The 144,179-nt window shown below is 37.8% G+C and overlaps 1 protein-coding gene, 1 non-coding gene and 2 pseudogenes across 2 annotated transcripts; 2 read left to right on the top strand and 2 right to left on the bottom strand.

Annotated features, from left to right (window-relative positions):
- The first annotated feature begins 74,773 nt into the window (after nt 1-74,773).
- Nucleotides 74,774-75,214, top strand: LOC150015848 (small ribosomal subunit protein uS13 pseudogene; annotated as a pseudogene).
- A 2,267-nt stretch (nt 75,215-77,481) lies between these two features.
- LOC150015847 (elongation factor 1-alpha 1 pseudogene) lies at nt 77,482-78,796 on the bottom strand (annotated as a pseudogene).
- Nucleotides 78,797-80,063: 1,267 nt separating this feature from the next.
- Nucleotides 80,064-132,532, bottom strand: SEC23A (SEC23 homolog A, COPII component). The gene is made up of 20 exons (XM_090271838.1): nt 132,367-132,532; nt 129,349-129,590; nt 127,440-127,497; nt 127,145-127,231; nt 126,013-126,249; nt 123,090-123,169; nt 122,165-122,309; nt 120,070-120,228; nt 118,364-118,479; nt 112,922-113,045; nt 110,882-110,962; nt 109,799-109,888; nt 108,316-108,422; nt 107,252-107,405; nt 96,844-96,921; nt 94,504-94,665; nt 91,539-91,625; nt 89,544-89,699; nt 86,582-86,647; nt 80,064-81,465 (listed from the first exon to the last, which is right to left on the bottom strand). Exons 2-20 carry the CDS (start codon nt 129,567-129,569, stop codon nt 81,376-81,378), a joined length of 2,298 nt encoding a protein of 765 aa, XP_090127964.1. The 5' UTR covers nt 129,570-129,590; nt 132,367-132,532; the 3' UTR covers nt 80,064-81,375.
- LOC150015846 (U6 spliceosomal RNA) lies at nt 109,298-109,401 on the top strand. Its single transcript, XR_016510189.1, has one exon. It is a non-coding gene; the product is annotated as a U6 spliceosomal RNA (small nuclear RNA).
- Nucleotides 132,533-144,179: the final 11,647 nt, after the last annotated feature.

The raw sequence follows: 144,179 nt of genomic DNA, 5'->3' as shown, positions 1-144,179 counted from the left end.
GAGCTAATTCCTATAATAAATCTCCTCTTATATCTATATCTGCACCTGTAGTTCCTCTGCCTGGCAGAACCCACCTGTGTGGATAACATGGACCAGTGGACCCAGGCTGTACCTTCATGTGGGATAAGGAAAGCACACAGTAGGTTTTCCACTCTACCAAGATAACCTTTGTCTTCTCTAGTTAAGAGCCTCCTTCTTACAGACCCACTAAGCTGTAGGAATCTTGGGTTTCTACAGCTTGGAAAAGCAGCATTTTACAGAGCTCTAAATCAATGAAACTGAGCAAAATGACCTTTGATTAATTACATCATCAAAGGTTGAAAAGTATGAAATTAGAAATTATTTCCTGAAAAAAGTAAATTGAAAACTCCCAATCAATCCTACAAGAATGAAACACAGAAGGTGTCAGTTGAACAGACAGCTTAAGAGAGGCCTTAACACCAGGACAGGTTTAAGAATATCATCTTCAACACACTAAGAAGTTGTTCTTATTAGCTGCTCAGCATGAAGAAATAAGTTTGCCAGAAGATCACTGTAGAGCCTATATAGTTTTGTATTTATCATTGTTTAGCCAATGTGGTGTCCAGTGTATATAGTTTCATTAGAAAACATTGATTCAATCATTCTCATCAAACCCTTTTGCCATCTTCCTAAAATGTAATCTAAGAACCTGCCCTTCAAACTATTATTTTATATGTGTCCCTGAACAATGAAGTCAAGATTCTGGTACCTAAAATGAAAAGAACCAGATACATAGCCTCTCTCACATAATGCTGTCTGCAGGCTTATTTCTCCTGAGCATGCTGCACTGCTTTTTCATTGTCATCATTTCCTTTCTTCCTTACAACAGTCTCATGAATTATGTTGGAACAGATATTATTAAGCCCACATGAAGAATAAAGAAACTGAAAGTCAAAATGGATGACTTGTCCAAGGTCAGTAAGGCCTAGAATTTTAGCTTCTAATCAACCACATACCCAGTTCTTTTTCATTTCATCAGACTTCTTGTACTTCATCATGATTTTGAAGTTTGTTTTTAAAAAGCATTGTATTGAGCCTCTTAAGTTCAATAAGCTTTTCATCAAACTTGCTTTTTAAAATGAAGATACCGTAGTTGGTCACAGAGGCTGTAATAATTCTCCCTATGGCTTTGAGAGCCTTGTTTACTGCTCATTGATCACCATGACAATGCTACCATAAATAACTCCAGATAGATTGCTATGTATAATCACAGAAGACATCCATATGCATGAGTCACCTGTCAGCTCTCCAAGCCCATCATTTCCAATACCTGTCAACGTGTCATCAAGGACTCTGAGTTTGTGACACAAACAAAACTAACTCTCTCAAGAAGTGGAAGATCATGCATTGCTACATAGATTTGTGGTTGGAGAAAACAAAATTCAAAAAGTCCACTATTTGGGGGAAGAATGGGTAGGGATTTGCCAGGTCACTCTGAACTGTTCTTCATCCCACCCCCACAGTGTAAGGATCTAGTCTCAAGGATAGAAATTCAAAGCCACTTTCACTTGGGGTTGAACAATATACCCACTGACTCATTTTATGTGAGCATAAGAGGCAAGACATAGAATTCTCTCAGAACCTTCTAGAACAAACTACCAAATGGCAACTTAGCCTAATGTAGTGTCTATCAGCCACAGCAATGTTTCAGGAAAGGCGTTGGTCACTTGGGCAGGGTTAGTTATGATGGGTCATTATGCTTAGGAAGATGTTTAGACTGAAAGACCATCAATAATATAAGGGCAGGTGAGAATCAAAACTCAGGACAGAAAGGCCAGTTTTCAGTCCAGAAAGGTAAGCAGCAAGCAAACACTTGAACCCAGAAACAGGACAAACAATGGGATTCCAACTGTCAAGAACCAGGAATCAAACAATTCACAGAAAGAGGGAGGCAGGAAAGCAGTAATTCAGGTAGGCAATCCATAGGTAAGGAAATAAAGTAGTAGAGGTCCAAGTAAGTAAAGGACCCAAAACCCAAGAAGAAAAGCGAGTCAATTTAAACCATCAGTAGTCAAGGCATTACAAAGTAAATCTGACTCTGACATAAGATTTGTCTCACTCAAGGGCCTCTTAGGCACTGGCTGCCAAGCTTCAGCACACAGCTGCAAAGAGACATACCTGTCTAGGAGATGGCTTCTGGTGGTTCTAAAAAACATAGGCCAAAATATAAGCTCAAATATAAGTGTGCTTGCATTTTTAATTAAACTAGTAACTGTGTAAGAATAAATGCATGTACCATTTAAATAAGGCTAGTAATGCACAAAACTGTACCCTTGAATATGTTTCAATTATCTATAGAAAAAGACTAATGCAGGTAATAATAATAATGATAGTAATAATAAAAATGAACATTGCTACATACCAAGCACTTTTTGTGAATAACAAGAAAATAACCATAACAATAGTCATAGCTAATTTTACTGAGCAGATGTTAATCACCAGGATATTTCTAGGTTCTTTACATGTGATGCCTTTTATTCCTTTCAACAATTCTTAGTTAGGTTCTATTATTATCTACATTTTACAGAGAAGGCACAGAGGCATTAAATAATTTTAACAAGGTCACACAGCTAGTAAGTCTTGATTTGAAACCATGTTTTCCAACCTCAGCAGCTATGCCTAGGAGAAAGGATTACCATGACACTAGATCTTATGATGGATCAAAAGATACAAAAATTATGTTCACTCCACACTCCATATCTCCTTCTTCTTAATTATGATTTCATCTAGCAAACAGCCTAAATTCTTAACTTTCCTCTACCATCATCTTCTTCTCAAATCTGAAAATGCTAAGAGTAGAAAGCTTGCAAGGAATTCACATTTATTGAATTATATGAAGTTACTTAGTGCCAGATTCTATAATAAACACTGTACATATGTGACCCCATTCAATATGTGCCTTTAGAATGTTCAGTTCTCCATTCATGCCCCTCCAGAGCCAGAGCAGAATATCAGTGTGTGTCCCCTATCTAGCAGTCATTGTTACACAAAGCCGGAGGGCAAACCCCAAATCACTCCAAAGGTCATAGCTAGGAAGGTGGGTTTCAGAGGCTGGGATAGATCAGAAATGGAGCGTAGAAACAAGGAGGGAACTTGTGCAAGTCTCCATGAACACTACAGAAATTAGCTGTATGGCGGGTGCCTAGAATGCCTGTGTGTTCATGACAGACCCTGATATGAGCAAGTCAAAAGTATTTAGAGGACCCAGAACAGAAGACACAAGCCTTTGAACTTCTCAAGGCTGAACCAACCTTAGCTTTCCACAATTCCTGTGTGATGAGTAAGTTTAAAATACACTCAGAATGATCTTTCCAACCAAAGAAAAATATATAGGGGCAGTTTCTCCTGGTCTATAATCAGACACTGGTAAAGTATAGCAAATAGAGAACATATTGAAAAGAAAATGAGGAATGAATATCATAATGAGGGTGAGATCAGAGGATGGTTAATTGGCTGTTTGTGTTCAACCTATATACTCTAACCTTTTTCATGAAGGCATCTCACACATTAAGAAGGGACAAAAAAAGCAACCAATTAAACATCTGTCATTACTTTCTCTTTAGTTTTTAATTTGAAAAAAACTTTCCCTTCCCTTCTAAATGAGAGTTGATTATTCAACAGAGAGCTGGCTGTATTGTACATGATTTTGGCTTGGTTCAGACTATCATTAATCAGCAAATGCATCAGTGCCAAAGCCAGCAGTTTCAACAAGATAGAAATGGAGCATTTTCACAATGGTTCAGCAAAGCTGCCTGTGTGAGCATTTCATTCACTGACAGTAACAAGATTAATGAACACAGCCACCTGGGTGGTGCTTTCAATGTTACCCTCAAGCTGATTTTCAAGTACAACTAACCGAGGAGCCAAAATCATATAACAAAACACGTGATATCTAATGTCTATGTAGCAGTAAACATTGTCTATTAGGGAATGTGGGAAACGCTTCACATTTTACTTAATCTTAATTTTTCAGGTCTTCATTATAAGGAGGTGGCTACCCCAACTGCCTTTGTGGTACAATTCTATTTTGATCAGTAGCTCTGAGCTGCCTTAAGGAGTCCAAGGATTTTCCCGTCTCTGCTCCTTTTGCTGATAGGATCAATATTTATAAACCAAGGGGTATAAAGCCAAGTGGTCATTTCCTTCATGTTTACCTAACAGTTACTCAAAGATACACTTAATTCATTCATCTCCAGTCTCATGGAGTTGATCATCTTTCCCAAAAATGTCATGGCAGACTCAGTCCTCACATAAACTTTTTCTGCCTGCACACAGAGGGACAGAGAGCTCTGGTGTCTCTTCCTGTACTTACAAGGACACCTATCAGACTAGACCCCCACCCTTATAACATCATTTAACCTTGATTATCTTCTAAAGACCCTATCTTTAAATACACACACATTAGGGGTTAGGGCTTTAATATATGAATTAGAAAGGACGACAATTCAGTTGATAACATTAATGTACTCTTTCTCACCAGCCCAGAAAGCTCTTCCCTCTCTTCTCCTCAGAGAAACATACCACTCAAGCTTCCAGATTCCACTTACATGGTATCTTCTCCAAAAAACCTTCTCCAATTTCAGTCAGGAATAGTCTTTTCCTGTGGCAGCACTTATTTTATTCTCCTTCCTAGTATTTATTAGTTGGTCATGTGTCTCTCTCAGCTCAGATACTGTGAGTTCCTTAGAAACAAGACTCTGGCAGACTCACCTTGATTCCTTCAACCATCTTGTGTGTTATAGTAATTTGCTCTTTATCTACAGTGTCTAACACATGACTGATTGCACAGTAGGCACTCAATAAATAGGAAAAAAAGAATAAATGCATTTTTGCTTTTTCCTGCTGACATTTTCTCTGATTCTCCTTTAATCCTTTTGTCATCTTCCTTTCCTTTTTTCTTTCCCATGAAATTAATTAACATATTTTCAAGCCCCCTCCCCAAAGTATAGTTTGCTCACTTTTCCTTTACTTCTTTGCCCATATTCTTTGCAAACAAACACCAAAGTCTGCAAGTATGAAGTTATACCTATATCCCAACAACTCCCAAAGTCTGTGGCCCGACCTCCCTGCTGAGTTTCAGTCCTGAGTGCCCAGAACCCTTCTTGATGTTGCTATTGAATGTCCCATGAGCAAGTCAAATTCAATAACCCATCTAAACATAAAAACACTCCACAACAAATCAGTCTCTAAATCCTGCAAATTAGACTGCTTCAACGTTTTTCTTTCTGCCACTCTCTTAATTGAGCCTAGTGTGTTTCTTGCCAGGATGATGGTAACAATCAGGGTAGGTATGAGGGTGAGGTTGTAGTTATGCTGATGGTGATGATGATGGTGATGGGAACAGCTCGATTTTTTTTTTTTGGTTCAATTGTAGGTCTAGGCTCATTTTCACTTCTCCCCTATATTCTCTTTTTCATCCCAGCAAACAAAATACAATTCCCCAATTACATGTGACATTTCCTGCTGTGTTTCTTTCTATATACTGCTGCCTCAGCCAGCAGGATCATCCACCATCTGCATCTGGTTAGTTCTCACCCATCCTTCAAAACTTATGTTAGGCCATCACCTCCTGGAGGAAGATTTCCAGGATATCCTTTGTACTACAGTGGTACTGCAAATTTGTCTCTATCATCACACTTTTATCAGATTAAAACTTGGAAAGATAAATAAAAAGTTTTCTTGCTGACTCTGTTGACTTTCTCTACCAAGTCAGTGGTCTTCACTGAAAAAGGAACACATGCACACACACACAACTAAAGAATCATTTGACTTTATAAAAGAAATTGGATACCGTGTTGTTTCTCTAATCACGAATTTAAATTATTCAGGGTACATGAGAACTTAGGCTTATTTTTAAAAATGCAAAACCACACATTCAGTAATATTAGATGTCATTTTCTTCCTTATATAAAATAAGCCAAGACCCTTCTATATATCTTCTCATAGGTAAAATGAAGAAATTGACCTAACCTGAAAGTCATTCTAAACACACTGAGATGTTCCTGAGACTATCACACTATAGTTGTTCTCAAAACAAATTAAAAAACAATAAAGTATCTTATAGAGTTGCAAGGTAGACAGGTTTGGATCACATCCTTCAGACCAAACTAATTACAGTCCGTACAAACTGCATGATTGTGAGATCTGCAAATGCCACTGATGACGCACATCGCTCCATGAACAGTTTCATCAATGTTGCTAAACACTGAATAATAAGACAGATCACCACTACATTCAAGACCTGCAAATGTAATCAATACAACATAGAAACTAGGATTATTACATTTCAGTGTGGCTGGGTTTAGATGGAAAACAGCAGAACACAAAAAAAATAGTTCCTTATGTACTTTTATGAGAGGACATGGAAAAAACCCCTTAACAAATGAGATAAAATGCAGCTTCACAAGCAAGAACAAATTTTGATTGAGTAGCGTCTCTCAGCTCAAGGATGACACTAGACTTGGGAGCTGATATTTGGTGAAAAACATCAGTGTAGGCAACGAGGAATATGAGAGATGTGGGTTCTATTTGATGATGATTTCAAGCTGACCATATATCACTGCACACAAACTGATAAAATGCACCTAAGAGCCCTGGAAGTTGGTTGGAGTATCATCCCATACACCAAAAAGATGTGGGTTCAATCCCCAGTGGAGGTGCATACCAGAGGCAACCAATCAATGTTTCTCTATAACATCAATATTTCCCTTTCTATTTTTCTCCCTCTATTTTTCTAAAATCAGTAAATATATCCTCAGATGAGGATTTTTAAATATACACCTAAGACAAAACTATTCAATTGTCCAGGATTTTAATGTGGATTTTATCATCTAGCAATTAATTTTGAAAAATAAAAAATTTACTAACAAACTAGTAATTCGGTTTTTATTTATTTATTATTTATTTTTTTTAAATTTATTGGGGTGACATTGGTTAATAAAATTATATGGGTTTTGGTACATATTTCTATAATACATTGTCCGTATATTATATTGTGTGTTCATCACCCAAGTCAAGTCTCCTTCCCTCGCCATTTATCCCCCTTTACCCTCTTCTACCTGCCGCCACCCTGCTTTACCTCTGATAATCACCATACTATAGTCTGTCTATGAGGTTTTCCTTCTGGGGGCTGGTTTTTGTTTTGTTTTGTTTTGTTACTTTTGCTTAATCCCTTCACTTTTTTCACCCAGCCCTCCAACTCCCCTCCCCTTGGACAGCTGTCAATCTGTTCTCTGTATCTATAAGTCTGTTTTCATTTTGTTTGTTTATTTTGTTCACCAGATTCCACATACATGTGATAATATAGTATTTATTTTTTGCTTACTGTCTTATTTCATTTAACACAATACTCTTCAGGTCCATCCATGCCATTGCAAAAGGTAAGACTTCTTTCTTTTTTAAGGCCAAGTAGTATTCCATTGTGTAAATATACCACAGCTTTTTTATTCACTCACCTACTGATGGGTACTTGGGTACTTCCAAATTTCAGCTATTGTAAATAACTCTGCAATGAACATGGGGATTTTTTTTTTCAAATTATTGTTTTAGGTTTCTTCAGATATACTCTCAGAAGTGGAATTGCTGGGTCATAAGGCAAATCTACATTTAATTTATTGAGATAACTCCATATTGCTTCCCACAGTGGCTGTACCAGTCTGCATTCCAACCAACAGTGCATGAAGGTTTCCTCTACTTCAGATCCTCAACACTTGTTGTTTGTTGATTTATTGATGATAACCATTCTGTCAGGTGTGAGGTCATAGTTCATTGTGTTTTTAATTTACATTTCTATGATGATTAATGTCACTGAGCTTCTTTTCATATATCTATTGGCCATCTGTATGTCCTCTTTAGAAAAACAGCTGTTCAGGCCTTTGCCTATTTTTTAATTGGATTGTTTTTTGGTGTGGAGTTTGTATATTCTTTATAAATTATGGATACTAACCCATGTTTTCTTTATTGTTTGCTATGCAAAAACTTTTCAGTTTGATGTAGTCCCATTTGTTTGTTTTTACTTTTGTTTTCCTGACCTGAGAAGATATATCAGAAAAAATATTGCTACAAGAAATGTTTGAAATTTTATTGCCTAGGATTTTTATGGTTTTGAATCTAACGCTTAAGTCTTTAATCCATTTCAACTTTATTCTTGTGTATGGTATAAGAAGATGGTCAAATTTTTTTCTTTCATATCAGTCCAAGTTTTCCATATCATTTATTTAATAGACTATCTTTAACCCATTGCGTGTTCTTACCTCTTTGTCAAATATTAATTGACCATAAAGTCAAAGGTTTCTTTCTGGGCTCTTTGTTCTATTCCATTGATAGACAGGCTTGTTTTTATGCCAGTACCATGTTATTCTGATTACTATAGCCTTGTAGTATAGTTTGATATTAGGTAATGTGAGTCCTCTACCTTTGTCCCTTTCTCAAGATCACTGTTGCTGTTCTGGGTCTTTTGTTCTTCCATATAAATTTCTGGAATATTTATTCTAGTTCTGTGAAATACGTCACTGGTATCTGGATAGGAATTGCATTGAATCTCTATTGTTTGGGGTAGTATGGACATTTTAATGATGTTAATTCTTCCTATCCATGAAAATGGCATATGCTTCCATTTATTTGTACCTTCTTCAATTTATTTCCTCGGTGTCTTATAATTTTTCGAGTACAGGTCTTTTACATTCTTGGTTAACTTTTTCCTATGTATTTTTTTCTTTTGGATGCAATTGTCAGTGGTATTGCTATCTTAATTTCCCTTTATGGTAGTTTATTATTGACATTTAAAAATGTAGCTGTTTTTTGGATATTAATTTTGTATCCTGCTGCTTTCTTGAATTTATTTATCATTTCTAGTAATTTCCTGGTGGAATCTTTGGGATTCTGTATGTACAGTATAATATCATCTACAAATAATGACAGTTTTACTCTTTCCTTTCCGATTTGGATGCTTTTTATATCTTCTTTTTATCTCATTGCTACGATTAAGACTTCTAGTACTATGTTGAATAAAAGTGGTGAAAGTGGGCATCCCTGTCTTGTTCCTAATTTTAAGAGGAATGCTAGTAATTTTTGCCATTGTGATGCTGGCAGCAGATTTGTTATATGGCCTTTACTATCTTTAGGTATTTGCCTCCATTTCCACTTTGCTAAGCTTTGTTATCATAAACGGTGCTGGATTTCATCAAATGCTTTATCTGCATCTACTGATGTGATTATATGGTTTTCATCCTTCATTTTGTTTATGTGGTGTATCATGTTTATTGATTTGTGGATATTGTACTAACCTTACATCCCCAAATATATCCCACTTGATCACGGTGTATGATCTTTTTAATGTATTGCTGGATCCAGTTTGCTAATATTTTGTTGAGGATTTTAGCATCTATGTTTATCAGTGATATTGGCCTATAATTTTTTTTCTTTGTAGTGTCTTCATCTGCTTTTGGAGTTGAAGAATAATGCTGGCCTTGTAAAACAATCTTAGGTGTCTTCCTTCCTCTTAAATTTTTTGGAATAATTTGAGAAGGATAGGTGTTAGTTCTTTTTTGAATATTTGGTAAAATTCACCTATGCAGCCATCTAGTCCAGGACTTTTATTTTATGTGAGATTTTTTATTACTGCTTCAGTTTCACTAGATGTAATCTGTCTATTCAGATTCTCTGATTTTTCCTGATTCAGTTCTGGAAGATTTTATGTTTCTAGCAATTTATCCATTTCATCAAGTTGTTTAGTTTGTTGGCATATAATATCATAATATTTTCTTACAATCCCTTGTATTTCTTTGGTATCAGCTGTTACTTCTCTTTCATTTCTGATTTTAAGGATTTGAGGCCTCTCTCGTTTTTTCTTGATGAATCTGGTTAGAGATTTGTCAAGCTTGTTTATCTTTTCAGAGAACCACTTCTTTGTTTCATTGATCTTTGTGGGGGGGACTCTGGTTTATATCTGCTCTGACTTTTATCATTTTCACTCTTCTGCTCACTTTGGGCTTTGTTTGTTGTTCTTTTTCTAGTTCCTTTAAGGGTAAAATTAGATTGTTTATTTGATATTTTTCTTGTTTCTTGAGGTAGGCCTGTAATTTTATGACTTTCCCTCTTAGGACTCTTTTCACTGTGTCCCATAGATTAGACAAAAAAATAAAATAAAATAAAATAAACCTACCATGGAGGTAGCTTTGAAAAAGAGAGAGAATGGGAAGTGAGGAATTAGAGACAGTGAGAAGAGACAACAGATGTTTTGCTGTAAGAAAAAGAAGAAAAAAATGAGCAGTTTCTTTCTTGGAGTTGTGTTAGCTACTATTTTTTTGTTTGTTTATTGTAAGCTGGAAGAAATAGTTACATGTCTGTATATCAATGAAAACTACCAGTAGAGAGAGGGAAAATCATGATGCAGAAGGAAGAGGAAATAATTAATGGAGCAGTGTCCTTAAGTAGATAGTAAAGTATGGGATCTAGGGCACAAGTGGTATGATTGCCACAGGTAAGAGCACAGAATATTCCTCCATGATGAGAGGAGGAAAGGCAGATTACAGGGAGACTGTTGCCGGTAGGTGGGTAGAAGTAGTGATAAGAACTCTGGCATGTCTATTCCGATTATTCTATTTTCTCGGAGAAATGGGAAGAAAAGATATCACCTGAGAATGAGGACTGAAAAATACTAGCAGCATTATTGACACACACAAAAAAATAAAGTCTGATACCGAAAAAGAAGTTGTCACATGTACAAAACAACAGAAACTTTCAATACTGGTGAGCATGAAATTAATTGATAGGACCACTTAGAAAATAGTGTGACATTATTCACTAAAGGCAAAAATGTGTATATTTTATGACCCAGCAATGCCATTCCTAAGTTTAAATCCTATAGAAATGTGTACACATGTGATCGTGGCCCCCTGTACAAGAATAATTGTGGCATAATTGCTCTTTATTATTGGTAAAATTACTTTAAAAAATACTATAACAATCATCAAGATAGTGGTTTCCACCTCAGCTCAAACTAAGTATAATGGGCAAAAGGGTTTTGGACAGGTGTGATGTGCCTGGCATACCTTCCTCCAAAAAAAACCTTTTTTTCCCTAATGTGGGACATTGAAAAATTAATCCTTGCCTTCTGTTATCTAGTGGTTATGGATTGAATGATGTCTTTTAACCCTGTTGCCAAACCTGCTGCCCCCAGAATACAACAAGGATGCCGGCCTGTTAAAACAAGCATACCATCGTCCGGGGACAGCCAACTGACCTGGAGTCTGCACGATCCTTCCCTATGTGGGAAGGCCACCCTCCCCTCCACACCCCCACTCTTATTAGGGATTTCTGGACCCAAGGGTAGGTAGGACGACGACCATTTCCAGCTTGAAGCAGCTAGAGGAGCTCGAGACCTTCACCCATTGTCCTTTATAAGATTGTAAAGGGTCTTAAGTCTGAGAGGGAGGGAGTGTTATTTTTTATTGTTAAAATAATTAATTAATCATTTATTTATTTTAAAAAAGAAGAAGAATATATAAAAGAATGAAGCAGGAGAGCTTGTATATATGACCCATGGACTTGGGGGGGGTTGCTGGGGGAGGGGGTTGCTGGGTGGAGGGGAGAAAAGGGGAAAAAATTGGAACTATTGTAACAATATAATCAATAAAATATACTTTAAAAAAAAAGATAGTGGTTTCCATAAGAAGAAAGGAAGACGGGGTGTCATCATGAATGAACATACTGAAAGATTCTCAAATACTAAAAATGTGTTATTATTTCTTAACCTTGATTATTTCTTAAACTGTGTATATATGTTTTATGCACTTTTCTATATTGTTCAATTTCTTTTTTACTGTTTTTCTATCACAGTAGTTCTAACTTTCTCCCCTTGCTCTAACCTGCCCCCCTCCCGACTCCCACAGTCTATCCCCACGCCATTGTCCATGTCCATGGGTCATTTATACCTGTTCCTTGACAAGACCTTTTTCCTTTTTTCCCCCATGATCCCCCTCTCCCATTCTGGTCACTGTCAGTCTGTTCCTTGTTTCCATGTCTCTAATTCTATTCGCTCAATTCTTTGTTTTGTTAACTAGGTTCCTCTTATAGGTGAGATAATATGGTATTTTTCTTTTGCCTCCTGGTTTATTTCATGTAGCATAATACTCTCCAGTTCCATCCATGCTGTCATGAAAGGTAGGAGTTCCTTCTTTCTTTCTGATGCATAGTACTACATTGTGTAAATGTGCCACAGTTTTTTGATCCACTCATTTACTGTTGGGCACTTAGTCTGTTCCTAGCATTTGGTTATTGTAAGTAATGCTTCTATGAACATAGGGGTGCATAGGTTCTTTTGAATTGTTGTTTCGGGATTTCTTCAGGTATAATCCAACGAGTGGTATTGCTGGATCAAATGGCAGTTCCATTTTTAGTTTTTTGAGGAAATTCTGTACTGTTTTCCACAGTGGCTGCCCGAGTCTGCATTCCCACCAACAGTGCACTAGAGTTCCCTTCTCTCCACATCCACGCCAGCATTTGTTTGTAGATTTATTAATGACAGCCATTCTGACCAGTGCGAGGTGATAGCTCATTGTGGTTTTAATTTGCATCTCTCTAAGGCTAGTGATGTTGAGCATTCTTTCATATGTTTATGGCCCCTCTGTATGTCCTCCTTGAAGAAATGTCTATTCAGGTCCTCTGCCCATTTTTTTTATTGGATTGTTTGTCTTCCTGGTGTTGAGTCATATAAATTCTTTATATATTTTGGAGGAGATCAAACCCTTGTCTGTGGTATCATTGGCAAATATGTTTTCCTATACAGTTGGTTCCCTTTTCATTTTGTTGGTGTTTTCTTTAGCCATGCAGAAGCTTTTTAATTTGGTGTAGTCCCATTTGTTTATTATTTCTCTTATTTCCCTTGTCCTAGAGGATATATTGGCAAAAATATTCCTGCATGGAATATTTGAAATTTTACTGCCTGTGTTTCCCTCTGAGACTTTTATGGTGTTATGGCTTATATTTAAGTATTTTATCCATTTTGAGTTTATTCTGGCCTATGGTGTAAATTGGTGGTCTAGTTTCTTTTTTTTCCATGTGTCATTCCAATCTTCCAACACTATTTGTTGAAGAGGCTATTTTTACCCCACATAATGCTGCTGCTGCTTTAATCACACATTAATTGACCATAGATACATAGGTTTATTTCTGAGCTCTCTACTCCATTACATTGATCTATGTGTCTGTTCTTATGCCAGTATCATACTGTCTTGATTACAGTGGCCTTGTGGTATAGTTTGATATAGGGTATTGTGATCCCTCCTACTTTGTTCTTTCTCAAGATTGCTGAGGCTATTCAGGACCATTTTTGGTTCCATATAAATTTTTGAAATATTTGTTCTAAGTCTGTGAAATATGTCGTTGGTATTTTAATAGGGATTGTATTGAATCCTCACATTGCTTTGGGTAGTATGGACACTTTAATAATATTAATTCTTCCAGTATATGAACATGGCATATGCTTCCATTTATTTGTATATTCCTTAATTTCTTCTTTCAGTGTTATGTAGTTTTCTGAGTACAGGTCTTTTACCTCCTTGGTTAAGTTTATTCCTAAGTATTTTATTTTTCTTGTTGCTATAATAAATGAGATTTATTTCCTAGTTTCTCTTTCTGATATTTCATTCTTGGTATACATAAATACTCTATATTTCTGAATATTAACTTTGTATCCCACTGTTTTGCCAAATTCACTTATTAGGTTAAGTAGTTTTTTTGGTGGAGCCTATAGGGTTTTCAATATATGCTATCATGTCATTGGCAAATAATGAGTTTTTCTTCTTCCCATCTGAGCCCTCTTTCAGCCTACCAGCCCTCTCAGCACTTTTGCATGGCTCTGCAGGCTCAAGAAATTTCAGGTTCTTTCTCTGTATCACCTTGATGAACATGACAACTAAGCAAGGCCACCCAGGGCTTACTCACTTTGTCATCCTTTGCTGCACCATTAAATAAAAAGCAAGGCACAAACCTTGCATGTCTCTCTGGTGTCATTTCCTTCAAATCCATTCCGATACAAGTATCCACATTCTACATCCTTTGATATTTGGTTACATACTATAAACTTTGCTAGTAGTCCATCAGGGTCTGATTTTTAATGTTTAAGAAAACCTTTGGGAATTTAGGAAATTCTCAAGTGCCTCATGTACTTTAATTCTGTCCAGTTTTGCTTCATGTACTTTAAATCTCTATTATTATGCACATATTTATGGTTGTTATGTCTTCTTTATACACTGACCTTTTAACACTATGAAATCTTTTTTATCTCCTGTAACAACCACTGTCTTAAACCCTATTTTATCTGATATTGATACTGTTTACTCATCTTTCTTATGGTTATAGATAAACATAGTATATTTTTTCTATCCATTTATTTTCAACGTATTTTGATAATAGCTTTCAGGTCTCTGAGGCTCTCTGTTCTTTTTCTTTCTTTCTTTTCCAATTTTTTTTCTCACTGGTTTTAAGACTGAGTAATTTCTATTGATCTAAAAATTTATTGACACTTCTACTATCTTAAGCCCATTCATAAATTTTTATTTCAGATATCATATTTTTATCTCTAAAATATACACTGGATTCTTTTTTATAGTTTCAATTTATTTGCTGAGATATCTTAGTTACTTATTTATTATAGAAATAATCACTGCTTTCAAATACTTGTTTGATAAGTCACACATCTGATTATCTTTGAGTCACTCTTTTCTCTTCAGTATGGTCACATTTTCTTATTTCTTCATGCCCCATAATTTTGGATTACATCCTAGACATTATGAATGATACATTATACAGATTCTTGATTCTGTTGTTTCTTCAAAGAGTTTAATTTTTGTTTTCTTGTTCACAAAAAGTTAACTAAGATGAACTCTAACTCAAAAATCTGAAATCTCAATTCAATTTATTTATCCTTGTCAAGCAAGTCTGGTATCTTCCTGCATGTGTGTTGTTTATGGTTCATCCAGCTATTTGGGCAGGTGATACAAAAATTTGGACTCCTTCTTTGTCTCTCTCTCTTTTCTGGGATTCCTCCCCAACTCTTCAGCTCCTGTGACTGCCTCGAACTCTATCTTCAGTAAGACTATGGGTTTCCAATCCATGTTTTAACTTCCTGCTGTGGCAACTGGGATTTATCTTAAAGCTGAAATCTATACAAAGTTAGAAGCCCACGTAGTGCTGCTCCCTTCCTCCACATGTCCATATAAAATACCCACATATGTATCTACTTTGGTTTGCTCTCTAACACATTCAGATGGTTGTGTTTTCTTTTTTTATTTTTATTTTTTGCAGAGTTTATAGTTACCTGTGGAACAACTGTCTTATGGGAGCTACTAACACATTACCAGAAGAAGAGACTAGCATTTGGCAATCCAGAAATTTTTTGTCTATTGTCTCTACTATTGTTGTTTATCTAGATAGAAACTCAGTGAAATTTCTCCTTCTTTTTGAGCCTCTTTGTATCATTACTTCCCTAGGGCTATAAGATTCAACCTCACTGTCTAATTTTAAAAATCAGAAGGTATATCTTAGCTTTGGGGGTCTCCTGTGAGGAGTAAGGGACCCCAGATGGACACCAGAAAGGGGAAAATGCATAGATAAACATTTCAAAATATCTTCTGAAGTGAAAATATATTATGGAAAGATTAACACATTTAACTCATCATTTGAACAAATTAGGTTGCTGGTCTACACGGTCCTGAAAGAGAAGGATCCCTGAGAGGGGAGAGTACAGAGGAGATAAAGACACATAGAGGTGGGTGAGAGACAGATATGGGTAATGCCCCTTAGTGAGGTCTGAAATGGGAGAAAAGGCTGACATGTAGTAGATGCAAGAGGTGCTCCAAAGACAGCTTAAAGACCCCAAAAAGGAGAATCCCTACATTTTAGAGATATAGCTTCATGGCACTTTAAACCTAAAAGATGTTTACCAAATCATTTAAATCCAAAGCCCTTATTTTGGAGGCAAGGAAACTGAGTCTCACACTTTGCCTGCTTCATAATTTAGTCAAGGGGTTCACTACCCACAGCACAGTGTCAGTGCTATGACATTCTATCTAACAATAGCCTGGAACCTGTTCTCATTTGTGTTTTGACTAATCAATGCTATGTGTGATAGCTCTAGGCCTGAGTCACTCAATTCATCCTTAAACATGCTGGATAATTCTAATATAGAACTTTTTGTTCTTTCTCTTTATTATATTGGAGATTTAATCACAACAGAGTGCATTGAGGCTTTTTATGATTGCATACAATACACCAGGCTCCAGCTCTCTTTTTTAATTATGATAAAGTCATGTGGCCTCTCATGAATTGCTTGGTATCATGTCCAGGTATAGATGGTTCATAGGACTCTACAAAGATTAATTCAGATTAGCTCATAAATTTATTGAGGGAAGTATCTATCAGGTGTTCCTGTCTGTCTGTGTGACTTTTATTGATAATAATAAAATGATATGAGTTTCAAACTCCCTTTCCCATGCTGTCTTCTGATTTAATCATTAGTCAGATTTTGCATTCTTCCCTAAGGTATCTTTTTATAATCTCAAATACAAATGAGAAACTTAGATCAGTGAATTAAAGAAATTACATTTTAAACAATGGTTCTATGTCCACAGTTTTGTTCTCCCCTCTCAATAGCAAGGTTAATATCATTTGGACAAATGAAAATACATCAAGATGAGTATAATTTATTTATACTTAAAAGATACAATACCATTTGTTTCTAATGACAGCAGTGGCCAAGAGAAGAGAGAGTGGACCATTGTTCACAGTCCAAGGTCAAAAGTTGCTCTGGTTTCTTTTAAAATTATGCACCATATCTTCTGACCTCTTGCCAATCAATAAGAAACCAAATAATGCCAAAATGTCCAATGTATCATAGAATAACTTAGCTTTCAGGGAGAATAGACATAACTTTTGGGACTTCTTAGTTCCTTCACTTAAATAAAAAGCATAAATTATTTTAAAATCTATAAATATTTACCATATTATTTTAAGGCTCTACTGTGTAGCCCAAAAATAATTTAAAATCTAGCACTTGGAACCAGCAAAAACGGTAGCCATTTGTTAAGCATTTACGATGTGCAGAACCAAAAAGCAGACAACATGGGAATCTGGGCCTCTTCTAATCAACCTAGGAGTTGTTTTTTTTTTTTTATGTTTTATATTAAAATTCTCACTAAGAATATTTTCTTCAGTCCAAGATTACCGCTGTTAGCTGCAGTGACAATCCTGGTGACCTATGCAATATATAATCAGAATTCATACATAAAGAAGACTCTGAACACACAGGAGACTTATGACCAAGATAGAGGTCTAGACTGACATGCTCCAACTCCCTCCACAACTAAGAAGGAACAGAACAACCACAAAACCAGAAATAACCAGAAGTTCCAGAAAATAAATGGAAGTCCAATGTATGAAGTTACAAAGAAGTGGTGCTTCTCCAGACAGGTAGGAGGGGTGAAGCCGGGGTGGGAAGGTCAACTGTGCTAAAGGTGGCAGCAGCAGCAAAGATGGCAGGATGGATGGCAATAGCACAGACACCCGTATTTAAGGGGAGGAAAGAAGTGCCGGGCGAGTACACCCCCAGCTGCTGACCAGACCTGTCAGCTTGCGATTCCAATGCCAGGGAAGGCAGACCCCCATTGCCTTGTACTGTGAGGCCTGGAGGGGGTGGGGAGGGAGGAGGAGGCTCCCACTCTCTCAACAGATAATGAAGAGCAAGAATGCATCTTGGACCCCCGCCCCCACACAAAACGCCACAGCGTGGTGAGAAGGGTCTCCTGGTTGTGATGAGTGCACGGGCTCTGCCCCTTATAGCATAGAAAATGGGACAGCTTCACCCAGGAAGCAAAGGTAAACACAAAACTGTCAGGATGGCACAGAACATGATAGAGATCCCAGTGACGCAGCCGACCAGACAGCAAATATCTAATCTAACAAAGCAGCAGATAGAAAATCTTTCTGAGGCTCAGTTCAGAGCTTTGGTTATAAAAATGTTTACAGACATAACAGCAGATCTTAAACAAGACGGGAAAGGAATGAAGGCTAGTCGTCCTGAAATGAACAAAAACATACAAAACTAGTGGTGAAGGAAAGAAAACCAGAGATCAAATCAACAAACTGGAATGTAGGGAAGGAACAAACAGTCAACCAGTGCAGAAAGAGGAAATGAAAAGTGAGGAAAATGAGGAGAGGCTCAGATACCTATGGGACAGCTATAACCAGGCCAACATCCGAATCATAGGGTTGCCAGAAAATGAAGAAGAAGAACTAGAAATTTAAAAATTATGTGAAAAAAATAATAAAGCAGAACTTCCCTAACTTGGGGAAGGAACTGGACTTACAGGTCCAGGAAGCACAGAGAGTTCCAAAAACACTGGACCCAGGGAGAACCACACCAAGACACATTATAATCAAAATGTCAAAAATTAAAGATAAAGAGAGAATCTTAAAAGCAGCAAGAGAGAAGAAGGGAATTATGTACAAAGGGGTCCCAATAAGACCATCAGCTGATTTCTCAAAAGAAACTCTGCAGGCAAGAAGGGACTGGCAAGAAATATTGAAAGTAATGAAAAGCAAAAACTTACAACCATGATTACTCTATCCAGTGAAGCTGTTATTCATAATAGAAGGGCAGAGAAAGTGCTTCCAGGACAAAGTAAAACTGAAGGAGTTCATCAGATCTGAACCACTGTTATATGAAATGTTAAAGAGACTTGTTTAGGAGAAAGAGGATCAAAACTGTGAACATTAAAATGAAAACTGTATCACAACAATCAACAACAGAAGCTAGGTAACAGAAACAAAGACAAACTAAGTAGACAACAGGAGTAGGAAAAGAATTACAGTATGGGGACCATTTGGGGGGAGGGGGAAAGGGTGGAAGATGGTATAGGAATTAAGAAGCGTAGTAGGAGGGAGTGGAGTTGATAGGAAGATGTTGAGAAGAACTATATGCACAACAAATGGGCATGGACTAAGGGGCGGGACAACTGGAGGGAGGGGCGTCACTGGGTGGAGGGGAACAAAGGGAAAAGGAATTGGGACAACTGTAACAGCATAATCAATAGAGCTTTTTTTTTTTTTTAAAAAAGACACTGAATCCTGATCATTTTTAAACACAGAATAAATGATTTATTATTTCTCTTCACCTACCTATGCAAGTACTGAAGAGTAAATGATGTTTAGCAAATTCTGGATAGCATCTCAAATACTGCCACTGAGATCCTGTGCAAGTGCCCTTACTGTTGTCAGTGGTCAGCATCAAGGAACAGGAGCAGAAAGGAAAGGTCAAAGATACATCCTTTTAACATTTTCACCATATTTCTTTGACTCTTTGCTAGACTTTTTTCTCCACCATGTCCCTGGCTGTTACAGGATTTGATCCCCAACAGCCTAAAGAAAATAAATAATTCCAGGTCTTGTTAGCCTTCTGACAACTTTCTCCTATATGAATATAGTCGGTGTGTAATATTAATGGCCACATTCCTACCAAATTATTTTTTGTCATAGTCCTAAGGCTAACTTGGAAATCTTCTCTCTCACTAATTATTAAATGTAGTCATTCAATAAACAAATATTGGGTGCCTGCTAGGTGTCATGCAGCATATAAAAGTGGGACCAAACTAGACAAAGAAGAAGATGGGCACTCAGGCAGAGAAAGGAATGTGCATAGTTTTCCTCATGCCAGCCAAGAGTATCTTTGGCTGTTTGGTCACCTCTATCCTCTCAGCAATACTTATCAATCTTGGGACTTAGAAGATCTTACCTCTGTTAATTCCTACCCATTGAAGAGACTCTGTAGCAGAAAAAATAGATTGCATTATATAAGGACTTTAGTGGTAACTTCTAATTCAGCCCAAGTTATTGCTAATCCTTGAAAAGTAACCCATTGAGCTAATTTTCAAGGAAAAAATGGGACAATCATATATTATGGTAGTAATTAGGTATGCATTTTTGTAATATAATGATATATGTCAATTATGCCTCAATTTAAAAAAAAAGAAAATGCATTTTTGCATACATACCCCAGTTGGGTTAATAGTGTAGATGACAGGTAAATAAAGTATAAATGACAGAGAAGAATAGTGGTATCAACATAGACTTTAAGATAAATTGTGACTTATGTCATTTTGAACTTTTTTTTCAGAAACTAGTATCCCTGACCAAAGTGCCTGAATAGATAAATCATCACTAAAATACATGGGATTTTTGGCCTCATCATACTCTATTAACAAAACAAAACTATGCTTTTTATGTGTCATAACTCCTCGAGTTCTTTGTTGAACTAATACATCTTGAGACAAAATGCAATATATAAGGTGAGAGCCATACTTTGTAAAATTGGAAAAGAACATATTTGCTTGTAGTTTAGCACTATAATTATATTTTTGATACACAATATCCTTGAGGGTTTTACTTCAAAAATAATCCTCTGGAAATCTACCTCAAGACACTAATACATACAAATATTCATAATGAATTATTAATACAAAAATGTAATGTATGAAGCTTTAAACAAAATTTATTCTTTTTTAAATGAGTCTATTATGCCACAAAATGACATTATGAGCACAATATTTAATATTAAAACTAAAATATAAAAAATTAAAAGCAAAAATATCTCAAATACATTTCATTAAGGATAAGTAAAAGAAAAAATGTAACTAGATGAGGGTGACATCAAGTAAGATTTTGAGCATCCTGGTGGAAAAATGAAGATTGTTACCTTATTTCAGAAAGAAACAAAAATACTTGCAGTTTCTCACATTCTATGGTTTTCTAAAACAACTGAAAATTTGAAAGGAAGAAGGGCACTTCCAGAGGACCCACCCTGTGCGGGCACTGAGGTGGGCCCTGGGATTCAGTCAGGAACAAAACAGACACATTTCCTGCCCTGATAGAATTTACATGAGTGAGATAGATGAGAACTGAGAATATAGTGTTACAAGTCATGATGAAACAACCAAGTGCCTACGTCACATTAGAACCTACAACCCATCAGTTCCCAAAAGTAAAGAGCTCTTTTGTTGCTTGTTTTAATGTTTTTATTGTCCATTACTCTGAAGGGTAACAAAAATAAATGACATCATAAAAGTTTAAGAAATTTTACCTTGGTTTTATAATCATTGTCTCTGGGCTATATTTCCTGACTCCTTTTTTCTTAAGTCATAACAAAGCCATAGTGTTTATTTCATACTGAGAAAAAATATGAAAAATAATAATCCATTTCATAGATGGCTTCCATATATATTTAACCCATGATGACATCACATCGAATGTATGGCCTATGGCCCAGCCAACATGGAAAATATAAATAGATATATGTAGCATGATTGCAGTATTCAACCACCAGTTCCAGGCTTCTTAAAATCAATTCAGTAGAGACAGATATTGATCACGAGGGCCTCTAAAGCAAAAACCAACTCTATCCATTTCTCCTCATTTTTCCAACAGCTCCTCAAGGTCAGAGAACATGTCTGCTTCATTCTGTAAATCTTCAGTAAGCCTAGAACAGGGCTTTCTACAAAGGGAGCCCCTCCAGGTGCCCTTGAGAGAAGACATTAAAGAATTCAGTGAGTTATTATGCTTAAAAGTAAATTTGGCATCTTGAAACAGTGAATAGATAAATATGACTGATAAGAACATACATGTGAGAAAGTGGAAGAATTGATATTGGAATTGTGGTGGACTAGAGCAGCCTGAGAAAGGCTGGGAAAACCAGGTCAGAGAGCTGGATCTCTGAAGAAAATGAAAAAACATTAAAAGAAACTCTAGATACATTTCTTATCCTTTTGCTGGAAGAAGGTTATAGGGAGAACGAGGAAAGAGATATCCTAAGAATCCTGAAACACTAGTTCAAAAGAGCATATGCACCCCTAAGTTCATTGCAACATTATTTATAATAGCTGAATGATGGAAACAACCCGTGTCTATCAGTAGATGAGTAGATAAAAATGTTGTGGCTCATTTACACAATGTAACATTACACGACCATAAAAAGGAAGGCAATCTTACCTTTTGCAACAGCATGAATGGACTTGGAGATTATTATGCTAAGTGAAATAAGCCAGTCAGAAAAAGACAAATACAACATGATTTCTCTTATATGTGGAATCTAATGAACAAAATAGAAACAGAGACATGGATACACAGAACAGACTGAGAGCTGTCAGAGGGGAGAGGGGACTGTATGAAGGAAAGGGAAGGGATTAGCCAAAGAGCATATATGCATGACCCATAGACACAGACAGCAATGTGGTGATGGCCAGAGGGAAGGGGGAGTGGGTGGCTGGGTGGAGGTGAGCAAAGGGGGAAAAATATGAACATCTGGAATAGTGTCAACAATAAAAATAAATTGTACAAAGCCCCCCTCCTCAAATCCTTTCTTGCCACAGACAATGGTGCTAAACAAAGGACACATGACCTCTGCCCTCATGGAGCTTACAGGGTAATCTAGAAGAGAGATTATATTTGAAGAAAAATAAAAGAGGAAGGCAATGAAGGAAAAGATATTACAAAAGAGAATAATTTAAATGAGATGGAGGAGATAATTTAGATTATCAAAATCAAGGAAAGTCTTCTGAATAAGTGATATTTGATCTAAAGCCTCAAGAATGAGTTTGAAAGAAAGCAGATTTGCAGATAGAGAGAATGGCATGTGCAAGAGACCTGAAGCAAAAAAGAACTTGCCACCTTCAAGGACCAGAGATAAGAGGCATGGTAGCCAGTTCAGAACAAACAAAGGAGAAAGGGCACAAAATTAGGTTGAAGGGTAAAGGAGGTAACTGAAACTCAAAGAGGTTAAATAACATACCCAAGCTTACCCAGCTGGAAACTAGAGTCAGTTTCAAAACCCACATCAGTTTGACTCAAAGCCTATGCTCCTAGCTAATCCAACAGGCTCCCCAGACCTTTTGATCACCCACGGTGCTCAAGAATAGATTCCAAAATCCAAGATGATGGAGGAATAAGTGGAAGCTATACTAACCTCCTCCCAGGAGTCTGAGCTTACAACTTAATTGTGAAGAAATCATCTGGAATAACCAACTGAACACTAGCTGGAGAGAAGTCCTATAACCACGAAGAGACAGAAAAGGCCACTTCATTAGAACATGACCAGTAGGAAGTGAGGAGGTGCGAAATGGCTAGCTGGGCTTCCACAGCTGGCAGCTGAAGGGACTGAGAAACAGCTCAGCAGCTGGGAGAGTCCCCTGAGAAGAGCAGGCTCTAAACCCCCAGTTGGGCTTCCAAGCCTACAGCAACAGAGCGGAAAGTAAAATAGTATCCAGTTGTGAAAAGCAAAAAGCCAGAGGGTTTCTTGCTAGCCTGAGAGAAACAGCTGGAGAAAAAAAGCTCTTAAGAGGATCATGTACAAAAATATTTTGGCACCCACTTACCCTGGGCTCAAGTAGAGGGAGGGCAGAGAGGGTTAGAAACACTTGGGGGAAATCTGGAGTGGTGGCTTTGAGCGGAGAACTGGGGGAGCAGTCAACCACATTCCAGTGCTGACTCATTCCCCATACTGCAGGCAGACCATTCCCTTCCAAGTGGTGAGAGCCTGAAGGGAAGGAAAAGCCCTGCCTACAGGAAGTAAGTTGCACCACCCTCAGACCTTAAGCCTGACGGCTGTTCACAGATTAAATAGGTTAACAACTAAGGAGACAGACAAAGGCAGTAGATCTCTGGTAGTCTCCAACAGACTGCCTAGGCCTAGATTGGTACATGATCTGACAACAGCAGGGGCAGATCCAGGAAGTGCAGATCAATCTAAGAAGCAGCAACAAACAAGAAGAGTGACAAAAATGGGGAGACAGACAAACATCCCCCCCATCAAAATGAAAGAATCCCCAGAAAGAGTGCTAAATGAAACAGAAGGAAGCGAACTATCAGACATGGGATTCAAAGATGGATTATATGGAAGATCAATTAAATCAGCGAGTTCAAAGAAAACTACAAAAAACTCCAGGGAAACTACAAGGAACTTACTGAGAATTTTACCAGCATGAAAAAGGACATAGAAGCTATCAATAAGAGCCAGGAGAAAATGAAGAATACAATTTCTGAATTGAAGAACACAGTAGGAGAAATTAAAAGCAGGCTAGAGGAAACAGATCAGATCAGTGAGTTGGAGGACAACGTAGAAAAAAATTCCCGGACAGTACAACAAAATGAAAAAATACTGAACAAGACTGAAGAGGCTCTAAGACAGCTGCTGGACAACATGAAATCTAATAATATCCATATCATAGAAATTCCAGAAGGAGAAGAAGAGGAGCAACAATAGAAAACCTGTTTGAAAAACTAATGACAGGAAACTTCCCTAACTTGATGAGACAAAGAGTCATGCAAGTCCAGGAAGCACAGAGGGTCCCAATGAAGATGAATCCAAAAAGACTCACTCTAAGACACATCATAATTAAAATGGCCACATTCAAAGACAAAGAGAGAATCCTAAAAGCAGCAAGAGAGAAACAACTAATAACATACAAGGGAGCTCCAATAAGGCTATCATCAGATTTCTCAGCAGAAACACTGCAAGCCAAGAGGGAATGGCAAAAAATATTCCAAGCAATGATAAAAAAACAAAACTCTACCCAGCAAGGCTGTCATTCAAAATGGAAGGTGAAATAAGGAATTTCCAAGATAAAAGAAGGCTAAAATAATACTTCTCCACCAAACCGGCATAGCAAGAGATGCTAAAGGGTCTGCTTTAAAAAGATGAAGAAACAGAAAAAGATAGAGAGGAACACAAGTAAAAAATGAGGAAAATGACAATGAGTAAGTACCTATCAATAATAACTTTAAATGTAAAAGGATTAAATGCACCAATCAAAAGACATAGGGTAGCTGAATGGATTAGAAAGCATGACCAACATATGCTGTCTACAAGAGACCCACTTTAGAGCAAACAATCTACATAGACTGAAAGTTAAGGGATGGAAAAAAGTATTTCAAGCAAACAGACCTTAAAAAAACGCTGGGGTAGCAATACTTATATCAGAAAAACAGATATCACAGCAAAGACCATAAAAAGAAACAAAGAAGGATATTTCATAATACTTAAGAGAAAAATCCATGAAGAAGATATAACACTGATAAACATATATGGACCCAACCTAGGAGCACCCAAATATGCAAGAAAATTTTTGAAAGAATTCAGGAAGAATATAGGCAGCAACACTCATAGTAAGGGACTTTAACACCCCATTGTCAAAAATGGACAGACCTTCAAAGCAAAGAACACCAAAGCTATTGAGGCATAGAACAACACTCTAGATCAAATGAAATTAGTTGATATATAGAGAACTTTTCACCCTGAAGAAGCAAAATATACATTCTTTTCAAATCACATGGAACTTTTTCAAAGATATACCACATGGTAAGACACAAAACAGGCCTCAACATATTCAAGAAAATTAAAATTATATCAAGCATCTTCTCAGTTCATAATGGCTTAAAACTGAAAATCAACCTCAAGGAAAAAACTCAAAAACATTCAAACTCATGGAGAATGAATAATATGCTATTAAATAATGAATGGATTAACAATGACATCAAGGAAGAAATCAAAAAGTTTCTGGAACAAATGATAATCAACACACAACCACCAAAAACCTATGGGATACAGCAAAAGCAGTCCTGAGAGTAAAGTTCATAGCAATACAGGCCTACCTAAAAAGGATAGAAGAATCTCTAATAAAAAAAAAATCTAATCCTACAGCTACAAGAACAAGATGAAGAACAACAAACAAAGCCCAGAGCAAGTAAAAGGAAGGAAAACATCATGATCAGAGCAGAATTAAATGACATAGAGACTAAACAAATAAGTCAAAAGATCAACAAAGTAGATGATTTTTTGAAAAGATAAACAAAATCGACAAGCCTTTAACCAGGCTCATCAAGAAAAAAAGAGAGAGGACTCAAATAAATAAAATCAGAAATGAAAGAGGAAAAATCACAACCGATACCACAGAAATACAAAGGTTTGTTAAGAAATTATTACGAACAACAGCATGGCAAAAAATTTGACAACCTAAATGAAATGGACAAATTTATGGAAACATATGATCTCCCAACACTGAATCAAGAAGAAGCAGAAAGCCTGAACAGACGAATAACAAAGAGTGAAATTGAAACAGTAATCAAAAATCTCCCAGCACACAAAAGCCCTGGACCGGATGACTTCACAGGTAAATTTTACAAAACGTTTAGGAAAGAACTAACTCTTATCCTTCTCAGATTACTCCAAAAAATCCAAGAAGAGGGAAGACTCCCAAACTCTTCCTATGATGCCAGTATTACCCTAATTCCAAAACCAGGTAAAGACACAACAAAGAAAGAAAATTACAGGCCTATATCACTGATGAACATAGATGCTAAAATCCTCAACAAAATATTGGCAAACCAGATCCAGCAACACATTAGAAAGATTATACACCACGATCAAGTGGGATTCATCCCAAGGATGCAAGGATGGTTTAATATTTGCAAATCAATAAACAAAATACACCACATAAACAAAATGAGAGACAATTATCATATGATCATATCAATAGATGCAGAAAAAAGCATTTGATAAAATACAACACCCATTTATGATAAAAATGCTCAGCAAAATGGGAATAGAGGGAACATACCTCAACATAATAAAGGCCATATATGAGAAACCTGAAGCCAACATCATACTCAATGGGGAAAAACTGAGAGCACTCCCCCTGAGGTCAGGAACAAGACAAGGATGTCCACTCTCTACATTCATATTCAACACAGTCTTGAAAGTTCTAGCCACAGCAATCAGACAAGAAAAAGAAATAAAAGGCATCAAAATTGGAAAAGAGGAAGTGAAGCTGTCATTATTTGCAGATGACATGATAGTGTCCATAGAAAACCCTATAGAATCCACAAAAAAAAACTACTTGACCTAATAAGTGAATTTGGCAAAATAGCAGGGTACAAAGTCAATATTCAGAAATCTAAGGCATTTCTGTACACCAACAATAAAATATCAGAGATAGAAACTAAAAAAAAAAAAAAAAGAAATCCCATTTACCATAGCAACAAGAAAAATAAAGTATCTAGGAATAAACTTAACCTAGGAGATAAAAGTCCTGTACTCAGAAAACTACGTAACACTGAAGAAAGAAATTAAGGAAGATACAAATAAATGGAAGCATATACCATGCTCATGGATGGGAAGAATCAACATCATTAAAATGTCCGTACTACCCAAAGCAATTTATAGATTTAATGCAATCCCTATTAGAATACCAACGACATATTTCACAGACCTAGAATAAATACTTCAAAAATTTATATGGAACCAAAAAAGAACCTGAATAACCACAGCAATCTTGAGACAGAAGAATGCAGTAGGAGGAATCACAATACCTAATATCAAACTATACTACAAGGCCATGGTAATCAAAACAGTCTGGTACTGGCATAAGAAGAGACATATAGATCAATGGAACAGAATAGAGAGCCCAGAAATAAACCCAGATCTATATAGTCAACTAATATTTGACAAATGGGGAAGGAACATAAAATGGAATGAGAAAAGCCTCTTCGACAACTGGTGCTTGGAGAACTGGACAGGGACGTGCAAAAAAATCAAACTAGACCACAACTTACACCACACACCAGAATAAACTCAAGATGGATCAAAGACTTAAATGTAAGCCATGGCACCATAAAAGTCCTAGAAAAAAACATAAGCAGGAAAATTTCAGATACCCCATGTAGCAACATTTTCACTGATATATCTCTTAAGGCAACAGAAAGAATAGAAAGAATAAACCAATGGAGTACATCAAACTAAAGAGTTTCTGCTCAGCAAAAGAAAACATCAGCTAGATGAAAAGGGAACCAACCATATGGGAAAATATATTTGCCAATGATACCTCAGACAAGGGACTGATCTCCAAAATATATAAAGAACTTACACATCTCAACACCAAGAAGACAGACAACCCAATTAAATAATGGTCAAAGGACCTGAACAAACACTTCTCCAAAGAGGACATACAGAGGGTCCATAGACATATGAAAGAACACTCAACATCATTAGACATCAGAGAGGTGCAAATAAAAACCACAATGACATACCACCTCACATCAGTCAGGATGGCCATCATCTACAAATCAACAAACAACATGTGCTGGCGAGGATATGGAGAAAAGGGAACCCTGGTGCACTGCCAGCGGGAATGCAGACGGGTACAGCCACTATGGAAAACAGTTTGGAATTTTTTCAAAAAATTAAAAATGGAACTGTCTTTTGAACCAGCAATTTCATTGCTAGGATTATATCCGAAGAATCCTGAAATACCAATTCAAAAGAACTTATGCACCCCTATGTTCATAGAAGCACTATTTACAATAGCCAAGTGCTGGAAACAGCCTAAGTGCCCATCTGTAGATGAGTGGATCAAAAAACTGTGGTACATTTACACAATGGAGTACTATGTAGCAGAAAGAAAGAAGGAACTTCTACCATTTGCAACAACATGGATGAAACTAGAGAGAATTATGCTCAGTGAAATAAACCAGGCAATGAAAGAAAAATACCTTATGCTATCACCTATTACAGGAGACTAATGAACAACACAAACAAGCGAGCAAAATTGAACCAGAGGTATGTATACAAGGAGTAGACCAACAGTAAGAAGGGGGGAATGGGGAGGAAGAGAATGGGGTAAGAATCGGAAGGTTCTAGTCAAAGAACATGTATAAATGACCCATGGACATGGACATAGACATGGACAACTGGGTGGGGACTGACTGTGGGAGAAGGTGGGCGGGGTGCGGGGAAGCAATAGGAAAAAAAGTGGGACAAATGTAAGAGAAAAACAAAGAAACAAAAATTTTTAGTAGGGGAAAAAAAGAAAATATAAAGAATGGAAATGCAATTCTAGTGAATATTAGGACAAGAATTTTCCTTCACACTGTATGTTCTTCTCCCTATATGATCCCTCCAGAATTTAGCATTCTGAAGAAGTAATGACATAAGGTTCTTTGCATAAAACTAATAAGACCAGTTGTTAATAGAGGTTTTGTTCACCAAGACTATGACTGGAATGTCATGCCTAAAGGAGACATGCTTGGGCTCTGAAGGGACTGGGATTGACTTTCAAAGGTAATAAAAGCCCACGATATAAAAGGCCTGGTACCTTGGTTGGATGTGCGGTCCATGGCAATCTCTCCAGGGAAGGAATGAAGGAACGAAGGTTGTTTTCATGAAAGATGGCTAGAAGGGACCTTAAGGCACAATGGAAAACCAGAAGGATTTGGAAAAGATAGGTGTTTAGAGGCAAGGCTGAATGGCAGGTATGCGGCTCAACTTCTGTTCCTTAAATGGCAGACTGAAAGTCACCCTAAATGTTCCTAATGTAAGTACCAGCAAAGCAGACTTAAAGATCATATCTTATCGTTTGCAACTCTTGTAGTGTTTATGCAAATGAACAGGATAAATTAAAAATGACTCAATGCAGTCCCTTTAATGACAAGGAGGGTAATCCTAAGAAGAAAAATTGTGATTCAAGGGAAATCACAATTCTCAGTCGTAGACTATAAAATAGTCCAGCTAACTGTCTTTAAGGTTTATTTTCATTTAAAGTTTGTTTTCATTTGAAAGCTAAACCATGTCTGTGGCATCATCAAAGATGCTTTAAATTTACAGGCAAGAAGAATGTCAAATACCTTGCAACTGGATATCTTTCCAATAAGACAGTCTTATAGATTTAGAGACCGGTTTGTGGTCATGTTGCATAAGTTAACATTGTTTTCTGTCTTCATAGGGCATAAGTTTATGATCTCTTTACCTGAGCAATTGTCTGTATGTATAGGCCTCACTTAATCCTGTCTGCATCACTGCCTCCTGAGACTCGATGGTTTGGCTGAACTAAGTGTCTGGGTTGGTGAAGTACGGGGTGGTCTGTGGGCTTCACTTTAAAACTGGTTTTTCTTTTCTGTCCTAATGCCTTGGACAGAAAGGTCCCAGAGGTCTGAGAGGGGGCAAACCTAGGACATTCCCCTCAGCCCAAACTAAGTATAGTGGGCAAAAGGATTTTGGACAGGTGTGATGTGCTTGGCACACCTTCCTCCAAAGAAGCCCTTTTTTTCCCTGATGTGGGACATTGAAAAATTGATCCCTGCATTTTGTCATCTAGTGGTTATGGATTGAATGATACCTTTTAACCCTGTTGCCCCCAGAATACAACAAGGATGCCAGCCTGTTAAACCAAGCACGCCGTTGTCCGAGGACAGCCAACTGACCTAGAGTCTGCACAATCCTTCCCCATGTGGGAAGGCCACCCTCCCCTCCAAACCCCCACTCTTACTAGGGATTTCTGGACCCAAGGGTAGGTAGGAATATGACCATGCCCAGCTTGAAGCACGTAGAGGAGCATGAGATCTTTGCCTACTGTCCTTTATAAGATTGTAAAGGGTCTTAAGTCTGAGAGGGGGGGGGATTGTTATTTTTTATTGTTATAAAAATTAATTAATGAATCAATCATTTAAAAAAAGAATAATATGAGAAAGGATGAAGCTGGAGAGATTGCATGCACAATCCATGGACATGAACTAGGAGAGGTGGAATTGCTTGGTGAGAGGGGGTGCTGGGCAGAGAAGAGCAAAGTGGAAAAAATTGAAACTATTGTAACAATATAATCAATAAAATATACTTTTAAAAAAAGAATAGATTCCTAGGCCTTACCCCAAATCTTCAGGATCCCATACAGAGGAGGATCAGCTAGAGGTCCACAGAAAAGAGACACTACATTCAAACTGGGCAATCTGAAGAGAGCTTAATGAAGAATCTGTATTAGTTTCCTGGGGTTACCATAACAAAGAACCACAAACTTGATAGCATAAATAACAGAAACTTACTGTCTCACAGTTCTGGTTAAAAGGGTAAGGTTCTTCTGAGGACTCTGAGAGAGAATCTGTTCCATGCCTCTCTTTAAGCTTTTGGGGTTTGCTGGCAATTTTTGACATTCCGTGGTTTACAGATAAATCACTCAAATCTCCACCTTCATCTTAAAATGGCATTCTGTATGTGTATGTGTGTGTGAGTCCAAATTTTCCCTTTTTATAAGGACACCAATAATACCAGAAGAAGGCCCAACATATCCTCTTTTTGAAGACCTTCTAAATTTCCAAAGGTCACATTCACAGGTTCTGGGATTAAGATTTCAACTTTGGAAGACACAATTCAACCCATAATCAGGGCTATTTACAAAGATATGGGCAGGGAGAGCACAGGGACCGCGCAGCCCCCAGACTAGCAAGAGTGATTGTCTGTCACCACTCACTGTGACCTGTAGGAGAAAGCTGGGGAGGTAAATACCCCACCTTCCTTCCCTCCAACCTCCTGCTAGGGCTGAAGCCAACCAGAAGCCATCCTCCTGAGATGTGGAGCAGGAAGAATAAAAGTCAAATGTGGGTCCAGAGGGGCAAACAAGATATTTAGCCAGAAGATCCTGAAAACCTTTAAAAACAGGCCCTGGAAAATTATTGTGCTCAAGTGAAGTTTAGGAAATGTTTGGCACATTAAAATTGTTAGAAAGACAAGGTCTTGAGCATCAATGAGTCTTACTCATGTAACCTAGTACTTGTTCATTTTTAAAAAAAGAAATATGAAGGAATTTGTACTACTTAATAAGAAAGACATCTATTGGTTTAATTGGAAATGAAAATGTTTTGTTTTTTAACTTAACAACCCACAGCTTGAAAATAAGATTCCAATGTTTGCACCTTAAGGCCAGGTGATTTGGGAAGATGAAGAAGAGAAGGGTCAGTTATTACAACAGAAATAAACCAGCCCTGGTCTCTCATTGCCTGTGACAAAGTCTCATGCCTCTGTGACACTGTGTTCACAGAGACTGTGAATTAATTGAGAAAGACTAACTAACTGAACCCCAAAGCTCAGAAGTGAGGACACACAACACCATGCCAAAAGAGCAGAAGGAAAACTATGTCAGTGTGTCTCTTCCGCCGAGAAGGGGAGTCCTTATCTCCAAAATTTTGCTGCTTCCCCCACTTTCGAATGCACAAAACACTCACTGAGCCAAAGATGGAAACTGTGAGCTTAGCACCATCATTCTGTCAATTAATTTGGCTTTCACATAGGAGCTGTTTTTCTAGAATACAAGATTACTACATTATGAAATGCTAATTGTTTTTGCTATTCTGCCTGATGCCTAGAACATGAGATGCAAATTAAAACATAATATAATTATGGCTGCTCTCACCCTGTTCAAATGTATTTTCTTCTCCAGCAGACTCAGGTAAGCAGCCCTTATTTTGTTTAATTTCCAGCATCCTATTCTATCTCTTACCTGCTGTGTTTTAAGGAGTCTGCCCTGGAGAAATGCCTGACATTACCATCATAGTGAGGCTTCTTGTTTCAAACAAAAATATCAGAATTTCTTATTCAAATAAGTCTTGTCTTTCTCAATAGTCACCTTGGGAGACTAAATATTTAGTCCACATGACTGCATTTTATATCAGTGAATTCTCATTAAAATGCTATATCAAGACAGACTCTAAAAGAGAAAAAAGGCAGCACTAGAGAGGAATGACCCACATCAGCTTGGGAAGCTTGTATAAAGGCAGGGCAGTATGTTGCCTTAATGACCACAGAGACTTTTCAGAGTCAGAACCCTTTTCTTTACCACCAGCTATGAAAGCCTCCTCTGAGTGCCCCCTTCCAACAGCCCACCCTGATACAGGCCCATTATCCTGCCAGGAAAGAATAAAATGCATTACTAATAGAAGTGTTTCTAAAAAAGAAAGAGAGGGGTGGGAAAGGGAATGAAAGGAGATGAGAGAAGAGGTGAGGAGAGGAGAGGTGACATGGTATAAAAGGGAAATATCTTCCATAAAGTATCTGAAAAATCTTCTGTCAGTAAGTCATTAAGCACTTAAGAATGTTGCAGAGTATGAAGTTATGACAGTAAAAACTTGAAATTGTTGAAATGTTCAACCACAGAAGAATGGTTAAATAATTTACAGACAATGCATACAATGAAGTACTTTAAAGTTATTGTAGGGACCTATTTTCATTGACATGGAAAGTTGTTAGGTGAGAAAAGCAGGTTAAAAACCTAAATGTATAATGTGATCTCATTTTTTAATATGTATGCCTTTTGATCCTGTGACTCCACTGCTAGGATTATACCCCAAAAACCCAGAAACACCAATTCAGAAGAACCTATGCACCCCTATGTTCATAGCAGCATTATTTACAATAGCTAAGTGCTGGAAACAGCCTAAGTGCCCATTTGTAGATGAGTGGATCAAAAAACTGTGGTATATTGACATGATGGAATTCTTTGTAGCAGAAAGAAAGAAGAAACTCTTGCCTTTTGCAACAACATGAATGGAACTGGAGAGTATTATGCTCAGTGAAAAAAAGCCAGGTGGCTAAAGAAAAATACCACATTATCTCACCTAATACAGGAACCTAATGAATAAAACAAACAAGCAAAATAGAACTAGAGGCATGGAAACAAGAAACAGACTGACAGTGGCCAGAGGGGAGGGGGGAGGGGGAGAAATAGGAGGAAGAAGGGGAAGGGTCTAATCAAAGAACTAATGTAGGGAATCAAGAGGGGTAAAAATGTGAGACAACCATAATGGAAAAACAAACAAAATAATTTTTTAGTGGGGGAAAAATGAAAATATGAAGAATGGAAATGCCAGTTCAGTGAATATTAGGACAAAGATTTTCCTTCACGTTGTATATTTTTCTCCCTATTTGATCCCTCCAGAGCTTGGCATTTTAAACAAGTAAGTAAATGACATAAGTTTCTTTGCATAGAACTAATAAGACCAGTTGTTAATAGAGGTTCCTTTTTTTTTGACCAAGTCTTTGACTGGAATGTCAAGCCTAAAGGAAACATACTTGGGCTCAGATTGCTACCAAAAAGCCCTGAGGAACTGGGAATGACTTTCAAAGGTAATAAAAGCCAGTGAGATAAAAGGCCTAGTACCATGGTTGGTTGTGCGGTCCACAGCAATCTTTCCAGGGAAGGAACGAATGTTGTTTTCCTGAAAGATGGCTAGAAGGGACCTTAAGGCACAATGAAAAACCAGAGAGACTTGGAAAAAACAGGTGTGTACAGGCAAGGATGAATGCCAGATATGTGGCTCAGCTTCTGTGCCCTGAAGAACAGACTGAGGGTCACCCCAAATATTCCTTGGGTAAGTTCCAGCAAAGCAGAACTAAAGATCATAAGTGATCATTTGCTGCTCTTGTTATGTTTATGCAAATGAACAGGATAAATTAAAAATGGACTTAATGTAGTCCCTTTAAAGACAAAGAGGGTAACCTTAGGGAGAAAAATTATTATTCAAGGAAAATCACAATGATCAGTAGTAGAGTATAAAATAGGGCAACTAACCGTATTAAAAGTTTCTTCTCATTTAAAATATGGTTTCACTTGAAAATTAAACCATGTCTATGATATCATCAAAGATATTCAAGTTGCAGGCAAATATAATTTCAAGTGCCTTGGAACTGGATGTCTTCCCAATAAGACAGTCTTACAGATTTAGAGACTTGTTTGTGGGTTATGTTACAAAAATTAACACGTGTTTTCTGTTTTCAAAGGACATAAGCCTATGATCGCATTACCTGAGTGATTGTCTGTACGCATAAGCCTCACTTAATCCTCTCTGCAGCGCTGCCTCCTGAGACTCAATGGTTTGGCTGAACTAAATGGCTGGGTTGGTGAAGAATGGGGTGGTCTGTGGGCTTCACTTTAAAACTGGTTTCTCTTTTCTATCCTAATGGCTTGGACAGAAAAGGCCCAGAGGTCTGAGAGGGGGAAACCTAAACTATTTACCTCAGCCCAAACTAAGTATAATCGGCAAAAGGGTTTTAGACAGGTGAGATGTGCCTAGCACACCTTCCTCCAAAGAAGCCCCCCCCTTTTTTTTTCCTAATATGGAACATTGAAAAATTAATCCCTGCCTTTTGTCATCTAGTAGTTATGGGTTGAATGATGTCTTTTAACCCTTTTCGCCAAATCTGTTGCCCCCAGAACACAACAAGGACACCAGCCTGTTGAACCAAGCACGCCGTTGACCGGAGACAGCCAACTGACCTGGAGTCTGCACGATCCTTCCCTATGTGGGAAGGCCACCCTCCCCTCCACACCCCCACTCTTATTAGGGTTTTCTGGACCCAAGGGTAGGTAGGACGATGACCATGTCCAGCTTGAAGCAGCTAGAGGAGCTTGAGACCTTCGCCCATTGTCATTTACAAGATTACAAAGGGTCTTAATATTTGAGGGGGGGGATAGTTAATTTTTACGAACCAGGGGTATGGACTTGGGGGGGATTGCTGGGGGAGGGGGGTGCTGGGTGGAGGGGAGCAAGGGGGAGAAAATTGGAACTGTTGTAACAATATAATCAATAAAAAACATTTTAAAAAAAAGAACTAATGTAAATGACCGATAGACATGGACAACAGGGTGGTGAAAAATAAATAAATAAATAACTATGTACGTTTGTAGGTATCTTGAATGTGTGTGTACGTTTAGAAGAGAAAGAGAAGGAGAAAGAAGGAAAGATTCTCATTAAAAACCAAGATGTAAATGAATATTTTTGAGAGGCAAAAACTATGGAAAAATTACATATTTTGCTTATTTCTGTTTTCTAATTTTTTTACAAAAAATATGACGTATGAGGTCTGTCCAGAAAGTATCCAGCCATGTACTATGAAAAACAGACATTTATTGAAGAAGATGCAAGATACAAGAAACATTGTACATAGGACAATGATGCTTTAGTCCCTTTCAAAGTAGGCACCTTGGGACATCACATGGTTCTCCTAATTGCCATCAGCTGCTCCATCGTATTTTCCTGAATCTCATTGACAGTCTGAAATCTCTTCCCTTTCAAAGGTGATTTTAGTTTTGGGAAAAGTCAGAAGCCATAGGGTGCCAAATCTGGGCTGTAGGGGAGCTAAGTCACTTGGGTAATTTGATATTTTGCCAAAAATTGCATGAGACATGATTCATGAGCAGGCACGATGTCGTGATGAGGCTACCAGTCACCAGTTGCTCATAGCTACAGCCATTTTTATTGTATTGGCCTGGAGAAGTGCACTCATGATCAGTAATACCTTCCCAATCAAAAAGCACAGTTAATTTAACATGGTCTTGATCTTGCTGTGACTTTGCTGTGCCTTCTTTGAATGTGAAGAACCAGGCAACTTCCATTGAGATGACTGGGCCTTTGTTCCTGGATCACAGCCATAAATCCATCATTCATCTCTGGTTATGACCTTCTTGAGGAAATCTGGTTCATTGGTAGTGGTTTAAATCAAGTCATTAACAACTGCAGCATGATCTTCCTTCTGCCCTGGTAGCAGAAGCCATGAAACAAATTTTGCCACAACACATTTCATGCCAAGATCCTGCATCAAAATCTTGGACACAATTTTTGGAACCCCCAGATTAATTGCTAGTGCCTGCATTCAGTCACCAATCTTTGTTGATTTCAGCCCAAATGCAACATTCTCAGGTGTTCTGCTTGTTGCAGGCCTTCTAGAATGTGGATCACTTTGAGGAGATTCTTGACCATCTTTGAAGCATTTGTGCCACTCTTTTATTTGCGCTGCACTCATTGCAACATCCCCAAAAGTCTTCTGAATCATCCGAATAGTTTCCATTGAAGAATGGTCAAGCTTAACACAAAATTTGATGTAGATTCATTGGTCTACTTGCTCAGTCATTTTGAATGTGATGGCCACACAGTTCACATGTTCACTCAAGAGTATCTACCACCCCGTTTGACTAATACAGTGAAGTCATCATTGTTCATGCGTGGGCATTCCAATCCACTCTCCTTGGCTGCCAGATTACATCAATGTCATGCAAACCATTCTCATTATATTAACAATGGCTGGACTTTTTCTAGACAGACATCATATATGCACGAAAAGTAAAGAAGGTTATCATAGAGATAACTGAGTAGATGTGGCTGAAGAGTATAATCCAAATAGTCACCTAACATTTACATTTTTTTATCATATCTCTTTTTAAAATCTGGCGATGTTATGCCATAGATATAGTGATAATATAAATGAAGATACAGAATATGTATAGAATATGCAATCAAGTTCACAAAAGAAAGAAAAATGAAGAGGATATATATCTGACTGGATTATGTTTTCATTAAAAAATTATCTGAAAGGGTAAATAAAAAACATAACAGTGATTACCTATGGGGAATAGCAACTGAGCTGATGGGAGACAGAGATAAACCTCCTTCTGTTTTTGACATGTAAAACTTGTGAATATATAGTATGTGTGTTACATGTCATTGAGTTGTCTGCTTCCTGGCAAACTTATGAATGAGTAATGACCACAATGTTTTGTCCTCAGCAGCCCTGCTCAGCTCCTACAGACTCATGCCTATGGCTTCTGTTATAGAATCAATACATCTAATGTTTGGTCTTCTTCTTTTCCTGCTGCCTTCTGTTTTTCCCAACATTACTGCCTTTTCTGAAGAACCCTGTCTTCTCATGCTTTGCCTGAAGTAGCACAGCTTCAGTTTTGTCATTTTTGCCTCCAGTGATGTTTCAGACTTAATTTTCTCTAGGCCCCACTTGTTTGTCTTTGTGGTGGTCTACAGGATACCTGTAGAACTCTCTTCTAACACCCTATTTCAAATAAATTAGGGTTATTTTCTTATCAGCCTTCTTTACTGTCCAGGTTTCATATCCATGCATTGTAATTGGGAATATGAGAGTGTGGGTAATTTTAGCTTTGCTTCTAATGACATATCTTTGGTCTTAGTGATCATTCCTAATTCTCTCATTGCTGCCCTTCCAAGTCTCAGCCTTTTCCTGATTTATTGGCTGTAATGTACATTTGAACTGATAACTGAGCCAGGGTAAGCAAAATCTTCACAGTTTTGATGTCTTCATAGTCTATGTGCTATAGTTATAATTTTTGTCTTCTTGATGTTCAAATAATTTTTATTTTGCACTTTTTTTTTCACTTTCACCGAAGTCATTTCAAATAATTTCTACCTTCTGACAGTAGATAGGTTGTTGATATTTAGTCCACTAATTTTCACTCCTCTTTCCTGCAAGTCTAGCCCAGTTTTTTGTATGATATGTTCTGTGCACAAATTTTAAAAATGCAGAGTTAAATGCACCCTTGTTGGACACCTTTGTCTATAGGAGACCATTCTGTCTCCATATTCTGTCCTGACAGTGGCCTCCTATACACAACACAGGTTACACATCACAAAATCAGGTACTGAGGCACGTCCATCTCTCCCAGAGCAGTCTATAGCTTTTCATGATCCACACAGTCAAAAGCTTTACTGTAGTCTTTAAAACATAGACTAAACTTCTGAAATTCTGGACTCTCACACTGGAGCACTCCAGGATCCAATCGACGTTTGCAATTAGCTCTCAGGTGCCTCTTCCTTTTATCCAGCTTAAACATCTGGCATTTCTTGCAAAGCCTGCGTCACCTTGAGTATCACTTTACTTGTATGGGAAATGAGAACCATGATTATATAGTTATTGCACTTCTTGACATCTCTTTTCTTTAAGTTTGGATGTATATTAAATGTTTCCAGTCTGCAAGCCATTGTTTTGTTTTCCATATCTGTTGACATATTCTTGTCAGGATTTTGACAGACTGAGTTTCTGTAGCTTGAAATGATTCTGTAAGTGTTCCCACCTGCCCCAGGTGATTTATTTCTTCCCATTTCCTTCAAGGCAACTTTTAGTTCACTTTTAGAATTACAGGTACTTCCTCATATGAATCTTCATCAAAGGTGTTTTTTATCCTTTTGCCTCCTCTCTACAGATTTTCATTATATTATTTTCACCTTACCTTTATCTTCTCCTGGTCAGATAATGTGCTTCCTTTTGGCCAATCAGCATTCTTAGTCTGGGTGTGGATTTCTCTATTTCTTGAATCTTCTGGTAGAGCTCTGTTTTTCCTTTTTTTGTTTTTCTCTACTCTCTTTAACACTGACTATTGCAATAGTTCTTTTTATCTTTACTTGATAGTCATTGAAAAACTACATTCAGGATTCTAACCCTGGTTTTGTCATCTTTTACTTTTGTATCTCACCTACCTCTAATGATTTTTAGTGTTCTGTCATTTATCTCGATTTTTCTTTCTTTTTCACTCTGGCATTGTATTTCTACATTCTCCCCTAATAATATTTCTAGCTTCAGTTCATAGTTCTTCTGCTTCTCAGTCAATTAAGTTTAACAGTGCAAATCTGTTTTTTATGTGGACTTAAATCCATAAGGAATGTTACTTACATTATATTTTTGGTGCTACAGTTCTTTTTCAGCTTTACCCTAGTGTTTGGTATTAGCAGCTCATTATCAGTACCACAGCTAGCTCCTGGTCTTGTTTTGGCAGAGAAAATAGAGCTTTCCCATCTCCTGCTTCTAATTAAATAGTCTACTTGATTTCTATATTGGCCATTTGGTGATGTTCATGCATACAGTCAACTCTTTGGTTGGTTGAAGCATGTGTTTGTGATGGACAAGTTGTTGGCATCTTATAAATTCAGAAGCCAATCTCTTGCTTCATTTATGACCACTAGTCCAAATTTTCTGCCATTTGTTTCTGCTTTATTTCTTACTTTTCCATTCCAATCACCTATAATTATTTCCTATAATGTCTTGCTTGGGTGTTTAATCAATGTCTTCACGGATACTTGTGTAAAAATTTCAATTTCATCATCTTCCATGGTTAGAGCATAGACTTGAATAATGGTTATAGTAACAGATTTACCTAGAAGTCTGATTGATATTATTTGGCCCAACCTTTCATTGTAGCCCCTGTCTTTGCTATATCTTGCCTCAGCATTGAAGCTACTCCATATCTTCTAGGCTTGTCATTTCAAGAGTAGAACACTGCAGAGAAGAACTATATGCACAACCAATGGGCATGGACTAAGGGGGGAGGACAACTGGAGGAAGGGATGTCACTGGGTGGAGGGGAACAAAGGGAAAAGAAATTGGGACAACTGTAACAGCATAATCAACAAAGCATATTTTTTAAAAAGACACACAAAAAAGAGTAGAATACTGCAGATGTACCATTTCAGTCATTTTAGTTCGCCAACACAAAGCACCACAATGTTTACATGTTCCATTTCTTGCTTTGCAATTTTTAGTTACCTTGGTTCATGCTCCTTATGTTCCATGTTCCAATTGTATGTTCTGTGCAGCACTGCATTTTCCTTTTGCTTTTGTGCAGATTGGCTGCTAGATGTCCTTCCCACTTTGGCATAGCTGTGTCATTAGCTGCAGTGCTTTCCATACTTACTCTCTGCTCTTGCCAGTAACAGTTGGAGTGCTTTCTGACCTGAGAGTCTCATCTTTCAGCACTATCTCATATTTTTCTTGGACTGTCTCACATAAGGTTTTCAAGGAGAGAGAGTGTGTGTTAGTGTGTGTGTGTGTGTGTGTGTGTGTGAGAGAGAGAGAGAGAGAGAGAGAGAGAGACAGAGACAGAGACAGAGAAAGAGACAGAGACAGAGGGGGAGAGAGAGAGAAGAACATGCAGCAGTGGTTTACCATTGCCTTCTGCTGCTCAGTGTGTGTATCCAAATCACATGTGCTTGGGTCTGTGGTTCCACAATCGCCACATGCCTCTGAAATGTGAATATATTACCTAGTCTAAAACAAAATATTTTAGTTTTTTATACTTCTTAATGACTTTTATCATGTTTTCCCAATATTGTATCTAAGTGATTGGTTTAGTGGTTTGGTATTGATTTAATATTAATTATATTCAAATATCCATCTGCATGACTTCTTTTCTTTTCTTTTCTTTTTTAATTTCTACTTGGTCTCTTTTCAATGCTTAAAGGTAAAAGGACCTGGATAGAAGGGGACAGTCTCAGCAGCCTAGCAGCTGAATGAGACAAAATATTTTCATCCCATGTTTCTTAAGGGCAGATTCACTAAGAAGGTCAAATAGAAAATAAACAAGAGTTGAGGAATTGCTGCTAACAGGTGTGTATGAGACACATGTTCTCTTTCATTGATCTATTTTGGACCCAATATTAACTTCTCTTGGGTCATAATGCTGCCTCTATTGTTTCCCCATTAACATGCTGCCCCCAATGGGAACATCTGCCCAACACTAATGAGCTATTCACAGAAGAAACAAGAACAGGGTACCAGGAGCCAAGGTAAAAGAATTAGAAAAGGAGACTGTTGGCTCCTGAGCTAAATTGAATTGCTTCTAGAGACAGAAACAGATTTCCAATTATGTAATCCCTTTATTTCTCATTTCCTTTAAAACTTAAAGGTCAAATTCCCTTTTTGAATGCTAAGGGCCAGATCTGACATTCTTGTGTCTCTGAAACTGGCTGGACTGAAACCAGAAGAGGTCCCCTGTCTAATTCAGATGAATACAAAGTATTTTTTTTTCCTTTTTGTTATCATCCACAGTACTGCTTGGAAGGATTAGTTAATAACTATTGTCTCTCTTCCTTCACATTTTATTTTTCTTTCCAGACAATATTTTAAGAGAAATTTAGTTTGCTTTCACTAAGAAAAAGAACTGTTTGAAAGCATGAAGATCTGGGATAAGAGGAAGTCCAGCTAACTTTCACTTTTGTGAGACTTGACTCAGATTCCTTTAATCTTCTCTTTCTTACAATTTATTGTTTGCATTTCGATAATGGAAGAGGCTTTTCATCTCACACATTTTCTCTTTGTCCTTCTTTCTCTCCCTACCCACAGTCTATACACCTCATCCTCCCAGCCATGCTGAGTCTACCACTTCAATGGAAAATTCCCCAGTTTTATCAGCTCACTCTGACCTTGATCTCCTCTGATTTTCTGCAATTTTCTGTTTGTCTCACTCACCCTGACACCCATGTCCACATTGTCTCATCTTTCATTGACAAGGAGTCTAATAAATAGACTGCGTTGGTTCCCAAAAGAGGAAGGAAAAAGAATTAAAGTCCTGTGTCCAGAGATTCAATTAGAATCATCAGCATCTCTGCCTCCTTCTCCATCTCCTTGGCTCTGCTTTTCTTCTGTGCATTTCTTAGGCAAGCTTTCCCCTCAAGGTGGCTTTTATATTCCTAGCAGTGAAGACCCCAGGAAAATAAAACCCTCATTGCCAAAGTTCTAGCAGAAGTCTCTCCTGCTGTCAGCAAGAGACTCAGTCCCGGGTCACATTGCTCATCTCTGGAACAGGGTTCAAGATCGGGTCCACCCAAAACTGAGAAGGAGGAAGGGAGGATTCAAAAAGAAAAGAATAATTCTGAAACCAAAAGGACCAATGCTACACAGAGCCCCTCCCACCCCAAAAAAGTGTCCTATCTTAGCACCATTACTGCCCCCTATTTATGTGTATAAATTTTGCTTTGCCTGACTACACACTAAGTTCTGAAGATCAGAGACTTTCACTATTCTTCAGCATCTGGCCTAGTATGAAACACATTATTAGTGAATATTCTATATATATTCACTGGATAAGTAAACTCCTCTTACCAAAAAAACAAGGAGCTCAGTATAAAGCTCATAGTCTCTACTGAGCTGGACCTGCACAAACAGTGGAGGGAATCCCCATCATTGGGACCCAAAGACAAGGTTTCAATGTTAATAGGCCACACCTGCTCCTGATTTCCTCTCTGAACAACCCAAATGTTGGCAAGTCCTTATACTGTGGAGGAAATTCCAGATGCTCTGCTTCCTTTTTGAAGAGCCTAAAGCCAGAATGAATAAACTTCCCGTACTGAGCCAGATAGAACATATTTGAGTGTGTGTGGGCCATATGATCTCTACTGCAGCTATTCAGCTCTGCTGCTGTAGCAGGAAAGCAGCTGTAGACTATGCTCAAAGGAATGTGCATGACTGAGTGCCAATAAAACTATTTATGGGCACCAAAATCAGAATTTTACATAATTCTCATGTGTCATAAAATAGTACCCTCTTTTGATATTCTTTCAACAATTTAAACCAAAGAAGTACATTTTTCGTTCTCAGGCCCCACAAAAACGGGTAGCAGGGCAGAATCTGCTCATGGGCCATAGTTTGCCAACTATTGTCCTATAGTATTTCAGTTATTTTTAGAAGAAATTTTTATGACCTTAGTGGAATAAAAAAAAAAAATCAAAAACCAAATTTGGCAAGTTTAGCACTTTCACTTGAAGTTTAATGTTTTGGGAGTTGATAACCAGTTGAGGTTTCTATGTGACAGAACTTAAGTGTCCCGAAGTCTCTCAAATCTTTTCTTAGTCTGAGGGCTTACAAAAAACATTTAAACATAATCAATTGCGTATTCTAGAATTTCAGCCATAGAGGCTTGGTACCAGAAAAATATCTGCAGATTTAAAAGTCCATTTCTAGCATATTTAACATCAGGCTACCGGGGAACATATGGGTAGTTTAACAAAGTTTTGTTAGCATTTACTCCACCCAAAATTGACCAAATGTCTAGTTAATCCAGAGGAGGCCTTTTTTAGTTCATATATTATTTCAGTCAATGTTTGAGTGCTTACTATATTCTAGATATTGGAAAACAATAGCAATAAATATTTATTTATTTCACAAAGGAATTGAAGTAGCCAAATGACATTTACAAGGTGTTCTAAAATTTTCAAATTGTGTTTTAAGAATAATTAGATAATTTGTGTGTCATCATCTCATTTAATTCTCCTCCCAGCTTGGTGAGTTATCTGGAAAAGTTATATTATTATAGAAGTCCACTTTATTAAAAGGAAACCAAAATCCAGAGATGTGAAGGGACTTGAAAAATCAGAACTCAACCTGAGTCCTTTGGCTCTAAATGCTTTTTCCTTTCCATGATATTTGTGCAAAGCTAGAGATTTTGTGTGTAAATTCAGGCCCTTTGTAAGCAACAAATAACTACGGTATGCCTGAAAATTTTAAATTCACGTGTAAAGACAGAGAATAGTGAAACTATCAGTATTTTTGCAAGACAGAATTTTAAATTAAAATCCTCTCTTATGAGGCAAACAGTTTTAAGAACAGAAGATAACTTTATTTGCTGTGCCTTTGGAAAACTCCAATGAAAATGCAAGCCTCATGCATGCAGAAGATACAAATACACAGCGCCCTAAAGATGGACCAGTCCTGAGATAATAGATGGTCTTAGCCCTGCTCCAGCTTTACTCTTGCCATATAAGTGCCCACATTTCTTTCCCTCCCAAGCTAACATCTGCCCAAGAAACCAGAAGGCACATGATGAATGGTGGTGGCCTAGAAAGATTCCAAAGCAAAACAGCTATTCAGAAAGGACATCAAACATCCCACATGTGGAGTATGAACTATTACGGAGCTCAGTGACTGTTGAAGCACAAAGCACAAATCCTTCCTCCTCGGGAAACTCCTACCCAGCTCCCTCAAACACCACAAATCCATGACCTCACCTCAGCACTCCATCCCCATACAGAGCCCTTCTCTTGGCATAGATCTGGCACTTGTGTAAGGCCTGATAGTCTTAATTCAGTGTTATTTAACACCTGTATGTTCACCATATCTCCAAATAGAATGTAAGATTTTGTCATCAGTTTAATTTCCTTGTGTCCTTGCTCCTTTGTCAATACCTAGCACAGCAGTAGTCACTGTGACAGTCTATTACAACAGTGGCACCAATGAACCACAACTCCCACTATTCACATATCATGTGACTAGCTGTAATCATAAAATGCAGGGGAGGTGACACCATGCCAGTTCCCTGCCTAAGCCTTGTAAAGACTCAGAACTTCTGTTTGTGAGCCTTTGGGAGTTCTGGGCTACTAGCTAAGAAATTGGGCAACTCTGCAATAGACAGAGCCCTGTCATCACAGCAGCCCAACAGAGTCCAGCCCCCAGGTGATGCATAATTGAATGAGCCACAGGAATGACCAACAGTGAGATCAGCAGAACTCTCCAGCTGAGCTCATTTTGTGGAACTATAATAAAGTTTTATTGTTTTAAGCCACTACATATGGGGGTTTATTATGCAATAATAAATAAGTGAAACAGGTACTTGGAAAGTATTTGTTGACTGAATAAATAAATGAATGCAGTTCTTGATTTTTTAAATTGTTTTTGCTACAAAACTACCACAGCAACAAATGTGACATTAAAAACCATAAAGAGTAGTTTAAAAAAAAAATAGAAAGGAGAATGCGTGAAAAAAGAGAAAAAAACATTAACTGAGAACCTTCCATATCCCAGGCGCTATCCCAAGGCATTTTCACATTCACATTTCACTTTCTCAACAACCACGCAAACTGCATCTTTTATTGATGAGAAAACTGAAACTTTAACAAGTAAATTAGCTTAGTCAAGGTAAACAGTTGTAAAATGTAAAACCTTGGATGCAAATACAAATCTCTGTGCTTACACTGTCCATGTTGTTTCCACTCATCACACCACGCTCAGAGATGCTTGCAGCCAGTGGGTATAACCATGAGCCCAGCTTCACCATTGGTTTTCCATGGGATTTTGAGCTTCTTCCATGACCCCTTACACTCACATTTCAGTTCCCTATGCATGATTCCACCGGGTTGACACTGCCCCCTCTTCCCTAAAATCCATCTCTACTCCTGGAATAGGTATAAAATTCTAGCAACTGCTTCTTGAAATGTAGTTGCTTATTCCTTCAGGATGGTCTGGGTGCAAGAGGCTCTTGGGATCAGGAGACCAGACCTGAGACCAGACTCAGTGATGCCCTCTGGGCCAGATGTAGTACCTGTAAGAGTAGTGTCCCAGAAGCAAGAAAAGCAAGAGGAGAAGCAATGTGACCCAGTTCAATGCATTAATGCAAACCAATATCCTCGCACATCCATGGATATGCTGCTCAGTAAGTCTGGGTGTGTACAGAATTGGATGCATTATTTACAAACTTCCCAATTGATTCTGACGCAGTCAGGTTTGCTCCATTTAAATATATAACTAATTCAGGAAAATCTATTCTTTTTTACTTATCTGAGCATATCATACTGATGGTTTATAAAAGATGATACATTTTTTAAATACTTTATTTCTTTATTTTTAGAGAGACATGAAGGCAGGGGAGAAAGAGAGGGAGAGAAACATCAATGTGTGGTTGCCTCTCGCATGCCCCCAACTGGGGGCCTGGCTTGCAACCCAGGCATGTGACCTGACTGGGAATCAAACTGGCATCCCTTTGGTTTGCAGGCAGTGCTCAATCCACTGAGCCACACCAGCCAGGGCAAAAGATGATACATTTTTAATTATGTAGATTGTCTCTCTTGAAATCTTCAATCCTCTAGATACCATCAACCCTCTTCTTCAATGCTGACTTATATAAAACAAATTTAATACATCAGAAAGTAAGTTTTTAAAATCTCAGTAGTGCCCTGGCTGGTGTGGCTCAGTGAGTTCAGCACCAGCCTGTGAATCAAAATGTCACCAATTTGATTCCCAGCCAGGGCACATGCATGTGTTGTGGGGCAGGTCCCCAGTTGAAGATGTGCAAGAGGCAATGGATCAGTATTTCTCTCACACATTAATGTTTCTCTCCCTCTCTTTCCCCCTCTCTCTTAAAAAATAAATATAAAATCTTTTTTTTAAATGTTAGGCCCTGGCTAGTGTGTCTTGAAGCTTCATTGAAAATTTAAAAGAGATGTTTCTGTTCCCCCACCTTTAGTCACCTGACTCAGAGTCCAGAGAATGTAGCAAACAGAGACTAAGGCAGTGCTTTCTTGGGTGCTTCTTTGTGTCAAACACAATACCACACAGGATTCCCTCCCTTCCCCACTCCTCCAAATCTCTGCATCCAAACAGACACTACAAATGGCAACAAGTAGTGGGGTGATAAGTATGTGTAGAGAGAGAGAAGGAGATGCAGACTGACTGTGGCAGGTGGTGGCAGCAGCCACGGGAACACTGAGTGCTGGGGATTGTAGTTTTCTGCAAAGTATGGTGGTTTGCATCTCACATAATTAAACATTAGAGACAGAAGCCATGCCAGCTAAATAAATGCCTACTTAGAAATGGGAAATCGAATTGAAGGCTCAGTGCACTAACCTGCCCTTCACATATCCTCTGAAAAGGAGACATATCAATACACCTTGGACCATATCAATACATCAATTCATCTTTGTTGAAGATACAGTGAGGAGGGAATAAAAAATAGCCTACTCTCCTCATCTGATGACAAATACAGAGTCTGGGTTCATCACACCTTGTTCAAGGGGAAGAAAAGAAAAGTTAACATGAGTCTATTAAAACAATGGCAGGAAAAGAAAGAGAGAATGATATTTGAGAGACCTAGGGAAAAGAGCTTTTTTTATATTGATAATAAACTCTTTCTATATGCCAAAAGAAAATTTTCAAAATCTGATTAGCTTTCTAAGTACAGTCTGAAATGTCACAGGCTCTAACAAAAGGAAGCAGAACAAGGAGGAAGCAAGCTTAAAAGAGATGGTAAAATGATGAACTATTTTTAGGAAATTAAAAACTATTTCACGCAGCACTGTTTTGGTAAATGGTTTGACAACATCTACTAGGTTGATTATATGTCTGCTCTGTTACACAACAAACCCTCTTGTAGATATAATATTTACCCTAAGAAATGTCACAGGAACACCAGGATACAAATTTCAAGTTAATAATATTGCATTAAGTACTGGAAATTTGCTAGAGAGTAGATTTGAGGTTCTGTAATAAAAAAATTTTTTTTGACTTCTGGCCAAGATGGAGGCCTAGACAGACACACTGCATCTCCCTCTACAACTAAGAAAAAATACAACTATCTCAAAACTAGAGACAACCAGAAGATCCATAAAATCGAGCTGCATAGAAGTCCAAAAAAACAAAGATATAAAGAAGAAATAGTCATCCAGACAGGAAGAAGGGGTGGAGCCAGGGTGGAGAGGATGCGGTATGGTGGTGGCAGCAATGGCGGCAGCAGCAAGCCAGCAGAAAGTGCAGTCACACTTTGTAAAAAGTAGAGAGAGGAACACCTGAGGAGTGCTCCAAGCACCAGACCAGACCCCACAGCTCACAGTTCCAGCACCAGAGAAAATAAAGTCTCAGTGTTTCTGACTGTGAAAACAAGTAGAGTTGGGGTGGATAAAGAAACTCTTGGTCTCTCAGTAGAGTTCACTTGTTTAAAGGGCCCCCACAGTCCTAGAATGTCCACAGACCCACCCACTCTAGGAAAGATGGTCAGGGCAACAGCTAGAGAAGCACCAGTCCCATACAGAAGTGGGAGAAGTCCCAGGAAAAGGGTCAAGTGCTGAGCAAGCAGCATTGTCCCTCTCAGACCCCTCCCCCACATACAATGCCACAACGTGGTGAAACGGGTCGCTCATACTGACAAATCCCTAAGGCTCTGCCCCTTACAACATAACAGGAATGACAGCTTCACCTAAGGCACAGAGGCAAAAAACCACAGGAGCCTGTCAAGATGAGACACAGAGAAGTATGTCCCAAAAGAGGGAATTGATCAAGATTTCAGTGGGAGAACTAAGTGATGAGGAAATAGCCAACCTAACAGGTGAAGAGATAGCCAATCTAACAGATACAGAATTCCAAACACTGGTGATAAAGATGCTTACAGGCTTTACAGATATGCTTAAGTACAGCAACTGCGTAAGGGAAGAAGTGAAGGCTATGCTAAATGAAATGAAAAAAATCCACACAAAACCAATGGTGAAAGGAAGGAAACCTGGGTTCAAATCAATGATTTGGAACATAAAGAAGAAAACAACAGTCAACCAGTACAGAGTGAGGAAACAAGAATTGAAAAAAATTAGGAGAGGCTTAGGAACCTCTGGGACAACTTTAAACATGCCAACATCCAAATCATAGGGGTGCCAGAAGGAGAAGGAGAAGAGCAAGAAATTGAAACCTTATGTGAAAAAATAATGAAGGAAAACTTCCCTAATTTGGTGAAGGAAACAGACATACAAGTCTAGGAAGAACAGAGAGTCCCAAACAAGCTAGACCTAAATTAGACCACACCAAGACACATCATAATTAAAATGCCAAAGGTGAAAGATAAAGAGAGAATCTTAAAAGCAGCAGGAGAAAAGCAGAGATTTACCTACAAAGGGGTGCCCATAAGACTATCAGCTGATTTCTCAGAAGAAACTTTGCAGGCAAGAAGGGACTGGCAAGAAGTATTCAATGTGATGAAAAGTAAGGACTGACAACCAAGATTACACTATCCAGCAAAGCTATTATTTAGAATGGAAGGGCAGATAAAGTGCTTCCCAGACAAGCTAAAGCTATTATCATCAACAAGCCATTAATACATGAAAAGTTAAAGGGACTTATTTAAGAAAAGAAGATCAAAAGTATGAACATTAAAATGATAACAAACTCACAACTATCAACAACTGAATCTAAAAAGTAAAAACAAAATCTAACTAAGCAGACCAGAATAGGAACAGAATCATAGGCATGGGGATCATTGGGAGGGTTATCAGTTGGGAGGGGGGAAGGGGAAAAATGGGGAAATGGTGCTGGGATTAAGAAGCATAATTGGTTGGTACAAAATAGACAGGGGGAAGTTAAGAATAATATAAGAAAGGGTGAAGCCAAAGAACTTATATGCATGACCCATGGACATGAACTAAAGGGGGTGGGATTGCTGGAGGGAAGGAGGGTACTGGGTCGAGGGGAGCAAAGCAAAAATATTGGGACTACTATAACATCATAATAAATAAAATACACTTAAAAAGTTAATTTCCTGAATCCTTACAAAAGCCCCAGGAGGCTAAACCCCATCAGTTTCCCCGATTGCAGTAGTAGGAAAAGCAAGGCCTAACTTTCCAAGGGTCTTATGACTGCTAAGTGGTAGATAACGGCCTTGAACCCTTGTCTGTGAGGTACTAAAGTCAGCCCTCTGAACCACTGTATCACACTACCTCCTTTTTTTTTTTTTTCCCTGTTCTGGATTAAAAAATAATGTACTGCAACATTCAAAGCCAAAGGAGAGTGCAAAATTTTTAATGATTAAAAATCATTTTGATCCACAAATTTTGTATGCAGCCAAGTTGTCTCACACTTGTGAAAGTGATGAAACAAACTCAGATATTTCAGAAACTATATCCAATCAGGTATAACTCTTTACACATATGTATTTGAAGAAAAATTTTAATTGACCAAGATAAGAAGCTTAAGAGTTTAAACTGAGAATTTGATAACAAAGAGGGATTGTTCCATTGCTCTAAAAATGACTGAAACAAAGATAGATTTCAATATTTTAGATGTTCCATTGCTCTAAAAATGACTGAAACAAAGATAGATTTCAATATTTTAGAAATAGTTTAAAAAGAAAAAAATTAGCTAAAGCAATGTCACAACATTCTTTATAGAAATAGCTTTTAAAAAATTTTTATAGTAACCTAATTTTTAAAACCTAGATCCCATTAGCAACACCTGGGTGGGTGACAGGCAATGAGCAGCAAAGAGGGGGAAGGTACGTTAAACGCTCTGCTGTGGTAACCAAAGACACAGTTTCACCCTTAATGGTTAGAGAAATGTAAGTTAAAGGATGCTTTTGAAAAACTTTGAAACCTCAGTACCACTAGCAGAATTTAAATATGTGTGTAACTATCTCCAAAGGAAGATAAAAGCAAAGAAAATGAGATCCATATTTTAAAAAATGGAAATGCATAGAAATAGAAAAACAAAACATGACACAAGATAACAAGCAAAACCAAATGTATTATAGTCAAAAGTTTGCAGATTGAGTCCAAAGCCTCCATGTTTATAAGCCCCATCCAAAGAGAAATGGCATAAATGAGATAAAGGTAAAAGGAAATAAAAATACATCAAATCCAAAAGGAAACAAGAAGCACCAATGAAAATACCGATATCAAATTAAGAGGAATTTAAGGCCAAAAGCATTACATAGGACAAATAGGATCATTTTATATTACAAAGTGATATATGGTCCTTAGTACCAGCATAACAGTCAAATCTTTATTTGCTGAGCAGAATTCTCTTGAAATACATACAAGATATATGTCCTTAGAAATATAAAGATACATTTTCAGCAACTCAGTAGGTGATTTTGCCACAGTTCCCATCTTGACAAATCACATAGACAAAAAATTAAACAAAGACAATATTTCAAGAAATACATAAGATCAATTAAATGGTTATGTTAATCAAATTGTGCATCTGACAAGCTAAATGCTACCTCCTAAAAACCTCCTAAATAGAAGGAAAAAAATAAAATTATCAGTAGGATCTATTTAGAAATACCAAAATGGAAACATTCCCATAAAAGGACATAGTCCACCAATGAGGCACTCAGAGGCAAATATTCATACGCACTTTAAGTACTAAGCAAGAAAACATCAAAATAAATAAACTGAGCACTTATAAGAAAACAATAAAGCAAGTCAAGGGTAAGCCCAAAGAAGTAATTGATAAAAAGAAGAAAGTAATCAATAAGGAAACAGAAAAATATTAGAGTTAGTAAATAACCCTGAAGATGGTTCTTTGAAAGATCCAATAAAATGGACACATTTCTGCTGAATCTAAGCAGAAAGCTAAGTCAAAAAGTACTCATAGAGGATCAGGAATCCAAATATGAGAACTTTTGAAAATAAAAGGTTAACAGTCTTCAAAACCTGGATTAAACAAAGAAATAGTTTCACACCAGTTAGTCCAGGAAAAATCATAAAAATTGAACAATAACAAATGCTGCACATGTGTGGTAGGTGTACTATGGTGCACTATTGAGGGCTGCTTTAGTTTGGAGGTTAGGCAAGACTGGAGACTGCAAGTAGGTCAAGTTGTTTTTATTTGGTCTTCTTCTAACACAACAAACAATCAGTGTGAAGGGTATCTCTCTAAGATGTGAGTGGATTGATGCAGCACTCCATACTTTCATTGTTTTGCATGGTGGTACACATGAATTTCAACCTCCGCTGCCTTGCGGCATACCTCTTCAGGGGAAAGGCTAAGGGAGTAAACCCCGACAGAAAATCCGGAGCCGGAGTCCCTAAGGCGGTTTGACGTTGTAGTCAACACCGGCAACTCCTGCGGCGCACCTGAAGCCAAGCTGTATTGACTCCGTCTTTCCCTTGGACCCTTCAGCTGCGAAGAGAGGGGGGGTCTGCTGCATGGGCAACAGCAGACCCTCCATATCACCCTGCCCAGGCTCTGTAGCTTCAGCTTCACTGGAGAGGACACTCCAGCGTCATCGCAAGATGTCGATTCAACACGGGAGGAGACAGATACCGTGTCACTCCCGAGTCAGACTGCACAGCCATTCTTGGCGGTGCAGATAGACTCTTAAGAAGCTACACCATCATCTCTCGAGGCTCTGTAGCTTCAGCTTCACTGGAGAGGACACTCCACCGTCATTGCAAGATGTCGATTCAACACGGGAGGAGACAGATACCGTGTCACTCCCGAGTCGGACTGCACAACCATTCCCGGCAGTGCAGATAGACTCTTAAGAAGCTACACCATCGTCTCTTGAGACGGACGGCTGCCGACACAGGAATTTTAGTCCACCAGGTTAGAGAAGCATGGAATGAAGGGATCCCTAATTTTTTAATAATCCAGACACATTAAAAATTCAGAAATAACCTTTGCAACTCAAGAAGCCAAGTTGCCTATGCCTGGTGTTTGGATTCCATGCTTTGGCATTGTTGTTGTCTGCGCTCCAGGTGTTTTCCATTTATACCCACTCAGAGGGTTTCCGGGCCAAAATTTAGACATAACCTTATATAGAGTAACACCCACTACTCTGAAATGTCTATTCACCTGTCCATTCATTCATTTATGTGTTCATTCAACAGAGATTCGACAGCCTTTTATGTAAATAAACCTTAGGAATACAAAAGCTTTGGGCAAAAATAAATCCCCTCAATAAGACAGCACATTCTAGTGGGAAAAACAGACACATTAAGAAAATTTATCTTAATTGTGTACAGATAGCTATGAGAACAAGTCATGGGAAGTCAAGAAAGGCTTCACTAGGAAGGTGTAGGTTTAGGAATAGGTTTGTAGATATCCAAGATGGTGCCAGAGTAGGTGGAAGCTTCACTAACCTCCTCACAGGACCAAATTAGAACTACAACTAAATTATAGAAAAATTATCCTGAATAACCAACTGAACACTAACTGGAGAGGAGCATTATAACCAAGAACTTGCAGAAGAAACCACACCACCACATCGAGACTGGTAAGAAGTGTGGATGTGTGAGAGGGATGGCTGGCCTCCACAGGCAGCAGCTGAAGTTGCAGAGAGATATTTCAGCAACCAGGGGGTCCCCCATGAGAAATGTGGGGTCTAAACCACATGCTGTGTTCCCAGACCCTTGAGCACCAGAAGCAGGAAAATAACCCAAATAATGTCCAGCTGTGAAAAGCAGCAGGGTTTCTGTCTGCCAGGGAGTTGGCTAGAGATGCAGAGAGCCTCTTAAAGTGCCAATGCACAAAGTTTTGTTTGCAGTCTCTTACCCTGGGCTTCATCAGAAGGAGGGCAGAGAAAACTAGAGCCACATGAGAAGAGTCTTGAGTTGGTGGCTCTGGAAAGAGAGCAGAAGGATCAGCCATTGGGATCCCTGTGCTGAGTCATTTCCCATACTGCAGAGGCCATCTTTCTCAGGCAGAGCTCCCCACTCCATGCAGCACCAGCCTGGAGGTAAGCAATAGCCCAACCCACAGGAATCCCTCTCACCCCACTCTGTGAAGCTTTAGCCAGGCTTCCGAGGAGTAGGCTCCTTCAGTGATTAAACCTAAGAGAAAGCCAGCAGGTGGAGGCAGATTTCTGGGAGCTTTGAGGCTTTAGCTGACCCTCCCCCAGGTATGATGCTGGTAAAAGCCAGCCTTGGTGTGCAGCCTGATTCTTCTTCACACAGCCAGGCTCAGCAGAGGGATCCACAAGCTGTGGATCACTGATAGTTCCAAACATCTTGACCAGGACCAGTCACAGCCAGCAACTGGCATTGGCCTCCACTACAGTCTTTGCAGAATTACCTAATACATAGAAACAAACAAAAAGAGGTAGCCAAAATGGGAAGAAAAAGAAACAGGTCCCAAATGAAAGAACAAGAGAATTCTCCAGAAGAAGAACTGAATGAAATGGAATCAAGCAATTGATCAGATATAGAGTTTAGGATAATGATTATAAGGATACTCAAAAGTATGAAAAAAGATGTAGAAACCATTAAAAATGATCAGTCAGAAATAAAGAATGCAATATCTGAAATAAATAATACACTGGAAGAAATAAACAGTAGGTTAGATGAAGTACATGATCAAATCAGCAATTTGGAAGACAAGATAGAAAAAGAACACCTAAGCAGAGCAGCAGAGAGAGAGAAAGTTTTTTTTTTTTTAATGAGTATAATTTAAGAAGCCTTTGGGATAACATGAAGTATAACAACGTCTGCATCATGAGAATACCAGAAAGAGAAGAGAGTGAGCAAGGGATTGGGAACCTAGTTGAAGAAATAATTACCAAAAACTTCCTTAATCTGGTGAAGGAAAAAGACACACAAGTCCAGGAAGCAGAGAGAGTCCCAAACAAGATGAACCCAAAGAGGCCCACACCAAGACACATCATAATTAAAATGGCAAAGCTCAAAAACAAGGAGAGAATCTTAAAAGCCACAAGAGAAAAGCAGTTAGTCACCTACAAGGGAGCCCATTAAGCTGCCTACTGGTTTCTCAACAGAAGCATTTCAGGCCAGAAGGGATTAGCGTGAAATATTCAAGGTGATGAAAAGCAAGGACCTACAACCAAGGACACTTAACCCAGCAAGGCTATCATTTAAAATTGAAGGAGAAATAAAGAACTTCCCAGATGAGAAAAACCTAAAATATTTTGTTACCAGCAAACCAGTATTGCAACAAATGTTTAAGGGCTTGCTTAAAGAAGAAGAAGAAAAAAGAAGAGGAACATAGTTAAAAAAATAAAATGGCAATAACTACGTATCTATCAATAATCACTTTAAATGTAAATAGCTTAAATGCTCCAATCAAAAGAGATAGGGTAGCTGAATGAATAAGAAAACAAACCCCATATATGTGTTTTCTCCAAGAGAACCACCTCAGAACAAAACATACACACAGACTAAAAGTAAAGAGATAGAAAAATATGTTTTGTGCAAATAGAAAGGAAAAAAAGCTGGGATAACAATACTTATATCTGACAAAATAGACCTTAAGAACAGGTATGCAGAATTTGTCTTTCTGTGTCTGGCTTATTTCATTTAGCTCAAGTGGCAGGATTTCCTTCTTTTTTTAAGGCTGAATAATATGCCATTTTATAAGTATAATTTATATATAATATGTAACATATTATATGTAGTATATAACATATAAGCACATTTGCAGCGATATTGTACTGGCTGGTTTGGCTCAGTGGATTGAGCGTCGGCCTGCGAGCTAAGTGTCGCTGGTTCGATCTTCCAGTCAGGGCACATCAGAGAAGGAAAACTCTGACTCCAAAAAACCTCCGCTGCCTTGCGGCATACCTCTTCAGGGGAAAGGCTAAGGGAGTAAACCCTGACAGAAAATCCGGAGCCGGAGTCCCTAAGGCGGTTTGACGTTGTAGTCAACACCGGCAACTCCTGCGGCGCACCTGAAGCCAAGCTGTATTGACTCCGTCTTTCCCTTGGACCCTTCAGCTGCGAAGAGAGGGGGGGTCTGCTGCATGGGCAACAGCAGACCCTCCATATCACCCTGCCCAGGCTCTGTAGCTTCAGCTTCACTGGAAAGGACACTCCAGCGTCATCACAAGATGTCGATTCAACACGGGAGGAGACAGATACCGTGTCACTCCCGAGTCGGACTGCACAGCCATTCTCGGCGGTGCAGATAGACTCTTAAGAAGCTACACCATCGTCTCTCGAGACGGACGGCTGCCGACGACGACTTGAAATTTGCTAAGAGCATAGATCTCAGTTTAAATCTTATCACCATATACATACACAAGCCCAAATGATAACTATGTAGAAGTAATGAATAAGTTATTTAGCTTGATGTGGTGATCTTTTCACAATGTACACATATATCAAAATATCAAGTTGTACACCTTAAACATATACAATTTTTATGTCAAAGGTACCTCAATAAAGTTGTTAAAAATGGAGAACGTATGAATTTTCTAGCTAAAGAGGCTGCCTATCTCCTCTCCCTCCCACAACCAGTCTCCAGATCCTATGACTTCCACTACCCTCCTCTAAGCACTTATGTCTGAGACCATAGGTACTGTTCCTCTGGCTTCCTTAATTACATCCAAACTTACCATCTTTCAGACTTTTCCACTCTGATCATACATTGTCCTGCTTAAATCTGCCATAGAATCCTCACTGTCAAAATAAAATCCAGACAAACAAGGAACATGAGTCTTTCTTCCTGCCCAGGGTTCTATACTAACAGGCAATGATAGTAAAGTAGATAGCAGTGTGGAGACGGGATAAGCCAGCGGTTCTCAACCTGTGGGTCGCGACCCCTTTGGGAGTCAAATGACCCTTTCACAGGGGTCACCTAAGACCATCAGAAAACACATATATAATTACATATTGTTTTTGTGATTAATCACTATGCTTTAGTTATGGTTGGGGGTCACCACAACATGAAGAACTGTATTAAATGGTCATGGCATTAGGAAGGTTGAGAACCACTGGGCTAAGCAAACAACACCTCACCCCTCCCCTGGCATACCTGGGCATGCTTAGGGAACTGGAAAGAGCCACAAGAGGTATCAAAGCCTTTAACAAAGGATTCAGAAAGTACTTGAAAATCAGCAATCTGAGCAACGTGGTAATGGACAGTGCCACAGCCAGCAGCCAGAGTGTGAACTGGCTGTTTGAAAGACCAGCAGGACCAGTGTGAGCAAGTGTCTGAGTCCAGTCAGCAGGGGTCATGACTGGGCTTTCCTGGAGAAACAGCCCACAAGTCTCAGGAGTGACAGTGAGGGAAAGGCTGATGGCCAAAGTCCTGATGGAATAGTCTTCTAGCCAGAAGACAGTGGTAACCAAATGACACTTCGTTGCTTCATAAAGTGGGCCCCATACAAGGAGGGTAAGCAGACACAAAAAGAAAGAAACAAACCTCTCCAGATTGATAGGTGGCAGGTTTAATAAGCAAGAAAACTTTCTTACTAGGCTTGCCTTGTGTGGCCACATGAAAAGTAGATCTCCATACCAAACCACCAGAATCTCAAAAGTTTATATAGAGGCCTAAATATTGTTGGGTCATGTATTCAGTCCAGATGGTGGGGACAGTGGGCAGAATAGTACATTCCATGACAGAGGAGTGGGTGGGAAGCTTCCCTGGATTCAGTCAGAGATCTCTCTTTTGAATGATCTCATCCAACACCCTTCCCTGATCTCAGGATCTCTTGCAGGTGGTTTTGATCATCTTCATGGAAAAGAGCAGAAAAAGAGCATGGATTCTGGAGCAAGTTACTGGGACATACATCTATGAACTCTGAGAAAGAAGATACTTACTAAAGAGGGCTCCCAGTGGCTAAAGGGGCAAATGAATGAATGAATGAATGAATGAATGAATGAGCCTAGCAGCCATTTCTATACAGGGACTTCTCAAGTAAACGTCACTTCTGGGAAAAACCAGCACTGTATTTCTGCCATCTGAGCCAGCTCTTATAGAGGAGTTCCTGGAGTCTTATTTCAATCAATATGATTGAAGCTTTCCCCATCCAACCTGATCTGTGCAGCTATAGCCCCATCAGCTTCTTTACCAGGCAATAAGAGTGGCTTCATCTTGACCAATCAAGAGAGTGTCTTTCAGACCAATCAAACTGCAAGGACTTGGAGTCCTCATTTGTATGAAGACAAACCAATAAGGGACCAGGGGCAGGGACTTCTGTCTATATAAGTCAGCTCCCTATGGCTCTGAGAGCACTCTTTCCCTTTCCACTGAAGACTGCCTTTCCCCAGCGGCTGGAGCTAAAATACTAAAAATGTCTCACTGGAGCAGAGTGGAGGAGACCAGCACAGAGTAGAATGGAACTGTCTAGTCAGAGATGCACCTGATCCCAGGGCTGCCTCGCAGCCACGCAGTTTTATGCCTATGCTGTATCACTGTAGAGCTCTCCAATAGCTGTGCTGTTTTCGCAGACATGCAGTATCACAGTTAAGCTGTTTTGCTCTAAATAGTTTCCTTCTTCACCACACCCTAAATTGACACCAATTCACTGCCGACAACCATCAGCTGAAGCATCTCAAGTCTATCATTAAGTAGCTATGTCATCTTGAGTTAGTTATTTAACCACTCTGTGCCTTGGTTTCCTCGTTGGCAAAATGGAAATAATAATAGTGCTTATCTTATGGGTTATTTAGGAGCGCACCAGAGTTCAGCAATTTTTGACCAAAAACAGCATGACTCTTGTGCCCCAGCCTCCCTATTTGCCCGATCTCACCTCCAGTGACTATTGTTTTTGTTTCTCCCGGGTGAAAAAGAGTCCTCAAAGGAAACATTTTGCCAATGTGGAAGAAGTGAAACAAAAAAAAAGCAGAAGCACTAAAAGGCATCAAAATCAACAAGTTCAAAAACTGTTTTGAGCAGTGGAAAAAATTTCTTGATAGGTGTAGTGCATCAAATGGAGAGCACTTTGAAGATGACTGAAGTTTAAACATGTGAGAATAAATACATATTTTTTTAATAAATAAGAAAATAGTAGTGCCTATCTTAGAAGTTATGCTTAGCACATAGAATAGTGCATGGCGCAGGGTGAGTGCTCAGTTCATGTTATCAATTACTTTTAAGCATATTTACACTTCACTGTGCATTTGTGTATGATCTGTAAGTATAATCTGTGGACTTTACTACTTACCAGTTGTGCAAGCTTTTATAAGGTCTTTCAGCCTTAGTTTCTTCATCCATAAGAGTCAGGTAATGATGTGGGGTGCCTAATAGACAATGAAGAATCGGAGAGTAATAAGTCCTTCCATGACAATGATGATAGCCAACACTTACAGGGTATTCAATAAGTACCAGGCAGTATTCTAATATTTTATAGGCACCTAATCATTTAATCTTCACCCAACTCTAAAAGGTAGGTACTATGATTGTCCCTATCTTACAACTGAGGAAGCGGGCCCAGAGAGGTTAGAAAATTGGCCAAAGTGAGTCAGCTGGGGAGTGACAAAGTTGGGACTTGAACCCATGCCATGTCCCAGAGTCCCTGCTCCTAAACACCTCACTCTGTCACCATCTACTCTGTGCAGTTGTGCTTAAAGTCAATATAGGTGGATTTTTTTCCCTTAAAGATATGGATTTGTCTTTCTTTCCCTCCTTGCTAGATTAAAATACATTTGATTATATTAAAAAAATAAAGAAAAAAGAAAACATCTTTGAATATAGTTCTGTTGGGTTACCACTACTGGAAATAACAAGACTCAAACCTTGATGTTTAAAAATGGTTGAAACACCCACTATTTCTAACACTTACCAAAGCTGTTTATCCCCACAGAATATCTCCATTCATCGGACATTCTATAATGATAAAAATTCTCGCCCTCTAGTTCAGTTTCCTTGCTTGAATTACTTTGTGACACAAATTTTTCTGATTATGGTTATTGTGCTTTGGACAAATAAGGAGCATCATCATCATTTAAATATACATTTAGATAGTGACCACAATATAAATGTGACCAAAATATTAAATATTCTACAATAAATTATAGATCAAAAAAATGTGATCACATCTGGAACTACTAGAATGATGTGTGACCTCAGACTCCCATACCAGCCTCACTTATTGCAGTATAGAGTCCACAATTGCTGCTTTTAAAAGAATTGATTTACAGCAAATAAAAAATTTAATGGATTTACAATTTTCTTCTGAGAACTCAGATTTTGAAAGCTTTTCATGCATGATGTGTAGCAGAAGTATACTTTCCAATTTGCACCCTGTCAACAAACTATTTTTTACTTTGGAGTCCAATTATTTCAGACAGGAGTAGGGATTAGCTTTTAAAAATAAAACTGTAAGGTATGTTGTTGATAGAAAAAAATCACAAAGAATTAGAAAAGTTCAGAAGCTGAGAGGATAGTAAAATGGCACTTGAGTTTCCAGTTATGTGGTAGCTACTACCCCCCTGTGGTGAAAAGGTGCTACTGACTTCAAACTATAGTCACCTTTTTTTTTAAAGTATATTTTATGTTATTACAGTTGTCCCCCTTTTTTCCCTTTTCCCACCTCTTCCTGGTAATCCCCTTCCTTAAGGCAATCCTCCCAGAAACAAGATGGCGGAGGAGTAAGTGGAAGCTACACTAACTTCCTCCCAGAACTAGTCTGGATTTACAATGTAATTTTGGAGAAATCATCTGGAATAACCAACCGAACACCAGCTGGAGAGAAGTCTTACAACCACGGAGAGACAGAAAAGGCCGCTACATCACAACGTGACTGGTAGGGAGTGCGGAGACACGGAAGGGCTGGCTGGGCTCACACGGGTGGCAGCTGAAGGTACTGAGAAACAGCTCAGCAGCCGGGGGTTCCCCCTGAGAAGGGCAGGGTCTAAACCCCCAGCTGAGCTTCCCAGCCTACAGCAACAGAGTGGAAAGTAAAATAGTATCCAGCTGAGAAAAGCGAAAAGCCACAGGGTTTCTTGCTAGCCGGAGAGAAACAGCTGGAGAAAAAGAGCTCTTAAGCAGATCACATACAAAAATATTTTGGCCCCACTTACCCTGGGCACAACCAGAGGGAAGACAGAGAGGACTGGAGATGCTTGGGGAGAGTTTGGTGTGGTGGCTTTGAGGGGAGAGCTGGGGAAGCGGCTGGCCGGGTCCCAGTGCTGACTCATCCCCACACTGCAGGCAGACCATTCCCGGCCAAGTGGCGTCAGCCTGAGGGGAAGCAAAGGCCCTGCCTACAGGAATTAAGCGGCCACACCCACGGTCCTTTAGCCTGATGGCTAATCACAGATTGAATAGATTAACAACTAAAGAAGCCAGACAAAGGCAGTAGATCCCTGGAAGTCTCCAACAGGCTGCCTAGGCCCAGACTGGTACAGGATCTGACGCCATCAGGGGCAGATCCAGGAAGTGCAGATCATTCTAAGAAGCACCAACAAACAATAGGAGTCACAAAAATGGGGAGACAGAGAAACAACCCCCCATCGAAAGGAAAGGTAGAGTCCCCAGAAAGAGTGCTAAATGAAATAGAGGGGAGCAAACTATCAGATATGGAATTCAAAACACGGATTATGGAGAAGCTCAATGAGCTCAGCGGAAACTACAAAGAACTCCAGAAAAACTACAGTGAACTCCAGAAGAACTATAAGGAACTTACTGAGAATTATACCAGCATCAAAAAGGACATGGAAGCTATCAATAAGAGCCAGGAGGAAATGAAGAATATGATCTCTGAATTGAAGAACACAGTAGAAGGAATTAAAAGCAGGCTAGAGGAAGCAGAAGATCGGATCAGCGAGCTGGAGGACAATGTAGACAAAAACTCACAGACAGTGCAATGAAATGAAAAAAGACTGAACAAGACTGAAGAGGCTCTAAGACAGTTGCAGGACAACATGAAATGTAATAATATCCGTCTCATAGGAATTCCAGAAGGAGAAGAAGAAGAGCAAAGGATAGAAAACCTCTTTGAAAAACTAATGACAGAAAACTTCCCTCACATGAGGAGAGAAAGAATCATGCAAATCCAGGAAGCACAGAGGGTCCCAGTGAAGATGAACCCCAACAGGCCCACTTCAAGACACATCATAATTAAAATGCCAACATTCAAAGACAAAGAGAGAATCCGAAAAGCAGCAAGAGAGAAACAACTAATAACATACAAGGGAGCTCCAATAAGGCTATCATCAGATTTCTCAGCAGAAACACTACAAGCCAGAAGGAAATGGCAAAAAATATTCCAAGTAATGAAAAACAAAGGCCTACAACCTAGAATACTCTACCCAGCAAGGCTCTCATTCAAAATGGAAGGTGAAATAAGGAGTTTCCAAGACAAAAGAAGGCTAAAAGAATACATCTCCACCAAACCAGCATTGCAAGAGATGTTAAAGGGTCTGCTTTAAGAAGATGAAGAAACAGAGAGAGACAGAGAGGACACGAGTACAAAGGGGGAAAATGACAATGAATAAGTACTGAAAGAAAGAAGGAACTTCTGCCATTTGCAACAACATGATTGGAACTGGAGAGAATTGTGCTTGGCAAAATGAGCCAGGCAACAAAAGAAAAATTACCTTATGCTATCACCTGTTGCAGGAAACTGATGAACAACACAAACAAATGAGCGAAATTGAACCAGAGGTATGTGAACAAGGAGTAGACTAACGGTGACAGGGGGGGAGATGGGAGGGAGAGAAGGGGTAGGAAGGGGAAAGGTCTAGTCAAAGAACATGTGTGGATGACCCATGGACATGGACAGCTGGGTGGAGACTGGATGTGGGGGGGGCAGGGTGCAGGGAAGCAGGAGGGGGAAAAAAAGTGAGACAACTGTAATGGAAAAACAAACAAAAAAATTTTTAGTGGGGGGAAAAAATGAAAATATAAAGAATGGAAATGCAAGTTCAGTGAATATTAGAAGGACAAGGATTTTCCTTCCGATAAGACAGTCCTACAGATTTAGAGACATGTATGTGGGTTATGTTACATAAATTAACATGTGTTTTCTGTTTTCAAAGGGCATAAGCCTATGATCTCATTACCTGAGTGATTGTCAGTAGGTATAGGACTCACTTAATCCTGTCTGCATTGCTGCCTCCTGAGACTCAATGGTTTGGCTGAACTAAGTGGCTGGGTTGGTGAAGAACGGGGTGGTCTGTGGGCTTCACTTTAAAACTGGTTTCTCTTTTCTATCCTAATGGCTTGGACAGAAAGAGCCCAGAGGCCTGAGAGGGGGGAAACCTAAAATATTTCCCTCAGTCCAAACTAAGTATAATGGGCAAAAGGGTTTTGGACAGGTGAGATGTACCTGGCATACCTTCCTCCAAAGAAGCCCTTATTTTCCCTAATGTGGGACATTGAAAAATTAATACCTGTCTTTTGTCATCTAGTGGTTACGGATTGAATGATATCCTTTAACCCTGTTGCCTCCAGAATACAAGGATGCCAGCCTGTTAACCAAGCATGCTGTTGTCCAGAGACAGCCAACCAACCTGGAGTCTGCACGATCCTTCCCCATGTGGGAAGGCCACCCTCCCCTCCACACCCCCACTCTTATTAGGGATTTCTTGACCTACGGGTAGGTAGGACGACGACCTTGTCCAGCTTGAAGCAGCTAGAGGAGCTCGAGACCTTCGTCCATTGTCCTTTATAAGATTGTAAAGGGTCTTAAGTCTGAGAGGGAGGGATTGTTATTTTTTATTGTTAAAATATTTAACTAATTAATTAATTATTTAAAAAAAAAGAATATATGAAAGGGTGAGGTGGGAGAGCTTGTATGTACGACTCATGGGCATGGACTTGGAGAGGGGATTGTTGGGGAAGGGGGGTGCTGGGCGGAGGGGAGCAAAGGGGAAAAAATTGGAACTATTGTAACAATATAATCAATAAAATATACTTAAAAAAAAAAAAGGCAATCCTCCCTTATTTCATGTCCATGGGTCATGCATATAAGTTCTTTGGTTTCTCCCTTTCCTATACTACTTTTATCCCCCTATTTTGTACCTGCCAATTATGCTTTTTAAACCCTGCACCTTTTCCCTCTTCCTCCCCCTTTCCCCTCCCAGCTGATAACCCTCCAAATGAGACCCATACCTGTGATTCTGTTCCTGCTCTGGTTGTTTGCTTTGTTTGTTTGTTTTTAAATTCAGTTGTTGGTAGTTGTGAATTTGTTGCCTTTTTAATGTTCATAGCTTTGATCATCTTCTTTTCCTTAAATAAGTTCTTTTAACACTTTATGTAATAATGTCTTGGTGATAATGAACTCTTTTAGCTTTACCTTGTCTGGGAAGCACTTTATCTGACCTCCCATTCTAAATTATAGCTTTGCTGGATAGAATAATCTAGGTTGTAGGTCCTTGTTTTTCATCACTTTGAGTACTTCTTGCCAGTCCCTTCTGGCCTAAAACGTTTCTGTTGAGGAATCAGTAGACAGCCTAACAGCAGCTCCCTTGCAGGTAACTAATTGTTTTTCTCTTATGGCTTTTAAGATTCTCTCCTTATTTTTAAGCTTTGCCATTTTAATTATGATGTGTCTTGGTGTGGTCCTCTTGGAGTCCACACCAAAAGAGTATTGAAACTCTCTGTGCTTCCTGGACTTGTAGGTCTATTTCCTTTGCCAAATTAGGGAAGTTTTCTTTCATTATTTTTTCAAATAAGTTTTCAATTTCTTGCTCTTCCTTTTCTCCTTCTGGCAACCCTATGATTAAGATGTTGATACATTTGAAGATGTCCCAGAGGCTCCTTATACTATCCTCATTTTTTTTGAATTCTTGTTTCCTCTTTCTGTTCTGGGTGAATGCTTATTTCTTCCTTATGTGCCAAATCATTTATTTGAATCCCAGCTTCCTTCCCTTCACTGTTAGTTCCCTGTAGGTTTTTCTTTATTTCAGTTAGTGTAACCTTCTTTTATTCCTTTATGCTGTTTCCATACTCAATGAGTTCTTTGAGCATCCTGGTCACCAGTGTTCTGAACTCTGCATCTAACAGGTTGGCTATCTCTGTTTCATTTAGTTCTTTTTCTGGGGGGTTGTTCTGTTCTTTCATTTGAGCAATGTTTCTTTATTTCCTCAATTTGGAAGCCCCCCTGTGTTTGTTTCTGTGTATGAGGTAGAGCTGCTTTGACTCCCTATAAAAGGCACTTGCAAATTGTGTGGGGTGGAGCCTTAGGTTAATCACCAGGGTGGAACAACATGCTTCACTGCTTTGTGGATCTGTGGGGTGTGGGGGGTTCTCAGAGATGGAACTGTGCTGCTACCTGGCTCCTGGGAGTTTGCCTGGCACTTGCCCCATTTCCAATCACTTCACCCACTCCCCATATGTGACTGGTGCCCTTCCAGCTATTGTCCTGGTGTTGAATCCCAGAGTAGGTGGGTTTGCATGTTTTAAGACCATGCAGGCCCTTTAAGCATGGTTTCCTGAAAATCCAGCAGTTTCTTCCACCACCCCAACCTCCACTGGTTTTACATCCAGAAGTTATGGGGATTTATCTTCCAGGCACTGGAACCCTAGGCTGTGTGGTCTGGTCTGGGGCTGGGATTACTCATTCCCAAGGTATCCCTCCCAATTTTTATTCACCACATGTGAAAGTGGGACCACCCATGACCATTCTGCTGCCACTGCCACCTCTCCATGCCATGCCACATCGCTGCCCCTCCTGCTCATCTGGATGAATGTGGCTTCTTTAAATCCTTGGTTGTTGGACTTCCATACAGTTTAATATTCTGACAGTTCTCAGTGTTATTTGTTTAGAGATTCTGTTGTAATTCTTTTTGTGGTCACGCGAGGAGGCAAAGCATGTCTGTCTACCCCTCCATCTTGACCAGAATTCCTATATTCATCTCCTGATTGAAATTTATACTTAGCAATTTTTTAATACTTAGCATTTTCTAATACATTTCTCTGAAATGTTTTTCTTATTATTTTATTATATCATTCTTATTTTCCTCCATGAGTCATTCTCCCCTTTGTTTGCTGAAGGCTTATAATATAAAAAGCAAGAATAAATTAAAATGTTTATTCAATTCAAGAGCTTGTTCTACAAATAAGTAGAAAGTGAAAATAATACAGAGAAATGTAATGACACATCTACTAACAGAAAAAAAGAGAACAGAACAAATTTTGTCTCTTGACAAGTTTTGTTCTACAATGCTTACAGAATGTATTAGTAAAAAGACTAGCCTAGAAATGAAATTGTAATATTAATTCTGTTAAATCACAGAATTCAGAAATAAAGAACAAATATACTCGAATGTAGGACTTATCTAACACAGAGAAAAACTTTCATTGATTATTTGGAATGAAATTATTATTTTTTTAAAGGAGGGTAAGTAAACATCCATGACTAACTCACTGCAAATATCTGACCAGTAGGTTAGGTTTTGTTTTTTTTTCTAAGTCTCTAGAATCATCAGCAACTGATATTTTTAACACAAGGCACTGATCTATAAATCATTTTTATCTCTATCAGCACTTATATAACCTACATACCATTGCATATAAAGTATTGAATGATAATATCCCTGAGTTTTTAGCTGCAACTGCCATGAAATACTTACTGATACTACACAAGATGTCATAGAGTTGTGCAAATGAGTGTCCATTCTTAGCCCAGACTCCAAGCAGGAAAAACCTTCATTATTCTAACACCCTTCCCATGGCTATCATCCATGAAGAATCTCCACACTGCTGAGCAGACCCAGCAGACAGAGAAGGACATCACCACACAAAAAGCTTCTGCACCATGTCACCATTTTTAAGGCCATCTAGGAACCATCCCCCAAATGGAGTTTGGGAACCTTCCCCTTCATATTCCACCACCAATGTGTCTCTTCCAATCCTTGATTCATCTCTATCATTTTTCCTCTCCTTACAGAATAGCTACTGCTTGCTGAATTTTCCTATTCAACTTTTAGAGGAGGAAAGTATAATTAGTCTAGTTAAGTACCTTATATTTAACAGAGATACTTTTTCGTACCAAGTCATTTCATAGGTCAGCAGGCAGCCTATGGCTTAGGGGCCTCTAGGAAACTTGAACTCATGTTTTTGCTTAAGAAAGAGACTGGAGCTGGCTGCTTAGCTCAGCAGAGGGCTGCAGGCAGGGATGTAGCAGGCATGATGATTGACATGCCTAGTATACTGTGTTAAGGATTTATTTGTCTTACGCTGCAGAGGTAACTTTAGATTTTATTTATAAATGGGTTTTATCTATCACAGGAGCAGAAATGTATATAGCAGATAGCATAGTTACATGATTGTTCAACATATTTTGTCATTATACTCGTCTTAATAAAATAAATAAATAAATAAATAAAAGTAAGTTCAGGACATGCTTAAATATATCTCTATTTGACAATCACAGCTTCATAATCTATTTATTCATAAGAAATCCCCCATCATTTCATGGAACTATTATTTTGTGGAAGGTCTTATAGAAAAGTAGAGTTTTTTTTTTTTAATGCAGTTATTTTTTTCATTAGAGACCATCAGATTCTTAACTGTTAAAGACAGCTAATGATATCGACATAAAACTGAAAGGCGCAGATGGGGAAGCAGATGTAGCTGTTGCCATGTAGGCTGAGTAAGCACAGCAGAGAACCTGCAATAAAAAACATTAGTTCCCTGAAACCATGCTGAACTCTAGACTCCAAATGGAAAGTAATCATTAGAGTCATTTACAACAAACCACGTCAAAAACGTGTATAGTAGCCCTGGTAGGGTAGCTCAGTTGGTGAGTGTCTCTTGATAAGCCAAGTTTGATGGTTCAGTTTCTGGTCCAGGCACATACAAGAATCAACTAATTAATGCATAAATAAGTGGGACAAAAAACCCATGTCTCTCTCTCTGTCTCTCTCTCTCTCTCTTCCTCTCCTAAAATCAATAATTTTTTAAAGTGTGTATGGCACTAAGTAAACATATTGAAAAGGCCCACTGTAAATATATAAGAAAATGAGCAAATACAACACATACAAACAAAACAGTAGCCTGTTGGCATAAAGTCTGCTCAGACAGTCAAATTTCTTTTTCTAACCCCAGGAAGATCCATATCTATCTAACTCATAATGTTTAACCAATTAATAAGCAAACATACATAGTTCAGAACATACATGCTTTGAAAATCTATTTCATGGTACAAAAAAGTGGAGTATACATCTTCCTTCAAATAATCAAAGACAATTGTTAATTAAGCCATTTCACAGTTTATTCATCAAGATCTTATTTTCTCAATACCTCTATTAACATGCAGATTCCAGGTATTATCAAAACTCAGGATTCAGTGAAAACGTTCCCTTCAGTGACATGATATTATACTACCATTAATATTTCAGTAACTGGATAGCCTTTTAATAGAACTATTTCCTTGCTGAAAAAAATATATTTGATAAATTAGTTGGCTTAACATTCTCATTAAAAATAGAATTTTAGAATTAAACATTGTAAGAGACCATACATGATGATATAATCTGTGCTCAGCAGAGGAACATGGTGTCTGACTCTGAGCTCCCTACCTGCCTTGTTAGCACTTAGTAAATAATTAAATAAGAGCAACATCATCTAAACCCATACCTTCCACTATGAATTCTATGCTTGTGGTTCCCACACCCAAGTCTTCTGATTCCAGAATGCACATTTCCAACTGACTGCTCAACTTCCTCCTATGGAAGTCCCAAAACATGGTGAAAATGTTGCTTTTAGCTAACTTTGCTATGTAAATTATGGTCCAGAAAGGAGCACTAATACCACCAAGAGCTTGTTGGAAATGCAAAATCTCAGACTCAGTTTCAAACCTACTTCAAAATCTGCATTTTATGATTGTCTCCAGGTGATTCCTATGCATGATCAAGTTTAAGAGGCACTTCACAATTCTTTCATCTCTGTTGAATTTTACTTCTTTACAAATGTTTTCAAACATGAAAACTACTTGACATATCAGAAGCTCACAAGGATTTTATGAAGATTAATTTTTAAACCTCAGCAAATTAGTTTTTTGTTTTTAATATTAGGCTAATTTTTTTTCTTTTATTGTTGACACTATTGCAGATGTCTCCATTTCCCCCTCTTAACCCTCTTCTCCCAGTCCCTGCTCCCCCTTCCCTCTGACCATCACTACTGTTGTCTGTGTTCATAGGTTATACATACATGTGTTTTGGCTAATCTGTTAAGATTAGATTATTTTCAAATAGTGTTGAAGACGAGATCTGCTTAAAACCACTATACAGGGATGGGGAAAATGAGGTTTACAGTTCTATGTGACACAGAATTTATTCTTGTAATATTATTTATTATTATATTATTTATTTGTATTACAACTGCAAACCTACTTTTGCCCACCCCTGTATGAAGTGAAATGGGACCCTTCCTTATTGGAGTTTCTTTAATCAGTATACTTATCACTTCAAAATAACATTTTTACTGTAATTCAAAAGTAAACTTCAGTTTTAAATTTTTCTGACCTCTACAAAAATTGCTGATTTTATGGATCTCTCTATTTTGCCAAAACAGTGCAGTCCTCAGAACAGGTGAAGTATGTACATAGGCTCATTCTGTGGCTGCTTAGCCCTGTGGCAGATGAACAAAATCTTGACACAGATCAGAAAACAGCATCTTCCTACCAGAGCAGACCACATAACCCATAGAAAACAGATCCACACAACCAGCTCTGCAATGCACTTTCTCTACTGAAATACTCCAATTCTTGCAGTTGGGAAACATAAAGCTCTTTGCTGGAAACTGGGTGCACAGTGTCCTGCTTGGAAGTATATTTCTAAATTGGCAAACACCTCCTACATTATGGGCTGCCCCACTCCCTTCTAATGACAGTATCAGAGTGCCACATGGCTTTGTAGGTCAATGATTATAGTCTCAGAATGTGTTGTGTAAAACAGATTCAAATGTTCTCCACCAAACTCTAGCCAAGGCTTAGTTTCATACGTCACATATTAGACCTTCCTAATTTATTAACATTATCTTTAAGAGTGTCGCTCACAGCATTCAGCAATTTACAGCCATCTCATTTTACTTGTCACTGAAAGTGTTCTGCAGAGGCCAGATGCCCAACCATCAGGAATATTATGAGGGAATTCTCACATTAAGTAAGAAAATGAGGCTTACTGACCTCAATGGACCCTTTAACTCCAAAATTCCACAACTTCAACTTTTATCTACTTCTATATTCCTAAATGATATATACAAGTTTGTAACATCAAGTCTTTTCTTAGAAAAACTTTTCTAGAGAAAAAGTTTTGGATGGGTTGGTTATTAAGATGCTTCTTACTTGTCCTGGATAAAAGATTTGAATACTTGCAGTCTAGATCAGGCTGCAACGATGTGCGATGTAACACTAAGCTTTGGATTTGTTCCTTGAAGACTGGCACACAGAAATTATAGAGAAAGCTATTAACTATGTAATAACAAAATGTAAGAAAATAAATGTTTATATTGAAGAAATAATTAAGTTTCAAAGAATGGCAGTAAATCAACAAAAAATGTTGGTCTTACATGGCCAAAAGGAATTAAAAGAGCAATGTTCAAATGCCTTGATTGTTTTCACCATAACTGGACATTTGTTCTAAATCACTGGCTGAAACAATGTGATGTTCACCAATATTCAGCCATTTGATCTCATTTTTGAAAAAGAAAAACTTTGGAGGGTTTTATCACATGTAATAGAAAGTTAATTAAATTTTCTAGTTTATATGGTTAGTGGAAATTTATTCACCAATAAGCTTTTTTTAATATGCTTTGTTGCTTATGCTGTTATAGTTGTCCCAATTTCTTTTGCATTTGTTCCCCTCCACCCAGTGACCTCCCTCCCTCCAGTTGTCCCCCCGCCACCGCTTAGTCCATGCCCATTGGTTGTGCATATAGTTCTTCTCAACATCTTTGTGTCTACTCCACTCCCTCCTACTATGCTTCTTAATTCCTGTACCATCTCCCTCCCTTTACCCACTTCCCCCTCCCTGCTGACCTCCCCGCAATATATTCCCCATACCTATGATTCTTTTTCCACTCTCGTTTCCTACTTAGTTTGCCTTTGTTTTGATTCCCTAGTTTCTGTTGTTGGTTGTTGTGATGATACAGTTTTCATTTTAATGTTCCTGGTTTTGATCCTCTTTCTCCTAAATAAGTCGCTTTAACATTTCATATAACAGTGATTCGGATCTGATGAACTCCTTCAGTTTTACTTTGTCCTGGAAGCACTTTCTCTGCCCTTCTATTCTGAATGACAGCTTCGCTGGACAGAGTAATCATGGTTGTAGGTTTTTGCTTTTCATTACTTTGAATATTTCTTGCCAGTCCCTTCTTGCCTGCAGAGTTTCTTTTGAGAAATCAGCTGATGGTCTTATTGGGACCCTTTTGTACATAATTCTCTTCTTCTCTCTTGCTGCTTTTAAGATTCTCTATTTATCCTTAATTTTTGACATTTTGATTATAATGTGTCTTGGTGTGGTTCTCCCTGGGTCCAGTGTTTTTGGAACTCTCTGTGCTTCCTGGACCTGTAAGTCCATTTCATTCCCCAAGTTCGGGAAATTCTGCTTCATTATTTTTTCACATAAATTTTCAATTTCTAGTTCTTCTTCTTCATTTTCTGGCAACCCTATGATTCGAATGTTGGCCCACTTATAGCTGTCTGATAAGTTTCTGAGTCTCTCCTCACTTTTTGTTTCCTCTTTCTGCACTGGTTGACTGTTTGTTCCTTCCCTATGTTCTGATTGGTTGATTTGATCCCTGGTTTTCTTTCCCTCACCACTAGTTTTGTATGTGTTTTTGTTCATTTCAGGAGGACTAGCCTTCATTCCTTTCCCATCTTGTTTAAGATCTGCTGTTAGGTCTGTAAGCATTTGCAAAACCAAAGCTCTGAATTGTGCCTCTGAAATATTTCCTATCTGCCACTTCGTTAGATTAGATATTTGCTGTCTGGTCAGCTGTGTTACTGGGATTTCTATCATAATCTGTTCAATCTTGACAGTTTGTGTTTACCTTTTCTTCCTGGGCGGGGCTGTCACACCTCCTACGCTATAGGTTGTGGAGCCCCATGCACTCATCACAACTGGGTGACACTTCTCACCACACTGTGGCGTGTTGTGTGGGGGTGGGGATCCAAGATGGATTCCTGCCAATCTCCGCTGAAAGACGAGGAGCCTCCTCCTCTGGCCTTCACAGTCCAAGGCAATAGGGGTCTGCCTTCCCTGGTGTTGGAATTGCAAGCTGATGGGTTTGGTCTGCAGCTGGGGGTGCTCCCCAGGTGTTTCTCACCTCTTTTTAAATATGGGTGTCTGTGCTTACTGCCGTCCTGCAGCCGTCATCACAGCTGCTGCCGCCAGCACAGCTTGACCTCTCCGCCACAGCTTCGCCCTCCTACCCATCCAGACAAGCACCACTTCTTTATAACTTCATATGCTGGACTTCCATGTAGCGTTATTTTCTGGAACTTCTGGTTATTTCTGGTTTTGCGGTGCAGATAGACTCTTAAGAAGCTACACCATCGTCTCTCGAGACGGACGGCTGCCGACGGTAGTTGTATTCCTTCTTAGTTGTGGAGGGAGATGGAGCGTGTGAGTCTAGGCCTCCATTTTGGCAGAAGTCCACTGATAAGCTTTTGATAGCCACTAAAATCAACCCTAAAGAAGCAATTATAAAAATTTAAGAATGTGTTGTGAAATGAAATTTTTATGAGTTTTTTTATTTGTGTATCTGTTGCTTCAAATGAAAAAAACAAAAAAGAATAACTTTTGATCCCAAACAAGAAAAAATTAAAGGGGTTAATCACCACCAAACTAATATTACAAGATATGTTACAGAACGTCTTTAAAAATAAGAGAAAAAAATTAAAAACATGAATAATAAAAAAGCAATACCTACATACTTAACATTATATGTAAGTGGATTAAATGCTCCAATCGAAAGATGTAGGGTGGCTGAATTAATAATAAAAAAAAGACATATATATATATATATATATATATATATATATATATATATGGTGGCTCCAAGAGATTTACTAATAGCAAAGACACACAGACTGAAAGTAAAGGGATAGAAAAAGATATTTTGTGCAAATGGAAATGAAAAAAAAAAAGGTGGAGTAGCAATATTCATAGCAGACAAAATCGACCTTAAAACAAAGGCTATAAAAAGAGACAATGAAGGACCCAGCAATTCCACTCTTGGTATTTATTCAAAGAAACACAAAACACTAATTCAAAAAGACATAAGCACCCCTATGTTCATGGCAGAATTATTTACAATGCCAAGATATGGAAGCAGCCTAAGTGTCCATGGATAAACAAATGGATAAAGTTGTAGTAGATATATAAAATGGAATATTACTCAACCATAAAAAGAGTAAAATCTTGCCATTTGCAACAGCCTGGATGGAATTAGAGGGTATTATGCTAAATGAAATGTCAGAGGAAGACAAGTACCATATGACATCTCTTATATGTGGAATCTAAAGAACAAAATAAATGAACAAACAGAACAGAAATAAAGCCCCAGATACAGGGAACAAACTAATGGTTTCCAGATGGGAAGGGATTGGGGGATGAGTAAAAAAGGGGAAGGGATTAAGATGTGCAAACTGCCAGTTATCAAAACAGTCACCAGAAGTAAAGTACAGCATAGGTAAAATAGTCAATAATATTGTAATAACTCTGTATGGTGTCAGATGGGTACCAGACTTAATGGAGAGGATCACTCTGAGAGTTATGTCTAATAACTATGTTGTAGATATGAAACTAATATAATCTTGTATATCTACTTTAACTGAAAATTTCTTTAATAATTTTTAAAAATCTATGAAAAGGGAAATTTTTTGGAATTAATATCTGTTTTTGAGTTAACTATGAACAAAGATTGAAATCTGGCTACTCTGTGGAGAACAGGGATATGTGAAAAGATCAATTTTTATTGTCTTAAGACAAATTTGCAAAAGGTTCAAGTAGTACAAGTAATGTTGTTTACTACAGTGAAAGGCCAATAAATATTATCCCATTCTCATAAAATATACTAAAAATATCAATCCATTATTTTTTCCTTTTTGTGTTTCTCATTACCATGCTTTATGCCTTTACTGTCTTTTTAACCTTTCTTCTCTTCCCTTTGATTAATCAAATTACTTTTATTGCTTCTTTTCCTCTAGTGGTTAGAAGTTACTTAGTCTGGTTTTTGAAAGTTATATATCCTGGTTCGGTATTTACCCCTAACTTTTAAAAATACATAGCTTTTTGTTGATCTATAAAAAGCCTAAAGTTAATATTTCTATCCATCTTCCAAGTGCTTTAGAAATATTACCATTTACATTTTTTAAATCTTTTCTTAGGGAGAAAAAAATTCCTATTTTCCCAGTATCTCATCCTCAACCCAAATAATTTGGCTTTATGTCAGTATAATCCATAGATAGGAAAGAAAAAAAATCTGATTTACTAACATAACTCTATTATTCTATGCCTGGTATAGTATACCGATTATTACAGCCACCAGATAATAACGCATAAACCTAGACCAGATTTTATTTCAAAAGGTTAAATAAAGGAGGAAGAATAAACATAAGAAAGGAGAATGTTTTAATTTCATTAGGTAAACTATTAAAAAGCAAACAAGAGAAACAGAAACACGTGGAGAAGTACTTGATAAAAGGCTCAAGATGAATACAAACCGAGCACATAAGAGAACAAAAAGTATGTATGTATATGGGAGACATGGAAAATGAAAATAAAAATGTAAAGGTGCGCATGAGAAAGCAAATCCTAATCTGTCAGTGTTGTTTGAAAAATAACCAAAAAAACATCACTTTCATTCAAAATAAAACCAAGTGCAATAAAGCCACAGCATTTAATTTGTAAGAGCCAATAAAGAATGTAGTTGCTTTTGTCACTGTGTAGATCCCAAAGACCACATCTAAAAATAATGTGTAGGCAAAACTACAGACCCATCTCCAAATGCCACCTTTTCCACTGTGTCCTTGTACTACTTTTCTAGGGGAGAGCTGGGATTCACTTTTTTTTTTTCTCATTAAATGATGTTTTTAAAAATTTCAAAATTCTGAGACAGATTTTTGATCAAGTTGTTTCCATTAAGAAGTACTAATTTTAGAAACTAATAGCTTATATCTTTCCCACAGGAGGCTTACGTGCTGCCCCTGGGGCTGCCACCATGTCCACAGGGGTCCCTGGGAAGTTGCAGCACATTTTGCAAGTACTCAACACCAATATGGATGAGCAGCAGGAAATAACCTTTGCAGTTATGGGTGTGAGGCTAAGACATGCTGTGTGGAGTTGAGGAAAGCAGACATCGACCTCACCAAGAAGTAAGAAGAGCTCACTGAGAATGACATGGAACGTGTAAGCACCATTATGCAGAATCCACACCAGTACAAAGTTCCAGACTGGTTCTTGGAGAGGACATGAAGGATGGAAAATGCAGCCAGGTCGTGGCCAATGGCCTTGACAATCACCTCTGTAAATACCTGCAGGGACTGAAGAAAATTCAGGCCCACAGAGGGCTGTGACACTTATGGGGATATTGTTTTTAAGGACAGCAACCAAGATGACAAGTGACCAGGGCCACAATGTGGGTGTGTCCAAAAAGAAATAAATCTGTAGCTTAGTCTGTTAATAGTTTTACATCAAAAACTAACTTAAAACTGCCACACACACACACACAAACACGCACCAAAAAAAAAAAGGCCCACAAAACATTCTCCTTTCCTTCTGAAGGAATGATTACAATGCACTATAATCCTTAACCAGTTTTACTATTAAACTTAAAAGGTCAACTTCTGGCCAAGATGGAGGCCTAGACAGACACGCTGTGTCACTCTCCACAACTAAGGAGTAAAACACCTCAAAACTAGAGACAACCAGAAGTTCCAGAAAATCCAGTGCATAGAAGTCCAACAAACAAAGATATAAAGAAGAAATACTCATCCAGACAGGTAGGAGGGGTGGAGCTGGGGCAGAGAGGATGCAGTGTAGTGGCAGCAGCAGGCTGCCGGAAAGCACAGTCACAAATTTTAAAAAGTCAGGAGGGACACCTGGGAGCACTCCCAGGACCAGTCCAGACCATGCAGCTCACAGTCTCAGCGCTGGGGAAAATAAAGCCTCATTGCTTCTGCCTGTGCAAAAACAGTGTGGGTTGGGGCGAAGGAAGAAATAGCCAGTCCCTCAGCACAGTCCGCTTGTTCAAAGGGCCCCCACAGTCCTAGAATGTCTGCAGACCCACCCACTCTGGGAACTACAGCCAGGGCAACACCTAGAGAGGTGCCACTTCCATACAAAGTGGGAGAAGTGCCTGGAAAAGGGGTGAATGCTGAGCAAGCGGCATTGTCCCTCTCAGACCCCTCCCCTACATACAGTGCCACAATGCGGTGAAATAGGTCGCCCTCTACTGACGAGAAAACCTAAGGCTCCACCCCTTACAATGTAACAGGAGTGACAGCTCTACCTAAGACACAGAGGCAAACAAACACAGGAGCCTGTCAAGATAAGGAGACAGAGAAGTATGACCCAAAAGGGGGAACAGATCAAGGTTCTGGTGGGAGAACTAAGCGATGAAGAGATAGCCAGCCTAACAGATGAGGAGATAGCCAACCTCACAGAAGCAGAGTTCAAAACACTGTGAAAAAGATGCTCACAGGCTTGACAGATATGCTTGAGTACAGCAAACACATAAGGGGAGAAGTGAAAGCTATGCTAAGTGAAACGAAGGAAAATCACACAAAACCAGTGGTGAAGGGAAGGAAACCAGGATTCAAGTGAATTATTTTGAACATAAGGAGGAAAACAACAGTCAACCAGTACAGAATGAGGAAACAAGAATTGAAAAAAATTAGGAGAGGCTTAGGAACCTCTGGGACAACTTTAAACATGCCAACATCCAAACCAAAAGGGTGCCAGAAGGAGAAGGAGGAGAGCAAGAAGTTGAAAACTTATGTAAAATAATAATGAAGGAAAACTCCCCACATTTGGCAAAGGCAATAGACATACAAGTCCAGGAAGCACAGAGTCCCAAACAAGCTAGACCCAAATTGGGCCACACCAAGACACATCATAATTAAAATGCCAAAGGTTCAAGATAAAGAGAGAATCTTAAAAGCAGCAAGAGAAAAGTAGAGAGTTACCTATAAAGGGATACCTATAAAACTACCAGCTGATTTCTCAAAAGAAACTTTGCAGGCAAGAAGGGACTGGCAAGAAGTATTCAATGTGATGAAAAGCAAGGACTGACAACCAAGATTACTCTATCCAGCAAAGCTACCATTTAGAATGGAAGGGCAGATGAAGTGCTTCCTAGACAAGGTAAAGCTAAAGGAGCTTATCATCACTAAGCTATTATTATATGAAATGTCAAAGAGACTTACTTAAGAAAAAAAAAGATCAAAATTATTAACATTAAAATGACAACAAACTATCAACAACTGAATCTAAAAAATAAGAAGAAAATCCAACTAAGCAAACCATAATAGGAACAGAATCGTAGGTATAGGGATCATTTGGAGGGTTATCAGGTGGGAGGAGGGAGGGGGAGAAATGGGGAAATGATGCAGGAATCAAGAAGCGTAATTGGTAAATACAAAATAGACAGGGGGAAGTTAAGAATAATATAGGGAAGGGTGAAACCAAAGAACGAATATGCATGACCCATGGACATGAACTAAGGGGGGTGGGATTGCTGGTGGGAAGGTGGATACTGGGTGGAGAAGAGCAAAGGGGAAAAAAATTTGAAACTACCGTAACAACAAAATCAATAAAATATACTTAAAAAAAAAAAAAAAACTTATATGGTCAATTGAGACAAAGCATTCTGAGACCATTCTTCCACCACTGATTTAAAACTGGGGTGGCAGGTATTGGGGATAATATTTATTTAGCCTTCTAATTTTTCTGGGAAGACTTGGTGCCTTTGCCAGTTTCAGCTGCCTTCTTGTCCACTTTGATGACTCCCAAAGCAGCTGTCTCATGTCATGAACAGCAAAAACGACCCGGAGATGTATAGTTAGAGAAGCTCTCAACATACCTGGGCTTGCCAGGAACCATATCGACAATAGCAGCATCCCCAGATTTCAGATTCCTTGGGCCATCTTCCAGCTTTTTCCCAGAATGAAAATAAATCTTCTCCTTCAGTTCAGCAAATTTGTAAGCACTGTAAGCTGTGTGATAATCCAGCACAGGTGCATGTCCAGCACTGATGTGGCCTGGCCAGTTCAGGATAATCATCTGAGCTGTGCAGTGAGCAGCTTCCACTGGTGGGTCATTTTGCTGCCACCAGCCACATTGCTACAACAAACCCCTTTGACAGACATGTTCTTGAAATTGAAGCCCATTTGTCCCAGAAGTTTCTCTCAAGGCTTTATGGTGCATTTCAACAGACTACTTCAGTTGTGACATGACTGAAGCAAAGGTGACCACCATGCCAGGTGGCATTACCAGTCTCCATTCAGCCCACAGGGACAGTACCAATACCACAAAGTTCGTAGTTATCCTGGAGGTGCAGTTGCAAGGGCTTGTCAGCTGGACAAGTTGGTGATAGGACCAACCAATCCAGAGCTTCAAGCAGCAGGTTCCACGGGTATTGCCATCTTTATAGGTGACTTCCCATCCCTTAAACCAAGGCATGGTAGCACTTGTCTCTAGCATGTTGTAGCCATTCCAACCAGAAATTGGCACAAATGCTTGTGTGTCAGGCTTATAGCCAATTTTCTTAATGTAGGTGCTAACTTCCTTGATTTCCTTCTCTCTCTTCTGGCTGTAAAGCAGCTCAATGGAATCTTTTTTGTTGATATCAAAAATCAGCTGCTTCATACCCAGTGTGTAAGCCAGAAGGGCATGCTCACAGGTCTGCCCACTGGAGCTATCTGCTTCAAATTCACACCAGCAGCAACAATCAAGACATCAAAGTCTGCCTTAGATGTGCCCATTATCAAGTTTTTGATGAATTCTGTGTACTGGAGCATTAATGATCATCACATACTACTTGCTGGTCTCGAATTTCCACGGGGAGAAATCAAAGGTGATACCACACTTGCGTTCAGCTTCCAGTTTATCCATCCATACTTGAAGGAGCTCTTACCCATGTTGCAACCTCCTTCTCAATTTTTAAATGGTTCTTTTGTCCATCCCACATTTGTAGATCAGTAGTGATAGACTTGCCCAATTCTACATGTCCAGTGCTGACAATGTTGATACAAGTATCCCTTTCCCAGTGGGCTGAGATTTAGCAGTGGTTTTCACACCGGTGTTCTGGTGACAAACCCATTGTGAAAAAGTGGGATTCAATTTAATGTATAACATATGTCACCAAGCCAAAGTGTTTGGAATTTATTGAGGACAATGGGAATAACATGATCAGATTTGTATTTCAGTGAATTGAAGAGCAGGATGGAGAAAAGGAGAAAGACTGGTTAGGAAGCTCTTTCACCAAACCAGGTTAGATATGACGAAGGTAGACTAGCAGTAAGATGGAGATCAGTAAAGAGACAAGGAGATATTAGTGTGGTAGGACTTACGTTGAAAATAATTCCTTTATTTCTGGTCTAGATTGGACAACAAGCACATTCATTAAATGCAGTGCCTGAGATAGGGAATGAGAGGGAAGTTTATCAAGTGGGGAACTAGATAGAGAAAATGTCAACTCACTTTTGGAATCAGCCTATAAAGAATAAATTTATCCTGTTACACCAAAATATAAGTGTACATAAATGAGGTAGGCATAAGGTCATTTTTTGAGAGGACACTAAGGGTGGTAGATTCAAGAATGAATTCCAAAATAGTTCTGGACATACCCATGCTTCTTATTGCTGCTAGTAATTTAGCAAATATCCCTTATCTAGTCTAAGATCATTAAGATAGTTAAGGATTAAACATTTCTTCCTTCAATAGTCTATTTAAATAGCTAGCAATTTAGTAATAACTTATACACAAAAATAATCCAGGGCGATCTCTTTCAAATGGTAGGCTAAAAGGGTATGATGATATATTTGTTCATCTACCCCTTAAATATTGAAGTACTTTAGCACCTTCAACTTTAATTGAGAAGAGGGCAATTTATGGTGCCAACACCACTCAAGAGAAGAAATATACGTATTCTTAATGGACGTAAGTTAAGTGGCCAGGCAAATCAAACATCTATATCATCACAGGGTCTTTCTTCAATTCAAAACATTTTAACTTCAAAACACAATTCCTTAGAGCAAAAATGAATGACTATTTCAGGGGTGATGAAAATGCTTTAAAATTGATTGTGGTGATAGTAACAACTCTGAATATTCTAAAACCCATTGAACTGTACACTTTAAATGAATGAGCTGTATAGTATGTGAATTACATCTGGACATAGTTGTTATTCTAAAAATAAGTGACTTTTTAATCTACTAACAGCAGATTTTAAATGCTCTACTTTTACATTAGGCTACTCAGGCTTTACTACATTTCAAAATAAGCAGGAAAACAGAATAAAAGTATATTTTATTGGTATTTATGCTTAGCACAGTTCAATCCAAATAAAATGGAACAGAGCAATTTAATCTAATAGAGTATAACATAAACAATTTTTAAAGTTTCTGTTTTACCATCATATAATTGTGTTCATGCAAGTACAATCATCAAAACTGCCCTTTTAAGCATATTTCGTAGCACCACCTTGTATTTGCAGTACTTGATGTAAATTTCATTGTTAAATATATCTGGCTTTAGCAATGTAAACATTTGCTACAAGTAAACTTTAAAAGATAAACGTGAAAGATACTAGTGAATCAAAATAGAATTAAGCATCACATGAGATAATTCAACAAAATATTATATAATACTGTTTCAATAAGAACCACAACTTAATAAATTTAACAAAATTAAAACAGAAACAAAAAGTAATGTGTAAACTCCCAAAATAGTGTTAAAATACTGAAGGATTTAGGGTAAAATTTACCTCAGAAAAACAAGGGAAAAGCACAGCCCTCCAGTGAAAATCAAATTCAGGTTAGTAATTACAAGTCATTTTTACTGCAAAGGCTTTCTACAATAAACTCTCACAAAATCGTTTATTTTCTATCTCCCTTTTTAAAAAAAAATTGTCATTTTTAATCACATAAGTTGAGTACATGTGGAATTTCACATTTATTGTCAGTTTGGAGATTGTTACCCAAAAAACTTTTCATCTCTAGACTATTTTCCAAATGACCAAAACATTAAATTATCTTCATGAAAATTACAATATAGTCAAATAATTTCTAAACAAATCATCATAAAAATGAATCTGCCTTAACAGGTTAAGTACAGAAACAGTGTATCCATGAGAAATGAAAACCACAGAAAAATATTCAATGAATAGGCAAAAATGTTCACATTTATCATTACTGTTGATGATTTTGTTTATTTTCTAGCTAACATCAGAAACAAGTTTTCAAAAGTTAGTGTGGACATTCAGTCCCACTTGGATTTATCTGCAATATACAAATAAGTTATGTCTCTTTAGTATAAGACAAACTCTATTTTACTCTTTAACATAATTAAGTTATAAAAACCAAATTTCCAAAACCAGTTATAATACTGTTGCAAGCAAAGTAAGTTTGTTCGTATTGCTCTTATTTTCCAGCTTAATCTACAAACGTGAACATTTTTCCGTATGCTGTCTCAAACCATACTAATACAAAAAGAGTCTAGAGAGATATCTCTGGTTCATTTCCACAGATTAATTGAAAAAGGGAAAAAATAAAATTGGAATATTATTTCATCTTTTTAAATGTTTTTAACATGTTTAGCACTTCAAGCAGCACTTGACACAGCAAGTTTCTTCAAATGATCCATAAATACTTGTAAACTAACATCATCTGTGAGAATAGGTGCTCCAGACTCCTAGAAAAGAAGATATTTGCTATGATTAAAACATAGTGTGACACCTTCAAATCTATAAGCAATGTACAATCAAATGTTTAAAGCAAACAAGGAAATAATTTTAAGCAGAATAATGCCTATTTTCCTGCTGTATAATAAAGAATGTGACTGGCCTCTGTCTCTGGGTTCCTGAGAGGGGACATTCTATATCCCTGGAATTTCCTAAGGGTAGGTAGTATCTTTGTTACTCATGAGCCCCTCAGATCACACCTGAGTTTCTGCTATGAGATCAGATGACTTAGGATGGAGAACAGTCACCAGAAAGGTCAACCATGTGATGGGGGTGCTGGGCTTTAAGACAGGGGGACCTCCACAAAGAAGGAGGGAGGGGAGAGCTGGGAAGCTGGAGACTGAGTTCAATCAGGCACCAATGACTCAATCAATCATGCCTATGGAAAGGAGTCACCAAAAACAAAAAACAAAAAACCTCTGGATACCAAAGCTCAACAGAGTTTCCTGTTTGACAAACATCAATGTGCTGGGAAGATGTTGCATCCTAATTCCATGGAGAAAGGGCACAGAGCTCTATATCTGGGACCCTTCCAGACCTTGCTGTCTCTTCATTTGGCTGGTCCTAATTTGTACCTTTTATAATAAAAATGTAATCATTTTTTCTGGGTTCTATGAGTTGCTCTAATTACTGAACCTGAGGGGAGTCATGAGAACCCACCTGAACGCACACATGGATTTGTAGCTAGTTGGCTAGAAGTGTGGGTAGCCCAGAATCCTACTTGCAGCTGGCATCTGAAGTGCAAGTAGTCTATTTATGGACCATGTCCTTGAACTTGTGGGATCTAAACTAACTCCAAATGGTCAGCATCATATTTATACTGCAGTTTACCTACTGGTGTTAGAATAGCTTCATATCCAACTTAATCTTTAAAGTGGTGTTAATATTCTTGAATTAACTGGTGTTTTATCACTTCTAAAGAATAAGTTTCCTTACTGCTGCCTGTTTACTAAAATAAAACTCCAAATGCGTAAGTGCCAGCTGGAAGAAAACAAACATATCACTTTTTAAACTATGCTAAGTTTTCTAGTCATTTTATTTCTGCAGGTTCTAAGTAATTAATAAGAGGTATGGAAAATTCCCAACCTCTATTTTAATGAAAATGATATAGATAGAATTACCCTGGTAATACAACCCACTAATAATAAAATTTTATTACAGCAACAAAAAAAGATCTTATATCTAAATTTTTAGGTTTATTTGATACTCAAGTTATTAATCAGTAAATATATAGTCTATAATGAAAATTAAGTAATTTTCAGAGGAGATCAGAAAGTTAGTGGCAAATGTGAGATGAGAATTTATAGCTCCTGTGGGTCTAGTCTGACATAACAGCAGACATGCCATGCCCTACCTCTCCTGTTAATTCATAAGACCTTGAAAATCTTGCTAATAAAGGGAGGCAACAACAGCACTGGGATTAAGCGCTCAGAGTTTGAAGCCAGACTGCCTGGGCTCAAATCTTGGCTCTGCCACTTACTGCCTGTGTGACTTGGAGGAAGCTATTTAACCTCTCTGCTTTAGTTTCCTCATCTGTAAATAAGGATACCCCCTGGCTGGTTTGGCTCAGTGGATTGAGCGTCGGCCTGCGAGCTAAGTGTCGCTGGTTCGATCTTCCAGTCAGGGCACATGAGAAGGAAAACTCTGACTCCAAAAAACCTCCGCTGCCTTGCGGCATACCTCTTCAGGGGAAAGGCTAAGGGAGTAAACCCTGACAGAAAATCCGGAGCCGGAGTCCCTAAGGCGGTTTGACATTGTAGTCAACACCGGCAACTCCTGCGGCGCACCTGAAGCCAAGCTGTATTGACTCCGTCTTTCCCTTGGACCCTTCAGCTGCGAAGAGAGGGGGGGTCTGCTGCATGGGCAACAGCAGACCCTCCATATCACCCTGCCCGGGCTCTGTAGCTTCAGCTTCACTGGAGAGGACACTCCAGCGTCATCACAAGATGTCGATTCAACACGGGAGGAGACAGATACCGTGTCACTCCCGAGTTGGACTGCACAGCCATTCTCGGCTGTGCAGATAGACTCTTAAGAAGCTACATTCTCGGCGGTGCAGATAGACTCTTAAGAAGCTACACCATCGTCTCTCGAGACGGACGGCTGCCGACGAAATAAGGATAATAAGAGGACCTATTTCACATGACTGTTGTAATGATTAAATCAAATTACAGAAAGAAAACAGAATGTTATCTGGCACAGAGTAGCCATACAACATGTTTCAGCCATTATTATTACCTTTTTTGAAAAATCTATCATTTTATAACACTAAATACTTTTCCCTCATCTACAATCATAGTTAACAGGGAAGCAAAGGTTTCAATAATGTGACAAACTAATAATAACTTGGCAACTCTTAGGGTCTTTAGAGGCCTTTTTTGGGGGGAGGGGGTTGTTTTTGTTTTGTTTTTTAAAATTTCATTTATTTATTTTTAGAGAGAGGGAGAAAGAGAGGGAGAGAAACATCAACGTGCAGGTGTCTCTTGCATGCCCCTAACTAGGTTCCTGGCCTGCAACCCAGGTATGTGCCCTGGCTGGGAATCGAACTGGCGATGCTTTGGTTAGCAGGCCAGCACTCAATCCAGTGTGCCACACCAGCCAGGGCTCTTTTTTTCTTCCTATAATTATACCTTTTTTTTTTTTCATTTTATACATATTTTCCACCTCAATTCATCCAAAACCAGACCTATTTTTCATAGTCAAGAAAGAAAGTATATATATGTGGATTTTCTGATTTATATTCTAAAAGATATTATTTGAAATTGTAAGCACTAATGCTCCACTCAATCTTATCAAAAATTTGCAGTTGGGCCCTGACTGGTGTGGCTCTGTGGGATGGGCGTCATCCTGCAAACTGAAAGGTTGGCTGGTTCTATTCCTGGTCAGAACAAATGCCTGGGATGTGGGCCAGGTCCCCAGCTAGGGGCGTGCAAGGGACAACCAATCCATGTTTCTTTCACACATTGATGTTTCTCTCCTTCTCTTTCCCCCTCCCTTCCCCTCTCTCTCTGAAAACAAATAAGACCTTTTAAAAAACTGCAGCTAGTTGATCTCAATCTTTCAGATGGATCCTTTTTCTCTTTAAAATACATCCAAGAGTAGGCAGAGAGATGCAAGCTTTATGTGATTTAGTGTAGGAAGCACTATAGCAACAGAGGCCTCAGGCATCCTGTCACAGAGCAGTGGTGCAATGCTGCCCTCTCCAGGCCATCCACAGGCAGTGCTCATCACTGGGTACTTGATTTCTAATAAAAAGAAAACTAAGGTATTAGATTCTATGATTTTTAGTAAAATGCTTGGCTACCAAGTTAATTCCCTAAATTGCAGTCATCAGTTTAATGATGAAAAATCCAAATTTTGGAGTGAGACTAGCCTAGGTCCAAACCAGGAGGACAATGGCACCATTTAGCTCTGTGACCTTGGGTGCGTTACTTAACCTATAAAGCCTCGATTTCCTTTTCTGAAAAATAGGGTTAATAGTACCGGCCTCAAAGGAGTGTTTCAGTAATTAAAACCAAGTGTGTAAAAAGCTTAGCATAGTAACCAAAACATAATACAGATTCAACTTATTAGTTATTACAATGATTATCAATGAAAATATTAACATATTCTTACAAAAATCCCAAGTCAAGAAAGACCATAGGCTCTTATTATGCCTCGAATGCCTTTACTTCCAGGCACCAATAATTGAACATCACAGTTTAAAACAGGTTTTTCCTTTTCTTTTTCTTCCTCTTGAATCATTTGTGCGAGTTGAAGACATGACATTTTACACTCAAAACCCTTTAGGATGTATCTCATAGATAACAGTGACACCACTATCACACTCAAGAAATTTTATAATATTGTACTAGTATCTGACATAGTTCACAAATCATCCCAACTATGTTTTTTATTGCTATCTTTCCCTCTAATCCAGGTTCCAATCAGAATTCAGATTTTGTGTACAGCTGTCTTGCCTTGGAAAACTTTTACTTTTATGCGCCTTCTAACCAAGTCCCATTGCATCTGCTTTGGAACTATCTCCCAAATCCATTACTTTTCACCATCTTGCCTCAATTTCCTCTCACATGGGTTACTTCAATGGATACAGTTTCCATCCATAGATTGTTACCAATCAATCTTACCATCCAACTATGTTATCTAAGACTCAAATTCACTCCTCTGTCCAAAAACCTCCAATAACATTCCATTCTTAATAAATAAAGACTCAGCTCCACGGTCCAACCTGGCATTCAATACCCTCCACAATTTGGCTATATGATATTTTCCAACTTTATGCTCTACTATTCATCCCTACATGTACTCCGTACCTTACTAGCCCATGCTATCCTCTACCTAGAGTTCCCTTCCTCTGTAATATCTACCTACTAAAATAATAACCATGCTAAAGGAATGTCCCTTTTTCTGATCATACACCCTCCCCCTGCTGCCACCACATGACCACTTGCTATCTTCCTCTTCTAACTTCTGCAATACTTTACGTCTTTGTAAAAGCACATATCCCATCTGCACTGTATTTCAATTCCTTGGGTATGTATCTTATCTCTAACAATAGATTACAAGCTCTTCAAAGGCAGCAATGATTGCTGTGTACCCTAAAGCACCAATATAAGAGTCCTGCATATATAGGCTACCCAATAAATGTTGACATATGTATCTACTGATAAAACTTCTACCAAATTAAAGTATATTAATAATAATTTCCAGGCTCCCAATCTGTCCTGCTCAACTATAATCCCTGACCACTCCTGGCTTAATGTCTGTGACCTTATGTGGTTCGCGGCCTAGCATTAAGTTTAAATCACGACTTCTATCTTAACTTTTACACTTTATTGCTTTTTTTTCCTCAAAGGTATGGTGCTAAATTTGGAATATGAAAGGGTTCTATCTACTTGATATGATCACTCTTATATTTTCTATGGTGTCACCAAATACTAATTCTATTTTTACTCTTATATTTTCATTACTTTTCCAACAGAAATACATAAGGAAAAATGTAGCTCTCACTAAAATAACAAACTATTAATACACAAAGAACTTCCAAGATCTGCTATTTACACTTACCTGTCCCCAGGCATACATATTATTATGAGTCTGTGAAGGGTTGACTTTTGAAAGCAGAAAGCGGGCCTTAAAAAGCAAAGAAGAAATAACATTATCCATCAAAAACAGACTTCATCAATATTAAACAAATACATTATGCAAACTAAAATCAATTTTATATGTTGTGGCAAAACTGATTTCATTAAAATAGAAATTTTTTTAAGTGAACCAAATTTTGAAATATGTAGGCCACTCTACGTATGTCACAAATAAATAATAAATGTACACTCGTCTCTCCAAATCATACACTCATAACATTAATAACAAAGACAGGCACCTCTGGTCAAGATGGAGGCATTGGTAAACACGGCTCCCCACCTCACACAACCACATCAAAATTACAACTAAAATACATTACACCCAGAAAGAATAGCCAGAAATGAATCAAATAGAATGGAAGTCTGACAATTATGGAACTAAATAAACCACATCCAACCAGATAGGTAGGAGAGGCAGAGACACAGAACAGACTGGTCCCACACCTACGTGTGGTGGATAAAAATTCAGGAAGGATATCTCGGGAACGAGGAGTCCAAGCCCCATATGAGGCCACACAACCCCGGGTTCCAGTACCAGGAAGATAAACCCCCATAACTTATGGCTACAAAAAAACAGCAGGGATTGAGTCAGTAAATGAAACTGCTGGAGTCCCAAGCAGTTTCCCTTAAGAACCCACACATGGACTTCCTCAGACTCCCTCCCTCTGAGCTCCAGCACCCGGGTAGCAGCTTCAAAGGCACCAGTGGCATACAGGGAGGAACTGCAGTGTCTGGCATGAAGGCAGGAGCTAGTGAACAGATTCTCCCACAGAGAAAGGTGGCCAGAGGCCACTGTCCCTTTTTTGAACCCTCCCCTCACAGAGCCAAAGAGCCCGCAGGCTGGTGCCATATCCGAGACTCCATCAACCAAGCTAACAGTCTACCCTGCCTGGAGATCTATCCCACTCAACTACAGGCCCACTCAAGCAGCTTTTCCATATGAATGGCTGGTCCTGGCTTACGTTTCACAACTTCCTAAATCCTCTCAAACAATCAACAGCCAGCTTCAGTGAGCCCTCAGTCCTCATACCTCTTGCTAAGGAGCCCCAGGCCCAGCACTAGCAGCAACCAGCCTAAATGCCCAGCATGGCTTGCCATGGGAAACTCCAAGCCCCACACAAGTAGCAGCTATCTCAGATTGCTCTATAGTTCATGTAGGGTGGCCTCAGGCAGAACACAGATGGGGGCTGACTTAGGCCTGCACCACCCAGGAAACTCCAGAGACTGCACACCCAGTGGACAGTTATAGACCACCCTGGCGCCCCACCACCCTGTCCCTACACAGCAGATCCTTCACGCAGGGCAGAGGTTGGTGGTCAGTGGTCACAGCCAGTCCTTACAGCTGACTGGACTAGGTAAATCCCTTCCTTTGAACTGCCAACAGTAATCAAGGCTCAACAAGAAGAGGGTATACTCAGCTCACGGGAAGGGCACACCTCGAGTACCCACACTGACCGACAGGGGAGGCTGTGTCACTATGCGCTTCAGGACACCCACAACATTAAGCCACAGGGAGTCAAAGCAGCTCTACCTAATATATAGAAACAAACACAGGGATGCTGCCAAAATGAGAAGGCAAAGAAAAAAGGCCCAAATGAAAGAACAGAACAAAACTCCAGAAAAGGAACTAAACAAAATGGAGATAAGCAGAGCTCAAAATACTGATTATAGGATCCTCAAGGAACTTAATGAACCTCAACAGCATAAAAAAGATCCAGTCGAAAATGAAGGATACACTAATTGAAATAAAGAACAATTTATAGAGAAAAAACAGTAGAATGAATGAAGCTGAGAATCAAATCAATGATTTGATTTGGAACATAAGGAAGCAAAAAAAAACAACCAATCAGAACAACAAGAAGAAAAAAGAATCAAAAAAAAAAAAAAAAAAAAAAGGATAGTGTAAGAAGCCTCTGGGACAATTTCAAGCATCCCAACATTCACGTCATAGGGGTGCCAGAAGGAGAAGAGAAAGAGCAAGAAATTGAAAATCAATTTGAAAAAATGAAAGAAAACTTCCCTAATTTGGTGAAGGAAATAAGATATGCAAGTCCAGGAAGCACAGAGTTCCAAAATAGACAGAAGTAAAGAGGCCCTCTCCAAAACACATCATAATTAAAATGCCAAAGGTTGAAGATAAAGAATCTTATAAACAGGCAAGAGAAAAAGCAGGTAGTTACCTACCAGGGAGTTCTTAAAGGAGTGTCAGCTGATTTCTCAGAAGAAACTTTGCAGATAGAAGGGATTGGCAAGAAATATTCAAAGTCATGAAAAGCAGGGACCAATAGCCAACATTTCTACCCAGCAAAACATAATTTAGAATTAAAGTGCAGATAAAGAGTTTCCCAGACAAGAAAAAACTAAAGGAGTTCATCCTCACCAAACCATTATTATATGAAATGTTAAAGAGACTAATTTAAGACAAAGACCAAAACTATGAACAATAAAATGGCAGTAAGTATGTATCAATCAACAATTGAATCTAAAAAACAAACTAAGCAAACAAGCAGAACAGAAACAGAATCATGGATCTGGAAAGTGTTTGATGGTTGCCAGATGGGAGGGGGTGAGGGGGGATGACTGAAGAGGTGAGGGCAATAAGTACAAATAGTCACAGAATAGCCATAGGGATGTAAAGTACAGCATAGGAAATGGATTAGCCAAAGAATTTACACACATGACCCATGTACATACCAGTGGTGTGGGGATCACCTGAGGAAGTGGGGGGTACTGGGTGGAAGGGGGCAAAGGGGAAAATTGGGACAACTGTAATAGCATAATCAATAAAATATAAATTTTAAAAAAGGGAAAAAAATAAGAGAAGCAGGAACAACTCATGGCAAAAGCAGCAACAAAAAGCATATAGACAAATTAACAGTACATACCTGGCTGCCCCCATGTTCAGTGTCGATGTACCTTGGCATTGGAAATCTGGAGTGAAGAATCTCCTGGGCATCATCAACTGGGGCTTGCAGAAGGTGGCGGAAATTTTCATACTCTGGCATGTCCTGGTATCCTGACTTGCGCCACTGAGCTATGGTCTAATTTTAAAACAATTCAAGGACTTATTAGTTTTAATTTGTCTATCCAAAATCTTGAAGAGAATTTTTCCAATAGAAACAATCTTTAGAAAAACAAGATAATTATAGATTATTCCATTCATCTCAATTTTTAAAGTTAAGAATATTAATTTTAGTATTTTTTAGTAAATACACACACTATTAGGATATTTATTCTCCTTTAAGAATAAAGAGAAATAAGATTCCAGAAAATGTTAAAACACTATACTTATCAAATTAAAGTTACTAAAAGCTATCTACCTAAGCTTATGATAAATGAGGGAAATTTTTGTTACAGAGATTTCCTAGAGACTTCTAAATGACCTACTATTAAGAAGGCTTTACTAAGAGAGTTACATTCTGACAAGAAAAATGAACACAAAAACTTTAAAAATAATAGCAATGGTATTATCAAGATAAATATACCTGTAGAAGAGCATCTGAATCAATTCTTTTTTAAAGGTAATGGCTCTAAAACCACATCATTAAATTATCCAAAAATTCTGAGTTAGCTGAATCAATCAACATACTCAACATAAGTTTTGTATCTCTGTATTTAATAGAGGAACACCTGCATTTTTGGTTTCTTCTTTAAGCACATTAACAAGCTATTTGAAGACACAAACATTATCGAAAAACAAAAAAGTATGCAAAAATCTAGCTCTGTCATGTTATGGGCATTATTCTTAAAGAGCATTAATAAATAATAATGTTGCTGGGTAACCTGTTGGAACCACCAGTGACACAAGGCAGGCACTGAGAACTGTTTGTGAGCTTATTAAAAACATGAGTAAGGGTTGTAACAGAACTCAGTAAAACAGTCATGGGTAGCAGAAAACGGGAATACACTGTTTCTTTGTTAACTCATAAAAACAAAAAAAGTAAAGGATATAAGTAATTGATATCAATTAATAATAATAATAAACCTTTTTAAAGCCCTGAATAATGTTACTTAAAAAGATGTTTTTGCAATGTCTTTACTATTACAGTGAAAACCAAGTCATTTACAATTCAAAAAATTGAAAAACAAACACTACAAATTACTTGAATATTAAGACTATAAGCTTGAGTGTGGGTCTACGACTAAAGAATCTCTGTCTTTCAAAGCATCCAGAGTACAATGCTTTATTATACAGAGGAAGCACTTAAATATTGGCTGAATAAATAAATGCAGAATAAATAGTTCTGCTAAATGCCTTAATGGCTACTCAAATGTTCTGCTCTTTTCAATCATTTACTATTCCAATTAAGTGAAGTTATAAATAAATTTTAATTCACTTATATTTTGAATGAATTTTCAAGATCATGAAGATCATTTTTAAAAATACTTTAGGCTAAAGGGGGGTGCTCCATCTATGGGGTAGCCCATTCTCTGTCACGCTGCTTCACTAATAAACTCACTTTCACTTTAAATACCCCCCAAAAGAAATCATGTAGACTACATTTTAAATTCATGTGGAATACATGAAATAATGAAAAGGAAAGCTTGCCCACTGACAAAGGCTGACTTTTCCTTCTTAATGTCTTCTGGTAAAATCCAAAAGTACAATATGCCTATGTATATATCAATGCTCCAACTTTCACAACACTGCTTTATGTAAAATCTATTTGTCCAATTGTGTGTAGATAAGCAGATAAAATAACCACAGATGAGTCAACTACAAATGAAATCTAAAAACCTGTCGTAGGAAGAAGCACATTTTATACATATTTTATTGAAATGTAAATGAAAATTTATCATAGTGAAAAACAATAGCCATATAGTGAAAAGCAGATTTTATTACACCTGCGTGCACAACTTTAAATGCCATGGACTCTTACCTCACCGTGATAGATCAGAATCTGGAAGAATGTGTCCATGAGAAGAATACGATCTGCAAGAATGCTGCTGCTATCAAGAAGAACCGGCTAATATAAAGAAAATGAGGAAGGAGAGAGAAGGAAACACAAATTACTTAAAGACACAACAGATCTTTCCAGGATCTATAAATATAAAAATTTTAAGTTTTAAATTTATATATTTCTTAAAACATCTTACTATTATGAATTCTCATGACATATTCTAACTTCCTTCTCAGAAATCTCTAAACAGAGGTTAACAATTGAACAGAGTAAAAAGAGATCCAGGATGACTCCTAAGCTTGATGGTGGCACCACTGAGTTAAGAGAGGAAAAGCTTGGGATACAGCAAATTTAGAACAGACAGAAAAAGAGGGACTATGATATGAGAGGGAGCAGCCTGAATTAATGACATAAATTGGGTATAACATGCATGAAGACAGTAATTTAACCTTGAAGATTAGACTGCATCACAGAGAAAGGGAAGACAGAGAAGAAGCCGGAGAGCCCTGGAGCAGGACAGCACTTGAGGTCTGAAAGGGAAAAGCCAGCAGCAAAAGGACAGGGAGTGGGAACAGGCCATGAGCGGGAATAAACCCAGCAGGTATTGCAGGTATCAGAGAAGCCTAGAGCAAAAGGTCTGCAAGGAGTTCTCACTAGTAAAATGCTGTTGAGAGTTCTGGCAAGATGTAAGGCATTGTTAAGAGTTGTTTCAGTAACGACATTAGGGACAAGGGTCTGACTAACACAGGCTGAGAAGAGAATATGAGGTGAGAAAATACAGACAAGTAGATTCTGAGTCTGGCTGTGATTGAGACCCAGGGAAATGGGGTGGCAGTTAGAAAAAAAATGTCAGGGTTTTTTGTTTGCTTGCTTGTTTGTATTAACATGAGTGATTTTAAGGCTTCTATGTTAATAAGAAGGATCCAAATGGAGAAAAAATGATGATAATGCAGAAAGAAAGAGGATAACTCCAAATGCAAAGCCTTTAGAAAATGAAACTAATGGGGTTGAAGGACTAAATGGAAAGAAAGGCTGGAACTTGATAGGAGCAGGCACTAGAGGTGATACGATTCCAATTTTCTTCTGAACAGTATTCTACTTTTTCCAAATGTCTACAATTGTGCATATAGTACTCTAAAATGTTTTTGTTATTTCTAAAACTTTCCTTCATAATTCAAAGAACTACAAGACAAAATATTTAGCTAGATCAACACATTAGAAATATATATTTTCCTAAAAAACATAGGAACAATTATAGTAACAAAATATTTAACCCACTTTATTTTTACAAAACAGTAAATAAAGGCCTCATAAGGAATCATTAATAAGTATTACAAATATTCTTTGTACTGACTTTTCCTAAAGTATTATTTTCAAATATAGTCATAACATACTTTTAAGTAGTAAAAAAGACCATTTTAACTACAGAATGAAAACACTGTTTATTTGACAATATGTTAAAATAAGTGGAAGAGTTTGTTAAGAAGAAGAAATAGATGGCTTTATCCCTTTCTAAGAATGTATATATATATCGTCGTCGGCAGCCGTCCGTCTCGAGAGACGATGGTGTAGCTTCCTAAGAGTCTATCTGCACCGCCGAGAATGGCTGTGCAGTCCGACTCGGGAGTGACATGGTAGTATCTGTCTCCTCCCGTGTTGAATCGACATCTTGCGATGACGCTGAAGCTACAGAGCCTGGGCAGGGTAATATGGAGGGTCTGCTGTTGCCCATGCAGCAGACCCCCCCTCTCTTCGCAGCTGAAGGATCCAAGGGAAAGACGGAGTCAATACAGCTTGGCTTCAGGTGCGCCGCAGGAGTTGCCGGTGTTGACTACAACGTCAAACCGCCTTAGGGACTCCGGCTCCGGATTTTCTGTCGGGGTTTACTCCCTTAGCCTTTCCCCTGAAGAGGTATGCCGCAAGGCAGCGGAGGTTTTTTGGAGTCAGAGTTTTCCTTCTCTGATGTACCCTGACTGGAAGATCGAACCAGCGACACTTAGCTCGCAGGCCGACGCTCAATCCACTGAGCTAAACCAGCCAGGGCTATATATATATATATATATATATATATATATATATATATGTGTGTGTGTGTGTGTGTGTGTGTGTGTGTGTGTGTGTGTGTAAAATCAATTGTATCTTATATTCAAAAAAGACTGGAGGAAAAAATATTATATTAAAGCAAGAGGCTTTGTTCAGACACTAAACTCTGGAATAAGCTACAGATTCTAGAATCATGATCACCTCTAGACATTGTTAAAGACATAAAAATCATAAGCTGTAGAGGATCTGATCGACCAAATGACTAGACAAAATAATTTTTTATTTACACTGTGCAACCTGCTTCAGTGCCTGCAGCCTGCAGGCAGAGGCCAGGCAATGGTTCGAAAGCCTCAGTTTGCTTTGGCATGAGGCATTACGAGACGCAGGGTCAGGAGCCAGAAAAATGATTTTAAAATTCTCTTCCATCTTGCCCTGACCAATGTGGCTCAGTTAGCTGGGAGCTGTTCCACAAATCGATGATGGGCCACCGGTTCAATTCCTGGTCGGGGCACATGCCTGGGTTGCGGGTTCAGTCATCAGTCAGAACACATACAAGAAGCAACCAATTGATGTTTCTTTCTCACATCGATGTTTTCCTCCCTCTCTCTTTATCCCTCCCTTCTCCTCTCTCTAAAAATAAATAAAATTTTTTTTTAAGTTTCTGCCATCTCATTGTTTCATTATTTTTTTTAACAATTTCCTAATATGGCCTAGCATGGAGTCTAGCACATAGTAAGCACTAATAAATATTTTAAATGAACACATAAATAACTTAAGATAATTATTCTTAAATTAAATTCTTATATTTATTAACTATATTTCAAGAAAAAGTTAGTTGATTTTGCTTTTTTAATGGCACACATCACCATAACAAAACCAAAATTTTTTGTGTCCCTCTTACCTCTGGTGGTCCACTAAAAGAATATGCATACAGAATAGGCTGAATCATGATTAGAGACTGGGTCAGATCTTGACGCATAAAATGGTGACGATAATATGAACTCTCATCAGGGCTATTGTTAAAAACTTGCAAGAAAGGAGACCTTCTTAAGTGAAACATAAACTACAAGATAAAACATGTAAGATAGCTTTTTAATGATTTTAATATTGCAATAGGAGTTTACTATTATAAAAAGCATTTGATTACAACTACTAATACCACAATAAAATAAGTTATAACAACATTCTAAATGGTATTCCTCAGAAAGAAACTTATTCATGATATTTATCACTTGAAATTTTAATTCAACAATTAAAAAATTAAGGTAAAAGAGGTGACTCAAAATAAAAACAAGAATAGAAACAAAAACTGCTAGCTCAGATTTAAGTTATTCACAGGCTGATGCCAGATGGGGTGTTATCAACCTTCTTTGTTTTTATTCCTCATCTCTCTGGCCCCATCTCTGGGCTTTTTTATTATTTGTCATTACCACCACCAAAATACTCTTACAGAACATAAAAGTAGATTAACAGATTTTCTGCTTTTTGTATAGCTCTCACAAATGGCACTGGAAAGGGTCTGTATAGGTTTTTAAAAAGGACTTACATACATCCACTTGTTTCTTAATATTTAAGGTCTTCCTTGTCTCTAAGCAACATTCCCTGCACTATTTCATTTATTCTTTCTCCTTTCACCTTCTCCCCTTCCATTCACTCCTCATATGAAAGAGATCAGAAAGGAGGAGACGTAAACCTGAATGACAGATGGCTCCACTGTCCTCTGACTCAATCAAAGAGTCTTTGATACAATCAACAGGAACAGCTCCAAAGTACTCCCACCCATTTGTCTTTCACTTACTTCCCTCACCTTCCTTCAGCTCTCAGGTCTCAAGTACCTACATGTAGTTCCTGAAAAACACGCTTCACAGTTCTCTCCCAACACATGCCACTCGCTGAAATTCTCATTCCTTTTCCTAATGCGCTGAGAGGCTCTCTCATCCCTTACCACTTCAGTCACTCTTGTTTATTCACAGGGATATGTAACTAGTAAATTTAGGGTTAAATATTTTGAAAATGAAGATCTCCCATAAATTTAGTCTATGTCACCTTTTAGAAGATCATCAGGCTTCGAAAACCCAAAGTAAAAAAAGTCTTTCTGGGTCTTCTGGTCTAATTCCCATAGAGGGAAAAAGATGGTATGCCCGGATCTCTCCGAACCTACAAGCCTAAAGAGGTTTCAAGTAGGGAGAAAAGAGAAAGCAAGGAAAGTATGGAGAATTTTTTCAGATGCTTAGGCTGTATCCTCATTCCCTTTCCTATTAGTTTCTGCTATGAAGATGAGGCCTAAGAACTCCCAATACAGCAAGGTTATTTTTGCCTGCCTTCACACAAATGAACTCCCTCTTTTCCTAGTTCTTCAAAACTTCACCAGAGGTTTAGGAAAGTCTCCCTCCATAAACATAGAGTTTCTAGGTTACAGATCAATAAAATATTTTCCAAAAAGCGTCAGAGGAGCTCTAAAGAGAAAGTTGAGGCTTTAAACAAAGTTTTCATGAGCAAAAATTTGAATTTCCACTTATCAATATTAATTATCCTTCCAGACTGAGTTAAAAGCCAACTCTTTTATAAATACGTATCTGTCTATCTGGAAGGGCTCAAGTTTCCTTTAAATTCTGTGTATCTCTCATGCTATTTCTCATTTTCAGTTCTGTGATCTCAGACTGAAAGCTCCTTAAAAATGGGATCCACATCAGCCTTTATCCTCCTAAAGTTCTTTGCACATAGTACTTAATTAAATAAGTGTTATCTGTTACATCAAAACAATAGGCAAGGGAAAGATTCAACTGCCCAAGTGAAAAGGTTCTATAACATACATCAAATTAGCTTCTTTTCTGTTTATCTGGTATGTCCCCATAAATTGTTCTCAGGTGCTGATACCATGCTGTAAGCATAATTAATTGGTAAAATTAGTTCTTTTGGTACCACTGTAATTAGATACCTTGTATAAAAGGGAAAGCTAATCTGCCCTACACCTAATTCTTTCCCACAGTAGGGTTCTATTATAATTTCTACTTAGAACAAATAAATTCTATTTGCAAGGCCAACATAAAAATACTATATACTTTTTTTCACTTACTCACAGCACAATATTAATTTCTTAGCTATCCCAAAACTTACCTAACCAGAAGAATATCCCAATATAATAGGTTCTATAAGCAGAATGATAAAAGTCAACTAAAAAAGTAAGACCCAGTGCTAGTATCAACATGAAGATAAGAACATAGACCTTTTATCTACTCACCTGTGGATAAAGAGAGAAAGTTTCTGAAAATCTGAAGGAACTTGGATCATCTTTGTGATACTCTCCAAATTTCTGACACTAAATAAAATAAAACATTTTAATAGTATACCTCATGGTATAGAATTAAAACTGTGGCCTATACATACTCTATTTTAAAAAGTTATTACCCATTAGGAGGCAGATACTTTATATAGGATAAAACTGGAATATTGCTTATAGATTACTAAGAGACTAATTACAACCAAAGGAATACATTTCAATTTCAGAACTAAATACTATATAATTTATGTTTATCTATGTCTTATAGAGCACATAAAAAACATAACTGGTTTGATCACATTTTTGGCTTCCAAGGAAAATCACTTCACAACCACAGTTATCCAAAGGATAGAAATGCTATAATTGTAGAGCTAATCCTTAAAAAACAAATCTTGGTATCTGGGAATAAGAGTTTAGCAGTCTTCAATTTTTCCTAACTATACTGCAGTGGAGAAATTTACAGATTAAGGTAATAATCTTCGCTGTCCAATGTGATACCACTAGCTACACGTATCCATTTAAAGTAATTAAAATGAAATAAAAACCCAGTTCCTTACTTGCACTAGCCATACAAGGGTGGACAAAGGTAGGTTTATAGTTGTAAAACACATAAATAATAATACAAGAATAAACTTTGTTTCGTGTATTCATAACTGTAAACCTACTTTTGCCCACCCCTTTATTGAAGTGCCCAACAGCCACATGGGCAGTAGGTCCATAATGGACAGTGCAAAGTATAGGTATTTCCACCACTGCAGAAAGTTCTGAATAGTGGTGACCTAGAATATCAAATCCATTGAAAAGATGTTGTGAAAAAGCCAATATATCATGCATTATTAAGAACTATCAATTACATTATATATATTTTAAAATTTTATTTATTTTATTTTTAGAGAGAAGGGAAGGAAGGGAGGAAGAAAAATGTCAATGTGCAAGATACAGAGATCAGTTGCCTCTCACATGCCCCCAAATGAGGACCTGGCCCACACCCAGGCATGTGTTGTGACTAGGAATCGAACCGGCGACCTTTGGGTTAACAGGCAGACACTCAATCCACTGAGCCACACCAGCCATGGCCACATTATATTTAATATACACATTTTTTATGGTGCCTAAGATTCTGTTAAAGTAAAACATTAGGCAAATCTGATATTATGGTTAGTAGAGTAACAAAAAGATTGTTGACTTTTATGCTTGGGTAACTGGGGATGTCCAAAAGGCTAATTTCCACAGTGGGATGTATTTGATACTTATGTCTGAAATTTTTGCTTTTATTATAAACATTTTTTCAGGTCATTAAATAGTCTATTACATCATTTGTAATGGCTAACATTCCACTATGTTGATAGATATATTTTATTTATATATATGTGTATATATATAAACTACCTTAACCAATCTCTTATTATGAGCATAAATTTTTCCTGAATATATATATATCATTTTAGGATAAATTCTTAGAGACAGAATTTATGAGTAAAAGGTAGTTTTAAAGCTTTTTATATGTTACCACCTGCCTCCTTTATATAAGGTTATACAGATGTTTACAAAGGTTGTACAGATTCATTCTACAACTTATGAAGCTATCATTTCCATTGAATACTAACCAACTCTAACAATTATCCTATTTTTCTAATTCTTATCAGCTTAACAGATAATAATCATTGTCTTACTCTATTATACAATTTTGATTAAAAGATTGATAACTTTTTTATGTTTATTAGTCACTTGCATTCCTTCTTTTGCTAATTCCTTGCTCATGACCTTTGCTTGTTTTTTGCCCAAATCGAACTGATTTGTAAGAACTCTTATATATGAAAATCTTCACATTCTGCCCTGACCAGTGAAGTTCAGTTGGTTGGGCAGTGTCCCACAGAGCTAAAGGTCACCAGTTCAATTCCTGGTTGGGGCACATGCCTAGGTTGTGGGTTTGGTACAAGAGGCAATCAATCAATGTTTCTCTCTCACATCAATGTTTCTCTCCCTCTCTTTCTCCACTCTCTAAAAATAAATAAAATCTTTAATTTTTTTTCACATTCTATCATACATCTAACAAATTATATACAGTCTATACTTTACCACAGATAACAAAATTTATATAACATACTTAAACATAGATTTCTAATTTGGGAGCTACTTTAAAAATTTTCCAAACACTTACCAAATGCCCTAGCATTCATTTATGATGAGGCGTCATCCTTGTTTACAACCCAACCAAAACACTCATACAAATGAGAAAAAAAATTGAGGCATAAAGAAGGTATATCAAAGATCCATTGTTTGAGTTTTTCAGAAGTAATATGATTGGGCAGATATAAAGCAACTGTAATATAATTTTCTTGAGGAAAATAACAACACTTACAAGAAGGCTTGTTCTGTCCTTAATTCAGTAATTATTTATGCAGCAAGGTGACAACATAAAAGAACCCTAAGGATCAAAGCCTCTATTATGTAAGAAAGTAATAATGATATCCTTATTGTTTCCCCTTAACTGAGGGATTGCTCGCTTAGGATAGGAAAGAATAAATTTGAGAGAGAGGTAGGAAGTAGAATTGACAGGTCTTGGGATATGAAAGAGAAAGAACAATTTTACATAGCTCAGCATTTAGGGCTTAGGTGGCATATCACTCAGTAACACAAAGGAATAAACCACCACCACCCAAAAACATGGATGACTCTCAACAGTGTTAAGTGGAAGACGCCAGGCTCAAAAGGCTACATTGTATATAATTCCATGACATCCTGGAAAAGGCAAAATTATTGCCACAGTAAACCAAGAAGTGGTTTCCAGGAGCCAGGCTTAGTCTCAATGTGACCACACACATATAGGAAGTTTCACAGAAGGGGGAACTCTTCTGTACCCTGATTATAGAAATGGTTGCAACACTGTAAGCTGATATCAGTGCTTCGGCTAAGAAGGTGAATTTCACTGAATATAAATCATAAGAAATCTGACCTACAAATAAATTTCTGTCTTGAGCAACTGGGTAGAAAATGATGCCATTTATGATATAGAGAACATGAACACTGGGGGAGGAACACATTTTAGTTGTGGATGGGCAGGCAGAAAAGGATTTTTTTGGATGTGTTGAATTTGAACATCCAAGAGATGGAGTCCAGTAGGCAGCTGAACACACAGGTGTGGAAAAACTCGTAACAGAGGTCAGGAGTGCAAACAGCACGGGCAGCCCTCAGCTCACTGGCAGTGGGTGAAGCTGCAGGACTGGCAGAGTTGTCCCAGAAGAGGGGCAGTGCTTGTGTGGGTTAGTTGTCTTCCGTCCAATTCCCTCCCTGAAATATCTATATATCCTTAAAGTAATTTAACCTTAAATTGTCCTTTAGTATCTTTAAAAGTTAGTGCTCCTGGGAATGGTAACACAATCAAAAAAAAAGGCTGACGTAATGAGTACCTAATGTAAATGATCAAGGTCAAATCCTCTTATGAGAGCTGCGTTAGGATTTAGGGTAGTATCCTTAAATACTTCAAAATGTAGAGCATATTTCTCAACTTTACCCATTATCCTGCTGTATTACTTCTCCCAAAGATAGTTGAAAACAGGCCCCATTCCTCCTTATACATTACTTAATAACCTCCTACTGAGAATTCTTTCAAACAGCAGCTTGGAAAATTCTGCCTTAAAAGGACTGAAAGTTGGCAGGCATTCCCAATGGAGGCAGCAAGTACTGGGAAGGGCAAGGAAGCATCTAGGACCCGGAGGTCCTTCCCAGCACCTCAAACTGTGCCTCTGACAGAAACGCAGAAAAGGCTGCGGAGTGAAAGGCGAACGGGCTCTCTACCAAGTGTGGGCCTTGGGCTCTGAGGAAGAGCACTAGGTCCCCCAACCAATCCCCTCTGAGGCACAAACTAGTGGCCAGGTCACTTAACCCCCATTGCTGATTCTGGAATTCTAGCCCCAACATCAAAAAATTATTGTGAGAATTAAATAAAATAACAAAGAGAAAAAAGTAAAGAAAATGATCATGGCAAAAGCAGTCATCTTTAAAAGCAGCACAACTAAAGGGCTTGGTCCCACTGGTATAGCAAAGAAAAACCTGGCTCGGGTAAAACTGGCAAGGAAAGCCCTAAGTGTCTTAAGAGAAATTTCCTAGGCCAAGACTAATCAGATAAAGTATTTATCCACTAGGCTAGTAGCACAGCTAAAGGGAGAAGACAATTAGTGGTAAGTCGGTAAACCAAAAGTCAAAGATGAAAAAAAAATCAAATATCAATTTTGAGTTTTAAGAAAATGTCATTCAGTAGAAAAGGCCACGAGTCAAAGCAGTGAGGAACAGATTCATGAAGCTAAGCCCACAAACGTGACTGAGAATAAAGGTGACCAATCACGTATTGATGCTAATACCTTAAGTGATGCTGACCAAGGAGAGCAAGAGCATATATTGAAGGTGTCCACCCTGGCTGGTGTGCCTCAGTGGACTGAGAGCCAGCCTGCAAAGCAAAGGGTCACTGGTTCGATTCCCAGTCAGGGCGCATGCCTGGGTTGTGGGCCAGGTTCCCACCTGGGGGCATGCAAGAGGCAACCACACATTGATGTTTCTCTCCTTCTTTCTTCCGCCCTTCCCCTCTCTCTAAAAAAAATAAATAAAATATTTTTTAAAACGGTGTCAGAGGCAATGTGGTACCAATACCAAATTGGCCATATGATGCCTGTTATCTAAAAAAGTTTTTAAATATATGTTTATTTTTAATTTAATTACTCTGAATCATCAAGGAAAGAAAAACAATTATATTCACCATGCCAAGTTAACACAAAGAAGTGTGTTAGTCAAGCTTTCTCCTGGTGCACGAACAGGAGATGGACTGCTCCTAAATATGTTACATTAATATACAACAGTGTGTCCACGGGAGGCATATGGTCAGCACAGAGAATGTATCTCCTTAGTTTGACCGTTGGTTTGGTGAGTTCTAGAAGGGCGATGGTGGCATCTAAATAAATAAATGTGTGTGTGTGTGTGTGTATAACTAACTAAATAAATAAATACTTCTATCCAGAAAAAAAAAAAAAAAAAGAAGTGTGTTAGTATAATTTCATAGATTTTTCACTAGGAAAAAAACCTTAGAAAAGTGTAGTACCTAAAAGATATTAACCATTTCTCTATTTGTGTAGTTATGACTGTCATAGATGAAAAATTCAGCAGTATGGAATCTGTTCAAAAAATCAGTCTACTATATTATAGACACTTAGAATAGCTTCTCTAACCAGGATTCATTTGTCATCACCCATATCTTCACTTCAATTGAACACTAATTAGATTCAACCAATTAAAGGAAGAAACATGTACAGATCTCCAAGATGGCAGCCTAAGTAAACACAGCTCACCTCCTCACATAACCGCATCAAAATTACAACTATTGAACAACCATCATTCAGAACTGGCAGAAATCGAGTTGAATGGAGGTCCTACAACCACAGAATTAAAGAAGAAACCACATCCATCCATACAGGTAGAAGGGGCAGAGACACAGAAACATGGAACAGGGTGGTCCCACACCCACATGTGGCAGATAAAAATTGGGAGAAATAACTCCAGAGCGAGGGGTCCCAGCCCCACACCAGGTCCCACAGCCCAGGGTTCCAGTGCCGGAAAGGTAAGTCCCCATGGCTTCTGGCTGTAAAAACCAGTGGAAATTGAGTCAGTGGAACAAACTGCTGGATTCCCAGGCAGTTCCTCTTAAAGGGACCAAATAGAGACTTACTCAGACTTACTCCTGCTGAGTTCCAGCACAAGGAAGCAGCTTGAAAAGCACCAGTGGCATTTGGAGAGGAACTGAAATGTCTGGCATCAGGGCAAGAGCTGGGGGACACATTTCTCCCAGACAGAAGTGCTGGCAAAAGCCACTGCTCCTCTTCTGAGCCCTCCCCACACAGAGCCACAGGGTGCACGGACACCAAGCTGAGACTCCATCAAACTGGCTCACACTGTTTTCCCTGCCCTGATGACTCACTGATACTCCACCCCATCCAACTTACAGTCCCACCAAGTGATTAACAGTGGCTTTTCCATACAAATGGCTGGTCTTGGCTCATGCTTCTGATCTTCCTAAATCCTTTCAAATAAGCACCAGCTGGCATCAGCGAGTTCCCATACCTTACTAAGTGGCCCTAGACCTGGCACTAGCAGCAGCTGGCCTCGGTTCACAACCTGGCCTTGCTAGGGCACCTCCAAGCCCAGCGCAAGAGGCAGCCAGCTGCAGATCACATTACAGTTTATGCCAAGTGGTCCCAGACAGAACACAAGTGGATACCAGAGCCCTGCTGAACTAAGCCTTGCTCTGTGGAGTGAGTCTCTGCATTGATCATCCTCCACAGAGAGCAAAGGGTGGTGGTCAGTGGTCACAGCCAGTCCTCACAGAAGCCCACTGACCTGCCAACAGCAATAAAGGTTCAATTGCAGGAGGAGGGTGTACACAGCCCACAGGGAGGAAGCAACTCTGAGCGAAAAGGAAGGCTGTGCCACTGGACCCCACAGGACACCTACAACGTTAGGTCACACCACCAAGAGAGGGAGTCATAGCAGCTCCACCTAAATATAGAAACAACACAGGGAGGCTGCCAAAATGAGAGAAAGAAAAATGGCCCAAATGAAAGAACAGAACAAAACTCCAGAAGAAGAACTAAATAAAATGGAGATAAGCAATCTTTCAGATGCAGAGTTCAAAACACTGGTTATAGAATGCTCAAGAAACTTAGCGAGTACCTCGACAGCATAAAAAGATCCAGTCAGAAATGAAGAATACACTAATTGAAATAAAGAACAATTTATAGGGAATCAACAATAGAGTTGATAAGCCAAATCAATGATTTGGAACATAAGAAAGCAAAAAACAACCAACCAGAAGAAGAAGAAAAAATAACTCCCCCACAAAAAACAAGGATAGTATAAGCAGCCTCTGGGACAACTTCAAGACTACCAACATTCGCATCATAAGGGTGCCAGAAGGAGAAGAGAAAGAGCAAGAAATTGAAAATCAATTTGAAAAAATAATTAAAGAAAACTTCCTTAATGTAGTGAAGGAAACAGACATGCAAGTCCAGGAAGCATAGAAAGTCGCAAACAAGATGTATGCAAAGAGGCCCACACCAAGTCACATCATAATAAAAATGCCAAAGGTTAGAGATAAAGAATCTTAAAAACAGCAAGAGAAAAGCCGGTAGTTACCTATAGGGGAGTTCCCATAAGACTGTCAACTGATTTCTCAAAAGAAACTTTGCAGGCTAGAAGGGACTAGTAAGAAACATTCAAAGTGATGAAAAGCAGGGACCTACAACCTAGATTACTCTATCCAGCAAAGCTATCATTTGGAATGGAAAGGCAGATAAAGTGCTTCCCAGACAAGGTAAAGCTAAAGGAGTTCATCATCACCAAGCCATTATTATATGAAATGTTAAAGGGACTTATTTAAGAAAAGAAGATCAAAACTATGAACAATAAAAATGCAATGAATAAATATCTATCAACAAGTGAATCTGAAAACATACGAAGCAAACAAATAGAAGAGAAACAGAATCAGATACAAAGAATGATTTGATGGCTACAGATGGGGGGGTGGTTGGGGGAATAGGTGAAAAGGCGAAGGGATTAAGATGCACAGATTGGTCATTATAGAATAGCCATGGGGATATAAAGTACAGTATAGGAAATGGAGAAGCCATAGAACTTATATGTGTGATCCACGGACATGAACAAAGGAGTAGGGACTGCCTGAGGGAGTGGGAGTTGCAGAGAGGAGGCAGCAAAGGGGAAAAATTCGGACAACTATAATAGCATAATCAATGTTAAAAAGAAAAAATGTAAATATATTCTCACCACTATATATGAGGGGTTCTTAGGGAATCCATAAGAAACATGTTTTTTAATGTTTTTTTAAACTTTGTACAACACATAATGCCTGCCATAGTGATGGACAGTTTCCAAGTTATCCTGTTAGCAATTTCGTTAGAAATCTTTCAATCCCATGTGGCAGCATGCAATAGGGCAATGTTCATTTGGATAACTCCTTTCTTAGTAACTAACAAAAGGGAGACAACAGATAATTGGTGACAGCTGTTTTGCACAAGAAGCAGGGGAGCAGTCTGACAGTGTCAGCCCCTCCCTCCCAAATTACCTCCACCAACTTCCTCTTACACATCACTGCCAACTGACCTATGAGAACTGACAACCTATACTGTTCAACAGAAGATCAGGGTAAAATTTTCATTATGCCAAGGCTCACCTGTCCTCTAGCCCCAGCAGCCCTGTTGCTATTGCAAATGCTACAAACTACAGAATGTGTAAATTAGAAGTGAATTATACTGTCAGGTTTTTATAATTTTGTATTTTTTTTCAACTGACTCATTTAGTTGTTTACAAGGTTATTGTTTTATATTTTATTAGCTTCTGTTTTTTACAAGCATGTCAAACAATACAGCAATTTCTAAAGGTGAGGTGTGAGATAGAAGAGAAAGATTCTAGACATAATCCTAAGAGAATTATGAAGAATTATAATCTTTCTGAGTCATTTCACCAACTCATGCAAGAAATGACATAGAAAAAGCCCATCTTTACAATGAAAGCTGCTTATCAGTGGTTTTTACATGGGCTGATAACCCAAGTTATACTGTTCAATTTTGTGTCATATACAATAATCTACAAAGGCAGTAAGAGCTCCAGCAAAAGGGAAAAAGCACTTTACTATGAATCACAGCCATTTAACAAATAAAGGTGCTGATTCCTTCAAACAGCTTTTAGGAACCTCGAAACAATAAAGTGTAAAGGCTCAGGAAGCAAGCTATTTCAGAGCACATCTTATTACCCAGAAAAGGAAAAGTCACACAGTTGGTGAGAACCAAGTAATGCCACCAGGTAAAATTACCATTAAGTAAAATGCTGAGTGAAACAAGATACCACCTGAGAAACAAAAGGTTCCATCTTAAAACAATAAAAAACTTCATTGATAACACATCATATAATGCTGAGAGGTTTGTATAATTAGCTGAAAAATAACAGCCTTTCTATTCAAGTTGATGAGTCAACAGATTTCATCCACATGATGTCATATTGCTAGATAATAGTGAAATTCAAGAATAATAGCGAAATTCAAGAAAACTTTCCTGCTGCCCTAAATAAGCAAAGGTCAAACATATTTAATGTTTTATCTTCCTATCTTGGAGGAACGGTGTTGGCAGCTGTACTGATAGTGTATGATCAATGGTTGACCCTATGAGAGGTTTTATGTCTCTTGTTCACGAAGACATACTGATGTTGTCATAATACTGCTTCCTTCAGAGAGTAGCTAGTGTAAAAACACTCTTAGAGATGAAATAAAACAAAAGGTTCTGAATGATGCTACAAAAATGGATAACTTTCTTTAAGTTAGTTTACTCAAGAATATTTTTAAAACTACATGAAAATATAGACAAAAACCACAAAAGACTCCTTACAAATAGAAATCCAAGAGCTCAGCAGAGTTCTCAACAGGGTGTTTGAGCGGATGGCTCAACTGAAGAAATAACAGACCAATCAGAGAGAGACAAATACCATATGATTTCATTGATACGTGAAATCGAATGAACTGACTACAAGGAAAATGGGGACAGACTCATAAAGATGGAGAGCAGGCTGACAGCTGGGGTGGGGGAAGGTGAGGGGATGGATGGATTGAACAGAAAGGAAAAAGGACTCATAGACATGGACAACAGTGTGGTGACTACTGGGGGGAGCAGGGGTGTAAGGGGACTAAAGAATAATGGGAAAAAATACAATAAAGATTAAATTTTAAAAAAAGAAAAACAAAGTCTATTGAGTAAAAATGTTGCATTAGGAAACATTAAACTCTAGGTCAAAATGTAAGTAATAGGTTTCTGACATGTTAAAAACCCATCATTACCCATAACTTTACTAACACAAACGTTGGTAATCTTGATCCAGATAACCAAGACTTGTCTATATGTTTCTATAATTAATTATAATATGTATACTTTTTATATCTCAATTAATTTCTCTCAAAATTTTCCATTAAAATGAAAATAGAAAACTAAAACAATAGCAATGAAAAAATATGCAAAAAACTATAAAAGCAGTTATGGTAATTTAGTATTATGTTGGAAACTAATGTGATACCAGCCAAAAGAAAAAATAAAATGTTTTGTAATTGTCATTTTCATCTTAAGGATAAAAGGCATTTTAATTAATGGAAGAGATACATGAATTTCACTATTCACTACTATGTCTTTTTCAGCAACTTGAATAGGAGTTCCTCACACAGTCTTTCAGTTACACTGTTAAGAACTTTCAAATAGATTATCAGCAACGAATATTTACTACAAACAAAGGCATACAGGTTTAGAAAAGCATGATGTTGACTTCTTACCAGTCGAATGAGCTGTCTGTCCAGCCACCTAAGCACATCTGGCCCTTCCTCTGTTTCTGCTCTATATATAGCCAGCCTGGCCATAAGAATGGCAGCTGCCTCCTGGTCAAAAGATGCAGCAATGTTTTGGATTTGAGTTTGAGCATCTGCCCAGCTAAAGACAAGAAGAAAGCAAAGAAATGCTGCTAAATTATTATATTCATGATACCGAAGTTGGCTTTCACACATATTTAAATTAAAAAGGTACAGAAAATTGCTCCAATGTTTCAAAATTCCAGTATTACCTAGAAAAACTGGCGTTTAAAAAAACTACTAATAGCAGTTTCAGTACAACATTCACTGTTTTTCAGAAAAAAATGTATTCAAAACTAATGAAATCTTCTTAAGTAACTGTAAAGGTAGACTCCAAATACATTCCTTAAAACATTAAGATTCTTACACGTAATAATAATAGCAGGGTTTGTGCGTGTGCATGTGCACAGAGATACACAAGTCTCTATCTTAGACTTCTAAATTTTAAAAGCAGAAATTTGGAAATAGAAAAATAAAGGTTTTATCCCAATCTAAGTAACTCTCATTTACTAAACTGGAAAATACATTATCAAAAATTTATTTCATTGGGGTAACGGTGCAGCCACTGAGGTAATTCCATGCTGATTTCCATAGTAGCTCCACCAGTCTCCATTCCCACCAAGAGTGCACTAGGGTTCCCTTTCTCCACCTCCTTGCCAGCAATAGTTTCTTATTGATTTATTAATGATAGCCATTCAGACAGATAGGAGGTGATATCGCACAGTGGTTTTAATTTGCATTCCTCTGATTATTAGTGATGTTGAACATCTTTTCATATGCTTATTGGCCATCTGTGTCTTAGGAATAGAATTTTAAATTGTTTAACAGTTCTTAACAATGAATATTTTAGCAAGTAAGTTGGGCTAGAAAGAAGTTACATGCAATTAATCATAAATATGCATTTTCTAGTCATTCAAAATAGGAACCCAGTTTGGGAGCACAATTCAGAATAGTTTTGATATGCAAATTCAGTCTTAACAAATACAACTTACTTCCTCGCAATGGTGGTCACTCGGATGCGTCTCTGCCCACTTGAATGCTGATACTGAGTCACAAACTGAATTGCGCCACGCCCTCCTTGAGGAATTGGAGCATTATGCTGTGCAGAAGTAAAAGAGCAAAAACTAAGTAAAAATCTATTATGTTGTCATACAGTCATTGACTTCATATCCTAGCACTAAGAAAATTCATTCTAATACGAATTAGAATGATGTTTTTCACAGTACGTACAGAACAACTGTAATATGCCACATTAAAAAAATGGATATGGGGGTGAGTATTGGGATAAAAAGTGGGACAACTGTAATAGAAAAATAATAAATTTAAAAAATGGATATGGGAAAGGAGGAAAATGATGAAGTATAACAGGATTGAGTCCAACTAGGAAATCAATTTCATGTAATACATAATTCAGAAGGACATGAAAGAACAAAATGAAGGGAGAAGTGTAAAGAAATTAATAGATAAGAAAAGGTGGGAGGCAATTTTGCCTAATAGTAATTGGAAAGAGAAGCTAAGTCCTACTCCCCCATGTAAAATGAAAACAGAACTTTTAGGAAGATAATCAATCACATGATGAACAGATTACCAACAAAAAACTATTAATAAGAGAATAATGATTATAGTAATGATCCTCAGAAAGAAATAGCGAGTAATTAATAGGAAAATTTCCTCATGCCTTTTGACAATAGATTTTCTTGCTTTGGTTTTGTTTGTTTGTTTTGGTCAATAACAACTATTTTTCACAAATTTAACTGTTAGGAAAAAAATTTCTGTATCTGTCTTAGGAAGGTTGTTATTAATAGTCTGTAGTTCAGTTTTTGATTAATAACTACTGATATTTAAGTCAGTAATTTATACTTTAAATCATTTTTTTATATGGCAAATTCCCTCTGAAGTGAAAAAAATCTTTCCAAATATTGGAATCTTTACCTGCCAATTTTTTTTCTATAGATTTTGACATTAAACTTTCTTGTGCTCACTTCAGCAGCACATATACTAAAACTGGAATGACATAAAGATTAGCACTGCCCCAGTGCAAGGATGACATGCAAATTTATGAAGTGTTCCAAATTTTTTAAACAAAAGAAAAAAACTGTCTTATCGGATTCATATATCACTACCTACACATATCTTGTGACAATCAGGAGCTAGATACCAAATTACAAAAATGCACAGCTAGAACAAAATTTAAGATTTTAATTATGCTTCAATTTTATACTTAAAAAGAAAAAATGGGACTAAGTTGGGTTGCCCAAGGTTGAACATAATGCAGATTTCTCTGCCACCTCTTTCTATTACAGTATGTCCTCTCACCAAGAAGGTTAGCTTTGAAAATAGAAAATAACAAACAAAAACTCCAAAATAGACTAGGTTTTGAGTCATACTATTAGAAGAAAAAATACAAAATATTCATGGCCTAAATTAAGTACTTGTTTAAATATATATTTCGATATTCAAATATAAACGTCATACCTGATTGACAACCTCAAAATATAGAGCTAAGGTTGTAGTGGGACTAAGTCCACATATCTTCCACTGACATGTGCCACCTGTTCCTATCTCCTGTAAAAATAAAACACAATACGTTTGAAAATTAGATGATATAAATTGTTACTGTAATATATACCAAGGTGAAAAGGGGGGAATAAAACCTCCACTAAGAGGTTTTCTAGCAAATTCAATGAATATCAAAAGTCAAGATTTTTAAAATCATATAAAATATATCAGGAAATAAAGCAATTTTTACACAAAATTATAAAATGATTCAATTTTGCTAAGTAAATTGCAAAAGTATTGATGCAAGTTCTTCATATTGTAGACTTTAAAGGATATACCATTTAATGAAGTAATTACAACATTATCCTCCTATCCAACTATTTGATATGTATAAAGAGATACTGATTTAACTCATAATATATGCACATATGAATATAGGTTCTCTGGATCAGAACTGCATAATTTAAGCAGTCTTATACCAAAAAAAATTTCTAAGATATAAATCTTTACCATGCAAAGTGTTTAAAATTAATTTTTAACCCAATCACTTTAAGATGATTACCCACTTTGTGCTATTTGTCCCACCATCCTCTCTATAGCAACAAAACATAATCCTACCATTTTTAAGTATAGTATGCATCCTTTAGATGGAATAATAAGAAAGGAATTAAAACTTAAGTCTGTCTATTTTTGATACTTTGTTGTAAATTCTATTAACAAAATAATTTCAGAATTAATTTTGATTTTCAGAAGTCTCCAAATTTCCAAATCATAGTTGTTGTTGTTGTTGTTGTTGTTATAGATACATTGGGACAAGAAACAACTTAGGTATAAAAAAAACAGAAGACTGGTCACAGTACAAAAGTTTTAATTTAGGGTGGGTGGAAAAAGAAAGAGCAACCACAAGCAGGTACACCAGTGTAGGCTAAACCACATTCTATTGAAAAACTTAGTCCACACAATAATTTTAAAAGGAATGCTATAGGCTGAACCCAGGTTTCTGTTGGTTTTGTCATGAGAATTAAGCTGTATTTTCTTTTAAGCATAAAGGTGACTTACATTTTCAGACACACAGGGTCCTTTAGAATTGAGAGACACACAGGGTCCAATAGCTCCTGAAATCTTTATTTCCCTTGAGGTCTGCAAAATAAGAACATGGTACACTTTGGTGTGCTCAAAGATAGGCTCAAATATTAAACTATAAGTATAAAAGAATAAAGACATTCTTCTACATTTAAAACTAAGAAATCAACAAAAGTATACTGACATTAAAATAATCAATCAGTGGCCCTGGCAAAGCAGCTCAGTTAGTTAAGAGAATTGTCCGATATGCCAAGGTTGCAGGTTTGATCCCCAGTCAGGGCAAATACCAGAATCAACCAAGGAATGCATTAGTAAGAATAACAAACACATTCTCATTCTCATTCTCTCTCTCTCTCTCTCTCTCTCTCTCTCTCTCTCTCTCTCTCTCTCTCTCTCCCCACCAAACTCTCTCTCTCATTCTCTCATTCTCCCCCCCACAAATCAATCAATAAATAAATGTAATAATTAATCAGTGAGAACTTCTATGTTAACTCCCAAATTTAAAATCTAGCCTTGTTCTAACTTTAATCCTTTATTTCCAGTTTCTCAGAGGAGGTCTACATTTGGTAACTCACTCTCAATTCAGTATCATACCATACCCAAAATTCTTATGTCTTGACCTAAAACCTAAGACACCATCTTCTATTTTTCCTAAAATAGAAAGTCTGTCACCAAGATTGGTTATTTTCCAATCTCCATTGATATCAAAATTTAAGCTACACTTATCTTCTACTTAAAAAAAATTAGGAAGACTAATTCCATTTTCTTATTTGAGATTTTTTCCCCTGACAAATGCTAAATGCTACTGTCAGACAAATTCTGCCCAAAAGCACAACCAACACATAGAATTAAACTACTTCCCTTATATTTCAATACAAACTATTCACTCTCACTGGGCAGTTTCCCCAAACATACTGTTCTGTCCTCAGCACTGTGCCTATTCTCACACCGGGCTCCTGACTAAAACACATTCTCCTCAACAAACTTCAATTCTGCCACCTTTCAAAAACCAGTGTGTAATCACAATAAAATAATTTCTTCTCTAGGATAAATTGTGCCCCAGATAAATTCAATTTCTGTCCCTAAACCGTTATAGCACTTTCATAATCTAGTATGATTTCGTTCTATCATACTAACCTTGTCTTTTATCAAAATTAAGTTTCTTTATAAGACTTGTTCTTTAGATATCCCTTGCAATCTCTACAATTCCTCAGCTTAATGCATAGCAAGCATTTATAAAATAACAAGATTAATAGGAAATATTTAATGAAAATTTAAACTCAATGTGCTTGCAATGCACTGGTTACTAACACTAAGCCTTTGGGTTTTTTAAATTCAAATTTGAAATGACTGACAAAATATTATCAACAAACTACCATCCATAAAACAATTACTGATTATACAAGGAGAATAGCACAGGTTTCTCTTAAGTTAGATACCAATTACTATAAGTTTTGAAAAAACTAGCCCTGGCTGGTGTGGCTCAGTGGACTGAGTGCTAGCCTGCGAACCAAAAGGTAGCCAGTTCAATTCCCAGTCAGGGTACATGCCTGGGTGGCAGACCAGGTCCCCAGTTGGGGGGGTGTGGAGGGAACCAATCAATATATCTCTCACACGCCAATGTTTCTCTCCCGCTCTTTCTCCCTGTCTTTCCCCTTCTCTAAAAATAAATTTTAAAAAATCTTTTTTAAAATAAAATAAAAATTAATTAATTAAAAAAATCTAGCACTAGCATAAGCAACTTCAGCACTAAAAAAGACCAAACACACAAAAAGCAAGTTTTACCTATATAATATATTCTTTTCTAACAATTATGCAGAAATGCTCAAGTGAAATTTCATTGTCCATTTAATGACATTTTTCGAATGCACAAAATCTCTAACTTTGGATTTCAATACAATATAACCACTATTTTTAAAGCATATGCTAAATTTGATTAATGGTATTTTAAATTTATGATCAAGCCTACAAATTTCTATTGATAACATACCACATATGTCAAGTATCGGTTCTTACCTTTATTTCTAATGTACCACCAAAACCCATTTTAAACTGTCCATGTATGTCTTTGGTAAAGACTCTTTGAAAAGTTTGCTTAAATAAGGACGTGTTGAAAGAGTCGCCCATTACCATGTATCCTCTGCATGGAAAGAACAAAAAACAACGTATGTGACACAAGTAGTGAGTTCATGTGCTAAAACCAAGAAAGTAAATTACCTCTCAGAACTGCTAACAAATTTTAAAGGTATTTTCTAAAATGTGCTACATTACCGTTAATTTTTAAAACTCAAGTATTTGAGAATGTACTCAATGCACAAATCATCTAAATACTGAGGGTACCTGAGTATCCCTAACACTTGCATTTGTCCTCAGTAATTTTTAAAAAAATTTTAAAGCGGTAACACATCCACACATTATAAAATCCAAAAGATGCAGAAGGGTATACAGTAACAAATGTGCCTTTCCACCCAACCCACCCTGTTCCCCATACTGGTGAAGATACCTGACAATTTACAGCATGCATTCTCATTCTTAATAATAATGTACATGTGTGTGTATATATATGCATATATTGTCTGTGTGTGCGCCAATATCAAAGTTAGCACTGCACCCAGTAAATGAGAGTAGAGGGATGCTGAGGGACCATTTTCACTTCATGTACTAATGTACTGTTTAATCCTTTTTCAGTAATCATGTACCTATTATAATTTGTTTTAAAAAATTAACTGTCAAAAACTATTCTGATTATGTATGAAGGACACTTTTGTTGTTTCCATGTTTTGGCCACTGTGAATAATGCTGCAATAAACATAGGCATGCATATATCTTTCCAAGAACATGTTTTTGAGTTTTTCGGGTAAATACCAAGGAGAAGGGTTGCTGTGTCATATGGTAGCTCTAGTCTTAATTTTTTGAGGAACTGCCAAACTGTTTTCCACAGTGGCTATAACCAGTCTGCATTCCCACGAGCAGTGAATGAGGACTCCTTTTTCTCCACAACCTCACCCACACTTGTTATCACTTATCTTGTTGATAATATTGATTCTAACAGATATAAGGTAGTATCTCATTGTAGTTTTGATTTTCATTTCCCTAAAAGTTAGTGAAGTTGAGCATCTTTTCATACATGTGTTCGCCATTTGTATGTCTTCTTGGGAGAGGTGTCTGTTCAGGTCCTCTGCCCATTTTTCAATTGGACTGTTTGGTGTTGAGTTTTGAGTTCTTTATATATTTTGGATATTAAACATTCGTTGGAGCTGTTGTTCACAAATATCAACTCCCATTCAGTCAGCTGCCTCTTTGTTTTGTTGTCAGTCATTAGAAAAGACAAAGTACTGCCATTTGCGACAACATGGATGGACCTTAAGAATACTATGCTTAGTGAAATAAGTCAGACAGAAAAAGCTAAGAACCATATGATTTCACTCATATGTGGGATATAAAACTGAAACTCATGGACACAGACAACAATATGGTGGTTGCTAGAGGGGAGGGAGTGGAGGGGTGGTGGTGGAGGGAAGCCTAATATACAGTGACAAGATGGTTTGACTTTAGGCGGTGGGCACATAGTGCAAAATACAGATCTAGTATCATAGAAATGTACACTTGAAACCTATATGATCCTATTAACCAATGTCATCCCAATAAACTGCAGGGGGAAAAAAGAAATGCTATGGAAAAACAGGCATTCTCATACATTGCTGATGGGGATACAAAATGGTTCAACCCAAACACAGGAGAACTTGACAATATCTAACAAAATTACATATGTATTTTCTCTTTAATCCACCCACCCCACTATTAGGAATTGATCTCACAAATAGTCTGACATAACAAAAACAAAAAGCAAAATATATGTATAAGGCTATTCACTGAAGTACTTTTTGTAATAACAGAAGATTAGAAACAATCCAGATTTCCATCTGCTAAGAGACTAGCTGAATAAAATATAACACATTCACACAATGGAGTCATACACTGGTGCAGAACTATTTCCAAGATATAGTGAAAAATGCAAAGTGGGGGAAGGTGTGTAAAATTTTCTATTTATATAAAAAGAGGAATATAAACATTCACAAACACATGTACTTGTTCATATTTTTAAAATATTTTAAGTAGTTTTAAACAATAAATATAATCAAAACTTAAAACAGGCAAAAGAATAAAACTGATGTGCTATAATATTAATTTTATTTTTGATAATGTTAAAATCTTGATTTATATATCTCTGATGCAATTATAGATTGTATCTTTTTAGATTTTATTTTGTTTGTTACTAGTATATAAAAATATAGTTGATTTCTGTACACCAACCTTGATCTAGAATTCTTGACAACTTGACATATTAATTCTAACAGTCTATACAGAGTTTGTATGTAGATTTCTTTCAAATTTTCTCCTTTTACAAACATGTCGTCTATGATGCTCTGTGTTATCACTAAACCTGAGAATGCATCCTAGATGAATGACAACTTACACTGTCCCACTTACCTGCTTCCTTTTACAGCAAACTTCTCTGTACCCTTACCACTCACTGTAGCCCTTGTTCCAGCATTAGCATCACCAAGGATCTTTTCTGAAAAGTAGAATTTCAAGTCCCATCCTATGCATACTAAACCCAGAATCTGTATTTTAACAAGATACCCAACTGATTTGTACATGTGAAAGTTAGGAAAGTTCTCATCTATATCAGTTGCTTCTAATCATCTTTGCCTGTTCTTTTTGTAATTCACTCTACATCAACTTTCACTGTTCTTGGCAAGGTTACCAATGACCTTCACAGTATTATATTCCAAAACCTTACAATTTCAACCATTTTAATTGCTTAAAAAAAAAAACCCACCAATATTCTGACAACTCTCATATTTATAGGTCCAGCCCAAACCTATCTCCTGCCTTGTATGTAATACTTAACTGCCTCCTCAAGATCTTCTCACGGGTGTCTACTGGCACATTACACCAAACATGTTCTGAAATGAACTACCAATCTCTTCCCTAAATACTCTTCCTCCCACAGTCTTACCCATTTCAATAAGGGCAATGCAATCCTTCTAGGAAACTCCTTTGGTTTTCACAAACCCAGATCCAATCTGTCACCACATCTTCTACCTTCTATATATATTCAAAATCCAATCATTTGGTATTCCTGTATCCCAACACAGCAAGTTCTTAATTTAACATCCATAGGTTCTTGGAAATTGCAACCTCAAGCAAAATGACAAATAACAAAACAAATTTTACCACAGGCTAACTGATATAAACACAAGTGAAGTTCCTATGGCATATTTCTGGTCACAAACCTATCACCAACTTCTAAATAAAGACCCAAAACACTTCTAATGTTAAACACTGAAATAAATATGAGTATTTAAGAAAGATTAGTAAGAATAAGAAAGAATTCTTTTCCAACTGCTTATTCTAGCTCAGTGTTGAGAGTGACTGGAGGTTATCCAAACAGCTCAGGTACAAAGCAGGCACCCACCCTGGACAGGACACTCTCCCACTGCAGAGTACACTAACACACACCCACACTCACTCAGACTGGGACACTTTAGAGATGCCAGCTCATCTCACTGCACATCTTTGGGATGCGGGAGAATACCAGAGTCCCTGGAGAAAACCCACACAGATGTGGGAAGAATGCGCAAACTCCACACAGAGTGGCTCCAGCCAGGAATCAAATATTTTTCCTCACCAATGTTATAATGAAACAAGGCTAAACAACACAACCAAAGTCAGATGAGCCTTCTAAAACACTGTCAGATCACATAATTCTCTGCTGAAAACTCTCCAATGACTTCACATCTCACTCAAAGTAAAATCCAAAGCCCTAACAAGACTCAAGACCCTCACTATCTGTCCCTCACTTATCCTTTGGCTTCCTTGCTATCTCTCAAACACCATATGTATGTTCTCAACTTTGCCCTTGCTATTCCCTCACTTATAACACTCTTCCTTCATATATGCACATGGCTCACTTTACTTCTGTAAGTTTTTGCTAAACTGTGACCTTTAATGAGGTCATTCATTTTCACCCAATTTTGAACTGCAAACCCCCTCCTCATCTCCTGATTTATTTTTCTCCCTAATATCACCACTTGACGTACTATTTTACTAGTCTCTTCTCCTTTCACTAGAACTGTTCATCTCACATGTGGCTAACTAAATTAAAATGTAAATTAACTCAAATTAAAAACTCAACTCCTCAGCCACACTTGCCACATTTCAATGAGAATATGGACAGAATGCGTCCAATAAAAAATTACACTGAACAGTCCTGCAATAGAAGATAAGCTCCATGAGTGCAGATTTTCATGTTTGGTTCACTGCTGTATCTCCAGTACCTTAAATAGTTTGACATATAGTAGGTTTTTACTCATATTTACTAGATGAATGCATTAAATAAGTAAATCTGAGAAATGAGTTGACATACGTAATTGAGTTTTTTAAAGCCTAATTATCTCAAAACTACATAATGACTGCCTGCCAATGAAAGAGAAACACTTCCCAACTCATCCTATGAGACCAATATTATCCTGATATCAAAACAAAGACATCACAAGAAAAGAAACAACAGATCAAGATCCCTTATGAAAAGATGCAAAATCCTCAACAAAGTACTAGCAAATCAAATCTGGCAATATATAAAAAGAATTATTCACAAGTTAGATTTATCCCAGAAATGTAAGGTTGGTTTAACATACAAAAAAAAAAAAAAAAGAAAAAAAATCACTGTAATACACCATATTAAGAGAATAAAGAACAAAATCAGATGACCATCTAAATAGATGCAGAAAACATATTTAGCAAAATCCAATACCCCTTTATGAAAAACAAAAATTCAACAAACTAGGAATAGATGGGAAAGTCTTCAATCTGATACAGCCATTTACTTAAACCCACAGCTAAAATCATACTTAATCGTGAAAAACGACAGTTTCCCAATAAGATCAAGAATAGGCAAATCCATAGAGAAAGTAAATTAGTGGCTGTCTAGGCTGAGAAGGGCGGGGGAAAGGAGAGAAGAAGGAAGAATGAGGAGTGACTGCTAATGGGTACAGAGCTTCTTTTAGGGGTAATGTAAATGTTTTAAAATTAAATTATGGTGGTGGCTGCTCAACTTGTGAATATAGTAAAAAAAAAAAAAAGACAACATTAAGTTGTACATTTAAATGGGTGAAATTTATGGTATGTGAATCATATCTTTAAAAAACTGATAATACAATGACTATAGGATATCAAAATGAGCTTTTCAAACAGAATTGTGCCTTTAAAACTATATTTTACAAAAAAATTGAAAGTGAAAGAAGTATCAAAAACTGTTAACATCTGTTACCATGAAAGTGAGAAGATGATGACCAGCTTTTTTTTCTCTCTAAACTGTCGATACTGGTTCATATCTGTAAACCATCATTATAAGTTTATAATAGCAAAAATTATAAAAATATAAATACATACCCAGTAAGGTTGGGACAGCATTTCATCTCCAGGAGACCTGTCTGATCCAATGCACATGCATAGATATCAATAACGTGACCAGTCGTAGCAGCTCGATTAGCCAATGCTTCAAAATGCTACAAAAGATTTTTTTATCAAGTAAAATTAATGTACAAATTAATCATGCTATAATTCTTTCCATTATAGATTAAAATGATCTAAGAAATACTAAAAGAATAAACCATAATCTAAATGTGATTCATTAGTTTAATTTTCTAGAATGTCTCATAAAATACAATAACTTCTATAAATCTACTATTCTCACATTCTTTAAAAGCCATTCTTTTTAAATATAGTGGTCTCCCCTTATCCATGGAGGATTATGTTCTAAAACCCCCAGTGCATGCCTGAAACCACAGATAGTGCCACACCCTATGTATACTGTGTTTTTTCCTATACACACACCTTTTCACTTGAAGGAAGCACTTCACTGCTTCTCTTTGGCATATCCAAATTGCCCCCATCACTGCTCTTTGCTTTGAGGCCCTTACTGCATTAAGTAAAAGCTGAACACAAGTACTAGGATACAGTGACAGACTGAACACAAGAACTAGGATACCATGACAGAGATGTCTACTGAGTGACTAATGGGCAGGTAGCATCTACAGTGTGGATACCCTGGGCAAAGGGATGATTCATGGCCAGGGTGGACAGTGCAAGATTTCATCACATCACTCAGAAGAGCATGCAATTTAAAACTTACTGATTGTTTATTTATAGAATTTTCCATTTAATATTGTGTTTTTGGACTGCAGCTGACCATGGGTAACTGAAACTGCAGAATGTGAAACCACGGATAAGGGAGGACTACTATAAACTCCTAAAGTACATTAAACCCAAAGAAAGGCATACTGAACAATCTGCTCTTTGTACATAAACATGGTAAAACAACAACACAGAACTCTTTTTCCTGGTTAAGTCACACCTAAGTAACAAAAACATCAAAAATAGACATAACAAAAGCAGTAAGATAAAAAATATGTAAAACATTTTTGAAGCTCTAAGAAAAATTCCAAGCCCTAAAGGACAATAATTTTTGTCACTATAACTTATACTTAAGAATAATTTTGGTACTCATTAACGATAATGAGTACCAAAAAGAAATAGGAGAAAATATAGCACAACTAAATTAAAATTATGAATGCTAGAGAATTTTTTTTTAAGGGGGATATTAACAAGCAAAACCAACACAAGGGAGGTGAAAATCAAAATTAGTGAAAAATGTACTGGCACAAATACAAAAAAAACTAAAGTTACATGAACAGAAAACAACTGGCAAAAAAAAAAAAAAAGACTATTCAAACTATGAAAGACATATGTATCTAAAGTATAGCATTTGGGAAATGAAAAATTAGAGAATGCAAAAAAATTTTTTCTAAAGGGAAAGACATTCTTTTAATATGAATATTAAAAAGGGTACGCAGGGTTTCTCTCAGGAGAAATCTTTAGAGACACCTATTGGTGTATACTATTAAGTTTTTAAACATTTAAAACCAGAAAAATTATAATGTAAGTTATCAAGAAAGAAAGATACTATTTCTCCAGTTCTGAACAGCAGATACAATATCAGACTTTGCAATATCAGATTTATCATGAAATATTTGTATTCTTTCTCTTTTATCAAATGAATTTTTCTAGTATGACAAAGACTTAAAAACCAAAGTTACCTTAGTTCCCTTTTTAACATATTTGGCATTGTCTTTTTCAATGTCATGCCATGATCTTATAGGTGTCTTCAATTCATCGCCAACCACCATTCCTGGCCCCTGAGTGGCTGGACCACCAATGAACATCATGATACGTGCTCCAGTGTTGGGAAAAGTACACTATCAGATAAAAGTAACTTGTCAAAAAAGTTTCAAGGAAAACGTATGGATGTACATTTCTGATAATGAACAGGATATCATACATTTTTGAAGAAATAAAGTAATCAAATGTTTAAAATAGAATTTAAAAACAAGATGTTTGAATACCTTTCAAAATCTTCTAAATAGTGCCTTCCTAATTTTAATATGAAACATGACAGAAACCACCTTAACCAACTGGTCAAAGTTAACTAACATCAGCAGTATAAAACAAATCAACATCATGAGCTTCTTGATGTGTTGCACAAAGAACACAAATCAATTCTGTAACATTCCTGAAAAAGTATATAACTTAAAACTACTCACAAGGAAAGAGCAGATAAACCCAAATTGAGACTTGTTCTACAAACTAACTATACTCTTAAAAATCATCAATGTCATGAAACACCAAGAAAAACTGAGGAACTACAGATTAAGGATACTAAAGAGACATAACAACTGAATGGGATGCATGATCCAGGGCTTTTGTTTGCTATTATTGGGTTAACTGGTGAAATCTGATTAGAAAATTGTATCAATGTTAATTTCCTGATTTTGTTAACTGAACTGCAGTTGTGCAAAAAAATGTTTCTGTAATTAAGAAATACACACTGAAGTATTTAGAAGTAAAGGGGCATCATGTTTATAACTAACTTTCAAATGGTTTTCCTAAAATTTGTGTGTGTGACATATAAATATATATATATATAGAGAGAGAGAGAAATTTATATAAATATTGAGAGAGAAGTATAAATCAAATGTAATAAAATATTAGCATTTGAGTAATTTGGGTAAAGTTTCAATTAATCTTTAAATCTTTCTCATAACTTTTCTGTATGTTTAGAATTATGTCAAAGTAGAAAGTCAAAAGAATAATGAAAGTAACAGATAACAACTCACTGTATAAAATAAGAAACCGTGAGTCTATAGTGACATAAATAAATAAATAAATTGAAAGTTTGATGAGTAAGGGAATATTTGCATAGTTTCAAAGATCCTTCCATCTAATGTTTGCTAATTACAAAGGAGGGGAAATAATAATTTTACAGTGGAGAAACCCAGGAGATACAACTTTAATTAGTGATCAAAATGATTATCACCATTGATGGGACAAATAAACATCATGTGTCACCTGACACGATGCAATGAGAACAGAGCGTAACTTCTGAGATATATGCAAGACCTGAATCTAATTGTGAGGATACATCAAGACAAACCTAAGTTGAGAGACATTCTATAGAATAACTGGCCTAAATCTTCCTAAGTGTTAAAGTTATGAAAGTCAAGGAAAAGCTAAGGAACTGTTCCAGACTGAAGGACACTAAACGGATATAACCCTAATTGCATTCCTCTGAACTAAATCCTTTTAGTAAAAGAAATTATTGGAATCAGCAAACCTGAATGAAATCTGAGGTCTGAGAACTACATGTAGTAATGTATCAGTGTTAATATTCTGATTTAAATAGTTGTATTGTGATTATATAGGAGAATATCTTGGTATATAGGAAATGCAACCAAGGGGTGGGGAATATCATGTCAGCAACTTAAGCTCAAATAATTCATGGGAAAAAAGCTCTCTGCAACTTTTCTGTAAATTTGAAAGCATTTCAAAATTTTAAAAAACATTTTAAAATAACTCTTTCCTAATTATAATGCTAAGATTTGTGTGGAGTAAAATTTTCAAATTCTACTTAAAAGTAAAACTGCCCTTATCCTACCACTGTTAACATTTAAGTGAACATCCTTCCAAAAGCCTCTCTAAACACAAAAGGTTCTATTGCATATCAAACTTTGAATAAATAAAATCATATACTCACTCTCCTATGACCTCATTTTTCTCACTCAACATTATCTTGTAATTATCATCCCACAGACACACAAACACATTTACATTCCAAAATGAAGCTATTGTCACTACCTCAAGTAGTCCTACAGCTATGGAAAGTGCCACCCCAGAGGAACGCAAAGGTCTTTTTCCCTGTGGTACAGGCCAAGGGTCTCGCTGCAGTTCCCCCAGAAGATCTGTGAGATTCATGTCTATTTTCTGTACTGGCTGCAAGAATCTGCAAAACAAAGTTAAATAAAAAGCCATTTATGTTGGGTGAGGGTTTAAGAAACAAACTACCCACTTTCTTAAAAACAGAGAAAAATAATTTGAATACACAGTCTCAAAACTATCGTGTACATCAGAATTGGTTCTGGGAGGACTTGTTTTAACACAGGTTGCTGGTTCTGGAGTGTCATTTCAGAAGTTCTGGGGTGAGCCCCAGGAATCTGCATTTCAAACAACTTCCCAGGTGACGCTGACACTTGGTCCAGGAAGCACACTTTGAGTACAACTTCTACAAATGAAACGGTTCAACCAACTATTATTTCAGGACTGTATCTTTCATTTATCATCCTACTAAGTTTTAAGTTATTGAAATAATTATGAGAAGATACATCAACTTAATATTAGTAATACCACCTCTGATTTGAGAGTATAGGGGGAAAAGTTATCTCTAAGGCTAAGAAGGCAAAATGAAAAGTTTTTGAGGCCCTATTTTAGCTCACCTACCCTCAACCGCAAAAACTTAAGTTTTTCTGAACTTCAAAACAAAAAATCAGAAGTATGTCAAAACTAAAGTAACTCCTCAAATTATAATATGAGAAATCAGCCATTTCAATGATGTGGTTCTATCTCAACTCTTTAAAAAGTATACTAACACAATATTTTTATATTCCTAAAAATACTTAGCAATATACAATAATATCATTGAATGCCTATGTTCCAATTAAGGGCATGAGATGCTTAAAACGGCTACATGAATTGGCAAACTCTCTTTGCTACATTTAATTATTACCTATTGGAAGGAGGTGGCTGCTGTACCTGAGGACCACGTGTTGCCTGCGTAACGGGTACTTTAGAGAGCCCCAGCATTTCCTGTAAAGAGATTATTTCTGTCATATCCATTTCATTACTCCTACAAAGATGTAATCAACTATTTCCCATGTGGAAGATGCTATGCTAGGTATTAGAACACACACAAAAAGAACAAAGGCACTTCCTCAAAAAGCAAAAGGTCTAGTTGGAGAGTCTAGACAATAACAATACAGTGAAATAATCATCAATAAAAGAGCAAAATACAAGGTGCTATGTGAGCAAAGAAGAAGGATCCTAGCTCAGAAATATTTTATTTCTATAATCAATAGTCAAATTAAGATATTGTGTAACTTGAACGGCTATGTTGCTCAACTTGTATTCATTCATACCTGTTATGTGCCAGGCATCTAATAGTGAAAAAATATATAGTTCCTGACCTTATGAAAATTAAAATATGGTGAGATAGGAGTTAATCAAATCAAATCATTAAGTGTAAAACTACAATTGTAGTAAGTGTTATATAGGAGAAGTACATGACATTGTGTAAAGCAGGTTATAAGGTACGCATATTTTTGTATCTATACTTAGTTAATTTTCTGACTTATTGCCTAACCAAACTGCTACTGTTTCTTGAATTTTAGAACTGTGCACAATTCCTCTCTAAATTTATGAGAATAATGTTATTTCACTAAAGTTTTCTCGAATCTAGAAATGCTTAGTCATGAAGAAAGAGTAAAAGTATATAACAGAAAATTAGAACATCTAAAGATTTGCGAAGAAAAAAATTATTAAACTAATCCTGCAGTATTTCCTATACTGCTAGCAAGAACAGCAACTTTTTACTGAAGACTTGTGTGCTAAACTCTTTATATATACTATTTCCTTACATAACAATAATGAAGTAGATTTCTTAGTCCCTGCTTTACAAATGAAGTGACAGGCTGAGAAACTTGCCTAAGTTTCCACAACTAGTAAATGACAAAGCAAGATATTACCCAGGTTATGCTATAAAAACCCTATAATAGTTTGCATTATACAGAGTATTCTCAATTTATTTCATTTAGTACTAATAATAACCTCGCTAAGTAGCCACTGTTTATCCCTTTCCATAGAGGATGAGAAAAGAGGCAAAAAGATGAATCCAAGTTCACACAACTTAGAAGAGTTTAATATGTGAACCCAGGACTGTATGAGGAGAAAAGACCAAACTCTTCAACCAGATGGTTAGAGATAGAAGATAAAAACATTTGGTGGAGGAAGAAAAAACTTTAGTCTGTAGGCATTCATTGCCTGTTGCAAAAAAGGCAGATGCTTAATGTGTTACAGGTATATAATTCAAGTAAAATATACTCTATAATCAGAACATTAAGCCATTTTAAATAAATTAACAATTAAAAAATAACAAGAGCCCTGACTGGTGTGGCTCAGTGGGTTGGGTGCCAACCCCCAAACCAAAGAGTCATCGGTTTGATTCCTGGTTGGGGCACATGCCTAAGTTGCGATCCAGGTCCCAGGTTGGGGGCATGCAAGAGGCAAGCAATCCATGTTTCTTTCACACTTTGACGTTTCTCTCCCTCTTTCTCCCTCCCTTCCCCTCTCTCTAAAAAAATAAAAATATATTAAAAAAAATAGCAAATATATAAAGGCACAATCCATTTAATGCTCATGATCACTCTGTAAGGTAAATACTATTCTTATCTCCCTTTTACAGTTGAAAAAATTAAGACACAAGAGGTTATAACTTGCCCACTTTCTCTCCTGTCTCACGGAAAGTTCTCTGCTTCCTGTGCTCCTGAAGGAATCCCTACCATGTCTTCTGAAATCTCACTCTCCTCATCTCACTCTTGCTTTCACTCCCATTTAGTCTCTTTCCCTTCTGTGTATGACACTCAGTGTCCCTCCAAAATGAAACCTTTTCACTCAGTTCTCTCTCAAAACCCCACACTATCACCTTCCTTACCTTCAACAACAAACCTCAGGGAAGAACAGGCTCTAATTTTCTCCACTTCCTCCAATCATATTCACTACTCATTCGCTATCTTATTCACTGTTCATTAGCCTCACCATCCAAACCTGTGAACTGAATTCCTCCTGTATTTGCTCTCAGTTAACTGGAGCACCACTACCCCAGTTTGCCAAGCCCCAAGTAAGTCATCTTCAAAATCTTTTCTTTGTCATTTTGGATACTTCCAAAATCTGATTTCATGTCTGTCTACTTTATGCCAGGCTTATCCATAATCTACTAGGGTAACTGTTCTCAACTGGGGGTTGTATCAGAAACTCTTAGAAGTTTTTTAATACTTGCATGAGCAATCCTGCCCTTCCAGCTACCTCTAATAGAAGCACATATTCACTCTCTCTCTTGATCTACCAAAATCTGTGGGCAGAAAAGAAATTTTAATATCCCCAGATGATCCTATTATGCTAACATAACTCCTCTGCCTTGAAAAATAAAGCTTCAATTTGCCCCAAAGATAAAAACGTTGCCCTAGTGTATGAAAAATATATATACCCATAATTCTTATATTAAAACCTCTTAAGCCTTAAAAGATCTCCCTTTGCCAAACATATTACAAGTGTTTAGTTCCTAAGTGAGGTGTCAAGAAACACAAGCTGATTATTCTGCAGTTGCTTCCTCTCAGTCTTTGGCATGACTCTGCTGTAAGACCTTCAACTTTCCAGTAAAATACTTTGTTTCACTCTAAATGATAAAAATATCATTAAAGGCAAAAGATCTCCAATCCATATAAAAAGGCAAATGAAGTAACATTGATGTCAACACTATATGTAAAGCCTTTGTTAAAATTATGTTAGTCAATTATAATAAAAATATTTTCTAGAAACTTATATCCAGAAGCTTTTTCAGACATATATAGAGTGATGCTCACAGAGAGGTTGTTTACCTGCAGTTGTTTGGCAGACAGATCTTTTGTTCCTCTGAAGACATAGCTCTTTGAAATGCCCTCACATCCAAGTTCATGAACCTGCACCATTCTACCAAAAGTAATAAGTCCAACCAAAGCTGTAGGTGGTAAAAGACTTAATGACATCTGCATAGATTCTTTCAAGGCTTGTAAATCTTCATCTTCCATACAAGTATCAACCACATAGAGGAATATCAAAGGCATCTGAGGACCACGCTGTTAAAAAAATATTGCCATAAGAAAAAAAAATACTGTATTTTAAAAGCATTATACTTCACCACAATATACAAGGATAATCAATGGTATATTCATACAATGGAATCCTAATAAAGCCATTTCAGAAATGAAACAGGTTATATATGCATGGAGAGAAAACCAAGACTTAATCATCAAGTGAAAAATTAAGTTTAAAAAAATTAGTTACTTAGAGGAGACATTCACCCTCAATTTTATTTAACTGCATGAGATTTAATTTCTTATAACAACTACTTAATTTCTTTTAAAATATAAAAATAGTAGCTATAAAGCTTAAAAACAGTGAATTTATAAAATAACTGTCTAAACCTGAACTGAATTGAAAGAGAACTAGAAACAAGCAAGGCTGGACAAATTACTGACTTGCTCATGCGAACCATATTCTGCTTTCTCTGCAACATTCATAAAGGATATTATTATTTTCACTCTTAAATATAGAAACAACTATGTAAAGCTGTTCATAAAGAGAAGAAAAACGATTTTCCTATGAAAGGCCAATGCAAGAATAATTTCATTAACTAGACTTGGGGTTGTATCATCAGGCTCCAGCACCATATTGCCTAAGTATTTGTAAACTGAGCTTCCACAACAAAGCAACAGTGATACTTTAGTGCTTATTGATCTATTCAGATCAGCAAATCACACCATCCCATCCAATATTCTAGCCACCCATCAAATAGCTAAAACAATATTACCTTGTTTAAAATGACCTTGAGAGTTCTTACCTTTGAAATGCTCCATCAATTCAATGTGAAAATCAAGAATGATGCCTTAAGTCATTTCAATTTAACAACTAGTTTGGTATCAATTACTGGATATATAAAACTTCCTTAAAGATTTATTCTTATATTCTTACCAGAACTACGTATTCAATGCTAGAAAACTGAGGTAAAAGTTCAGCAGGCTGATTCAGTTCAGATATACCAGCATAAGTAGGTGGAAACTACAAATAGAAAAGAAAATTTTAAAAGTTAACAGATTACTTGATAGAAAGAGTAATGAAATTTTAAACTGAAAATAAATACTTCCTGATCATTTAATAATGAATATATCAATATTTTCATCGTGAAAAGGATTTCATCTTTCTTTTTAAACGTACATATTTAGACCAGTATTTACAGCATTAACATCTGCAATGGGGGTTTTCTTACCTGATTCCTTTGATAACAAAAGTTGCAAGCCCAGAGTTTTGCTCGATAATCCACTTGACTGTTAAGAAAAGATACAACAGCTTATGTTTCAGTTTAATTTTACAAGGATGCTAATCTCAATAAAATTAATTTTTTTCTAAATTAGAAATGCATTCATATTGATAGCAAAAGTGATCTTTAAAAGCCAAGTATTTTGAGCCCTGGCTGGTGTGGCTCAGTGAATTGAGTGCCAGCCTGTGAACCGAAAGGTCACCCATTCAATTCCCAGTCAGGCCATATGCCTGGGTTGGGAGCATGTGAGAGGCAACCAATTGATGTTTGTCTGTCTCTCTTTCTCCCTCCCTTCCCTTCTCTCTAAAAATAAATAAAATCTTTAAAAGCCAAGTATTTTTAAGTGTTGCTGATTATCTATTAACATATATTTTATTTAAATAATTTAACTTTTAACACATTGCGTACGGGTGGTGAGAATTCTCGTCATTTCTAAAAGGCATTTAAATTCCCCGGTACGCAACATGTTAATATATAGGAAACATCAATAAAATTAAGATAATCCTATTTTTTCTTTAAATGACTTAATAACATCTACTGAGGTCCAGAAAACATTTATTCAATTGAAAAATAGATTTACTGAATGCTTAATATGTACCAGCTATTATTCTAGGTCATGGTAATAGTAAACAAGACAGCAAAGGTCCCTGGTCTCACTGAGCTTATATCCTAGAAGAGACAGACAACAAAGTAGTTCATAAACACAGAAGATACTTTTAGATAGTGATAATAAAGATTAACGAAAACAAAGCAGGATGTGAGAATCTGTTTGGGAGGGCAACTTTAAAGAAAGAACTTCTTAAACAATTGAAATATGACCTAATGAAAGGGAACCAGTCACAGGAAAATCCGGAGGAAGAGCCATCCAGGAAGAATTGCACAAGTTCCAAGGTAGAAATAAGTGTGGTATATTCAAAAATCAGAAAGAGGGCAAAGTAAAAAGTAAGTGAGAATTAGGAAAACAGATGACATAGATGAAAGAAGAAATATATAGAGGTTACCCTGGTCAGGTAGCTCAGTTGGTTATAGCATCATCCCAATATGCCAAGGTTGCAGGTTCTATCTATGCTCAGGTAACATACAAGCAACCAATGAATGCATAAATAAATGGAACAACAAATCGATGTCTTCCTCCCCCCTTCATATCAATAAATTTAAAAAAAGAAGAAATATATAGAAACTAGATCATGTAAGAGCTTTAGAGAACTTCCTAAGGGGTTCGTATTTTTTATTCCAACTATGATAAGAAGCTATTGGAGGATTTTAATAATCTAATATCCGTTGTAAAACTCTAGCTCCTGGGTGGAGAATAGACTGCTGAAAGGCAAGAACAAAAACAGACAGACCAGTTAGGAAGATAATGGAACTGACCACGAGAAAGATAGTGTATCTTGAAGTAAGAATGTATTAGCATAGATTGAGTATAAGAAACAGATTCAGTAATGTTCTGGAGATAGAATCAACCAGACTTACTAGTGGAATTGGTTGGGAAAAAGGGAGTAGAAAGAAGAATAAAAAATGATTCCTGACATTCTGTTTATGCAGCAAGAAATAACAACATTTTCAAACACGATGTTACTCAATCATGACTTTTCTAATTGAACACAAGTTGGGCTGATATATAGCCAGCACCAGTATCTAGAGAATACTGATAGGACCTAATGGTTTTTATAGGGACAATTTTACATTTGGTCTTTTGTTACTTTCCTACTCCTAAAACCTTACAGCTCTTTAAATTAGACTACCCTAATTTGAAAAAATAACTATAAACAAAGACTTTTTAATAAAAATAAGCAAGAAAGAAACTACAGTTTAAAATCATATTGCTTCATTAGTTTTTTCTGTATGTTTTAATTACCATAAAGGATTCAAAACTGCACGGCAAGTGGTCCTACTACACAAAACAGGTTCATATTGAATAGGTGGTAAATCGGGTCTCTCCTTCAATGGTGTAAATAGGGCTGCTACTGGGACAACCATTCTTGTAGCTTCTAGTCGACTAGATGGCCAAACATTCCAACTAAATCGGACTCCATCTCGTTCTTCATTTTGTTGTATAAATTCCAAATAGGTTGTCATTGTAGAGCTTGATTCTTATTTCTGCAAAGAAAGTTAAAAAGACATTTTCAAATTCTCTTAAGAAAATTCAAAATAAGTACGTTTTTCCCACTTTCAGCGATCTCACGAAAAAATTAGCAAGAAACAATAACCCCACTTATAACAAAATAAAAAGTGACTCTACTGAACCCAATGTCCATCAGGCCCCAGAAGAGTAGTAAATCTACTACCACGGGGAGGGGGGTGCCACTCTCTTAGGAGGCAGTATCAAGCAACATCTCCATCTTGTTACTCTCTGACTGCCTATCTAGGATGCCAGCTTTCCTACCTAGGCAGCAATTCTTTCTCATGTTCTCAAACTGCAACAGTAGTTAGTGATGGAAAGAAACTGTAAAAATTAAAGGTCTGGGAGGATAGAGTTTCAAGTGCTATGTGGCTGGCCAAAAGATTTGTGAGAAAAATAAAGGACATTAAGAACTGAAGAATTATGAGGATCTGATCCTCAAGTATAAGTGAGAGAAGGAAATGTATAATTTGATAAAGTATATTATATATAATAATTTTAATTTTAGAAAAATTTACAGATTTTGATAATACAAATTACAGAAAGCGAAGCTTAACAAATATAACTATCTTAATTAGCTAGGTGCTTCTTCTTCTTTAAAAGAAATAAGATGCCACCATGACTGATGTGGCTCAGTGGATTGGGTGTCATCCTGCAAATCAAAAAGTTGCCGGTTCAATTCCTGGTCAGAGCACACCCCTGGGCTGCCAGCTGAATCCCTGGTTGGGGGGCATGCAGGAGACAACTGATTTATGTTTCTCTCTCAAAGTTTCTCTCCAGTCTTCCTCCCTCCCTTCCACTCTCTCTAAGAAACAAACTCTTAAAAAAAGGAAGAAAGAAAGGGAGGGAGGGAGGAAAAGAAAGGAAAGTAAAGAAAAGGAAAGAGAAAAGACAAGACACATGTTTTCTATTAAACCTGGTGGGTTTGGGGGGAATCCTCGATTACATTTAAGAATAAAGGAGTCCTGACAACTGCTGCCATTAGGGCATTAGGGCTTGATTCAATCAGAGAGCCTAGTAGAGAAAGGCCTTCTGAGACTTAGCATGAAGACATTTGCACGCAGGCAATGGTCAAGTTTAAGTTTCTACGACAGGTAACAAAGCTGGATTGTAATTCTCCTTATTTTTTGTTAAGCCATACTAAATATTCCCTCATTCTCTCTCTGTTCTAAGATATTTGCTCACTAAATCACATCTATTTTACTTCTTACATTCTCACTTTCCAGCAGTATTTTGAAAAATATCCTGTTTCATTTTAACTAGTTCAGTTATATAGTCATGCAACTGCTCAATTTTAAAATCACTAATTCTAGTACAAAATTTGCCAGGGTTGGTTCCATATCCAATAATGGCATTTCTGAACTGAAGTCCTTTTTACAAAGCAGCTTTTTATAAAATCGCATTATTTGACAAGCACTCTCTCCCCTATTATATTTGCATAAAACCATAAACCCAAATGAATATGACTCAGATGCTATAATAGCATGCAAACCTAACATATTAGTCGCTATACATTTTTAAGTGGTACAAAACACAAAAGACTATTCTAAACAAATGTCTCATTTTTCAACACAACTTATAATCAGTGGGAGTTACTTTAAATAATTTCTCATGGTATAACTAAAAAAAGAAACAAAGTAGTATATGACTTTAATCTAGCATATCAAACACATGCCCACAGAACTTTAAAAGGCTTTATTTATGATACAATTTTTCAATATTCTCACTTGAGCTCTTTTATAGATAACTAAGTGAAAAACATCCTAAATCAGATGTATTTCCTCCCAATCAGATGTATTTAACAGAAAATGAAATGTGCCGCCTACTTTTCAGTCGCAAGATCATCAATGAAGTGTTCTCAACTATTCCCAATGACCATCTTTATGTGAGGCAAATCGCTTAACCTCTCGAATCCTCAATTTCTCATCCATCGGTAAGATGAGGGTTTTGGGCTAGAAAACTACGAGGCCCTTTCTAACTCTAAAATTCTAAGTCAATTAAAAATGGTCGGAAAACGAGAAGGAAGGTTAACACATACTTCTATTTATATTTGTATTTAAATATAAAACTTTTTTTAACCGAATTAATTTGGCTTTGAGGGGTGGAGGGTAAGGAAGTTCACGTGGAAACGTTAATTCAACAAAACACACTCCAGTGGTTGCACGTAAGTTTCCTTGGCTTTTCCTTTCTCACCAAAAAGGGAAAACACTAGCGGCGGTAAGATTGGTCCGACCTGAAAAGTGAATTCTATCTGTAATCAAGGCGCAAGGCGTAGGCTTTACCCTTTAACTCCCAAGGCCAAACTACGGGTGACGAGTCACCTCAGTTCAAAGTCTAGGGCACTTCAGATGTGGCAAAGAATGAAACCAGAAATCCAAGTGCCCAGAAGTGGTGATGGCCTGGTCTTAGGAAGGCAGATCTCCTCCGAGGCGGGGGTGGGGTGCTGGGCCAGATGTTCGAGCTGCCATTTCTCTCTCTACGCCCAACACCTGATCCAGAGAAGATGGGTGAGGGGGCCGGGCCCCCAGGCCCCGGAAGAATGAAGCAGAGTGAGAAGGTGACAGGTTCAGGTCTCAAGGCTGCCCTACCGGGCCCAGGCATGCCCGCGAGGCACCAAGAGGCAGAGAGGCACCACCCCTGAGACCCCGGCCCACCAGCCAGCACAGGAACCGCACAGCCGCCCCTCCCCCGCTTCCCACAGAGCTACCACGGCCCCAGGGGAGCCGAGAAGAGGGAGCCCTGAAGTCTCCTTACCACAGTGTCCCTCCCGATAAGATCCGCGCCTGTCGCAGCCTCCGCCTGCCAATTCAGAGCTATCCGCCGAGCTGAGACAGCCGTGGAGCCGCCGCAGTGCAATCAGGGCCGGCGCTGCCCCGCCCCCGGCCTCCTCGCAGAACTCTGCTGGGCCAACATGGCTGGTGCCGCCTCTGCCACGTCAAAGGGAGGGGGAGGGGCGGGGCGTGGGGGCGGAAGGGGGCGGGACAGAGCCTAGGGGCGGGGCGACAGGCCGGAAAACTGAAGGCACGGTTACTGACCAGTCAGAATCTACCTGGGGGAGGGGATTTGAAGGAGAGAACAGGAAAGGTAGAGGCGGGGACCTGCCCGCAGGTGCCGGGAACTCACGGGAAAAGTGCAGGACCCCGGCGAGCAGACCTGGGGAGGGGGATGAGAAAAGGAGAGTTGGAGAAGGGTTAAGGAGGGGAGCCGGTGGGGCGAGGCGACCCAGACTAACCAAATGTAGGCAATTCGGAGGAACGCTGACCCGGTGGGACCCAGCAGAGCTGATCAGAGTGGGGTTGCGCGGTGGCGCGCCTTTCCCCTCTCCCTCGAGCCACAGTGATCCCACTCCATGCGAACCGCAGGAAGGGTGGGAACTTTTTCCGTTGACAGCCACTCAGACTCCTCAGCTCTCTAAAGAGAAATGGAGACATCCTCTTCTAGAACATCCTGCTCTCTACGGTCCCGGTTGATTCCTAGACCACAAACGTTTCCCCTTAAAAAACAAAGTGAGAAGTTGTTCTTTTGAGCAGGATAGTAACACACCTGGAAAATCCCTTGACATGTGAATGGGGAAACTGAGATAGCTGATTCAAAGTGGCGTCTTACTCCCTTTCAGGATCACTCCCTGAAGCCTTATGTCCTCAGGACATGGGGGTCTGATCAGTATCACATCATCTTAGGAACAAAGCCTTGGATTCATTGACCTCAAAGTTTTGGTCAATCTAGAGATAAATTTAGGTCTCATTTGTGTTTCAGTTCCAGGCCTAGAAAAGCAGCAAAACCAGATAAAGCCATGGCCTTGGCTGGTATCAGGACTAGATGCTATGACCAATGACACCCCCCACCCTAATGCTGACCAATCAGTAGAGACCAGGACCCTGACACTAACTTATTTTGATTAATCAGCATGTAAAAGGACAAGGCCTCAAAAGCTGATGACTATTCCATGAAGATCCTCTCCTGAGACCCTCCAAAAATTCCTGCCTTTAGAAAACAGATAAAAACTCTTAAGACAAAAGACCCAATGTCTTGCACATGCTCGTGCTCAGTTGCACTTCTCTCTCTCTCTCTCTCTATCTCTCTCTCTCACACACACACACACACACACACACACACACACACACGTGCCCATGCCAGTGCCTTCTTTCTTCAGTTATGTATCTTTGCTTTCTTTCTCCTAAATTCTAAGGGTCACGACAAGACTTTCAACCAGCATTAGCAGCTCATCCCAAGCTAACCCACTGAATCTTTCTCCAAGGGCTCTTCTTTTGCCCCTGTGAAATTGAAAGAAGGCCAAGGCAGCTCTTTGAGCAGCCTGCCCAAATCTTCTCTTCAAGTATATGTTTACTTTGCATGCTAAATAAACTTCCTCTTGCACTACAGTTCTTGGCTCTGAATTCTTTCTTTGCTGAACTCGAGAACTGAGAGCCCACATCACTGGTAACACTTTTACTTTGTGCACAAGTATTTTCTGAACATCTACTGTGTGCCAGGCAGTTATGATGCTGGTAATATGATGTAGGCAAAACAAGCCAAAATACCAGGCCTGGAAGAATTGACATATTATTTAGACTTTCCTAGTCAATTTACCTCTTGCCTCCTATACTGCTTCTACCACCCCTGCCCACCATACACACTACAATTTTGGCTGATTAATTGTGGCACATTTTCTGCTTCTCTTTCAAAGAAGAGAGCTAAGCAAAATGAGACAGATAGGAACAGGTTGGAAATACATTCAAGCTTGGTGGTTTCAGACAAACCCAATCCTTCAGTGAGGGGTTGGTCAGGGAATTAATTCCCTATATGGCAATACCTAAAATCCTGCAAAGTTTAGCCCTATAAGCATTTTACAGAATAGGAGAGATGATCAAATCCTTGTTCTTCCGAGTTTATATTCATGAGAAATATGCACCATTTTTCTTTCTATAATGTATATATAAGGTTGAGAATAAGTTTGCATATCAAATTTTAACACAATCCTGAAGAGGAAATAGAAATCAAAAGCCAATATTCAGCAAAGGTCTGCAAATAAAGTGGGCTCAGGGTGTTACCTTGATGAGAATCCTTGACCAAAAACACAGCAAGTAAATAGCTGCGGACAAGCATACAAAGGTGGACTCAGGACATTCACAAAAAGAAACAGGATCCAAGAAGGAACAGGGTAAACAGACACAGATGAGAGGATCCTCGAGGACCCTGGAATTCAGTAAGGAATAAACCAGAGTATAGCACATTTGGTAATTTTATTCATTTCGTGGTCCCCAGAAAGGCATATTTACCACCCAGCTCAATAAAGTCTAAGAAGTCATAATTCCTTTTTTTCAGCTGAACATAGGTTTTTGTTTCCTATTACAATGAAATAGACATTAGGATGGGTAACAAATACATATATATGTCTTTATGTGCTTTCAGGTGAATGAGTTTAAGAGTTTAAATATTAGATATATTATTAGGACCTATAGGACCCACTTAGTTTTCTGGGGTTTTCTTTTTATGGACTTCTATTTCTTACAATTGACATTTCATGACATTCCTTCTTAGGTGTCCTCCAACAACAAAGAGAAAATTTATTCTTAAAAAACAGAATATAGCCCTGACCAGTGTGGCTCAGTTGGTTGTGCATTGTTCTGCAAGGCAAAAGGTCACCAGTTTGATTCCCAGTCAGGGCACATTCCTGGATTGTGGGTTCAGTCCCCAGTTGGGGGCACATTGGAGAGGCAAACAAACAATGTTTCTTTTTCACATTGATGTTTCTCTCCCTCTTTCTCCTTAGCTTTCCCTCTCTCTAAAAATAAATAGAATCTTTTTTAAAAGATAGAATACAGCTTACTCTAATTATAATTACCACATGGAACTATTGGACTCTTGTAAATCTAGGATACATTTTTAAATATTAGTGACCTTATTTTTCATATACCTTGAAACATTGGCTACTTCATTAACTTTGGCCTGAATTTATCATTACTCAATAAAATCATTCCAAACTATGCTTTAAAAAAGACTTAAAGAATAAGAAAATGGAAGAATGATAGTTACCTGAGATGATAAAATAGTGAAATAAATCATCACTATTGCATTATACTTCAGTTATCTTTTTGCAGGGTTCAAAGTACTGTAGCATCTTTCCAGATCTTTGTACTATGCTTTCAGCTTTCATTAACTATAGCTAAGAATTCAGAATTCAGAAGATGAATGCAGATACAGAGAACATCACTCTAGACCCTTATAATGATAGCTAAATCTTAGACTATGAATCTTCAGATGACCATCTCTTAGATGAATTGCTCAAACTCAAGAATCAATAAGTTAACAATATATTTCTAGTGATAAGAAGAAAATATGGGACATAGGACTTCCAGCCAAGATGGAGCCCTAGACAGACATGCTGTGTCTCCCTCCACAACAAAAAGGAATAGAACTATCTCAAAACTAGAAACAACCAGGAGTTCCAGAAAATCAAGCTACATGGAAGTCCAACAAACAAAGATATAAAGAAGAAATACTCATCCAGACAGGTGGAGAGACAGAGCTGGGGTGGAGAGGACATGGTGTGGTGGTGGCAGCATCGGCGGCGGCAGCAGCAGAGGCAACGGCAGTAGCAGGCCAGCAGAAAGTGCAGTGAAACATTTTAAAAAGTTGAGAGGGACACCTGGGAAGAACTCCCACCACCAGACCAGACCGCACAGCTCTCGGTTCCAGTGCTGGGGAAAATAAAGCCTCATTGCTTCTGACTGTGCAAACCAGTGGAGGTTGAGGCAGAAGAAGAAACTGCCAGTCTCTCAGCAAAGTCCGCTTGTTAAAAGGACCCCCCAGGGTCCTAGAATGTCCACAGACCCACCCACTCTGGGAATGATGGCCAGGGCAACAGCTGGAGAGGTACCAGTCCCACACAGGAAGTGGAAGAAGCACCTGGAAAAGGAGAAAGTGCTGAGCAAGCGGCATTGTTCCATCTCAGACCCCTCCCCCACATACAGCACTACAATATGGTGAAGTGGATTGCCCTGTCCTAATAAATACCTAAGGCTACACCTCTTACAACATAACAGCTGTGACAGCTCTACCTAAGACACAGAGGCAAACAAACACAGAAGCCTGTCAAGATTAGGAATCAGAGAAGTATGGTCCAAAAGAGGGAATGGATCAAGGTTACAGTGGGAGAACTTAGCAATGAGAAGATAGCCAACCTAACAGATGTAGAGTTCAAAACACTGGTGATAAAGATGCTTACAGGCTTGACAGATATGCTTAAGTACAGAAAATGCATAAGGGAAGAAGTGAAGGCTATGCTAAATGAAATGAAGGAAAATATGCACAAAACCAATGGTGAAAGGAAGGAAACCAGGGTTCAAATCAATGATTTGGAACATAAGGAAGAAAAAAAGTCAACCAATACAGAATGAGAAAATAAGAATTGAAAAAAAGTGAGAGGCTTAGGAACCTCTGAGACAACTTTAAACGTGCCAATGTCTGAATCATAGGGGTGTCAGAAGGAGAAGAGAAAGAGCAAGAAGCTGAAAGCTTATGTGAAAAAATAATGTAGAAAAACTTCCCAAATTTGGTGAAGAAAATAGACATACAAGTCGAGGAAGCACAGAGAGTCCCAAACAAGCTAGACTCAAAGAAGACCACACCAAGACTCATCATAATTAAAATGCCAAAGGTTCAAGATAAAGACAGACTCTTAAAAGCAGCAAGAGAAAAGCAGAGAGTTACCTACAAAGTGGTGCCTATAAGACTATCAACTGATTTATCAAAAGAAACTTTGCAGGCAAGAAGTGACTGACAAGAAGTATTCAATGTAATGAAAAGCAAGGACCTACAACCAAGATTTCTCTATAAGGCAAAGCTATCATTTAGAATGGAAGGGCAGGTAAAATGCTCCCCAGACAAGGTAAAGCTAAAGGAGTTCATCGTCACCAAGCCATAATTATATGAAAGGTTAAAGGGACTTATTTAAGAAAAAGAAGATCAAAATTATAAACATTAAAATGACAACAAACTCACAATTATCAACAACTGAATCAAAAAAGTAAAAACAAAATCCAACTAAGAAAACCAGAATAGGAACAGAATCATAGGTATGGGGCTAATTTGAAGGGTTATCAGCTGGGAGGGGAAGATGGAGAAATGGGGAAATGGTGCCATGACTGAGAAGCATAATTGGTTGGTACAAAATAGACAGGGGGAAGTTAAGAATAATATAGGAAAGGGTGAAGCCAAAGAACATATATGCATGATCCATAGACATGAACTAAGGGGTTACTGGGCAGAAGTGAGCAAAGGGAAAAGAAAGTAGGACAACTCTAACAACATAAACAATAAAATATACTTAAAAAAGAAAAGAAAATATGGCATTTTCATCCAGTCATTCACTCAAAGAGAACAATTTCATTACACAATAGTTTGCAGTAAGAATCTCAACAGTCTCTCCTTGGCTGGTGCTGCTCAGTAGATTGAGCACCAGCCTGCGAACCCAAGGTTCATCAGTTCAATTCCCAGCCAGGGCACATGCCTGGGTTGCAGGCTAGGTCCCCAGTTGAGGGTGTACAAGAAGCAACAAATCTATGTTTCTCTAACACATTGATGTTTCTGTCCCTCTCTCTCTCCCTTCCTTCCCCTCTCTCTAAAGAAAAAAAAAAAAAAAAGGATCTCAACAATCTCATTTTGCTAATGCACATAGTACGGTATTTTTTCACCTTTTATGATATTTATATGGATAGTTTTACTTGATCTGATTCTTAAGTGGACAAATGCTAGTGGTAGTTGTGTATACAAAGACTATAAGAAGGGAAGAGATAATATGGAAATTAAAAATTATTTGAATTGATTATTTATAAAAGCAAAAATACAAATAGTTTGCAGTTATGGAGCAAAAAAGAGGGCTGTCCTCTCTTCAATGTATTTATGTCTTTAAAGGTTTCAAAAAATTCCAAAAGTTCTGTGTTTTGATGACGTGAATGAAAGAAAAACCAGAAGAAACAATAAGCTAGTATATAGTAGCAAAATGTATTGGAAATCTGCAATCACTGTTTACAAGATGGGTATGTTCCAGACTCATACAACACAGACAATGAGCAAGTCTAGCTGCACTTAGATAGCACTGCCCATTTTGGATATATCTTCAAAACCAGGAAAATATGGAATAAAAATAGGGAGTTGCCTTGTTTAGGTACTTACTAAAATTTTCAATAAAGTTGTTTTCATTATTCCTTTATTTTTAACAGCTTTATTGAATGTTCTTTAATTTATATAAATTACTCATGAAATAACATGAAAATATAAAAATTTAGAAGGGCCCATTGGACCCAGATGGTAAACAGTGAAGGTTTTTTTTCTGGTATACTGAAAGTTAAAAGGTTTTGATCTGAAAAAGAGTAGAGAGAGAATAGAAAATTTCTTGAGCTCCTGAGAAAGGAGAATCAGACTAGGAATTGGAGAAGGGAGAATCTCCAAAAACAATCTTCTCTTGCATTCTGATTTAACATATAGACAACCCTGGACCAAGGCACTTGAGATCAATCTGTGTACTGACCGATGTTTGTTAAACATTTACCAACATGCAACTGATACTGATAGTAACTGTTTGCTTTCAGTTACACCACCTTGTGTAGGTTCTGGCACAAAATGTTCCCTAAATATTCATGAATAAGCATGAAAACCTAAACAATTATAAAATATTATCATCATCACCATTTTTCTGTGTTGAGATTGACTAAAAATATTTTTTAAGTTGTTTTTAAAAGCAAAGACTCCTTAAATAAGTACTTCCTCAAGCTGGCATTTTTCACAATGCCAGAGACTATTAAAAAGAGAGAAGGTAAATTCTGTGGTCAAATAAACTCAGGAAATACTGTTAAATTATGTTAAATAGATCTCTTGTCAAGGGTTTTAAAAAGCTAATACTCATGTGGACCTTCAAGGGTGGGATTGAAGTACATTTCCCAAAGTTATTTGACCTTGGATCTTTTTTTCCTGGACTCTCTTGGGGCAAGTATTCTAAACATCCTATGACTTTATGTCATTACCTTAAATGCTAGTTAATGTGTAACAGACAGTATATTCCTTCCTACTTCTGAACTCACAGGTGTTTCTAAACTGGGGATTCCAGCACTACACAGGCAGGTGAAGTATGATAATGTAAGTTTCTTAAAATTGTATTTAATCATCACTAGATACAGGTTTCTTTTTGGCTTAATCCATTATCTAGTATAAATGGAGCACTTACAGTTTTTTCTAACATGGGTTCACTTCCATTTGTTCAGATGGTGACATTATAAGATATTCACCAACTATTTTTTGGAGTACTCACTAGGAAAAGCAGTACTCAGATTCTTATAACTTTAAATTCACAGCATCAATAGTGTATTAAGTCTCATATACATAGGATAATATCAGTCTTGTTCAGTCTGCATATACAGTGACTACAATCATATTAGATATAATAACAATGAGGCTAATAAATAAATCACACATGAGAGTTATAGTATTATAAACTCAAATAGACCTTAGTGATCATTTAGTTCAACCCCTATACATAACAAATGAATGTAAGGATAAGAGAGGTTACTCAGCATATCCAAAGTCAGGGTACTGGAGCCCGTTCAATACTTACCACACAATTTTTATTTCATGCTTGTCTGTTCCCCTGTAACTGCTGACAATGCTTCGCATTAAAATTTTTAGTGCTTATTTCAACAGTGATTGTTTCTACTGCACAAAGCATCCCACCAGTAATATACTCCAATATCACTTCATTAGGCCACTCTCACAAACACCACAATTATTTTCAAGTTCATTTAATCAAATTATATAAATGAAATTATCTGATATGCTTTTAAACCATTTATAATGGCCCAAAGAAATAAAACATGGTTATTTACTGACAGATTTTTTTTCTTTTCCTTTTGTCTGATGTGTATTTGATTTATAAAGAACATAAGAATTATGAAAACCCACGTAGCAAAGTAGGAAACTCCTACTTTAAATGGAAGGAGCTGGATTTGTATTTTACTTCAGAGGAGTAAAATTTTGGTTGGGTTTTGTGTTCTATAATTAAACTAGACTTTGCCTTGATTTTCTGGCATCAATTCAGTTTTCTAGTTCTCATTATGGAACGGGATCCAAAGACTGAGAGCAGTATTTTAGAGAGATAAAAGAGACTGCTCATGCCCAGAGGGCATGTACCAAGACTAGGATCTCCTTGCATTTATCTTCATTGCCTTTCTCTAACCTATGACCAGTGGGTCAGAGAGGTTCTCACTTATATAGAGCAGATCCTTGAATATTGTTTCATTATAATGATGATAAGGAAAAAAATTGATCCTGGCAGGGGGCACTCTCTGTGTGGAGTTTGCACATCTCCCCATGTCTGCACGGGTTTTCTCCAGGGACTCCAGAGTCCTCCTACGTCCCAAAGATGAACACATGAGGTAAATGGGCGTGTTTACATGGCCCCAGTCTGAGTGAGTGTGGATGTGTATGTGTGAGTGGCACCTCAGCGGAAGGGTGTTCCGTCCAGGGTGGGGTCCTGCCTTGTGCCCTGAGCTGCCAGGACAGGTTCTGGTCACCCAAGACCCTGAACTATTATAAGCAGATTGGAATATAATTATCTTACTTGTTTTTATTAATCTTGTTAAAATGTATGTATGGCTCACATTTATTTCATGTTTAATATTAGAAGTGTTTGGGATCTTTATTTGTAAGTTTGGTGATATTTTAGTGACTCTTACAGGAGCTTATCTCTTGTTTATACCGATTTCATCTATGGTAAAATTGGTTTTATTACAACATCGTTTTGCTGAAAGTCACAGTTTCTAAGAACTTATCAACAATGCTAAGTGAGAACTCACTGTACTTACTTTTACTGAGCTGTGTCTTGTGAAGCATAGTGATTTAGTCTGACCTTCCAAGATAGAATCTCAATTCCATCCATTTCCTAGTTCTGTGACCTTGGCATGTCACATAACTTTTTCTTAGCCACAGTTTCTTCATCTGAAAATGAAGATAAAAATAGTACCTACCAATTAGGATAACAATATATTGTGATAATCTATATAAAATATTTAGCCCCAAGAAAGAGAGGAGGGGCCTGAGAGTCTGAAATTGCCCTGGCTCTAACAACTGGGCTTGGCTGTTGTTAGGAGCTGCCCTGGCACTCACAGTCGCACCAGGTAGTTCTCCTGTTTAGTGTAAACCAATTCACAGCACACCATCATCAGACAAGGTCACTCAGTGACTTTAAAGGATAAAGACAAACACAAAAGCACTCTGTAATCATGTCTGAACTCAGACAAAATCAGAAAGATTGTCTAAACCACAAAATGAACAAATGCCTCCCTAACTAGGTTAATCTGATGACCAATTAATACCATTAGCTCCCCTTCTTCTTTATACCTCTACATAAAAATTATAAAGATAACTAATTATAGAATTTTTCAAGTGCTCAGAGGAACTGGAGAGAGGTGTGGGCTGCCAGGTGTCAAAGTAGGCAATTAAAGCAACAAGCCAAAATCTGGACATAACAGTGAAGCCTCTAATCACTTATTGCAAGTGCGTAAGCAACAGCCTAAGCCTGGTGAAATCACTGACTCCCCCTATTCCATTGCCCCATGAAATGGCACTCTGCTTGACAGTGAGTGGACCGGCACAAGCATGGAGGTCTGGAGGTCTCTCACTGTTGAAGGAGCCCCCCGACAAAGTGCTCCCACAGATTTATGTAATTGGGGAATGGTACATTAATTATTTTGAGTTAAAGGCACTTGAAAAATAGCAGATGCAAGAAGGGCACTCTGATCTTCCTTTTTTCTTCCTGAAAGCAGGAGATAAAACTCCCATCTGTGCCCTGACTGGTATGGCTTAGTGGGTTGGGCATTGTCCTGCAAAGCAAAGGGTCACTGGTTGGATTCCTGGTCAGGGCACGTGTGGGTTGTGGGTTCCAATGGATGTTGCCTTACCCAAACCCATTCGTCTTGTTACATTTTCACAATTTACTATTCTTTGTCCAATCTAGTATATAAGCTTTGGGCCCTACCTTCTTTGCGTTTTGATTTTTCTTGTGAAGGCTCGCATGTACATGTAAAAATGACTAAATAAAATATGCATGCTTTTCTCCTGTTAATCTGTCTTATGTCAGTTTAGTATTTAGGCTTAGCCAGAGACCCTAAAAGGATAGAGAAGAAATTTTACCTACCTTACAGTAGCCCACCTACAGCTTCTTTATGCCAACAACCTGCAATTAAGGCATACCTGAAGCCTTCCTTTTTTCCAGTATAAACCTTTCCAACTCTTCTTCCTGCCTCTGAATCTTTGCCCAAACACAAGTAGTGATGGCTGACTCCCTTCCTTTAGCAAGCTCTGCATAAACAGCCTTTGCTTGTTCTCATTCATGGGTCTTCATTTGTTTCCACACTGCATGACTCTTCCCTACCTCCACCCCCTCAAAACTTTCCTTAATAGTACATACTTATCACAGTTAACATTTAAAGTTCATTTGTATCACTGTTTGATTAACAGCTCTCTGTCCTCTAGACTGTAAGCACCATGACAGAAGCAGCTCACTGATGTAACTCCCAATGCCTATCACAGTGCCTGACACATAATAGAAAACTGATATATATTAATTAGATAATTGAATTAATTAAAGTTTAATGGCATAAAGAGGCAAGTCATATTTTAGATTGTGGCCAAGGGCGGAAAAACTGAGAAAGCATAATAACACAGGAGAAATTCTAGTGTAGTAGATCTTAAAAAATAGAGAGGGAAAAGATGAAATGAATGGGGTAAGCTATGTTTCTGTCTCAGAATGTTTTGTTTTTGTTTTGTTTTGTTTTTAGGATGTTATTTATTTATTTTTAGAGAGAGGGGGAAGGGGGAGAGAGAGAAGGAGAAAAAGTGATCAGTTGCCTCTCTCACGCCCCGAACTGGGGACCTGGCCCAAAACCCAGGCCATGTGCCCTGACTGGGAATCAAACCAGCAACCTTTTGGTTCCCAGGCTGGCACTCAATCCACTGAGCCACACCAGCCATGGCCAGATTGTTTCTTAAAATGTCAATTTCAGAGGCCCACAACCAGTCAACAGAATCAGACCTCTCTAGAGGAGAGTTATAGGACCCAAGAGTCTGTATTTTTTAATCCTCACCTGAGGACACGCTCATTGATTTTTGAGAGAGGGGAAAGGAAGGAGAGAAAGAGAGAAATATCTATGTGAGAGAGAAACATCAAACTGTTGCACCTGTGGCCGGACCTGGAATCAAACCCGTGACCTTTTGATTTGTGGGACAATGCTCCAACCAACTGAGCCACACCGGCCAGGGACAGGAGTCTATATTATAAATAATTTCTTTTGGATAATTCTTATAAACATTAATTTATGAGACTAACTGAACAGCTTAAGAGGATATAAAACACAAGGACAAATTTTGCACTTAGCTCTGCTAGGATGACTTAACAAATGCCACCACCATCAATAAACAGCTCTTGTTTTGTTCTCACAATCCTTATATAACTATTATAGCCAAATACAATATAAGAAACACTGAAACAGCCCTGGTTGGGTGTGGCTCAACAG

The sequence above is a fragment of the Furipterus horrens genome, unplaced genomic scaffold (genome assembly GCF_987537825.1).
Source record: "Furipterus horrens unplaced genomic scaffold, mFurHor1.1.pri manual_scaffold_3, whole genome shotgun sequence".
Taxonomy (NCBI): Eukaryota; Metazoa; Chordata; class Mammalia; order Chiroptera; family Furipteridae; genus Furipterus; species Furipterus horrens.
This window is presented reverse-complemented; position numbering and strand designations above follow the sequence as displayed.

Excerpts from the sequence above, each read along its gene's own strand:
- SEC23A (XM_090271838.1), bottom strand. The coding sequence starts at position 129,569 with ATGACAACCTATTTGGAATTTATACAACAAAATGAAGAACGAGATGGA. Across the intron at positions 120,229-122,164 it reads TAGCTGTAGGACTACTTGAG|TGTACTTTTCCCAACACTGG; the intron begins GTAGTGACAATA and ends TTTATCTGATAG. Across the intron at positions 113,046-118,363 it reads TGCTGTCCCAACCTTACTGG|AGGATACATGGTAATGGGCG; the intron begins GTATGTATTTAT and ends CTTTCCATGCAG.